The sequence below is a fragment of the Erinaceus europaeus genome, chromosome 2 (assembly GCF_950295315.1).
Source record: "Erinaceus europaeus chromosome 2, mEriEur2.1, whole genome shotgun sequence".
Taxonomy (NCBI): Eukaryota; Metazoa; Chordata; class Mammalia; order Eulipotyphla; family Erinaceidae; genus Erinaceus; species Erinaceus europaeus.
In genome coordinates, this window is record NC_080163.1 from 111,608,207 (window position 1) to 111,752,385 (window position 144,179).

At 45.1% G+C, this 144,179-nt stretch overlaps 2 protein-coding genes, 1 non-coding gene and 1 pseudogene across 4 annotated transcripts; 2 read left to right on the top strand and 2 right to left on the bottom strand.

The window, feature by feature from the left end:
- Positions 1–1,205: 1,205 nt before the first annotated feature.
- On the bottom strand, positions 1,206–27,650 carry FAM167A (family with sequence similarity 167 member A). 2 transcript variants are annotated; one of them, XM_060184931.1, is made up of 4 exons: positions 27,532–27,649; positions 21,540–21,638; positions 9,277–10,042; positions 1,206–4,782 (listed from the first exon to the last, which is right to left on the bottom strand). In XM_060184931.1, exons 3-4 carry the CDS (start codon positions 9,649–9,651, stop codon positions 4,519–4,521), a joined length of 639 nt encoding a protein of 212 aa, XP_060040914.1. In that variant the 5' UTR covers positions 9,652–10,042; positions 21,540–21,638; positions 27,532–27,649; the 3' UTR covers positions 1,206–4,518. The 2 variants fall into 2 exon arrangements, with proteins under 2 accessions (XP_060040914.1, XP_007517293.1); XM_007517231.3 differs by lacking the exon at positions 21,540–21,638 and having other exon boundaries at positions 27,532–27,650.
- An 11,051-nt stretch (positions 27,651–38,701) lies between these two features.
- BLK (BLK proto-oncogene, Src family tyrosine kinase) lies at positions 38,702–92,125 on the top strand. The gene is made up of 14 exons (XM_007517230.2): positions 38,702–38,978; positions 66,877–67,043; positions 74,111–74,219; positions 78,099–78,150; positions 78,302–78,395; positions 78,677–78,775; positions 79,839–79,942; positions 81,361–81,507; positions 81,950–82,102; positions 83,437–83,616; positions 84,918–84,994; positions 89,169–89,319; positions 90,330–90,461; positions 91,312–92,125. Exons 3-14 carry the CDS (start codon positions 74,112–74,114, stop codon positions 91,515–91,517), a joined length of 1,503 nt encoding a protein of 500 aa, XP_007517292.2. The 5' UTR covers positions 38,702–38,978; positions 66,877–67,043; position 74,111; the 3' UTR covers positions 91,518–92,125.
- LOC132537354 (small nucleolar RNA SNORA70) lies at positions 64,968–65,100 on the bottom strand. The gene has a single exon (XR_009548799.1). It is a non-coding gene; the product is annotated as a small nucleolar RNA SNORA70 (small nucleolar RNA).
- Positions 92,126–128,720: 36,595 nt separating the features above from the next.
- On the top strand, positions 128,721–128,951 carry LOC107522226 (small nuclear ribonucleoprotein G-like; annotated as a pseudogene).
- Positions 128,952–144,179: the final 15,228 nt, after the last annotated feature.

Consider the following 144,179-nt stretch of genomic DNA (forward strand, 5'->3'; position numbering starts at 1 on the left):
GGGGGCAGGAGATGATTGCTTTTTCCTAGCTTCCCCCTGGGTCTCTGAATGGCTGTCCTTGGTCCCTTGGTCTGCATGGAAAGGACTCTCTAGAAGTGCCATCTGGGCTGCCTGTCGGACAAAAAAGACTTCAGAACCTGCCAGACCTGCCAGGCCTGCTCCTTTCCCAGGGATTCCCCACTCACACCCTGGGCCCATCCCTGCTGGCTAGCTAGGAAGTATCCCCTGTGAACTCATCTCTAGTTCTGGGAGGTGGAGGGGGAACATTCTCTAGGCCCTAGAGGATGTTGGACGGGTTGAGGTTTCTCTTGCTGAATCAGTTCCCTCTGGAGACCGCCCGGCTGTCTCCAGGGTTGTTTCCGCTCGAGCCTGGGAACAGGGTATTTAAAAAGCCAGGCCTGACAGCCTGCCCAGAATCCCCATCACACGGGGACCATAGGGGGCTTGTTTGTGCTTACAGCCCCCCACCTACAGCTTCCCCCTGCCCCCATCCAACAACCATCAGACCACTGACTTGGGGCTTTTCCAGAGAGAACTGGGCAGGGAAGGCATCTGCTTTGAGGGAGAAGCCACAGGGAATGCTTTAGCAATATGAAGAATCCTTCTTAAGGAGATAGATAACATCCACTAGGTTCCAGTGATGTTGCCAACACAGAGGCATAATCAGCTGGGGCCCCGGGGGCACAGTGATCTCTATCTCTGCAGCTGCATCCTCTCTGGCATGTCCCTTTTACTCACAGCATCCTTCCACCACAGTTTTATGTTCACCAGCTCCCAGCGAGTGCTGACATCTCCACCCTCAGACCACCCACATCCCTGAATCCACAAGTCCCCCTGCCTTCCTTACTCAGTGTGGGGTTCTTGGTCTATGGCTGTGATTTCTACTCTTGCAAAAACAGTTTTACTCTTGCCTCCCATTGTCCCCACCTGCCTGCCACCTTCTTTCTCTGTTATTCATCTGGTCCTTGAGCTCTAGAACAGCTCAACTCAACAGGGGAAGTTCCAGGGTTAAGGATACTGCACATGTGTGAGTCACCATAGTGTTTTGAGGGGCACCCACCACCACCCAGGACCTGCTTTCCTATTCAGGTATTCATTCTGTACCTTTGCCACTCACACGAACCTTTCAGCTCCCAGTACAGAAGTCCGTTTGTACTCTTTTGTAGTCTGTAAGTATGTGATGTCTACAAAAAGCAGAGGGTATGCATGAATTAAAAACTGCTTTATTGAAAAATATGCCAAGCCATTACTGAGTATCCATATTATTGAGGGTGACTGGTTGTGTCTAGTAACTCACTTGGCTACCCTGGGGAGCCCCTGAAGGCTGCATCCACCAAGTAATGCTTCTAGGAGAGGTGCGGAGAAGGGAGAAGAGTGATCTGGGGGAATCTTAACCCTTTTCATACCTGCATTCCATGGCTCACTGTTCTAGTATTCCATTTTCTTTCTTTTTTTCCCCTTTCTCTTCCCCCTCATCTCTGTCCTTTTTCTTTTTTCTCCTTCCTTCTTGTTCATTTATTCTCTTTACCTACCTTTCTTTTCACCTACCCTCTCTCTCCTTTTCTTTCTTTTTCTCTCAATTAAGTGTTGCTATAACAGGAACAAGCTAAAAGGGAGAACATTTTTCTTCTCTCTAGTGACTTCTTTCAAAACAGTTTTTATTTTCCTTTTCCTCACAGCAGTATAGAAACAGATGATCATTAAAAAATGAAGATATTTGTTGTCTGTGGACTAGATAATGGCACTTGGTACTGGTGACAGGAGGCTATCTCTACCCCCATCAAGCTCTCCCAGACCCTGTGGTCATTGCTGGACTCAGGAAGGTCATGGTCCTTCCCACATAGTGTTAACAGAGACATGTGCTTCATGCTGGGTGGCCTATGTGCTGGATGGTGAGAGATAGGTTTGTGGATACATATGTGAGTCAGAGGCCACCCTGAGGAGCTAGCTGTCAATGGAGTTCTCCAAACTTACATATAGTGGTCTTAACAAAGCTGAACTGACTTGAATGCATTGTTGGGTTTGTCATGGAAAGAAGATTGCTCACAGACAGTGTACCATTCACATATCCCCTCCACTTCTCTGTGATCCTCTCCATGTTCTCCCCCTTCCTTGTCTCTCCAGATAACACTGTCTAGGGATGAGCTAAGCAAAACAAATGAGACATCAAATCTATTATATATAATGTTTTACCCAGAGAGAAAAGAGGAAGGGAGTATAAGGCTGAGTAGTTGAAATTTCCAGCTGACCCCAATCCAGTTGGGTTAATGAAATTCAAGGGAAATGACCAGCTTTCATAGAAGTCCATTTTTTAAGTGACCCTTCATGACTGATTTCTAAAAAGAAGAAAATTGCTAGGCACTTCCTTTCAGAATACAGAGGAGGCTTCCCCACATGGGGATATAAGTGTCTCTAGAGAGTGAGTAGCGGGTGTGTAGGCCAGGTTGTAACTCCACGACCTCACAGACCCTTCTGGAAGAAGGCTGGTCAGAGTGCCTGTATAGGATGTAGCTGTGTTTAGACCTAATCCTAGGTTTTGCCACCTCAGTCCTTTCCATTGATGAGTCCTCTGGGCCTCAGACATCCTTCAGTCATGCTCACTCATGCCAAGAACAAGTCTTAGCCACTGTTGTACCTTTTTGTAAAGAGACATAACACTCATGAATCTTTGAAGTTACAAAACAAAGACTGTGTTCTCTGTCTAATGAAGGATCATTCATTTGCATTGTCCTGCTCCCACCTCAGCAAAGAAAAGCAGTTTTTCCAGGGCCAAAGTAAAGCTCAGCAGATACAGTACATGCCTTCCATGTGTGCGGCCCTGGGTTCAATTCCTAGCATCATATGGGAGCGTCATGGACTGCATCACGGGAACTCCATGGCTGGTGTAGTGGTGTTGTATTGTCTCCTCTCTTTTTGTCTGTCTCCCCTCTCTCTCACTGTCTCAGGATGTTGAACAAAAAATTAGGCTGGGAAGGCTGCTCAGCAGGGTCAAAATGAACAGAGGCTCCCTCTGCTTACTTCCTAGTGTATCATTACAAAACAAAACAGGTTACACAGGAGGAGGATGCATCATGGAGCAGCAGCAGCAGCAGCAGCAGCAGCAGCAGCACACCTTACTTCAATATGGGATGGCAAGTGGTAACACATGGTTTATGGGTCCATAGTCAGGCACTGTTCTGAGTTGCAAAGTGGGAGACATTCTCTCCAGAGAACCTGTAGAGAAGGAATATTGACAGCTTGGCAAAACCTCAGGACCATCTTTGAGATTCAAGTTCCTTGATAATGTGATCTGTCTAGGCACGATGGATAAGGAATGAACACATCTACATTCTAAAGAGTTGTGAGCAAGGTCTTCCTCCTCCTCCCCTGGGATCTTTCCTTTCTTCTCTTTTCTCTCTCTCTCGTCTCTTGAAGAATATAAAAGTGATCTGGGGAGGTTACTCAGAAGTAACTCACAAGTGTGAATTCCTAGGTTCCCTCCCTGAAACTGTATAAAAATATGGTAAAACCAGATAAAATCCTGAACTTCCCTACTTGACCTACCCAACTAATTTTACCAGGTGGAAAAAAAAAAAAGAAAAATCAAACAATTATGGACAAGTTAGCAGTGGACTAGTAACAGTCTGATCCCATGAAAATTAGTCATTAAAAGTCAGGCACAGAATCTTAGGGGACTCAGGCAAGCTCCTGCACTCCCTAGATTTTTTTCTAGGGAAGGCAAAAGGATGATGCTCCCCAGGGATATTCAGTGATGGGAAACAGCCCTTCCTTGTGGGTCATCAGTGGTCTCGGCATTACCCAGGGACTATGGGGCAGTTGCAGAAGGGGTTCTTTAAGGTGGAAATTGATGTGTGTGGTGGGACAGGCAGTAGAGAGTAGAGGACATCTGTACTGTTCCCACCCAAGTGACAGTACTAGACAGGCTGAACAGTTTACCCAGCTCACAGCCACTTCCAGAGCTCACAAAGACAAAACTGGGAAGCCAGGGCATCAGGGCTTGCAACCCTAAGCTCTACTTCAACATTCCTCTCAATTTTCCATTCTTGGGATGGGGAGTGGGAGTGGGAGTGAGAGTGGGAGTGGGAGCTATCACAGTTGTCAGGTCCCACCTTTAGGGGTGCTGGCACTTAAGACTATAGCAACAAGGAGATGGGTACCTTCACCAAGTTGGGGAACTCGGTGCCCTTGGGAATACCTTCTGTAAGAAACTGGACTTTGGGGGGTGGTGCACTAACTGGGTTCCTAGCTCATAGCACCAGTGATTCCAGAAGAGAGGAATGTGCATCTCTGACACAGGGTGAGACTCATGGTGCCAGGAACCCAAGTTTCACGGAGTGGCTTGGAGTGGTCCTTCCATGGAACTTTCTGCAGTTAAATCAGACAGTGAGGATGCTGGGGACCTCCAGAGAACCTTTTTTCACCCATCTCATGGAAGGCCTTGCCCCCAGGGAGATGCAACTCCCTTCCTACTACCCCTACCCCACCCTGTCCTGGAGCCTCGAGCCCTAGGTGGGGGTCTCAGCAGAGGGAGAATCTCCGGGAGTTGATGTTCATCTTGGTGACCCCGATGAGCTTGAGAGGCGTGGAGAGGCTGAAGGAGGGGGCCAGCGGAGAGTCGCACAGCAAATCAGACAGCTCATCTCTCTCTTCCATCTCGAAGGTGGCGTCGTTGAGCATCCTCCGATGCAGGTCGCAGGTCTGCTCGATCTTCAGCTGGTGGATGTCACTGCGCAAGCGCATGAGCTGTCGAGCCAGCTGCTGGTCCTGCAGCCGCATCTCTGCCTGGAAGGGAGTGGGGTCAACAGTGAGCCAGGAGCAGGCTCCCAGCTGAGCACATGCCACTAATAGGGGACCTCATGAATGGCTTCTTCATCAATTACCTGCCTAGAGACAGAAGCAGGTTCCCAGCTCAGGGAGGTGAACAAACACAGCTAGTGGGTTGGCAGGTAGCTCACCTGGTAGAGCACATGCCTTGCTGCATGAGCAAGGAGGCCTGAAGTGAGCACCAAGAGAACTCCATGGATGGTGGAGTGGTGCTCTGGTCTTTACCCAACTCCTCATAAGAAATGAAGTTAAAAGTTGAGCCAGGGAGGTGACTCAGAGACATAGATAGCATCATGCCTCGAATGCCTGAGGCCCTGGGTTATCTACACCACTTAATAAATAAAGGGAGTGGTGGTGGTGGCACACCTGGTTGAGCACACATGTTATAATGTGCAAGGACCAGGGTTTGAGTCCCTAGTCCCCACCTGCAGGAGGAAAGCTTTGTGAGTGGGGAAACAGGGCTACTGGTGTCCTCTCTCTCTCTATCTCCTTCTGCCCTCTTGATTTCTGGTTGTCTCTCTCCACTAAATACAGATAAAAGAATAAAAAAAAAGAGGGGTCAGAAGATAGCTCAACTGATAGAGTACACACATTGCAAGCATGAGGCCCTGGGTTTAAGCCCCAGTACTACATGGAAGCTGTGTGAACAGCACCAAGGGAACTCCATAGATGGTGGAGCATGGCTTTGGTGACTCCTCTCTCTGCCCCCTCCTTTTTTTTTTTTCCCCCACCAGAGTTACTGCTGGGACTCTGTACCTCCACTACTCCCAGTGGAGTTCTTCTTCTTCTTTTTTTAGGATACAGGGTAAGAAACGGAGAGAGGGTGAGGGAGAAATAGAGAAATAGACACCACAGCATTTTCCCATGGCTTATGGAGCTTCTCTTGTGCAGGTGATCCCTTATGGTGTCCAGGGGTTTAAACCAGTCTTTGTGCATGGTAAAGTGTGTGCTCTACTAGGTGAGCTATCTTCCAGTACCTGATATCTCTCCTTCTCTCTCCTCTTTCTCTGCCCCCCCCAAAAAAACAAACAGAAGAAAGAAAACTGGCCCAGTGGAGGCCATTAAACAGTGGCATCATGCATACTTGAGGCTTCAGCACCTTATTTAAAAAATAATAAGAATGATCTTTTCTATCATTTGCCCCATGTGAAGACACAGAGAAGTGTACAGTCCAGAAGAGAGTTTCTTGTGACTCCTGCAGTCACCTGGCCTTATACCTGCAGCCTTCAGCTCTGAGACGGGCCCATCTGTTGCTGAAGCATCACCCATTCCCAACAACCCCAAGGCTGCTTTGTGTATGATTGCAGAAGCTCAAATGCCCTGAGACCTAGTTCCCTTGTGGAAAAGGGGCTACAGATACTCCCCTCACTTTTGGCAAGTGCACCCTGGCCTTGGTGGGAGGTGCTGGAAATGATGTACCTCAAAGAATTCTGTGCCCAAAACCCAAAGCAGGAGAGACATAGTAGTTGCTAGTAGGTGCTGCTACTAGGACAAGCAAGACTGGAGGGTCCCCTCTCCTCCCACTATCCAGACTCACTCTGGCCTGCTCCTCAGAGATGGCAGATCTCTCCTAGGGAGGAAGAACAGAGGGTACATCAATGATCCCTCTCATCCCTCATACTTGTGAAGCTTCCCCCTGTAGTGGGGGACTGGGGGTGGGGGGGGCTTGAATCTGGGTCCTTACACATTGTAACATGTGCTCTTAGGGGTGAGCCAATGCCTCCCTTCCTTCAGTCTCATGCTAGACCATGAGGTCGGGAAGGATCACTGCTCCCATTGTCAAGATGATCAGGAACTTGAACTTTGCTCTCTTCTATTTTTTATTTTTCTAATTTCCCCTCCCCAGTTGCATATAATCCTATTCTATAGGATTTACAGTTAAATAAATATAGATAAGGATTTATACTTATACCCTTCTCCTCTTCCAGCATCTTCCAAGGACTTAGCACATTATCCTGATCATGACCCAGCATAGCTGCCCCTTTGCTGAGAAGTTGTTAGGACATGTCTGTCACTTTCTCAGTCCTGGTATACTTGTTCTTCCTGGAACCCAGTAGAGTTTTAGCTCATATTTTTTGATAATTCCTAACTTGAACATTTCATACAGTGTCTCCATTTCATACAAAGGATAGAAGTCCAGATCCTTCATAGGCAAATCAGAGAACCATTCTAACCTTCAGACCCATCCTCTTTCCAAGCCTCATCTTTGCATCTGTGGAATGGGCCCAGCTGACACTTCTAGGCCTGCTCTCCAGAATCTGTGCATCAGAGCACTTCAGGGACCACAGAACACTCCCTGAATGGGAAGCAAGGCAGACCTCCTTGCCTGACCTCTACCCTCATCAGAAGATGCTGGGAGAATTTAAATAGTCCTTTGGCTGTGCCATTCTGCTGAAATGGATAAGACAAGGGCATGCTAGGATACACCAGTTGTACCCCTGTCTAGAAGGCAGCCCTGGGCCAGAAAGGGTTAATCAGAGAAACCTGAAAGCAAGTCACAGAGGGGCCAGCAGAGCCCAGGGGCTGCCCTCCTGCCTCAGCAGGTCTCCAGCTATTACAACCTGTCAGGTTTCCTTCCCTTTTCTAACAACTATAAACACCTTTTTTTTTTTTTTTGGTTTTGTTTCCCCCAAAGCTCTACAGGAATTAAACACCTGCATGAGACTGAAAGAAAAATAGCTGTCTTCACCCAGGGATTCTCACCACAAACACAGCTGAGATGTTTTTACTTTGTTTTCAGTTTGGGGTCCACTAAGGCAGAGTAGAATATGTCCCTCGGAGTAGAGTAGAAGTCATGAGTAGAAGGTGATAATGGGGCTGGGTCAAGGAGGAAGGCAAAGTCCAGAGGACACCCAGTGGTTCCACATGGAATTCCTCCTCCAGTCTCCTTCAGCACCAGGGGGAACCACTGGGAAGAGGAATTCACAAAGTCAGAGTCTACACTCCCTGAAGTAAAACCTCAGAGGGAATGAAGCCAACAGGCTTATCCTGGGTAAATGGGAATGTTTTTTGTTCCTCTTTTTGAAAACAAAGCAGCTCAGCCTTGGGAATTCAAAGGGCAGTATACAAGGTTTCTTCTGGGCCCCAAATGTGGTTTGTCCTCACACCCCTCTGGTCTACCTCCTGTGAGTTCGCAGGGGTGAAATAGCCACAGGTGCACTCCCTCTACAGCCCACCGCTGACAGAAGTTATCTCAATAACCAAGACTAAACCAAAAAGGATTTGTAATTAACTAAATGCCTGAGTCCATGAAGCCCCCACAGAGACTTTTAATTCAACTTAGACATTCTTACCACCCCTTAACGACTATTTGTTTTCAGAATTTGGCAGACCTGGTGGGACACCTAGTAGAGCACACATGTGTGAAGACCTGAGTTTAAGCCCCCAGTCCCCTCCTGCAAGGGGGAAGCTTCATGAGTGGTGGGACAGTATTGCAGGTGTCTCTCCCTGTCATCTCTTACTCTCTCTCTACCTCTCACCCTCTACCAAACAGAAAAAAGAAAAAAGGTATAATGGCCATCAGGAACAGTGGAATAGTGTAAGTTCTACATCCTAGCAATAACCCTGGTGGCAATAACAACAACAATAATAAAATAACAATAATAATATCTAAAAAAAGAGAATTTGACAACCAAGCAGGTGTCTACCTCTCCTGGGAACCCAGCTACTACTCTGAAAGGCTGATGGTGGCTGACCTATTGCCAGAGTGGGCTAATGGGATGGAAGTCCTGAGCTGAGAAGGGGGATTGTCATGGCAGATTCTGCAAAGAGGTCTTCACAAGGGATCAGCAATTTAATTATGTGAGTGTGGGGGAGGTGGCAGGGGGTGGTGAGCAGATAGGACATTGCATATCTCTGTGCACCCACTCAATTTTCCAGTGCTAACAGATAACACAGAAGGACACCTGCTTTGCCCAGGGGCAGAACACTGAGTCCCACGCTTGGTCCCGTAGTCCCACTCCTGGTTCCCCATCTGGTCCCCATGGTTTTGCCCACTGTCCCATAGGCCCCCTCCCTGCCACATGTAGAGAGTGGCCATTACACGGAGGGGCAACATGGACACACAGGAGGTTGAGAGGGCTTCAGGGAGAAGGGGGGTTTACATAGGGTGTCTATCCCCCCCCATCCAGGAATGAGTGAGATTCTGAGGTCTTGAGAGGTGTTGGGGACACATTCAGAACAGGGACTTGGTTCTCACTGGCAACACTGCACCCTAAGTGCCTGTGGTGGGGGCAGGTGGACACACAGAGCCAGAAGCAGGTAGCCACATGAGCTGAGGCGCTGGGACTTAGAAGATGGGAACAGTGCTCACTCTGCAGGGGGGCGTGGGGAGCCAGAGAGAGACTCAGATAATTGGAGACAGACAGAAGCAGTGAGATGGAGAGTCTACATCTCAGAGACACAGACACAGACAGAGTGGCTACTTCTTAGGGCCCCCTGGCATACACTTACCAGTTCCTTCCTGAGCCAGGCTAGGGCTTCGTCCATGTTCTCAAAGCCATGCAGCCTGTCCATCGTTTGGATTTCAGGGTGGTGGCCAGTACTCCCATTCAGCGGGGGACAGGGCCTGGCCTCTCTGGGAGGCAGTGGGAGGCCCCCCTCCTCATGCTCGCCCTGCAGAACTGGGGGCCTGGGGCCAGACCATGTCTGCTCCTCCAGTCTGGCCTGCCACTCCAGGTAGGAGGGCCGGCGGGTCTCCAACCTCAGTTTTTCTGTAAGGGCCTTCAGGCTTCGGAGGTGGTCGTCTGCAGGCTGGGCTGGGGCTGCTCCTGCTGCCCCCTCTTCTTTACTGGCCACCTCCTCCACTTGGATACAGGGTACAGACATTCTCAGACCTACAGGGCAGCTGAGCCTGGTGAGAGGGCTTGTTGGGTGGGTAGCAAAGCTGGTTTCTTCTGGAAAGGCCTCACCCAGCTGGGGCCCTGGTTCCCCAGGGCATGGTTGGGACTCCAGCTACTCTGGGAAGGATGTGGTTGAGCCTCTCTGCAATCACCCCTGGAAGCAGCTGTGGAGGTGCAGACTTCCAGATTCTTCTTACAGTTCTGTAGGTGCCACGCTTCAGCAAAGGCAGGATCAGACAAGCGCTGGCAGGGATCCTGGGGGGTGTGGGGCAGCGCTGCCAAGAAGATCTCGTTGTCTGTTTGGGAGGTGTGAGCAGTGCCAACACTGGAAGGAGGCAGGACTCAGAGCTGTGTCAGAGGCTGGGCTGCTGTGGCTCCTACAGGAAGGATGTAATGTTAGTGCCCAGTCCTTCCCCTCAAGTGAGGCTTGCTTTGCCTCTGAGTAACCCCCCCCCCCCCACCAGAGGGGAAATTGAGGCTTAGAGACAGGGCCACTATCTGCTGGCTCACAACAGACAATGAGGCCTTGCTGGAGGCTTAAGTGGATACAGGATCATGATGCACAGGTGTGTAGTATGGCATGTCACCATTGGGGACACGACCTCTGTGGTCTCACGTCGTCCTCACTATACATCTGCCATTCCTTAGCTTTATCCCCACTGCACACATGAAAAACTGAGTCTCTGAGGTTAGGTGACACTCAAGGCTCCCAGGACAAGGCTGGTTCTGAAGGCACAGGTTTGCCCTGTGAGGAAGGGAGACACAGCTGTTTGCATTCCCACAAACGCCCCCATGCCTCCCACCCCAGCCTCTGCCTCCAAGAACAACAGCTGAGCTCATCACTCTTGAGCAGGAAGCACCCCCACCTGTGGTGGCCAGGGGAAGAACTTACTGGGTGCAAGGTGGATGGTTTCACCCAGGGAGGCTGTGACTCACCCTTTAGGAAAGTTTTCACCTTTACCTAAAATGCTCACATAGAGGTGACTCCTGAGCTAGGTAGGGCTCAGGCTCCCTGCTCTGATTTGCCCTGCCTGCCTCTGGAGACGTGTGTACCTTGACTCAGGCCTCATGCAGTCAGGGTGCAGGTTGGAGAAGTAACTGAGTCAGAATCCCCCCACCTCCATCCCCATCCCAAGACCCAGGCAGAGAGTTGAGATATCATACCAGACACATCCGACCCTGCCCAGGAGATGAGCCCCTGTCTCCGCAGGTGAGTTTAGAAATTCTGTCTAGAAGGGCTGCTGATGTCACCAGTGTCTTAAGACTCAGATATCTAGGCCCCAATTTCTGAATCTCTCTGGACACAGAAAAAGGTATGGCTGCCATGTACACAGTCACCCTCATGTAGCAACTGGCATTACCTTACACTCTTGTTGGAAAAAACTGCATGTGTGTGATCTCCCTCTATTGTTTAATACTGGAATAAAGAAGTTTTTCCTTTGTTCTTTCCTTACCTCCTTCCTTTCATCCAGCCATCATTCCTTCCTTCTTTTCTCCCCTTTTCCTCTCTCTTTTTAAAAATTTTATTTATTGGGGGTCAGGCAGTAGTGCAGCAGGTTAAGCACACATAGCACAAAGCACAAGGACCAGCATAAGGATCCTGGTTCAAACCCCCGGCTCCCCACCTTCTGGGGAGGTCACTTCACAAGCGGTGAAGCAGGTCTTCAGGTGTCTTTCTATCCCCCTCTCTGTCTACCCCATCTCTCTCCATTTTTCTCTGTCCTATCCAACAACAACAACAACAATAACAATAACAATGATAAACAACAAGGGCAACAAAAGGGAAAAAATAGCCTTCAGGATTCGTAGTGTGGGCACTGAGCCTCAGCAATAACCCTGGAGGCAAAAAAAAAAACCACACACACACATAAAAATAAACCAACCAACCAAACAAACAACAACAACAAAAAAATGAATGGTTGGAAAGAGGACAGTGTCCAAGAGAAAGCTCACAAGAAAAAAACATGGACACTAGCACAGGGTGAAATAGGAAGAGGAGGGGGCCAGGTGGTGGCACATCTGGCTGAGCGTACATGCTGCAATGGTCAAGGACCCGGGTTCAAGCCCCTGGTCCCCACCTGTATGGGGAAAGCTTTGTGAGTGGTGAAGCAGTGTGGCAGGTATCTCTCTGTCTCTCTCCCTTCTCTATCACCCCCTTCCCTCTCAATTTCTGGCTGTCTCTATCCAATAAATAAATAAAGACAATAAAAACTTTAAAATTTTGAAAAAAAAAAAAAGGAAGATGAGGAAGAGAGTTGTATTGACTTGTTTCTGTCTCGGGAGAGCTCTGCAGAGAGGAAACTTGAGCCTGGAGTTGTTCCTGCTTGTCTAGGGATGGTGGAGATGCTGGGAGTGATTGTGGGCAATTAGAAGAGTGGGGAGAAATTGATTCGGAGGAGTAAGAGCAGAGGCTGGACTACCTGGAATACTGTGGGGATCCTGACCTGCATGTGGAGATGTTCAAGTAGAGTGAGCTTGCTATCTTCTGGAAGGTTCTATCAATAGAATCCTTACCCTTAATTGGTCTGCTCAGAGGGAGTCTTGTAGCTCCCTCCCCATGCTAAGGTCACATGTGTTTTAAGACCCAGATTTCTAGCCCCTAATTTCTGAGTCTTTCTGGAACCTTTAAAATACTTTCAGCACCCTGTTAGAGAAAAATAGAAACATTGACCTGCCAAAACCCATGTCCAGCGCAGAAGCAATTACAGAAGCCAGACCCTCCACCTTCTTTTTGCACCTCATAAAGAATTTTGACCCATATTCTCAGAGGGGCAAATATTAGGGGAAGATGGCTAGAGGGCTCTGAACTTCAGTTCTATCAGGACTCAGAGAGAGAGAAAAAAAAAAGGAATGACACTCAGAAGTAGTAGGTGTGACTTATGAAAGAAGAGAGGCAGGACTATAGAAAAAGAAGGGCAAATAGGGGCCAGGTGGTGGAACAACTAGTTGAGTGCACATGTTACAATGCACAAGGTCCCCTACTCCTGACCTATAGGAGGAAAGCTTCGTGAATGGTGAAGCAGTACTGCTGGTGTCTATCTCCCTCTCTATCTCCCCTTTCCCTCTTGATTTCTTTTTTTTTTATCCAATAAGTAAGCAAAGATAATAAAAGAAATTTTAAAAAGAGAAAAAATGGGCAAATATATAAAAATATAGATGGATAGTTATAAAAATAATAGTTAACCCATATCTGATCTTGGGAGAACGAATACAGTTTCCAATGGAGGGAATGTGGACACAAAACTCTGGTGGTGGGAAAGGTTAAGAGTTATACCCCTGTTATCTTATAATTTTGTAAATCAATATTAAATCACTAATAATAAAAAATTTAGGGGCCATTTTTTCCTCATACAAATTATGACCGTTGCTGAAGCAACTACCCTCACAATTAGGAGGAATGACCTTACCCCCACCTCCCCTTTTGTTGGAAAATCAGCTTGTACATTACCTCCCCTTATGTTTAATGTTGTTGGAAGAGAGAAGTTTCTAGCACTATAAATTCTGTTTCTTAGTTCAGAGTTTTTCAGAACACAAGCTTTCTTTCTCCTTAGCCAAAGAATAAAACTTTCCTTAAAAAAAAAAAAAATATATATATATATATTCTTCTTGTTTTGTGTTTTACTTAATGCCTCACTGTTATGATCAAACTACTGGTGACAATTTTGGCAACTACAAGTAACACCAGGAGTACCCTCCCCAACCCTGCCTGGCTCTCACCTCACTTTGGAGCATAACTAAGGAGCGGGAAAGAATATTCCTTTCCAGATGTGGGAGGTGGCTTAGCAGCTAGAATGCAGGACTTGCAAACCTGAAATCTCCAGCCTGATTCCCAGTACCACACATTCCAGGGTATTCTTTTTTTTTTTTTTCTCTAGTTAATAAATAAATTTGGGGGAAAAATCTATACCAGCTGCCACATAGAAATCTCATCTTTACCTCTAGCCTTGTAGATGAGAACTCCCAGACACTTTTGGCTACACCAAGTTCAAGGGCCCCTCTCCCAAAGATTTTGGTGCATTACTCTGGGGTGAGACTCAAGCATTTGTAAAGTTCCCCAAAAGACCCAAGTGAGCAGAGACACTGGACTCCTCCCCCCACCAGGCCAACCAAACCTTGGTTTCCTCTCCTGTAAGGAGAATGAAGTAGTATCACCCTCCTAGGCTGAGGGGTGTTCAGCAGGTTTAGCCTCTCCTGAATGGGGGGCATTCTCACGGGGCCTTTGGTGCAGTCCCTGGGCCACAGAGACTTTTGCAGTGCCTCCCCAAATATAAGCACCAAAGAGATGAGCAGAGTACCATCCTGAGCCCCTCCCAGACACCAGCTGCATTCACAGAGGTGCCAGAGTCCAGAACTGTGTGGAAAGAGCCACTGGGCAGCTTTACCTGTTGAAGTTCTTCCAAGGACCAGAAAGCTCAAATGAAAGAGGATTAGGATCAAATTGCAGACAAACCCTAGCAGCACCCTCCCTGAAGAGTTTGGGAGCTGAAGAGAGGTCAGGCTGTAGCCCCCCCAAGTTCCCTTCCAGGTCATACATTCTGCAGAGGGCAGGACGACCCTCTGTGACTGTAGGGAGGAACTATTAGGGAAAGGTCCCTTCTTTGGTGTGAGAAACAAATAACTAAAGGCCTTGCTTGGCTGCCTAGGAGATAGAAGTTAAGCTTCTAAGTCATTCAGAATGATTTGAAGGCAGTAATAAGTGCACTGAATGTGTGACCCGCTGGATCCCAAGTAGCAGGTGAGATCATCTTATTTCACAGATAAGAAAGTCAATGATGGAAGGGTACAGGGACTCATGCATGGCTGTGGGCCTGGGATCTAGTCTGCTTACGTGACTCAGCCTCTGCTCCTTGTTGGGGTTAGAGGCCAAAGGACACCCCCCCCCCAGTTCTGTGACTACTCTGTGCTCCTGAAACCTCCTCTGACTAGTACAAGATGGAAATGAGGCTCCTTCTGAGCATAGAACGAAGGCGTCCCAGAACTGACTACAGCCCTCTGGGTCTGTCTGGGGCTCAGGAAGCCCCTTAGGGTGAAAGGGGGGACTTCTGAGGTTATTGTAACTGTCACTGTTAGTAACACATGTACCCACAGCACTAGCTGGCTTACAGTAAGTCTTTGAGATGTACATTAAAAATAGAAGGGTAGGCTGATGGGTAGAGCACATGCCTCACCATATTTAAGGCTCTGGATTCAAGCATACATGGAAGGATCATGAACAATGCTGGATGGGAGCTCCATGAATGATAGAGTGATGGTGTGTTCTCTCTCTGTTTTTCCCTCACAAAAACTGGAAGAATAAAGGAGTGAGCTGGGGAGGCTGCTCACTGGTACTGCACATGGCTGAGGTCCTGGGATTGCCCCTGGTGCTGCATAGGAACAAAACAAGGGGCTGGAAGGTGGCTCACCTAGTAGGGCACACACTTTTCCATGTATGAAGACCCTGGCATCACATGGGAGTGCCGTGCATGCTTCCAGGAAAAGCCCCATGAACAATAGAGTAATGCTGTGGTATCTCACATTTCTTTCTCTCTCTCTTTCCATCTAAGATCTAAAAGAATAAAAACAGTCCTTTGGGAACAGTGTAATCACATAGGCTTGACTGAGCCCCTGATAGAGGAGAAGAGGGACAGAGTAAATAAAAACTATTCTTGGGGCTGGGAAGGTCACCCTGTAGCAGAGTCCATGCCTTGCATGCAGGAGACTCTGGGTTTATCCCCAGCACCACATAATACAAAGTGGTGCTCTGGTTTCTCCTGTTCCTTGATGATGCTCCCCCTCTCACTTCACAGAGTACTGGTCCTATTGACCTGTGATTTGCTGAGGGGAACTAGCCCATCTCTGCACCTTCCATCTTGCCCTAGAAGCCAGGCTTTCAGGTGTCTTTTGTTCAAATCCTGTGTGAGCTCTGGCAGAGGAGGGAGAGAAAAAAGTCCTGCTATTTAAAGCACCAGTCCCATTTCCTGTCTCCATCCTGGGCACCCAGGAGAAACAGGGTCAGACTGGACTCCCACTAGGTGCAGGCTTGCCAGGCCAAGCCGGTCTCCTGCTATAGGAGATCAAACATCCAATGATAGCACAGAGGACTTGCACACTCAAGGCACTTGTGGGGTACCCAGGAACTGCTGTTCTAACATGCTCTCTGGTTGGTGGCCCTAGGCCAGGGTGCCTGCCCAGAGGAGGCTGTGCCAGCCATGAGCTCATTGCTCCTGTTGCCTGAGGAACGGGCGGGGGTGCTCAGTCACGCTGCTGGCTCATCTTGACCTCACCCCACATCCGTGCTCTGGGATAGATTCCAAACCACTTCCTACATGGCTCCCAGGGTAGGACGGAGGGACATGGGGTCTGCTGGCCCAACCTCTCCCTCTCTCTCTCTCTCTCTCTCTCTCTCTCTCTCTCTCTCTCTCTCTCTCTCTCTCCCTCCCTCCCTTCTCCTAAATCAAAAGGTGAAGTTGTGGGTCACTTAAATTAAGGTCAGTCTGTCAGAAGTACAGGTGACAGCACAGGGACCTGCTATTGGTGGCTGCCATAGGGGCTGTCCTATAGAACAGAGCCCTGAACTGGTGAGATTGGATGCTAAGTTTAGGCAGAGCATGTCAGAATTGAGTCTAGGCATGGCTTTCAACCCCATCCCCACTCTCAAATGGCATCTGAAAAAGGCTGGAGAGAGTTGGTGTGGAAAACTCACATATGGGGTATCAGAAGTGTCCCAGGGTGACCTGTGAGTGAAGCTCTAGCCTCTATCCCTCACTGGGTTGGTGTCAGATCATCTTGATTGTGGGGTCTCTGAGCCCTGGAGCTGAGCCTGGACCTCCTTCCAATTTTGTGAGCAACTGACACCCATCAAATATCATTTTCTGTTTCTCACAACCAAGAGCCCTGGCATAAATGAAGAATCATACAAGTCCTTTGAGGAAGCAAAATGTGTAACCAAAGACTCCATGTATCATAAAATAGCATGAGAAAGGCTTCCCTATGTGCATTTCTTTATGTTTCTTACTGGGCAGGGACTGGTGTCACCCCCAACAGAGAACTACTGTCCACTCTAAGAAGCTGAGTCCAGGTTGGGGGCAGGGGATTCAGGTCCTGGGACATGATCGCAGAGGAGGACCTAGTGGGAGTTTTATTGTTATGTGGAAAACTGGGAAATGTTATGCATGTGCAAATATTATATTTTACTGTTGACTATAAACCATTAATCCCCAAATAAAGAAATTAAAAATAAATAACAATCGTCTGCAACAAGAACAAAAGAAGCTGAGTCCACCTGCATTCACTGTCATAGAGGATGTTTCCTAGTTTATATCAGAGCGCAGTCTTAAAGAGTGTATCATAACTATGGCCCATGGCTAAGCTTCTGAGGGCAGAGTGTCCCCTCTCCCTCCTGGGTCCTCACACAGAAATTGACATACTTGATGTGTGAGTTTCTTGACTTGGCTCCAGCTGAATACCCTGGAATGAGGGTAAACAACTATAGGACTGACTAACCTGGCCAGGTGTGCTCTTCTAGGGAGTAAGGCCACAGCTTACACCTGAATCTTTTTTTTAAATCTTTTAAAATATTTATTTATTCCCTTTTGTTGCCCTTGTTGTCTTATTGTTGTGGTTATTATTGTTGATGTCATTGTTGTTGGATAGGATAGAGAGAGAGAGGACGGGAAGACAGAGAGGGGGAGAGAAAGATAGACACCTGCAGACCTGCTTCACCGCCTGTGAAGCGACTCCCCTGCAGGTGGGGAGCTTCACTTCTGAAGTAGCTAACCCTTCTTTTCCAGTTGGGCAAGGGCTTGAGATCTGAGGTGTGGGCCCACAGGGTGAAGCCACGAGAGACAGGCTTTTCCTTCTGGGTTTAATTACAAATCCTGATACTCATCTTAAACAGAAAACCTGTTTTCTGGAGACTCTGGAGTGTGTGAGGGGGAGAATACCGGTCCAAGAAGGATGACAGAGGACCTAGTAGGGGTTGTATTGTTATATGTAAAACTGAGAAATGTTATGCATGTACAACCTATTGTATTTACTGTCAAACATAAAATATTAATTCCCCAATAAAGAAATTAAAAAAAAACAAAAAAAACAAAAAGCCCAAGATGGGCTCAAGGGTGGGCAACCATTAATGCTGGGGTATTTGTCTGTATTTACAGACCTTCGGTTGCTGGAGCATAGCGGACCATAGTCCTGCACCCCACAGAGCTGTCCATAGCAGCCAGGGAGCTGGAGGAGTGCGAAAAGGGTTTCCCTCCTTGTCAGACATTGCCATGGTGACTTGGAATAGGAGACAGATACTTCTGATCAGGCCTTTAGTCTTCAGCTTTATTCTCTGTCTTGTTGGAGTTGTGAGGGGGAGTGCCTGTGTGTGTGAAGCAGCAGTTGTGCTGGGACACTGTGTGATCTATGTGTGAGTGTGGTAGCAGTTGTACTGGGATGTGCATACATGCATGTTGTGTCTGCAGTGGGTGTGGAGAGCAAATGGTGAGGGCAGAGTCCAAGTGTGTGGGGTGTGTGAGTGGTGGGTGTGGCATATGTGTTTAAGTGTAGGGGGCAGTTACATCTTTGGATGGTGCTCTGAGTGTACAGAGGAGATGGTGGGAGGGGAAGTGGGGTGTGTCAGGGGTGCCTCTTTCAAACAGCCCAAGGGAGTGCTCACCCAGGAGAGCCCTCAGTCCCCACTTTCTGGAAGCCAGTCCTCCACTGCCAACCGTGAGCACCCCACCATTTCTTCTAACCCAGCAAGCTGGGTTCCCACTCAATCACTGGATTTTGCCCTTACACTTCTTACTCACACCACTGCCCATTCTGACCTTCCTGTCCAGCACCTGGTTTCCTTTCCCCTCAGAGGGTTTACTCCTCACTCTGCCATGGTCTACAATGATCTGCTTACTTGTTTGTTGTGTGTCCTGCCAATTAAAATGTCCTCTGCCGCACTTCTGCATAGGACAGTGCCTGGCACGCGTAGGTTCTCAATAAACATGTTGATTGTTCTCAGTAAACAATGAATGATTGGATGCATGGATGAATGAAGGACTTTCTGATGGTTTGTTTTATCCCTTTGTACTTCATTGGTCTGTCTGGGAACTTCCTGCTCCTCACAGAGTCCAAAGCTTTGTTGTTGTTGTTTAATTACACTTTTTTGCTACTGTGCCACCTCTTGGGTCATTTAACTACACTAATTAAAATTAAAGGTTTACTTGAAGAGAGAGAGAGATCAGGACATCTCTCTGGTCAAATATGGTATGGGGGAGGGGGAAGGGGATAAACTCAGGGCCTAAGGTTTGGAAAGCATGCATGCTCTTCACAGTACCATTTCCTCAGCTCCAAAGCTCTGCTTTTAAAAAAAATTATTATTGTTTTAATAACAGAGTGAGTGAGTGAGTGAGGGAGAGAGAGAGAGAGAGAGAGAGAGACCTGTAACACTGTTTCACTGCTTGTGATGTTTCCTCTCTGATGGTGGGATGGAGTTTGAACTTTAGTCTGTGCACGTGGTATCATGTGCACTCTATAAGGTGAGTCACCTGCTATCCCCCCAACACACAAATACACCAAATTCTGCTTTAAAGTATAGCCTAGACTCCCCTGCCTGCTTCTTGTAACTTCAAGAGTGCCCTCTCTAGATCTCTTAAAATTCTTCCCAAATTGTCTTTCTTTTTAAAAAATTTTTTAATATTTATTTATTTATTTATTTATTTATTTTCCCTTTTGTTGTCCTTGTTTTTTTATTGTTGTTGTAGTTATTATTGTTGTTGTTACTTATGTCATTGTTGTTAGATAGGACAGAGAGAAACAGAGAGAGGAGGGGAAGACAGAGGGGGAGAGAAAGACAGACACCTGCAGACCTGCTTCACCACCTGTGAAGCGACTCTACTGCAGGTGGGGAGCCGGGGGCTCAAACCGGGATCCTTACGCGAGTCCTTGTGCTTAGTGCCAAGTGTGCTTAACCTGCTATGCTACCACCTTACTCCCTCAAATTGGCTTTCTGCACAGTCATCTGTGTGACCTTCAACTATGGTTTGTTCTATCTTCCTGACAGGATGTTGCTTCAGCACAGATCCCTGCAGACAGCAGACATCCTGCACATGCCCAGGATGGCAGCGCTGGGAGCAGTGAGTCAATTCCAGCCAGAGCTCACACCTCCAGATGGTTGCCTGGCCATAGAAGACCTCCTGCAGGTTCATGCATGGGTCAGCCTATCAAGATCATACTGTTAAGTCCAGTGAGTCTGACCTGGGGGCTGAAAGGCTGAGAAGACTGGTTTCAACTCTATGTTGTATATTTCCTCTATAATCTCACACTTGACTGTGACTATCTTCAAGCCTGGTTCCAACAGCACCTCATTCTATAGTCTGCTTTCTTATGAATCGAATGGATCACTTCCTCAACAAATCCTTTGAGAGGACAGGCAAAAAAAGCCCATTGAATAGTGTATCTGCTTTGTCACATAAAGCCAATCTGAATAATTTCATGAGATGGAAGTACAGACACTCAAAAATAGTGTCTTTTCAACCTGGAAGTCTCAGCCTATAATTTCCAGGACACATGTTTCTCAGTCTAGTAAAGAGAGCATCTTTTCATAGCCTAGGATGGAGTCAGTGGGCAAAGTGTTGGTTTCTCAAGCATTAGGTCCTGAGTTCAAGCCCTGGCATCACATATTCCAGAGTGATACTTGATTTTCTCTCTATCACACATATATCTCTCCAATAAACAAATCTGAAAGAGAGAGAGAGAAAGAAGAGAGAGAGAGAGAGAGAGAGAGAGAGAGAGAGAGGGAGAGAACTCCTTCTTAGTAAGAAAGAAAAAGGAAGAAATAGGACCAGAGAGGGAGGAAGGGGGCAAGAAAGTACTGACAAGCCCTTTGGAGTCATCAGTCCCAGCAATGGCCAAAGACCTCAACTTCCCCATCCTCTGCACTAATCAATTTTCTCCTCTGCTTAAGCTAGTTGAAGCAGGGTGTCCATCTCAGGTCAGCAAAAGAAACTAAAGCATTCCTGCACCGGACTGTGAGGGCCTAAAGGCTGGGTCCAGCCCCACTTTTTCCTGCTCTGCTCAGCACTACTTGCTTGGCACAGTCAGACCAAGTTTCATGCATGTTCTCATCATAAATAAAATAAATGTATAAGTGAATAGAGAATATATATGTTATCTCTCTCTGAATACAGAGATAAAGAAAATTCATAGAAGGGAAAGGAAGAGTGATACTATGCCAGCCACTATGAAGACCATGAAGCCTAGGAAAAGACGGCTGGCTCTGACAGGTAGAGAGGAAGGATTCAAGAACTCAGAGCTGATGAGCGTTGACATGCCCTGAGGTGGGACTTGTGGCACCAGCTTTAGAGGTGAGATACAGAGTCATGAAGAAACTGCTAGACCCACCTAAGTTGTCTCTGTGACCCTATACCCAAATGGCTTCATGTCTACAAAGTGGGAACATACACTTTATAGTGCCTCAGGGTTCTTATGATGCCCTGGAGACAAATAAGGACATTTCAATATCCTTGTTGTGATGCTTTACTTTCCTTCAGTACCTGCTTGGGCAGGCAAGGTGTGTGAGACTCAGGCACCTATGTCAGGAGTTACCTCACTGCTAAGGCTGGTGAGAGAGGCTACCTGGCCTGAGGAAGCCTTGGCCACTCAGATTACAAGACCTTCCTGGGCAAGTCAAGTGACTGTCTGGGATTTGAATGAAGTGCCTGATGGGGGTTAAAATTCATTCTATTTGTCCAGTGTTTTTGATGTGGGCAGCTGATATACTTGGGCTGTCAGCAGAGGGTGTGCACACATGTGTACTATCTAGACCCCGATGTGCAATGTGTACTGTCTAGACTCCAGCAGTGGCTGGGGCTGTCACTGTGTTGCTGGGGACAGGGAGCAGAGAAACCCACTTACCCACATCCTCCCAGTGTGTCTCCCAGTGAAGACTGGTTTGCCTCATCCTGTGCTAAAGGCTGCACCCCAGCTTCTAAGTCAAAGCCTCTGTTTCCACACCTGCAATAGCAAGAATAACCTCAACCATTCTGAAATCACATTGCAGTTGATGAAACTCCTTTATACACTCTAGCCTTGGTAGGAAAGGCCTTCTGAGAGCCATCTATGCCCCAGAGAAATGCAGACCAGAAAAGTTGCACCACCTCCCCAGAGTCATACATCTCTAGCAGAGGGCCCACTAGGCTGCACCTTGTGACTTCCAGTTGAGCTGCTATTATCTATTCTAGACAATAGCCAGCCTAGCTTCATATCACAGGGATGGGTGAATCTAGGACCAATAAAAGATCTTGTTGAGACATTTTTATATTTCTGTCCTGGCTCCCTGCTGCCTATATGTAACATATTCCTGGGATGGGAACAGATACACAGGTTTCCTGCATGGGTTGGGAGCAGGGAGACTTTCCCACTGTTTTGCTTGGCTGATGTAAGTTACCCAAAAGGTCACTAAGAAAGAGCTGTGCTTTCCTGTTGGTGGGGGAGAGGCCCTGGCTCTAGGGAGGCAGGGATGTAATTTATGGTCTCAGTGAAAGGAAGAAAGGAAGCATGGGGCCCCTGTAGGGAAGGGCCTGCTGATTCTCTTCTAAGGCCATGGGACATATGAGAGGACCCTTCTCTGATAGGTAGGGAGGACTGGGCAGAGAACCTAGAGCCAGTGGGAATTGTTGAAAGTGAGTCATGGTGAAGGGGGTCTCCTTCATGCAAAGCCTGAAATGAAAGGGCCTGGAGCAGACTGTCACTGTCCCTGTCCCCTCCCCGCCCCATGTGACCACAGGACTTTTCTGGCCAAAGGTCACACAGCATTAGAGATTAGAAAGCAGAAATCTGACAGAGTGTCATACACAGTAATTTGCCGAGATCAAAGTCAGAGGAACAGGGTTGTTTCACAGCTGACTGAAAACTGGTACCATTCACACAGCTCAGGACACTGGGGATGAGGGTGGGGGTGGGGAGGTACACCTCCTAGCTCTACATTCAGAGGCAGGGTGCGGTTCTCCAAAGTGACTTCTAATTAGCAATTGTCTCAGCCCCTGGAGAAGGCAGATTTAGGACCAAGTAAAACCACAGAGAGAATGACCACAACTGCAAATCAGAAGAAGTAACAAGCCCTAGCTCTAGCAGGAGCAGGACACTTCTGGGAGCGGAGCCGAAAGCTACTTTCAAAAGGATTTCCTAGGAAACTTTCCCCATGTGTGTGTCTCCACACTTTCACTCTGCCCAGGCATGCTGGCTCTAGGATGGGGACTGGCTGAAGGGCCCTAGGAGCATAATGGGCTGGGCTAGGACCTGAGGATTCAGTGAGGTCCAGCATGACTTGGAACATAGAAACAGAAAGACAGAAGAGTAAAAAGGGGATCTGCCGCCTTATGTCACTGGGTTGCTGAGGAACCTGAGGTCACAACCCAGAGGGAGGACAGGAGAATGGCTGGGACAGGCTAGGGCTGAGTGTTAGTGTCTGTGGGTTGATAGCCCAGCCCAACACCTTTGAATTCCATGGCATTGGGCAATAGAATTAACCCTAGTGCCTCAGGCTTCTCGCCCATGAAACGGGCTCATGATGGAACCTGCCTCTCAGTACTAGAAGTGAGTGAAGTTTACTGTGGAGAAAGGTCAGTAAGTTGCACAAAACTGGGGTTTTCAAGAAGTTCCTTTTTTATATGCAGATGATTCTAAACTAAAAACAAAGATGCAAATCTGAAGCAGGCCTGAATTCTGTGGACTGAGCCATTATTGCCTCTTGTCAAAGCAAGCATCACTTTGACATGCTATGTGAAGGGACTAAGAACCCCTTTCCCTCTCTCTGTCACTCCCAGCTCCCTGCCCCTCTCTCCAGCTCCCTGAGGACAAGTGTTAAATATGAAACCCTCCATTTCCCAGTCATGTGGGACCTATTCTTCACTACAAATCCCCTCTGTGTACGTTATTGGTAATATGCTGGCTTCTAGTAATACTTGGATGATTCGCCCAGGGACTATGGGATTGTACCCCAGCACTTCAACAGAGGGTTATAATTAGTTGCCATTCTCTGTCCACAGTGATAATTGGCCAAGGAAAGGTGGAATGCTGCAGGACCCTTCAAGTTAGTTCATGTGTTCCAGAGTGTGAGACACCACTCTCCTGTTGGCCCAGTCTACTCAGTTGCACCATTCTCCTTTCTCATCTGCCACCCTAATCAGACTTCATGTCTCTTGAGGGGGCCTCTTCCCAGATCAGATGTCTGTCACCCATTTCCAGTCCTCTGTAGGCATAGGGAAATGCTTCTTGTGTTTTCATATCTCAAACTGCAACCAGAGAAGGTGCTTTCTAGTCAGAGACCCCCCTGATCCCCCCAACTCCAATTCCAACTCCAACTCCCAGCCAATAGCCAAAGATACAGAGTTACTATCCCAGAAAGACTGTGGCTGCCTTTCTTTCAGTTCATCTCTGGGCATTAAGTAATTTGCAAAGTAAACTTGCGAAGTGCATTCTCCTTGGTGAGAGCAGTGGTATTCCAACTATGTGATGGTAACCAAATGAACTGGAGGTGCTCTTAACTCCTGAAAGAACAGGGTGAAGGGCTCTATTACAGTTTCTGGGAGGTGTGACCCAGGCATCTGGATGGACAGGTGTCTGGTGTTTTCCCAGCACACTGAACAGGTTGCATGGGGACTTTGCAAATAAACAGTAGTTCAAAACATGTCCAAAAGTGTGGCACAATTGTTCTGCCTCAAAGTGAAATTTGCTTTCACCTTCTGCAAAGTTATCAGTGACTGAGAGCAAACACATCAACAAAACAACAGCATGACAAAAAACCCAGGTTACAACCAAGCAGGTGCAGGTCAGCTCCCAGAATGGGATTACTCTGTTCTCTGGGAAGTAGCACAAGGTGGAACAATGGTGTCACTCTGGACTCGGTGAGGGTGGGGCAGGGCCTTAAATGGATTTCCAACTCAGGATCCCAATCCAGAGCCTTCTAAGTCTTTACTCTCTGATAGTTCTTCCTTCTAGTTCTCATTCAGAACTAGGCTGCCTCTTGGAATGAGGAAACACCTCCAACGAAGCAAAACCATGGACGTGACTGAGGTCACTGCCTGCAAACCCAACCTCCACTTCTAGGTCCAAGGGGACAAGCCCCAAGAGGAAGTCCTTGGGGCAGTTCCCCCATTTAGATCAGGGAGGGGATTTCTGACTAGGCTGGAAGGATCACCTTGAAGAAATGGGGCCTCTGCACCTTGGGGAAGAAGCTGTGCCCTCACTCCTTCCTGACCTCTGTCGGGGCAGGGCCCTGACAGGGAAAGTTCCCTGATGTTTCAGAACTCCGATGCTTCTCTGCCAGTGGGATGAGGCCTTTCACTGTTTGGGTGGGTGGGTGGGGGGAGTGTGGGGAGATGGGAAGGGGGTCTGGTAGTATTCAAGAGCAACGGAAATAGGCATAAAGTTTCTAAAGTTTCCTTCTCTTCCTTTCCCTTTTCTCCTTTTCCCATATCTCTTCAGAAAGTACGGAGTATGGGACTTCTCAAGACCAGGGCAGCATCCTGACCATGGATGAGCTGAGATCTGTAGCTCTTCAAATTCCAGCAGCCCAGCCCCTTGCATTAGCTCAGACTCTACAGATTCATGGCAAAATACTCAAAGCATCCAGAGGGCCCATGGGGAAGAAAGCACCATTCCCACCCACATCCACACCCCCACACCCCCAGTGCCTCTAGCCTGCAAAGCAGAAAAAAAAAAACTGCCCAGATTCTCAGCTACCTTTGCAGGTCTCAGTATCTCAGTTCAGCCATGAGTCCTGACCCTGGAGTGATTGGCATCTAGAAGGTTCTGGAAATTCCAGAGGCTCTGGGGTTGAAGAGGTTCCCACTTGCAACATTTACCCATAGAAATCCAAGCAACCGGGAGTCAGGCAGTAGCGCAGCGGGTTAAGCGCAGGTGGCGCAAAGCGCAAGGAGCAGAGTAAGGATCTGGGTTCAAGCCCCCGGCTCCCCACCTGCAGGGGAGTTGCTTCACAAGCGGAGAAGCAGATCTGCAGGTGTCTTTCTCTCCCCCTCTCTGTCTTCCCCTCCTCTCCCCATTTCTCTCTGTCCTATCCAACAACAACAACATCAGTAACAACAACAATAACTATAACAACAATGAAAAACAACAATGGTAGCAAAAGGGAAAATAAATAAATATTTAAAAAAAAAAAAGAAAAAGAAATCCAAGCAACCAAGAGAGGGAGGGTGGCTACCAAGCAGTTTTTCCTCCTTTCTCATAGTCTCCTGGATCTGAGGGCTTGGTGGGCCTCTCTCAGCAGAGTAAGTCCCTGCTTTAATTTACTTCCTAGTGGAGTCCTCCTTGGAGGAAGGCCAAGGCTGTTATAAATGGGAGCTTGGCTGTTCACTTAGTGGAAAGCCATGCATGTAATTGGGAGGACAGGAAAGGCAGGAACAAGTGTATAAGAAACTGGGGGTCTTACTGGGCAAGGAGGGGAGGGATCAGTGACAAAGGATCCTGTTCTCTGTTACAGACCTTTGGGACTGGAGCAAGACAGCTTCCTGCTTCTCTCACTGGCTTTCTGGGCTCTGCAGAGGGCAAGCCTTCCTAAGTCACAGGACAACCCTTCCCCTCAGCTGTCAGTTATCTGGGGGATACTAGTTCCCCCCTTCCTGGGCCTCTCTCCTTTGGTCACTTAAAGCCTTCCTTTGCCTGCCCTGACATAGAGTCAGGCACTGACAGCTGAAACTCTCTGCTTTCTCACCAGCCAAGCCAGTTACAAAAGTTCCCTGAGTCTCCTGGGCAAAACAGGGCTGTGGTGTGCAGGGCACCCATGAGATCAGGTGACTAAAGGGGTGCAAAGGGCTCTCAGATAGTCTGATCAGTAAGTGCACTCAGGAAAAAAGAGCTGTCATCTTTATCTGATGAATACAGCCCTAGGCTGCTCTGCCAAGACCCTTAAAATCATGCTGGCAGAAGTGCCTGGCCTGCAGATGCAACGTGGTCAGCCTCTCCAGACTTGGCCAGCACCCTCCTTCCTCCATCCCACAGGGTGGGGGGAGGACTGTCTCTGAAGCATCAGAAGAAAGCAGCTTTCAGGCCATGTCTGCTTTGGCATGTTAGGAACTGCCCAGCCGAAATTCACTCCGCCTGGCTGAGAGTCCTGGAAATTTGATTCAGAAAACCTGCCTTTATGTTTGAGGGAGACATGGCCCTACCATCCAGGAGTCTTCCAGACCCACCCGGGGGAATCATACAGTAAGGTGGAGACTGGAAACTTGACTCCAGTAAGAAGATATATTTTTAAAGCACAACCAGGAAGCAAACTGATCAGATTCTCAGCCACTTTCCTGCTTGACTTGGTGAAAGGAGACCTGCCAGCTGCCAGCTTGCTGAGGACCATGCACCTTCCTGCCTTCTCCTAATGCCCTGGTGCCCAATCTGTGCTGGTCTGCTTTTCTGAGAGGATAAGAAGAGGGGTCTGTCCTGGTACCACACATGGCTCAGCCCCTCTGATCATTCTTGGGCCACATGCCTCATGCCACTTCTCCTGAGTTTGGGGTAGGAACTTCCATGTCATTCAACTCCAAGTTCACAGAGGTCTGGGAATAGACCTGGAGGGACTAAGTGAGGGTCTTCCCTCTAGACTGTGACCACAAGTCTTCACCCAGATGATTGCTCTGGAGTGGGGAAGCAGCAGGGTCATGGGAGGGGGACAGCCTGTACTGCCCACTCTCTGGGAGGGGAGTGAACTCATATGGAGCAGAGGGTAGTTCTGCCTCAGTGCACTTGGGGATGAGCACCCCAGGCTGGAAAGGGCTGCTTTCCACATCCCCTGCTTGCTCTGGGGCTATTAGTTGCCCTAGAGACCTGGGCACCAGAATCCCCCTGACTCCCAATCACTGAACAGAATAACCCTCCCCAACCACCATGAACCCACCTTCCTGAAGGCTCCTTGGAGTGTCCTGGAGATCCTGATGGTTCCCCAGTTTGCAGTGTCTAGCTTTGCCTGTGGCTGAATGATCTGCCGCCCTTTCTCCCAGCTCTGTGGATTCTCAGCACTATTCTTTTTTTTTTTTTTTTAAGGGACTTTTTTTTTTTTTGTCTTGCGTCAGGGTGGTTGCCTGGCAACTACACAGCTATTCCCCAGCCTGCCAGTCTCTCCAGCTCTGCATTCACTTGCCCTGACCTAGCTAGCCGGGTCCTAGAGCCCATCTGGTGTCATCTCCCTCCCCACCCCCATAGGACCACAGCTCCTTAACCACAGGTCCAAACAAACCACACATATTTGCCAAACTTTGCCAGACAAGCCCAAACCCAAAAATGCTTTTAAACATGTTAAACTAAACCTGAAAGTTTGTTGCACCAATGACCACATAGCTTTACCACTATGAGTGGTTTGCTCCCAAGAAGGACCTGAGTTCCCAGGACCAACTCAAGGAACACACACCCTGCAGTTCCTGCCACTTCCAGGGAAGAGGTGGCCACCCCCAGCTCATGGACCAGGAAACTGAGGCTCAGAAAAAACAGAAAACCAGAGGCAAAGTAGAAGCAGATGTCCTTCCAGCTCTAGTCCCAGATGGAGCTGGGAGTAGTGGGACATATGTTTATTTGTTTCCCAAATATCCATGGGTGCTGCGCTAGACACTAAGAAGTTCTAGCCCACAGTCCAATCCCAGCTGCACCAGAAGTGAGAGCTGGGAGACCTAGACAGAAATGGCAGCTGCCAGGGCTGCTCCAAACCCCTCCCCCAGTGTCCTTATCCGTAGGGCGGCTGCAGACAGAGCCAAGAAGCTTGGGTTTAGCATCCATATAGCAGCTCCAGGATTAAGGGCAGGTGTCACCATGTCTGGGGACAGATGTGTACATTGAAGGGCAGGGCTGTAAACTGATTTGCCTTGGGGTACTGGCTAAGTGGCCTTGTTTGCTGTGAGGTCTGTATCTATAGTGGCTTGAGATCGTAGTGCTACTCCGAAAGCCTATGTCTTGCCTACCAACTCCTATCTGGCCCCTGCCCCACTTCCTATCCCCTTCACTAGGACACTCACTAGGGTCTTTGCCTAAGGAGATGTCTGCTACATGGGGACTTCTTCATGCCAATGGATGATGCTTCAGAGCGGGTGTATTTGACCTGCGTTCTTTTGGAGAAGGATAGCACTGATGTGACCGATTGATTCTAATTGTGAAATATCCTGCAGTCTTCCCACTTTTTCCTATTCCCTCTGCTGTTTCTCTGGCCTGTCCCCATACCAGAGCCTCATTGGTAGCCCTGTACCCACTCTTACACCACACCCCTACCCCAAGTTATTTCCCTACTACTGAAACAAATTTCTCAAAGTTTTAAGCCCACCCAAACTCCTCCCCTAATAAAAGCCCTCAACAGCTCACCTTCCAAGATTAAAACTTGCATGGTTTGTGTCTGGCTCTGTCCACCTCTGGGCTGGGCTTCACCTTGCACAAATGCCCTGATTTTCTTTAAGAATTTATTTATTCGGGAGTCAGGTGGTAGCGCAGTGGGTTAAGCCCAGGTGGCACAAAGTGCAAGAATCGGTGTAAGGATCCTGGTTCAAGCCCCCAGCTCCCCACCTGCAGGGGAGTTGCTTCACAAGCGGTGAATCAGGTCTGCAGGTGTTTATCTTTCTCTCCCCCTCTCTGTCTTCCCCTCCTCTCTCCATTTCTCTCTGTCCTATCCAACACAATGACATCAATAACAACAATAATAATTACAACAATAAAACAAGGGAAACAAAAGGGAATAAATAAATATTTTAAAAAGGAATTTATTTATTCATCAATGAGGAGTGGGGAAGAAGAAAGAAAAGAAGGAAGAAAAGAAGTAAGAGAAGGAGGAGGGAACCAGAGCATCACTCTGGCACATTTGATGCCTGGGGTCAGAGCCTTCTATGCACCTGCTCTTTTCACACCAGACAGCCACACTTCTGCTGCCCCGTCTACCTTTTCTTCACAGCCCTTCATCATTGTATCTCTATTTCTACCTTTGTGTAGTCTCTGTCTCCCTTTGAGGCAGGAGGGCCAGGGAGGGTAGGGAATGTGTTTTCAGGTAAAAGACTTGGTCCAGGTTTGAGAACCTGATGTCTTCCTGAGCATTGGCTGTCCCTGGTCATGTGACCCTGGGAGGGATCTGAGTCTCTGACCTTCTTCTGGTCAGAGTGTTCCAGCCCTGGTACTTGGGAAAGTGCTCCAATGTGTTTGTGGTGGAGTCACCCGCCTAGGTCTGGAAATGCTCTCCCAGTCTCTCTGCTGGTTGGGGACCCCACATCTGCTTTCTTGGGGGTTCATGGCTCTCTGTCTTCACAGAAACCCATAGCCTATCCACGGCAGGAATGGAGTGTGACCCTGGTTCTTCTGTCTCTGGGACCAGGAAGGCCATGTGTGATGTGGTCAAGAGGACCAGTGGGGGAGTAGCAGAGAGGGAAGATCCTGGAACAGTTTCCACTCTGATGTCTAACCATGTGCAGTGGTCAGATGAGTCACAGTTAGCCAAGAGGAGTGTGTGGCCACACCAATAATATCCACAAAATTTTTGATGACACAGGAAAATGCTAAACGTTCTATGCTAAACAAATGAGACTGAAATACAACTGTCTCAGTGAAGTCACATAAGGAAACCCTTGATTCTAGTATGTAATTCTTATGAAAGTGTAGTAAAAGTGACTGGAGAGCACATGCAAGCATTGGCAGTGGTTATCTCTGTATGGCAGGATAGTGGAGGCTCTAGAATGCCTCATTTCTCTGTCATTTTAGAAATATTTATTTATTTAATGAGATGGCGACAGGCTAAGACCAGAGCACCTCTTGAGCATATGCGATGCCATGAATCAAACCTCAGGCAGGCAATACAAGTGCTGAGCCACCTCTCCAGCTGCAGACTTCCCTTTACTGCCTGCATTTTGAACAACTATTGCAATTAGGAAAGATGTGAAATACTACTGAGCAGAGAAAAGTTGGGCCTTGAGTGTGGGGTAGGTAGCCAGCATCTCTTGCTCTGTGTGGAGTGGCCCATTATGGGAGTGCTTGAAGTCCTCTCAGTCCTACCCTGTTGTGACACCAACAGGAGTTTGGGACTATTAGCATACGAATGACATCAAAGTGACAGAGATAAAAGGCACAGACTTGGGGCATGGACTTGGAGCTTCTTGGCTGCTGCTTCTTCTTCTGGTCAGAAGCATCTCAATGGAGGTGCTCCAGGTATCCGCCAGGGCTACTTCTCCTGGGAACTGAACACATGTGACTTTGCTAGCTGGTAAACTTTTAGACCCCTCTTCTCCCATGAGCAACTTTTACCAGAGCTGATAATTGTTTATCTTATGGGGCTAAACTTTTGATAACTATATTCAGACTTCATGGACCTAGCGTACTTTTAACCCTTGATAATTGCTTATTTTGCCTTTTACCTGTTTCACCCTAATAAACATTGTATTGTTTAAACCCATTCCCAGTTCCCTGCTGTGAATCCTTAAGCATCAAAGCCCTAACACCTTTTAAGTTAAGTTTCAACACCACTCCACACCCTTCATCCCTTCTGACCCTGAGGTCCAGTAAAAACTTGGACCTCTCAGTGCTGGGTCTAAAAGAAATAAGCTCAGAGAAGAAATCAAGTGAATGTTGAGTTTAAAATAAAATCCAAGCTCCTGGACATTGATCACCCTGTCAAATATGACTTACCATGTACTAGACTGTGGGTTCTTCTTCTTCTTCTTCTTTTTAAAATAAATTATTTATTTGATACAGAGAATTTGAGAGGGGAGAGAGATAGAAAGGGGGAGAGAGGGGGTCGGGCTGTAGCTCAGCGGGTTAAGCGCAGGTGGTGCAAAGCACAAGGACCGGCATAAGGATCCCGGTTCAAACCCCAGCTCCCCACCTGCAGGGGAGTCGCTTCACAGGCAGTGAAGCAGGTCTGCAGGTGTCTATCTTTCTCTCCTCCTCTCTGTCTTCCCCTCCTCTCTCCATTTCTCTCTGTCCTATCCAACAACGACAACAACAATAATAACTACAACAATAAAACAACAAGGGCAACAAAAGGGAATAAATAAATAAAATAAATATTAAAAAAATTTTAAAAAAAGAGAAAGGGGGAGAGACAGAGACACCCACACCCCTGCTTCACCACTCGTGAAGCTTTCCCTCTGCAGGTGGGGACCAGGGGCTTGAACCCGGTACCTTGCGCACTATAATGTGTGCACTTAACCAGGTGTGCCACCACCTGGCCCCTCTTCTTCTTTTTTATTAATCTTTAAAAAAAATTAGTGACTCATGAGACTACAAGTTAATAAGAGTGTACATCAACACTATTACCACCACCAAAGGACTGTGATTCAAACCCCGACACCACATTGGAGCACTAGAGGAACATCACGGATGTTGGGACTGAGCTGTGGTTCCTCTTCCTCTCTCTCTCTTTCCCCTTGCCCCATCCTCCCCCTCCTCTTTCTCTGTATCTAAAATAAAGAACAGGAAATTTGATCTCAAAGATGCCTCTCAGCGGTGGCATCTCATGTTTGAGGTGGCAGGTTCATTAATTTTTTTATTAATTATAATAATAATAAAGCACAATTAAAATACAAACAGTCCTAGGGACTGGGTGGTGGTATACCTGTTTGAGAGCACACTAGTTGCCATGTACAAAGACCCAGGTTCAAGCCCTCACCTGCAAAGGGGAAGTTTCACAAATTGGGAAGCAGTGCTGCAGGTATTTCTTTTCTCTCTTCCTCTCTATCTCCCCCTTTCCTTTCAATTTCTTTCTGTCTCTATCAAAAATAAAAGAATGAAAAAAAGAGATACAAACATTCCTTCTAATGTTCCTTTACAAGAAATGCTTTGCTGTCAAAAGAACCTTTCTTTAAAAAAAAAAAACCTACTGATAAATATGCCCACACAAATATATCCAACGCCTGCAAAAATATCAGCTCTGGGCTAGGTAATTCTACTTGTGTTAAGTGAATTGAGTTGGAAAGGGTAGAGAAGTGGTCACCTACTTTGGTCAACTATATCTATTTGTAGGTTGTGGAATCTATAGATTTTTCTTTCTTTTTTCTCCTCCCTTTTTGTTATAGATTTAATATTGATCCACAAAACTGTAAGGTAATAGGGGTGTAATTCCATACAGTTCCCACCACCAGAGTTTTGTGTCCCGTCCCCTCCACTGGAAACTACAGTCGTTCTCCCAAAGTTATCAATACAGGCTGACTGTACATATTTTCCCCTCATTTTTCTTTGTAAAATAAAAAATAGAAAATATAGACAAAACCATAGGATAAGAGAGGTAAAATTCCACACATTTCCTACCACCAGAGTTCCATATCCCATCCCTTCCATTGGAAGCTTTCCTATTCTTTATCCCTCTGGGAGTATGGACTCAGGATCATTATGGGGTGTAGAAGGTGGAAGGTCTGGCTTCTGTATTTGCTTCTTTGCTGAACATACCCCCCATTTTTATAATGGTCATCCCTTCACTTCACTTTCTAGTTCACCCATACACCTATTACTACTTGAAGGTGTCTTTACTTTTTTCCTCTTCTCTCTCAGATAAGCAAAACCATGCCTGACTTCCTCTGGTGTTTTCCAGATTCGCTTCTCTTTCATTGATGCTATAAAAAACAAGATTCCTAGCCCAAACAATACTCCCAACCCACTGGCATGTTAGATGTTGGGCTCATGCAAAAATTAGTAAAGTCATGGGCCCCTTGGAATACACCTAAAATAGACTTCGTAGTTCTTTCCAACATGAAGACCCCACATTTCATCTGCTATACTCTTACCTTTAGGTTCCTGATTATTATACAGTTTGTTCTGCTTTATATCTTAATGCTTTTCATCCACCAAGTTGCAGCTGTTACCATGACATCAATCTGACTTCCCTGGACAGATGACCTCACCAATGTGTCCTGGAACCCCACCTCCCCAGAATCCTGTCCCACTAGGGGAAGATAGAAACAGGCTAGGGGTATGGATCACCTGTCAATGCCCATGTCCAGCAGAGAAGCAATTATAGAAGCCAGACCTTCCACCTTCTGCACCCCATAAATATCTTTGGCCCATTATCCCAGAAGGATAGAGACTAGGGAAACTTCCAATAGAGGGGATGGGATGTGGAACTCTGGTAGTGGGAATTGTGCCCCTCTTATACCACAGTCTTGTCAATCATTATTAAATCACTAAAAAAAAAAAAAAAAAAGATTCCTGATGACAAAGGTTTCAGATCCTGGTGGAATGGTTGTACATAGGCCTCTGGTTTATCTTTCCTACCATTTACCCCACTGTGAGTATGGACCAAAATTATTTCTGGGGTGCAGAAGCTGGGAGTTCCAGTTTCTGTCATTGCTTTTCTGCTGGACATGGGTGTTGGCAGGTTGATCCACAGCCTCTTTCTGTCTTTCCCTAGTGGAGTAGGGCTCTGGGGAGGTAAGATTCTAGTATGTCATCTGCCTTGGAATCCATAGAGTTTCTAAATTTTCCCTTCATGTATTAATTTTACCTTGATTTTCCTCCCCTGATAGCATGTCCTCTAATTGAATGGGTGCTTTGTTTTACTTCCCTATTCTCCAGGGACAACTCCCAACTCTAAAACTTTCCACTAATGCCACTATTCCACTTCTTATAATAGATTCCAAGCCCTGAGAGGCCCCAGGTATGTTTCTAGTACCCAGTCTGGGATGGAACATGGCTAGGCCTGCTTAGTGGTTTTCATGAAAGGAGGGCAATGCATGAAGAATGGGTGAGCTTATAATTCTGAGTTTAGTGTGCCCTGCTAGAGAAGGAATGGTGAGGGGATGGGGTGGTGCACCTCTTTGAATGCATGTTACCATGCACAAAGACCTGGATTGAAGCCCATATTCTCCACTTGCTAAGAAGCTTCACAAGCAGTGAAGCAGTGCTGTAGGTGTCTCTCTTTCTCTTCTTTCCTTACTCCACTTCCCCTCTCAATTTCTCTCTGTTCTACCCAATAAAAAATAATGAATAAGTAATTTTTAAAGAGAGCAAAGGAATGGAGGAAATAGACTAGTCCTAAGATGGCAGGAATTTTGGATGGACAGCTGGTGGGGTGATGGAGTGACAGTTTAGGGGCTGACCCATGTGTCCTCTCCTATTCTGGGAAGGAGTGTACTAGGTTGGTCTCCCAACCGTCCCTACCCTCAACTCATTGAAAGGCAGCAGGTGGACCCCTCAATGGCATCAATGGGCCCTTTTTCATATATTAATTTTTTATAATAAATAAATTTATTATTATTTTTAGAATTGTTTCTTTTTATTTAATCACTGATTGAATAGAGACAGAGAAAAGCAGTGATGGAAGGGATAGAGAGGGAAAGAGAAAGACACTTGCAACACTACTTCACCATTTGTGAAGCTTCCCCCTGAATGTAGGGACTGAGGCCTTGAACCTGGGTCCTTGGCTATGGTAACATGTGCTCAACATAGTGTGCCACCACCCTGCCAGTAACTTTATTTCTTATTAAATTCATTGTCTAAAAATATGAGAATACAAGAAAAGGTGTTTGCAGTCAGGCATCTGGTGATCTGTAGTCAGTGCAAGTTATAAAGGAAAAAAAAAATCAAAGAGTCCAAGTTCATATAACATATTCTTCTGAACAGATGTTAAAGCTTTTATTCCAAAAAAGAGTTATGTGTTTCAAGTTCATTGCTGAAGATCAATAATTTGAAATTAGAGCTTTATAATCAATGCACAGATTTAATAATGCATAATATAATAGTATATATTTCAAATGCTAGTTGTTATACTAAGCTATGGTTATACATAGTATAATATTTTAGCTATAGATTATCATTACTTACAAGCTCTATTTATTCTGTGTTACAATAAACACTAACTCATCCTCATAAGCTCACCATTAAAGAACTAGCTAGCTAGCAAAACACAGTTCTTAAATACTTTCTTTTTTTCTTTTCTTTTGATATAGGGTGAAATAGAGAAAGAGGGAGAGAGAAGGAAAGATAACTGCAGCATTGTTCCAGCTCAAGAGATGTTCCCCCTGCAGGTAGAAACAGGGGCCTTGAATCCTGCTTCTCTCATATGGTGATGTATGTGCTCTGATGGGGCCCTTGAACTATTCCAGCTTCCTTTTCAGTAAACCGATAGAGGCAAACTTTTTACAGGTCCCTAAGGCTGAATAAAGTGCTTCCACAGCAAGCAGAGAGCCTGACAGAGAGCTGAACCAGCCACTCCCAGCTTTGAATGGGGGAGCAAACCTTGCTCAGTCTTTCTTTTTTTAAAGATTTTATTTATTTATTTATTTATTTATTTATTTATTTATTTATTTATTTATGAGAAAGATAGGAGAGAGAGAGAGAAAGAAAGAACAAGACATCACTCTGGTACATGTGCTGCCGGGGACTAAACTCAGGACCTCATGCTTGAGAGTCTAGTGCCTTAGCCACTGCGCCACCTCCTGGACCATGCTCAGTCTTTCTTATCTATCCTCCCACAGTCTCTTGGGCTCCAGAGTGAGACAGAAGTATGTTCCATTCAGTCACTTAAAAATAAGAACATTTCATCCTAGGCCATGGCCCAGGGCCCAGGGCCCAGGTGTTTGCACCTGGTCTGTCCTGTTCCTTCTAAACAGATCAGGGTCTCAAACCTGTTAAGTTGCTGTTTCTCACTTCCTGTCTAGAAAGGATGCTATAACCTTGAATCATAAAATGACATATTTTCCTTCCTCTGCCCCATGCCATGCCTGGCACTTAACATTTGGGGAGATTGCTGGTTTGTACCAACAGCCCTTTAAGCCAAGATGGTCCCTGATCCTTACCTGCAGGGGGAAAGCTTTGCAAGTAGTGAAGCAGTGTTGCAGGTGTTTCTCTGTCTCTTTCCCTATCACTTCTTTCCCTCTCGATTTCAATTGCCTCTATCAAATAAATAAAGATAATAATAATAACACAAAAGAGTAAAGCTGTGGGTCTCCTCATTCATCTAAGGAGACTGGTACTAGGGATGGGGCAGAACTTTCTAACTAGAAGTCCACAGACAACCATTGTTTTTTTTCCTATGGGGTCTCTCTCTCTCTTTGCCTCCAGGGTTATCACTGGGCTCATTGCCAGCACTACGATTCCACTGCTCCAGGAGGCCATTTCCCCATTTTTGTTGCCCTTGTTGTTGTGCTTGTTTTAGTTGTTATTGTTGGCATAGCTGTTGTTGTTGGATAGGACAGAGAGAGATGGAGAGAGGAGGGGAAGACAAAGAGGGGAAGAGAAAGATAGACACCTGCAGACCTGCTTCACTGCTTCCAAAGCAATCCCCTGCAGGTGGGGAGCTGGGGGCTCAAACTGGGATCCTTATGCTGGTCCTTGTGCTTTGCGCCATGTGCGCTTAACCCGCTGTGCTACTGCCCAACTCCCCCACAGTCAATTTTAAGCCTTTAAAAAATATATTTATTTATTTAATGAGAACTAGAGAGAGATGATCAGAGCTTCTGCTGTATTTGGCACCAGTGATCAAACTCCACACCTTATGGATACTAGTCCTGTATGCTACTGATAAACTGCCTCCCAGTCAGATAATCCCATAAAATCAAATGCTTCTCAGTTTCTTGGTGGGTGTTTTTTTTGGGTCACTTTCTAGTGTCCTGAAATTTAAAAAAAATATTGTCTAGTTATATTTGTTCTCCTTTAGGTGAGATTGCTCAATAGTAATCCCATCCTCGAATGTATCTTGGGCTGGATTATTTTACTCTTTCTTCCTCTCAGATATTCTGTTGATTATAGCTCTGGTTTGGGCTAGAAAATAGACTGATGCCAGAGGTTGCAGCAGACATGTGGAAGGAGAGATCAGGGTTTTGCATAACTCACCTCAAATGTGCAAAAATAAGTGGAGAGTTGGTGAGGCTGAACACAGAACTTGGGGGTTTCAGCAGTAGCGCGAGTTCCCCTCTGATATCCTCTTATGGAAGGACACCCTGCACCTCCCACCAGCTTGTCTGTAAGCTCCTTCTTCAGAGCCTTACCCTCCCCTGGCCCAACACTACTCCCTCCACCATTACCCCCAACCTTTCTCAACCCACAGAGTCTATGACTCTGTGGGTTGAGAAGGGCTGAAATGAACTTTCACTTCTGCTCAGACATCTGAAACCCAAGAGCACGGTCACTTCCTTTTTCTTTTCTGAGCAGCCACTGGAATCCACTTTTGACTTTCTTTTTTCCCACCTCTGTCTGCTGGGTGTGGATGGAAAGATGAAACTTCTTTTTCTGAGATGACACACAGTCCAGCTTACCTGAATCTGCTTTCAGAGATTGCCACCCCTTCCATTTCTTGGAGTCAGAGGAAAATGGATTTTTTCCTTCTCGAGTTATTTCCAGTTCCTTATTATGTTCTTTATAACTCCAAGTTTAATTTGATAAATATTGTCCAGAAGTCAAGTACTTCAGACCCAATGATTTTTATTATTTTGGGGCCATTTTTCATTTGTGATTAGTAGTGGATTACAAGATTGTAAGGAATTAACCCAATAGCTGCTTGTGGTATCCCCATGTGTTGTTGGTGCTCAAACCCAGGGCTTCATGCATGGTAAGGCATTCACTTTGCCAGCAGTCCTTTTCCCATCATCCCCATCCTCTGTGTCTCTGGGATTTCATGACTAAGTAAACTGGCCCAACTGAATTATTCTCGTGTGAGAATTAAGGAATGGCCAGAGTGTAACTAAACAGTGGGGGGTGGGGGGGGAGACAAGATTTTACTGAACGTGGATTCTGTACACACACACACACACACACACACACACACACACACACACACACACACACACACACACGCACATCAGTATTGAAAGGTTCTTCTGGGCTGAGTCCCATCAGCACCATGTAAAGTGAAACAGGGCTCCCAGCCTTGTGGCAGAGCCCAAGCCCGTTCTTATCTCACAGACAAATGCTGCGAAGCAGAAAGAAATACCCTTGAGAGGCAGTTGGTGTTTTACTAATGCTGCCAGGGGGCAAGAGGCAGAAAAAACACCACCCCTACAGTTAAACCAAAGCCCCATGAGAAAACTGGTGTGTGTGTATATGTGGGGGAACTTGGCTTCCAGAATGACCCAAACAGAAGAGGAGTTGCTGCCTGAAATCCTTGCATTTTCTCTGGAGCAGTGTGTCTACTGGACCCACTGAGTCCACAGAAGCTTTGAAAGGCTCAAACTGGAAGTCGGGGCTCCTGGGGTGGGGCACTGGCGAAGCTGCACCACAGAGGGGAGCCTGCCCCTCTGCTTCTCTTACGTTCGCTGGTAGCCAGGAGCCATAAGAATGAGCTGTTGACTGATACTTTGGGATGGGCTTTTTCTCTCACTGCATCAGGAGCCATGGATTATAGCTGGTAGGTCCCAGGATTTACAGAACTATGATGAGAAGCCACTGAGCCCTGTCAAGGTAAGGCAGAACCTTCATTCTGCGTTCTGGTCCTTCTTGCTTCGTTAAGTAATACAGACAAGGCCATGTGGGTTGGGTGAGGTCCTCAGGAGCATCGTGCAAACTCTCTTAGTCACAAAAAGAGGGAGAAGAAATTCGCTTACTTTGAGCCCTGGTGGCAAATTGATTGCTTGGTTGCTCTTCTCTTCTATTTCAGAGTTTTTAGATTTGTGAATGTTCATCCATTCAGGCCATATTATGCTTCTTGAACTGTCTCAGCTGCAAATGCAGTGAATGCATGAGGGAGGAAAGACAGGAGAGGGTGCTGGTGGAGCTGGTGGGCCTAACAGGGCCCTAAGCAGAGAGCTAAACAAGGCCACTAATGTTCATGGTATGGCAGAAGAGGAGAACAGTTATGTGTGGGTCGGGAGCTTTGGGCTCCAGATCTATGACTGGTTGTTTCTTTATTATATCTGTTTTTGAGTAAGGTTTTCTTTTTTTAATTTTTAAATTTATTTATATATTTTAAATAAGATTTTCTATTTCTCAGACATCTAGGGATGAAACAACAGAAGAGAATGAATGATGACCCTTTTGGTTAAAGGATTCATTTTTCAAGGAAAGGTCAAAAGCAAAAAAAAAAAAGGGGGTGAAGAGAGAGAGAGAAAGGAGAGAAAGCTCAGCTCAGTCATCTATATGGAAGGGTTTTCTAAATTCTGGGGTTTTGACCTTTCTTGGCTTTATCAAATTGGTCACTGCTTTTACCCTAGATCTACCCACATTCTCAAGGAACTTCCAGAGTTAGAGAAGAGCATCTTCACGACATGTACAGAGGCCACTCCTGCCAGGATAGGCACTTGGTTCCTTTCGTTTGGTGAGGCTCTGTCATGGAGAAGCCTGGCAGAGTCACCTTAATTGGTGACAAGTGAACATCTCCATGTCACAGTGTGTAACTCAGCTATGAGGCAAGGAGAACAGTCCATTACCTCCAGGTCACCCTTTCCCCAGCTGATAGCCCCAAATGAATCATGAGAAAAATCAGATAAACCCAAACCAAGGGATGTCATACAACATATTTGACCTTTAAAATTGTCAAAGAAAGACAGAGGAAACTGTTGCAAATCAGAGGAGCATAAGGAGACATGACAAGTAAACCTAAAATTCCCATCTTGGGTGGGGTGCTAGAATAAAATAAAATAGGTCATAGTGAAAACAAAATCAAGTCCAGGGTTTAGTTAATCTTGTTTTACCAATGTTAATTTCTTAGTTCTGACAAATGGAATTGCTTAGGTGAAATGTTACCATCATTGGAAACTAAGTGGCTAAATATATATGAAAAGTTTCCACATTATGCTTGTTTTTCCATAAACCTAGATTTATTTTGAAATAATAAAAATATATTTAAATTTCTCCTGACTTAGGCATCCATGGTCCAGAGATCCCCACTTCTTTTGGAAATATTCTGGAACTTAGCATGCATTGCACTTAAACAGAAAGATGTATTTATTTATTTTTGAGAGAGAGAGAGAGAGAGAGAGGAGAGAAACCAGGCCACCACCCATCTCCGGCATATGGTGGTGCCGAGGACTGTACCTCGAACCTTATGTATACCACTCCAATGCTCTAATGCACTCAACCTTCTCACTATCAGGCTTTGCATTTATTACCATTTCTTCTCCTGGCTCCCATCTCATTCCTGGGTAGCTCTATAGTTCCACCTTATTGTTTATTTTGTTGTTCAGGGGATTTACTTCTTTTACACACACACACACGCACACACACGCACACACACGCACACGCGCACACACACACGCACACACCAATGGATCTGAAGCCCTCCTCAGTAAGGAAGCAGCAGACTGAGAACAGCAGATGGGGGCCCCTACTCCACATGGATTACTCAAATGGACTCTGTCTCCTCTGAGCTCAACCACCTGCATAACTACAATTATTGTCCTGGCCTGTGAGACTCAGGTTTGTGGAGAGGAGACAAGGAATCAGAAGCTTGACATCACCATGGACCCACAGAACAGGTGTGCCCTTGTCAGTAGGTGGCATCTCAACCAGATTAAAGCAATACTTCAAAAGCAGACAAGAAGAGAAAGAACGATGAACTCAGAGGAAGGCAGTGCTTAGATGAAAATCACAAGAGAGATGATGATAATCACTGTGGAAAAATGGTGATTACAGTTGGGCCTGTGGTTCCTTTCCTGCCATTTCTCCTGCTTCCCCATTGCCCACAACGGACCTGGACAATGTCAGCATCCAGCTGCTGCTAGGCTGCACCCTACCTGGGACTCATGTGCCTCTCACTGCTGAAGCCTATTTCTACCTCCTTCTCTGTTCAGTTCCCACTGATTCTGATGTTCAGAGCCCTGAAGCATGGTTTTGTCACCTTCATGTTCCATCTAACATGTTCAGGTCTGCCACCTCTCTGATCATAAGCTTCTGAACTCTTTGGGACAGAGACCATGCCTCCCTCTTGTCCACTCTATGTCCCCATCCTAGCATGGCATCCACAATGGGTGTTCTGTGATAGTGTTCCTGTGTGAAAGACACAAAAGCAATTCATTGGATGCAAATGAAGATAAAGCCATGAGAAAGGAAGCATGAAGAGGAAATCATGGATATTTCATGAGCTCTTTGTGTCTTTAAAGAGGAAATATGAACCAGGATGTTTGGGGTGATTTGCCCTGGCGTAACTACCACATCTGAGAAGTGTGTGTGTCTCAATGTCTGGGGTCTGCAAGGACTCTTTTTCTGTCCCAGCTCAGCCACCACATTGTCTTAGGCTTGGGTGCTGCTGTAAAAAGTGGAGGTAGGGCCCTCACTGGGGTGTTTTTAATGTAAGGTCCTTGAAACAGTCCCTTGAAACCATTCCACCAGGACCCACCAAAGAGGAGCCAGGGGGCAATTACTCTCAGACTCCAAGTCTTGGAAGAGCATGCTTCTTGGGATTCATGGACATCTTCATACTGATACTTCCTGACTCTCTGCTTTAAACTTTGGGATAGTAGAGTCAACTTTACTCTTCACTATCAGTTGGGAATGGTGCAGTGCCTGCTGGTCTGGATTTCTGTGTATTCCTGTCTACCCTCAGACGAATTTTTCTGTCCTCACCTGCCCTTTGGTTTGATTTCTTTATCTATTTATCTCTCATATTACTTCATACTTATTGTTATAAGTGGTTCCAAATTTTGTAGGACACAGCAGGAAATGAATTAATAAACAACAGGACAGACCTTTTAATTTTTAAAAATTTTATTAGTGATTTAATAATGATTCACAAGATTGTGTTATAAGAGAGGTAAAATGCCATACAGTTCCCACTATCAGAGTTCCATATCCCATTCCCTCCATTGGAAGATTCCCTATTCTTTATTCTTCTTGGAGAATGGACCAAACATCTTTATGGGGTATAGAAGGTGGAAGGTCTGGCTTCTGTAATTGCTTCTCTAGTGCTCATGGGCATTGATAGGTCAATCCATACCACCAGCCTGTTTCTCTCTTTCCCTAGTGGGACAGGGCTCTGGGGAGGTGGGGTTTCAGGACACAGTGGTGAGGGAGGTTGTCTGGCCTGGGAAGTCAGGTTGGCATCATGGTAGCATCTGCAGCTTGGTGGTTGAAAAGCATTAAGATATAAAGAAGAACAAACTGTTTAATAATCAGGAACCTAAAGGTAAGAATATAACAGATGAGATTGGGGTCCTAGATGAGCTAGGAGGTCTATTTTAAGTATATTTCAAGGGGCCATGACTTTACTACTTTTTGCGTGAGCCTGACAGCTAACGTGCAGGTAGGCTAAAAGTATTGTCTGGGAAGATTCACAAAAAGGTTCAACCTCTAGTGGAGTGTTCAGCAGAAAGCTTATGATAGTTTTTTTTCTTTCTTGTTTTTAACATTTTATTTTATTTTAATGAGAAAGAAAGACACAGAGAGATAGACACATAGAGAAAGTGTTGGGGTCCTGATGAGGACCCTGCTTCTCAATCTGACCAAGCCGGCTGACCCACTCTGTTGTGCACCAGAGGAGGGGGCTGAAGAGGTCAAATCAAGGGCAGCAGAGGTGAGTACACGCTGGGGGTCTTTCCCTGTGGATCACCCCAGGACGCTATTTGCCTATGAATAGCGCATTGATTGTATGGTAAGCAAGGGTTTTTATAGTTTGGGGCAGGGGAAAAAACAGGGCAGCTATGGCCTAGCCTTATATGGCCGGGAATATTAAGGGAGGAGGGGGCCTCTGGGGGTCTTCAGAGACAGTTATTTGTTGACACCATATATGGTCAGGAGAGTGGGAAACAGGGAAATGGTGAGGGTCTTTCCAGTAACCATTTGAGTGAGTGGACCAACCGGTTTGAGAACAAGGAAGTAAACTGTGCGCTAACATAGTAAAGTTCTTGCATCTATAGTTAGCAAACTCACTACAATCAATGGACAAGTGCAGCCTTGACATAAATGCTCCTTAAGGGCCTTGATAGTGTCATACCCAGTAGAGAGCATGTTACCATGAACAAGGACCCAGTTCAAGTCTCTGGTCTTCTCTTGAAGAAAGGAAGCTTCGTAAGTAGTAGAGCAATGCTACAGGTATTCTCTTTTTTAGTCAGAGAAAGAAAGAAGGAAGGAAAAGAAAAGGAAAAAAATGAAGGAAGAAAGAAAATGAACACTTGAAGCAGAGTGTTGGATTCATAGTACAGGCACCAAGACCCAGCAATAATCCTTGTGGAGGTGGGGGAACCTATATTCACTGATACATTCTTTTTTGTCAAGATGACTAGAGTGACTCAACAGAGTGTCTCAACTGCTGTCATGAGTCCACACTGAATAGCCTTCATTGGATAAGAGACTCTATTTACTCTAATTACTCAAAACAATGCCCTCAGATGAGTATGTTATTCACAGTTACAAAGCAGCCTTTTGGCTTAACTTACATAATTAACGTTTTCTTCATGACTGTCTGAATTCTGGAGAATCATCAACACTTGGAGTATCTGCCTATTCCCATGGCATAAATGTTTCCATCATGGCCAATTTTAAGCTGCTGCCAATTTTTAGCTGGCTGAACACAGAGTTAGGCAGAAGTTCATTTGATACCACAATGTACAATTTCCGCTGCACAGACAGAATAGATGTAAAATGCCTCAAAAATTGAGCTAATAGTAAAACTATAGTAAAGTTATAAAGAAATTATGAGGTTTGAGTGTTAATTACCTTTGATTTAAGTATTAATTGAATTGTGCTTTATCTAATTTAATTAGATGTAATTTGAAACTTCTGTGGCTTAACTTTGAATAATAGTATGCAGAACAACCAACTTTCACAAAATTTCCTGAAATTAATCAGTGGCTTTTACGAACCAGTCGAACTGGCCCCTATCCTTTAGGCAAGAGCTAAATAGCAGACTCCTATGCTAGGTGCAACAACTTTGCTGAGCAAGGGTCAGTGAGAACAGCCTGAGTCCTGTGGCAACACAAGAGGCCCAGGTGCCTAGTCCTGGTGTGTGTGTTTGGTGGCAGGAAAAGCAGATGGATTTCTACTCCTGAATGGAGACTCTTCCTCATGGTTGAAGTTCCTTCCTATACCAACTCCTGCCCCGCCCTCAGAGACCTTGAACTCCTGTGAATTTTGTGGAGCTTGTGAGTTCTCTGAATTTGCAAGCAAACATTTGTGGACAGGGGCAACCTCTGCAAAGAGCACTTCAGGCTTTCTCCAGATAAAAGGAGAGAGGATGGGCTGCAGGTAATAGGAGGATCATTTCCATCTTACTCCTGAAATCTCTTCCTGAAGACCCTGGAGCTCAAGAGCCACTCTTAAGTCACCTTCCCCAGAGACCTGTGTCTGTTTTGTCCCTAGAGGCACCAAGTGAAGTTATCCTTGAACAGGCCAGCTCAGTGAAGGACAAAAGGATCTGAGTGTTGGCAGCTGTCAGAGAGCTGTGCTGCCAGGAGACACCTGCACAAGTTTTTCTGACAGGCAGGTCAGGTGACCTTTGTCACAAGTGTGGGGGAAGGGAGAGATCCCTGAACCCGTTTCTGCCAGGCTTTTAACATGGATCCACCAGGCATGAGCGTGCAGAGAACATTAGCTAGGCAGAACAATGACCTCAGGCTAGGTCTGGAGAAGGGTGAGAAACCAGTATTTCTGGGGAGATAGGGCTGAAAAGTGCCTGCCAATACCAACTGAACCTCTGGTGGTCTTGGCTGGGGGACAGGAGACTTACCCTCTCTAGGCTCCAAGTTCCCACTCACCCAATACATGCTGGCTGGTCAGGGTGACTAGATAGCCTCGCTATTGGATCAAATCCCCCCTAAAGTCCTTGGACATCACAGGGAGCCCACCAAGACCCCCAAGGTACTGGGACTAAGTCCATATGCAGACTCAAGTCTGAGTGACTCTGAAATAAGAGCTCTCCTTTCTTTGAAGGTTGACCTGTGTCCTCTGCTGGACAGGGCATTGCCCAAGAGGACATCAGGCAGGAAAGACTTGCCACTCAGGTCATGGAGGTGCCAACATATGGTCACTGAGTGGAAATGGGAAGGTAGGCCCCATGGTTGGGGCATTCCTCACTGTTTATGGGGTGACAGAAAGCCATGGAGGGGGGTTTGAGTCCTCTGTTAGAGGAAGCTTTTAAAAAATATTTGTTTATTTATTTATTTTCCCTTTTGTTGCCTTTGTTTTTTGTTGTTATTGTAGTTATTATTGTTGTTATTGGTGTGATTGTTGTTGGTTAGGACAGAGAGAAATGGAGAGAGGAGGGGAAGACAGAGGGGGAGAGAAAGACAGACACCTGCATTCCTGCTTTACCACCTGTGAAGCAACTTCCCTGCAGGTGGGGAGCTGGGTGCTCAAACTGGGATCCTTGTGCCAGTCCTTGTGCTTTGCGCCAGGTGCACTTAACACCCGCTGTGCTACTGCCCGACTGCCCTAGAGGAAGCTTTCATTTTGTATCTATCACAGGCTTGCCTAAAGCAATGGCCCTGTAGAGAATGTCTTTCAGTCCTGTGCTGGATCAAAACACCATCCTGTGTTGGGATATCACTCCTACCCACATTTTCATTTCTTACCCAGATCCTTTAGGGTCAATCCTCTCCCATTTCCCCTGTCTCTGGAATCATCCACTGTCACTCGCTATGTACTATGTGACATGCATTAACAAAGATGCATGCTAAGCCCTGAGGGTGGCTGGGTATCAGTCCTGCACACTTGTTCTTCCTCCAGCAATCCAGCTGTCATAGATCTATCACTGAGGCCTTGCTGCCTTATTCAGACCTGGGAGCCACTTTTTTTTTTTGGAAGCCATATTTTTTCATTTTATTGGATAAGACAGAGAGAAATTGAGAGGGAGAGGGAAAGATAGAGAGGGAGAGAGAAAGATAGACACCAGAAGACCAGCTTCACCACTTGTGAAGGGACCTCCCTACCAGTGGAGAGTTGGGAGCTTGAACCAGGATCCCTGCACAGGTCCTTGTGCTTGGTACTATGTGCACCACCATCTGACCCCCTGGGATTTAGATGAAGACTAAAACTTGGGTATCCACATAGACAGAATTTCTACTGATTAGGTTTAACTCCTATCAACTTCTGTTGGTAATGGGAGCTAGGAATCATTCCATGGCACCTACTTCAGTGGCAAACATGTAGAAATAATATCAGGGTGCCAGTGGACATTACACAAAACTTTGTGCTATAGAAAAACAAGTGTTATCTGCCAGGGTTCAATGGGAAACCCAAATTCCCAAGCCAATCTCAAGGGCTGTGAAAAAGTGGCACAGAATTGAAAAACTTTATATTCACTACACCACTTTATGCATTACAGGGAGCCACTTCTTGCTGGTGATGTTGTAGGAGGAAGAGTTTTCTGGGGCCCAAGGGGTCCTGCCCAGTTCTCTGGGGAGAAGAAGCACATGCAGAATACCCACATGTCCATTGCTGCTGTTCTTCTCAGACAACCTGTTACAGAGTGGTGAGGGGCAGTGAGAGGCTCAACAAGAATGATGGAGGTGGGGGTGGGTCTGGTCACGAGGTCAGGGTTAATAGTAAGTGCTACTGTCACTCAGCAGGCTCTGTATGGATGACAGTGTATTGACTGTGACCTTTCAGAATGTCAAATGGCCTATTGATTGACAAGATTCTACCTTCTGGCAGACTGCACTGAAGGATGCTTTTGGATAATTTTCTCTTGGTGGTGATTGTGAGAGTAGCTAACCTCTCAGTACTCAAGAAGATGGGGGGTGAGGAGGTGGCAAGTCAACTTGCATCATCAGCGAATGGGGACTGGAAGCTTGCTGGGTCCCAGATTTAGAAGGTGTGTGAGGACATTGTCCCTCTGGAAGGGTCTCTGTGGCCCTGGATGAATCATTTCCTTCTGACTCTGTGTCTGCCTGTATGAATCTCCTCATCAGCGACTTCCATAGATTTGGACCTACAATTTCCCATCAACCCAGACTCGTATACTGAGGACCAGAGTCCAGAGAGCAAATCAGTCTGGGCAGAATCACTGGAGTCAGGATGGGGACTGGATATGAGACCTGGGTTCCTCTTCCTGTGTATCTGTCATACAGGGTCAGGCTGGGGGGTTTTCTGGGTTTGGGCAACTCTGCCAGGCCTGATCATCAGGGATGCTGCAGAAAGTCAGAAAGAAAAGAAGAAAAAGAAGAAAGAGAAATGACAATAACAACAGAGGGCAGTCTGATTTTATATCAATCAATATTTACTTCCTTGTTTAAATTTTTTTCTTTATTTTGTTTGTTTATTGAGACAGAGACAACCAGAGCTTCACTTTGGCTTATGAGGTGCCAGGGATCAAACTCGGTACTTCATGTGAGTCCTGTTCTCTACCATTCAAAGATTTCCCTGCCCTCTATATCTCCTTACCTTAAAACTGAAAGAGCAACAACAACAACAAAAATTTCAAGACCAAAAAATAAAATTAAAGGCAGATACAAAGCCTGATAATCCGCTATTTTTTTATCCAACTGACAACTTGCCTTGGTTGTTAAGATACAGTTTTTCATCAAGTAATTAAAAAGGTTGTAACATTTTGGGTTTTTTTTTCTTTCTTTCTCTCTTTCTCTTTTTTCTCTCCATCAAGACATAGCATCTCTCTTGGGGCTTTTATAGTGATCATTTCTGAAGCTATATACCATTTTACAGTGTTGACTTTAAAAGAGGTACATATTTATTTACTTTTTATAAAAAAGAGAGAAACTGGAGCACCACTCAGTTCCCCCTTATGGTGGTGCCCAGGATTGAACCTGTATTTCCTAGGGCCCCAAGCATGCAAGTCTATGCTATAACACTGAGTGGTGTCCTTGGCCCTTGTGGTGTTAACTTTATTTTGCCGTTTAAAAGGACATTTAGTTTGCTTTAATCTTTTCACTACTATAGAAGGCTATGATTAAAAACACACCAATCCAGAGCTTGCAAAACCATTCTGAACTCTTACCAGGCAACTGGGGGCCTGTGTTTTTGACTCTTGATTGACCCGTGATTCTAGAAGGAGACAATTGCTCCCTTGTGTATTGAGTAGGGTGGACTCGACTGCATCTCAGGTCATAGAAAGCACCCCAAGTTTCTCGCCTATTCTATCTAGCTCCTCTGTTGTCAGAAACTGAATTCTCTGGCAGAGTCACTAATATGGACTTTGGCCAGAAAACATACTTTCTTGCAGTGAAATTAAATGTCTCAGAAGGAAACAAAAGCCAAGGTTTTGGCCACATGTGTCCCATCATCTAAACCAGAATTCTTAGTCAGGAGTCCACAAATCCTTATAGGGACTAGGGGGCAAGGTCCTGAAATAGAAGTCAAGATGTGCCATGAATGTGTGTCTGTGTATTTTCTGGGAATGTGCCTGTAGTTTCATATGACTATCAAAGGAGGCTAAATTTCCCCCCATTTTTTTAAAAAACAACTTTATTTTTATTTTTTTCCCTTTTTGTTGCCCTTGTTGTTTATCATCGTTGTTGTTATTATTGCGGTCATTGTTGTTGCATAGGACAGAGAGAAATGGAGAGAGGAGGGGAAGACAGAGAGGGGGAGAGAAAGACAGACACCTGCAGACCTGCTTCACCGCCTGTGAAGGGAACCTTCTGCAGGTGTGGAGCTGGGGGCTCGAACCAGGACCCTGATAATGATCCATGCGTTTTCCATCATGTGCACTTAACCCGCTGTGCCACCACCGGCTCCCCCATTTTTTTTTAAACAACTTCTCTTTTTCCTTCCATCCTCCTCCTTTGGGAAGTCTGGAGTTGAAATTAAAGATTCCTAAAGAGCTGTCTCCAATCTAATGATCTGTATTTTACAAAAGAAAAAAAAACAAATCTTAGAAACACTTCTCAGGGCACAAGTTAGCTTGTGGGAAGTCTCAGACATCAGCCCAAGTCTATTTTTCATGGCCAAATCTATATGCCCAGACCAGCAAGGTAAAGTACCTTATGAGAAAAGCCTTTCTTTAATTAATTATCTAATTAATCAATTAATTAAATGGAAGTATTGACAAGACCATAGGATAAGAGGGGTATAATTCCATATAATTCCCACCACCAGAACTCTGTATTCAATCCCCTCCCTTGAAAGCTTTCCTATTCTTTGTCCCTCTGGGAGTATGGACCCAGGATCATTATGGGGTGCAGAAGGTAGAAGGTTTGGTTTCTATAATTGCTTCCCTGCTGAACATGGGCATTGACAGGTTGATCCATACTCCCAGCCTCTCTCTCTCTTTCCCTAGTGGGGTAAGGATCTGGGGAGGTGGGGCTCCAGGACACCTTGGTGTGGTTGTCTGCCCAGCGATGTCAGGTTGGCATCATGATAGTGTCTGGAACCTGGTGGCTGAAAAAGAGTTAAGATATAAGGTGGAACAAATTATTCACTAATCATGGACCTAAAGACAAGAATATTGCAGATGAAGATTTGTGGTCTCCATTTTGGAAAAAGCTAGTAGGTCTATTTTAGGTATATTCCAAGAGGCCCATGACCTTACTAGTTTTTGCCTAAGCTTACATCTAACATGCAGGTGACCTAAGCTATTGTCTGGGACGATGATGTCATAGTTGGAAAAAGGACTAGAAAGCTGGATCAGGGGAGAGAGCAATTCCCAAATATGGGAAAAGTATATAAATACTGTAAACTGTAAACCTCATAGATTTGATCTGAGGCCCATAGTCAGCACAGGAGCCTATGTAACCTCTGCATCCCTGTAGGTCTGATCTGGCATTCTGTGGTCATGGTTAGGAACATTCCAGGCCGCACTAATTTCAGGACCCATCATCCACCTATCCGTGATAGGTGGAGTATGTTATCCAACCTCCCTTCAAAGAATGGAACATTCCCTACCCTTGTTTATCCACATTGAGAGCAGGGCCTTATAGGGGCCCACACAGGGGTCCATTGTGTTGTTCCCAATGGAGATGACCAGTGACAGTGGAGAAAGGGATCTGTCAGAGGTCTAGGCCCATCATGTCTGTGTGGAAACACCAGGGCTCCCTGACCAGGGCCCCAGGTGATTGGATGGCCTGATGGTGACTAAAGAGTCACCATTAAAGCATGCCAGTCTCTTGCCCTTATTCAGCTTTTGCAGTCCTTATTTGGTATGACAGGTTAGCTTTGGAGTGATTGAGGGATGTGGAATAGGAGGTAGGTGAGGAGGGTATCTAGGTCTAAGTAGGAACTATTTCATTAGGTACTCTATGATGTCGTTTTAGATCTTTCTGTTTGCTTGCTATATTTATTGACTCACTCTTGCTTATATTTTTAACAAAGCTCACTGTTAATGTGTAAAAGTGAAAGGTTCGTTTGGCCATGGTTATTGTATCCCCAGCTGTTCAGTTGCTTTTATTTTTTTATTTATTTATATATATATTTAAGCCCTGCTTTTCTCTACAGGGAGCCAGCCTGGTAGAAATATTTGTGGTCAGTTCTTTCCTTTTACAAGCACAAACCATAGGTGGTGGTGGTGGGGGAGGGGGTGTTTATCAAACTGAAATGTTATCACTGGAGGCTTGAGGAGGCAGAAAAACTTTGAAATTCAAGAGAGCAAACCCAATAGTTCAACCCAGCAGGGGAGACTTCAGGCATTGGTTTCCTGAAAGAGGTTGAGTCTTTTTTCTTTTCAAACAGATGTTCTTATTAGCAGCAAACTAGTGAGTGGCTTTGACTGCATAAGTGTATTCCATTTCTTTTCTTTTTTATCAATCCTGCCTCCAATCTCCTTGAACTCAACAGTGCAGCCCTGCAGGCATGGAAGATGGGACATAATTCCATTTTACTTCTTATTTCCTCTGGAATCTCTGCTAGGTTAGCCACTTTTTATTACTGATAATTGGCTGCCCTCACCAGGGAAGAATCACCTTACATAGAAGTTATCAAACAAGAAAGGGAGCACATTTTTTTTTTTCCACCTTGGGCATCTCAGAGATAGTCTAACAATTACATTAGATCAGTCTGCTTTGTTGGGCCCAAACTTACTGTTAATGAACAATAGCCAGTATTTACAATAACACCGACTTTTGGTATAAAGGACAGTGTTGAGGGAAAATTCAGGACACAGGGGGTCCTGGGGAGTACACTCTGTTCTTTGCTAGGTTTGCACACGTGGAATTGGGATGCATGCTCGCACATCCCTAGCGTGTAGTTTGTTCTCACTGAATTTGCACATGTGGAGCGGAGATATACTTGGTGAAGGGTTCCCCTTACTCCTTTTTGCATTATATGAAGGGGGACGGCTTACTCGTTGGGCCAACAATGAGTGAGCTCTGCTGTGATGTAAGAGGTGCTATAATAGAGTGGATCTTGAACAAGGAGGGGTCTTGGGCCTTGGCCTTTGACCTTGTGTTTTACCCTGGGTTTTTGGGTAATCTATTGCCTAAGCCTTTCCTCTTAGCCTTAATTTGCATGGCTAATAAAAGAATTTAGAAATCATACACCTGAAAGCGTGTTTCTGGAAATTCTTTCTCATCGGAACTGGGACAAAGCCAAGGGGACCCTGCTCAGCCATGTGTGACCATGTGTATCTCCTCCTCAACAACAGGAACACCATAATCATGGCTGAATGAATCTCTTGCTTCCACACATTAGCAATGACCTTTGGTTAAAGCAGTAAAAATAGAAACAAGGTTTTTATTTTTTGCCTTAGACAACACAGACCTAGATATGAAAGAGACCTGGCTTCAAGTCAAAGGCTTCCCAAACAAGCTAGCCTTGTGCCCTAAGAACTGCTTTCTGAGCCCCAGTTTTCTTTACAAGGAAACTGGACTGGATGAAGCATCGTGGTAAATTAAGTTGTTTCTTCTTAGTGGCTGTCGGAAGTTGGAGGAGGCATTTATTTATGTTTGGGCTTTCCCCTTTCTGATGGAGTCACCCATTTATTCAAAAGAAGAGGAAGAGTGACTATATGTCTAATGTGTTACAAGTGCTCAGATGGGTGCTGAAAACAGAAAGATGAAATGCAAAATAACCTCTTCCTTTGAAGTTCTTGCAAGGAGCCACATTCAGAAGGCAGATACTAAAGCTTCCTGATGCACTGCTTGGCTCATCAGAAGTGCTCAGGATATAGAGGAGGTGTGGTTAGGGGTCCAGGGTGCTGGAAAGCACCCCATGTTCACAGGTGAAGATGATTAGTTTATCAGGCAGACCCAGGATGGGTACCTAGGACAGTCATACTAGAAATTTCTTTACTTATTCCTCCTAGGAATCAACATCTATCTATCTATCTATCTATCTATCTATCTATCTATCTATCTATCTATCATCATCATCATCATCATCTATTATTTATTTGGGAGGGAGAGAGAGAGAGAGAGAGAGAGAGAGAGAGGGAGAGATCCCGAGCATTATTCAGCTCTGATATGTAGTGATGCCAGAGACGGAACCCAAGGGCCACAAGCATGCGAGTTCTGTGCTCCAATGCACTGAACTGTCTCCCTGGCCCTGGGAGTTTCTTGAGCTCTGCTCCAAAGCTTGTTATCAAGGTCAAACCCATATCATCGTTAGCATGTAAAGCTCTTGGTTCTGGACACAGCCGAAATCCAGCTGACCTGTTGACTGTCCGACAGCAATGTTGAGGCTCTAGAAGACATAGGATTCCATACTTCCAAATATTGTAATATTGGTCTCAGTAGAGATTTATATAACTTCTTATAGTTACTTGAACTACTTAATTGTTAAGTGATACAGTTACTTAACTACTTAAGTTCTAAGAACTACTTAAGTTCTTTAATTCATAACTAGTAACCTACCTACTCACAAAATATTTATTTTATTTAAGTCCTTTAAAGCAACATATCTTAGCCCCAATTTATAGATAAAACTACTGATACTAAGAGACATCTACCATTCTGCCTCAAATCTCTGTCTCTGTCTCTCTCTCTCACACATACACACACACACTCACACACACACACACACACACACACACACACACACACACACACACACACACTTTTTTTTTTTTTTGATAGGACAGAGAGAAATTGAGAGGGGAGGGGCAAGTAGGGAAGGAGAGGGAGAAATACCTGAAACTCTGTTCACCACTCCTAAATCTTCCCTCCTAGAGTGGGAAGTGGAGGCTTGCACATGGAAATGTATATAGTCAACTGGGTATACCACCTCCCAGCCCCACACACTTCTAAATAGATAAATGCAGTGCTTTCTCTATGGTGTGGGGTTAATTCTATAATATGTTGTTTTGCTTTTGTTGACTGATTCCTATGTGTTAAGGTTCTCTTCTATTTATTTTATCTATTTATTCTTCTTTAACAGAAAATTCTCCAGAGCTTGTTTTTATAAAAACATTTTTGGCTTTTTCTGCATCATTGTATAGATAAATTCAGATTAAAATTCACTTTCTTTTTAAAAATTTCTTTATTCGTGGATTAATATTTTACAGTCAACAGTAAACACAATAGTTTGTACATTTTCCACATAACAATACAACCCCCAGTAGGTCCTCTGTCATCTTTTTCTAGGACCTATATTCTTCCCCTCCCGCCCACCCCCAACCACCCTAGAGTCTTTTACTTTGGTGCAATACACCAATTCCAGTACAGGTCCTACTTGTGTTTTCTCTTCTGATCTTGTTTTTCAGCTTTTGCCTGTGAGTGAGATCATCCCATATTTATCCTTCTGTTTCTGACTTGTTTCACTTCTGGGAAACAAAACATGATTGCTTTTCTGAAACAATTTAATTATTTATTCCAGAAAGGTTGAAGCAAGGTTCTCTTCAAAAGTTTTTCCCCCCCTCTTGATGGAACATGTATGTTCATTGTTTTATCACAACTTGTCTGATCTTTCACTTCCAGATCAGCCTCTGGTCAGCCCCAGTAGAGTATTTCTTTAATCTGTTAGAGGGGTAGTTGAGAATGACTGGAGCTAATGATATACAATTCCATAGGTATTTTTCCCCCTCTACATCGGCCAGTTTCATTAATTGAAAGGCTTGCCATTTCTCTAGTGATTTTTAGGATCTCTTCTGGGATATACCATTTCCTGTGTGTGTCCTCTGTTGTGTTCCCCTCTTCTGTGTATTTCATTCATTCATTCTTTATTTATTGGATAAAGACAGCCAGAAATCAAGAGGTAAGGGGGATATAGAGAAGGAAAGATACAGAGAGACACCTGCAGCGCTTCTTCACTGCTCATGAAGCTTCTCCCCCTCCACCCTTGGAGGAGGGGACTGGGGGCATGACCCTTGGTTCTTGCATATTATAACATGTGCACTCAACCAGGTGCACCACCACCAGGCCACTTCACTTTCTTTTCTTAATAAATAGTTTTGAATACTCATTCAAAAATACTTTCTAATCATTATTCATGTATATCTTTTCCTTGTTTGACATTGCTCTCTAATGTCTTTCAGTAGAATTCATTTCTTCATACAAATATGCACATTTTTCTACATCTGTCTCTAGGTAGTTGTATTTTTAGTTGGCCCTAGTAATTAGTTCTTAAAAACATTTTTTCTTTCTTTTATTATTATTATTATTATTTTTACAAGAGCATTGCTCAGCTCTGGTTTATGGTGAGGCAGGGGACTGAATCTGGGACTTCAAAGCCTCAGGTAGAGAGTCTCTCTGCATAACTATTATGCTACCTCCCCTGCACCCCAAAATAAACATTATTCTAAGTGGTCCAATTATACAAACAGTCCACACATAGAACGGAAAAATCCATATAAGCAAGGAGCCTTTCAAAAACAATCAAGGAGGTGGCATGGGAGGTGGTATAGTAGTATAACTCTTAATTCAAAGGCTTGGAGTCCTGAGTTCAATCCCAGGTATCACATATGCCTAAGTGATAATTTGTTTCTGTTTTTTTTTTCTTTCTTGTGCATTCTCTGCCTCCCTCACCCTTTTCCTCATTTGTGAAATAAATAAAGTAAAAATAAAACAATCAAGAAGAAACAAATGGAAAGATAAAAGTCTCATTTATCATCCATCCTATTGGTAAAAAGCAAGGTGTAATACATCAAATTATGTGACATTACAGGGGAAATGAGAACTCTTAGGTATTGCTGGCGGAAGTGTAAATTGGCACTTTGGGAATTATTCTGAGTTAAAGGTGCTCATCTTTCTTGTAGGACCACACAGAAAACTGAAGCTACTTGTCTGATGCAAAGGGAACAAAGAAGCTTATCACAGTGTGGGTGGAAAAGATAGAGATAACTTAGTGTTCTTTAGTTAAAAGAAATAAGTGAATAAACTAAGTGACTTTTATGTTCTTTAAGATAAGATGAGTTAAAAAAGAATCAGGAAAATATGTATAAAAATAAACAAATCTCAAAAACACATTTTTGGGTTAAATTCAAGTTGCAAAAAGATAACAGACATCATGCAAACACTTTCATACCTACACCTACACCTATAGTATCCAAAACTAGAGTGTATAGTGCTTATGGTTGCTAATACATAAACACATAAATTCAAACTCACACCTGGCAATACCACCCACTAACTTCAAGATTAAAACTTCAGGATAATGATTACTTTAGGCGACAAAGAGAAGAAGAAATGATTATCAGACATTAGTTATATTTGTGATTGAAAAGAATTGTGAGGGTGAAGAGAAGCAACTGAAATGTGATAAAATAATAATACCTGCTAGGTATTAGATATTAGTTTTTGTGCTTTTTCTTTTCTTTTTCTTTCTTTTTTGCCTCCAAGGTTATCGCAAAGGCTTGGTGCTAGCACTATGAAGCCACCACTCCTGGTGGCCTTTTGTCTCACCTCCTCCCCATTTTATTCGAGAGGACAGAGAGAGGTTGAGAGAGGAGGGGGAGACAGAGTGAGAGAAAGACACTTGCAGACTTGCTTCACTGCTTGAAGCATCCCCGCTGCAGGTGGGGAGCTGTAACGTGAGCTTAACCGGGTGCACCACCACCAGGCCCCAATTTTTGTGCTGTTTATGCCCTTAAAATAGTTACAGCTAATAATAAAAAATGTATTTTATGTTTCTATAATCTTAGGGCAGGAAAGATATTTGCCGGTGTGAATACATTAAGTAGCGCTAAGGGACAAGGATTACCTGGAGGGTACAGTAGTACCGCCCAGAAAATAGGAGTGGATACAGCTGTGGCTTGGAAAGGTGGAGGCGGGGCTTGGGTTTTAAAACCAAGACCCAGGAGCGGGGCGGTGGCGCAGCAGGTTAAGCGCACATTGGCGGAAAGCACACCCACAGGCATCAGGATCCTGGTTTGAGCTCCTGGCTCCCCACCGGCAGGAGGTTTGCTTCACAGGCGGTGAAGCAGGTCTGCAGGTGTCTTTCTCCCCTTCCTCCTATCTTCCCCTCTTCTCTCGATTTCTCTCTGTCCTCTCCAACAAAAACAATAACAACGATAAGCAAGGACAACAAAAGGGAAAAAATTGAAAAAAAAAAAAAAAAAAAGCAAGACCCCTGGTTATGTCTGCTCTTTCTCTCTGCCCAGAACATGTAAATGGAAACTTGGTCTCCTCTCCATGTCTCTCTCTCTCTCTCTCTCTCTCTCTCTCTCTCTCTCTCTTTCCCTCTCTACCTCTCTACCTCTCTCTCTCTGTTCTAACATGTGAATGTTCTCAGTTCTCCTGAATAAAGTTTAAGGTATATGAAAATCATGCTCTCTTCTCAATTCTTTGTTGAGATAATGCCTGACAAACTTTTAGAATGGGAGGAATCAAGCGTTGGCCTTTTCCTGCCTCCCCTTTCCCCATAACAGAAATAGCTTTTCTCCATCACTGTGAGATTTAAATGGGTGTTATTTCTGCAGAAATCCATCACTGATCAAAAATCCCAAACTATGGGGGATTTGGGTGATGGCGTACCAGCTCTGCTTCCCACCTGCAGGGGAATGCTTCACAATTGGTGAAGCAGATCTGCAGATGTCTATCTTACTCTCTCCCTCTCTTTCTCCTCTACCTCTCTCAATCTTTCTCTGTCCTATCCAGTAAAAAAAAGGGGGGGGGGACTAAAAATGGCTGCCAGACATATGCCCCAAGATAAACATGGAAAAAAATAACTCCCAGAAATTTATACAAAAAAGCTAATTCCCCCCCCTCTTTTATTGAGGGGGTTAATGCTTTACAGTGTAGTTATTGTCACATAATATTTCACTATGCACCTGGCCCCCACAGTTCTCTTCCACTCCTCCCTTCACCACCTTTTCCCCAGAGTTCCTTGCTTTGATGCAATATACCATGCCATTCACGTTTGACTTTGTTTTCTCCTTCCCTATCCTTAATTATTAGATTCTCATTTATAAGTGAGATCATTCAGTATTTGTCTTTGGCTTATCTCACTTAATAAGATGTCTTCCAGTTCCATCCAAGATGACACAAAGGAGATGAGTTTATTGTTTTTAACAGCTGAATAGTATTCCATCATGTATATATACCTCAGGTTTTTTAGCCACTCATCTGTCGTTGGGCATCTGGATTGTTTCCAAGTTTTGGTGATTACAAACTGTGCTGCTATGAACAAAGGTATACACAGATCTCTTCTGATAGGTGCTTTGTTTTCTTTGGATAGACCCCCAGGAAAGAAATTGTTGGGTCACAATTTAGAACAGTTCTCAGCAAGAGTGACTCTGCAACATGCTGCCACACTGTGATGCTGCCTCAAGACATTACACACATTTTGGTATCTCAGGAATCTAGGTTCCTCCTCCTCCTCCCTCCTCCTCCTCCTCCTCTTCCTCCTCCTCCTCCTCCTCCTCCTTTTTAACATTTGTTCACATTAATGTGCTTGGCAATCACACAGAAGGGCTTTTAAATCTAATGGCTGAGACAAAAACAAAGCAGAATTGCATGAGCATTTTCAAAATGATGGGGCTGTGACGGTTTCTGCAAAGCACATGTAAGACAGTACTACCTGTGTACATGCCTGAACCTGTGTGTGTGTGTGTACAATTATGTGTGGAGGGTGGAGGGTATAGATATCTCTGGTTAAATTGGGATGAGGCAGACCACCTGAAAGACAAATTATTCAGGGTAGCAGGATTATCTTTCAGGCTGTGAGTCATCCTAGAGGGAATTGTTTTAAAAAGTTTCTCTGCTTTGTTTTTTGACTTTGTAATTTGTGGAGCCAGGGATTCACATGTGCACATTTTTACCATTTTGCACACAGAGGCAGAGAAAGAGACAGAGGGAGGGAGAGAAACCATTCATAGCACATCTTCCATGTGCTATAGCAGCTTGAACTTGGGCCACGGTGTATGACAGGACACCTGCCCTTCCCTACTCAGTGAGCTGCCTCTCCAGCCTTGTATGGTGTCTTCTTGAAGGTTCTAAAATAACTCGCCTACTCCATGGGGAACCATCAGAAATTTCTTTCTCATACTAAATATGTATTTGGATTTCAGGCAATGTAGTTTACAAAGTAAATAAAGCAAGTTCTTTCAAAAAAAAAAGAAAGAAAGAGAAGAAATTGTTGGGTCATATAGCAGGTCTATTTCTAGTGTTCTGAGAAATATCCAAACTGTCTTCCACAAAGGTTGGACCTGTTCACACCACCACCAGCAGTGTAGGAGTGTCCTTTTTTCTCCACACCTTCTCCAACATATGTTGTTACTACTTTTTTCTGGTACATGACATTCTCACAGGTGTAAAGTGGTACCTTATTGTTGTCTTTATTTGCATTTATCTGATAATCAAAGACTTTGAGCACTTTTTCACATGTCTGTTGACCCTTTGGATCTCTTCTTCTGTAAGGTTTTATGTCCTCACTCCATTTCCTTATGGGGTTGTTAGTTTTTTTGGAGTTAAGTTTACTGAACTCTGTATAAATTTTGGTTATCAGTCCCTTATCTGAAGTATATTGTATAAAAATCTTCTACATTGGAGGGCGAGGCAGTGGCACATCAGGTTAAGCACACATAGTGTGCAAGGAAGTACAAGGACCCACACTCAAGACCCCGGCTCCCCACCTGCAGGGGCGTCACTTCACAAGCAGTAAAGCAGGTCTGCAGGTGTCTGTCTCTCTCCCTCTCTATCTCCCCTTGCCCTCTCAATTTCTCTCTGTCCTATCCAATAAAATGAAAAGGGAGGGGGGCACCAGGAGCAGTGGATTCATAGTTTAGGCACCAAGCCCCAGTGATAACTGTGAAGGCAAACAAGCTAACAAACAAACAAAAAACTTCTCCCACACTGTAGGATGTGGTTTATTAGTTATTTATTAGTTTATTAGTTATTAGTTTGGTGATGCCCTTTGTTGTGCAGAAGCTTTTCAGTTTGATGTAGTCCTATTGACTTATTTTTGCTTTTGTTTTCTTTGCTGTTGGATTTGAATCTCTGAAGACTTTTCAGAAGCATAGGCCATGAAGTGTTCTGCCAATGTTTTCGTCTTAAGTATTTGATAGCTTCTGGTCTAATATCCATATCTTTGGTTCACGTGGAGTTGACTTTTGTGTATGATGATATGTGGTGGTCCAATCTCATTCATTTGCATGTTTTAATCCAGTTTTCTCAGCACCACTTGTTGAAGAAGCTCTCCTTCCTCCATTTAATGTTCTGTGCCCCTTTGTGAAAAATGTGTTGCCTGTAGATGTGGGGACTCGCTTCTTGACTTTCAATTCTGTTCCACTGATCTGTATGTCTGTTTTGGTTCCAGTAACAATCAGTTTTGATTAAGGTAGTTCTTTTTTTTTAAGAAGTTTTTTTTATATTTATTTATTCCCTTTTGTGACTCTTGTTGTTTTATTACTGTAGTTATGATTGATGTTGTTGTTGTTGGATAGGACAGAGAGAAATGGAGAGAGGAGGGGAAGACAGAGAGGGAGAGAGAAAGATGGACACCTGCAGACCTGCTTCACTGCTTGTGAATCAACTCCCCTGCAGATGGGGAGCCGGAGGCTCGAACCGGGATCCTTAGGCTGGTCCTTGTGCTTTGCGCCACCTGCACTTAACCCACTGAGCTACCACCGCTCGACTCCATAGTAGTTCTTTAGTATAGTTTGATGCCTCTGGTCTTGTTCTTTTTTTCTCAAGATTGATTTTTGGCAATCCTAGGAATTTTTTTGGTTTCAGATAAAGCTTCATAGCTTTTGTTTGATCTCTTTGGAGAAATTTGGTAATATCTTGATGGGGATGGCATTGAATCTGTACAGGGCTCTGGGTAGAATAGTCATTTTCATAATGTTAATTATTCCTACCCACAAACATAGAATATCTTTCAATTACTTTGTATCTATTTCTATTTACTTGAAGAATGACTCATAGTTTTCAACCTACAAGTCCTTCACATTATTTGTTAACATTTTTCCCAAATATAGTAAAGGAGGTTGATTTCTGGATTTCTTTTTCTAATTTAGTGTTCGTATAGAGGAACACTACTGATTTATATGTACTGATTTTGCAGCCTGCCACTTCACTGTATTGTTCAGTAATTTCCAGGAGTTTTTTCTTAACAAGTAAACAAAGAAACAAACAAAAACTTAACCTCAGCAAATGCTTCAGTTTGGTAGTTCCACTTACAAAAATAAAGCTTAAAGATAGTGGTCCAACAAGTATGTATGTACATGTTTTACAAGGCTTATATCACAGTCTGTTTGTAATAGTGAGTGAATGAAATCATTCCCTTGACCAATAGTGATTAAGTGAATTAAGTTCAGTCAGAATACTGGCATGCTGTTATATTGGCAAAACAACAGCTTAACCTTACTTTCTGTTGGCATAATAGTATTTGTTCCAAAATTATATTTATACTGTACTGCTTACTAAAAGTCATATTATAGCTGTATAAACAATTTAGTTTCATTTTTTAAAACACACACATACATGTACATACACACATACATATATATATATATATATATATATATATATATTGAAAATTCATCACTAAAATGATTATATAGTACTTTTCTGTAGGTTGTGGGACTACGAGAAATGATCTGCTTTTCATATTTTTGAAATGTATATATTCCTTGCCTAACAAAACAAAAACGAGGTTAAAGAGGGAACAATGATGTTAGGATAGATTTATTAACTTAGTAAGTATAGAAACAATCACCTTCATTAGAGAAAGTGCAGGGAAACATTGGATGCTGTGTTAAAGGCAAAGCACAATTTGGTACAATATGTCAAAGTACATGTTATGGTACCAAGAAATTTCATTTCTAGTATATTTTCATTAAAAAAAACATTCCTGGGAGTCGGGCGGTGGCGCAAAGCGCAGGGGGCGTAAGGATCCCGGTTCGAGCCCCCGGCTCCCCACCTGCAGGGGAGTCGCTTCACGGGAGGTGAAGCAGGTCTGCAGGTGTCTATCTTTCTCTCCCCCTCTCTCTCTGTCTTCCCCTCCTCTCTCCATTTCTCTCTGTCCTTTCCAACAACAAAGCAACGTCAATAATGGCAATAATAACCACAACGAGGCTGCAACAACTAGGGCAACAAAAAGGGGGAAAAATGGCCTCCAGGAGCGGTGGATTCATGGTGCAGGCACCGAGCCCAGCAATAACCCTGGAGGAAAAAAAAATATTCCTTTACTTATTTTGATATGACAGAGAGAAATTGAGAGGGAGTGGGAGATAGAGAGGGAAAAAGAGAGACATCTGCAGACCTGCTTCAACACTTGTGAAGATTCCCGTCTGCAGGTGGGGAACGGGCTTGGATCTGGGTCCTTGAGCATGGTAATGCATGTGCTCAACTGGGTGAGCCATCACCCTACCCCTTCATTTGTTTTTATAAAGATTTATTTATTTGAGTTGGAGAATCAACCCTCCAGCCTGCTGTTTTTTTTTTTTTATTATTCAAATGAAGAAACAGAGAGGAGAGGCAGTACAGCAGCAAGCTTCCTCTGGTACCATAATCTCTCTCTCTCTCTCTCTCTCTCAATATTTATTTATTCAATGAATAGAGATAGCCAGAAATCAAGAGGAATGGGGGTGATAGAGGGAGAGAGACATAGAGACACTTGCAAAACTGCTTCACCACTCATAAAGCTTTCCCTCTACAGGGGCTCGAACCTGGATCCTTGCACATTATAACATATGTGCTCAGCCAGGTGCATCACCACCCTACCCTCTGGTGCCATAATATCTCCCATGTGGTGCTAGTGCTTGAATCTGGGCTTTATATGTGACAAATGAGGCACCCTACTTGGTGAGTTATCTTTCCAGTTCAAGTTTTTTTTTTTTTTTTTTAAATTTCTGGGGAGGGAGAGACCAGCTTACCACACATGTTATATGCTGTGTCAAGACTAGATCCCTGGACCTCATACACACAAAGTATGCACTCTTCCAGCTGAGTCCCATACTTGGCTAGCTATTTCTAGAACTTTAAAAAATATATATATTTATTTATTTATTCCCTTTTGCTGCCCTTGTTGTTTTACTGTTGTAGTTATTATTGTTGTTGTTATTGATGTCGTTGTTGTTGGATAGGACAGAAAGAAATGGAGAGAGGAAGGGAAGACAGAGAGGGGGAGAAAAAGACAAACACCTGCAGATCTGCTTCACCACCTGTGAAGTGACTCCCCTGCAGGTGGGGAGCCAGGGACTCGAACCAGGATTCTTTACACAGGTCCTTGCGCTTTGCACCACATGTGCTTAACCTGCTGTGCTACCACCCAACTCTCTATTTCTAGAACTTTTGCCTTAAGAAGATTAATAGTGACCTGAGGAAATGGTAGTGAAAAATTGCTCCATCCCCAGTAGCCTACCTGCCAGGGTGCCAGCCTCTCCCAGATGGTCTCAGTCAGCACTTCTCTTAGCGTCCTGACTCACCCATCAGGTTGCAGATGTTACTATGATTCCATCTTGACTTCCCTGGTAGACAACCTTACCAGTGTGTCCTGAAGGTCTACGTCTCCAGAACCCTACCCCACTAAGGAAAGATAGAAGCAGGCTGGGGTACAGGTCCATCTGCCAATGCCCATGCCCAGCAAAGAAGCCATTACAGAAGCCAGACCTTCCATCTTCTGCACTCCATAAAGAATTTTGTTCCATTCTTTCAGAGGGTTAAAGAATAGGAAGTTTCCAATGGAGGGGATGGGGAACAGAACTATGGTGGTGGGAACTATAAGGGATTATACCCCTGTTAATTTACAATCTTGTTAATCATCATTAAATCACTAATAAAAATTTAAAAAATAATAGTGGAATGCAGACAAGTCTGTATAAAGTGCACAAACAAAGGACATTTTTGCAACATTATTTATGTACTCAAGATAAAAAAAGACCTTGGGAGTAAGTATGTGCGCTTGTAGCCTTGTATTCAATGCTACAGAAAAAACAAGCAGCAATAGCGTTAAGATGGCAGTGATATTCTCTTAAGCGCAGGTCATAAGAGCACCACCCTAGTTCTGCTTTAAAAAAAAAATGGCAGTGGAAAATTACATACCAGATTGTCACTGTGGTTATCTCAAGATGTTGGCTGTGTATGTACTTTTTATTTTCTCTTTGCTTTCTGAATTTCCTGTACTAAAAGCCAATGAGTTTGAATTGTTTATAGTGGGAAGTAAATTGCATGTGTTTTATAGAGGAGGCCAGTCCTGCAGCAGGGGCAGAACACGTATTTCCCACAGCTAAGTAACACCATTGGGTCCCCCAAAGCTCATACTTGAGAATTGCACTCCAGCTATGTTTCCTATCATTCTCTTTGTTCTGAATCTCTCCTTTAATATTCTTCATTTTCTTCTAATTCTTCCGATACTCTGTTGATTGTTTATATCTCTCGATAAAGGGCCATATCCTTTTGTGTTGGTGGTTCCATACAACTGCAGGATCACTGACCTCAACCATCAACACAGCATATAAAGCATTAAAAGTGCCCCGGCAGGGCTCGGGGTGGGGTGGATAACATAATGGTTAGGCAAAGAGACTCTCATGTCTGAGGCTCCAAAGTCTCAGGTTCAGTCTCCTAAACCACTGTGTGCCATAGCTGAGCAGTGCTCTGGCAAAAATGATGATGATGCAAAAGGTGAACACATTATTTCCACTACACAATGAGGTGGGAGTGAATAATCATGCCATCTTTATCAGACAGTTATGAAACAGTAAAGCCAAGACTGGACACATCAGGTTCCTAAATGTGAGAGCTCTCTCCAGGCACCCCAGTCACATCCCAATACAACTGGGCAAAATGGAAAGGTTTTCTATGCTAATTGATCTTTTAAATTAAGTTTTTCTTATGCTAATTCAACCTGTTAGTTTCAGGCCCTTATTCCTGAGGGATCTTTTGTTTAGGAAGAGGGGTTTTGGACAGTGAGGAGGGGCAGCTCTGAGACTCTCTGGAGGGCAGATCCCTTTATCCAGGGAGTCAGGATCAGGGATGTATGTGAGCCCACAGCTATTTGAAATTAGGGGCTGTTCAGTTACCCTGTCTTCCAGTTCACTCACACAAAACCTGGTGAAGCCATACTTCTTGCAGATGTGCACCTTCTTGTAGCCAGTGAACTTGAATTTGGCCTTGTGTAGGGCCTCCACTGGATGCTCTTTGCTCTGTATCTTGGTGGACATGATGATTGCCCAGTGTGAACCTTCCTGTATACCTGTCTGGAGCCCATAATTGGGGTCAGAAAGAGGTTAGATTTGAAGGCCCACCATCCTCTATGAATTGCTATCTTCAGGAGTCCCTTAGGGTTACTCCTATGAACTATGTCTTGCAGACACTATAGAGGAAGCTGCTGTTTGCAGCTGTAGCACACAATGCCTCATGAGGAGAGATCACGGGAGCTTATCTGGCTGCAGAGCTGAGGAATCTTCTTTGCAATTCTGACTGTTCATTTTCTGTTTCTTTTTTCTTAATGTCTTTTAAAAAATCTTTTTATTTACTGATTATTGGATAGAGACAGAGAAATTGAGGGGTGGGGGGTAGAGATAGGGGGAACAAATAGAGAAATACCTGTAGCCCTGCTTCAACACTTATGAAGTTTTCCCCTGCAGGTGTGGACCAGGGTCTTGAACCCAGGTCCTTGCACATGGTAATGTGTGTGCTTAGCCAGGTGTGCCACTGGCTGGCCCCCATTTTCTGAGTTTCTAACAAGCACGATATTTTACTTCTGCATACGAATAGGTGATAAAATATTGAAGGTGAAAGACTAAAGAGAGAACTTAAGAGCCAGTCCTCACAAAGATCCCTCCTGTGAGGGTCATGTATTATTCAGAGAGGTGGCTTACTCAGGCAAGGTCACTTGAGGCTGGGATGACCAAACTGGTGCAGAATATGAATTCTGATATCAATAAAGAAATAACTGAAAAGTCTCCAAGACTTCAGCTCAGGAAGTATTGGCACAGTGGACAGGGAGTCAGACTTAACAAGCATGAGGTCCAAAGTTCCATCCCCAGCACTGCATACATGCTCTGGTTCTGGTCGCTCCCACCTCTCATTAATACATACGTAAGTATTTTAAAAAATATCTCCCAGATTCTCATCCTGTTCTCAAGTCATGCTAAAATCCACATTTACTTATTTATTGCTTAAACCTAATTTTAAAATCAACTTCTTGCTCTTCACAGATGGCATTATTTCCTTGAGTCCCCAGCCCTCATCTCCCTGTTCCTTTGGGGAGGGCTACAAAGCCTACCCCCTCCCCACACCACACCCATGCCCTCTCCCCTACTGCACTGGACAGGGCAAAGATGGGGTGGGTGGTGATGTCTAAACCTGAACTGTGAACCAAGAAAATGGAGCCCCAGAAAAAGCCCTCAAGAAACTGGCTTTGAGTTGGGCCACCCTAAGACAAGAGAGTACCCTCCAGTTCCTGGCTCTGTCATCTCCAGGGTCACATTAGCAAGAAGTCAACCAGTTGCTCTAACTTGGTGGTCAGATGAAGATAATTATGCCTCACCTTTCATAGCAAGTGTGAATATCAGATTAAACTACACAATGAGTGCTTCTCAGCCTGTCCCATGCTAGCAACTGTATATTAAGGTTTCTAAGTGTCTGTTCTTGGTTGCTGTCTCACCCCAGCTCCTATTAGTCTAGTCTGTATGCTTCAGATTTAGAACTCCTCCCCCCATTGAAGGGAGGTCCTGGGGGCGGAGAGGGAGGGAGAGGGGAGAGCTGACCTGTTGGCTCTGCTCAGATCTGCATAGGGTCTTTCCACGCCTAACGTAGGAGTCTCCTCTCTTCCTCCTCTGTGAACTTCTTCCCCAGGTGTATACACACACACACACACACACACACACACACACACACACACACACAGCACATGCTTATTCTCTCCTACACACATACAAAAGCACAATACTCAGCTCATATATATATATATATATATATATATATATATATATATATATATATATATGCGCACACATGCAAGTGTGTATTTACACACATATACAAGTGGACATGGAGGCATGCAATGTTTCCTCGGTCATTCACACACTTGTGCGCCCTCTCCTTGCACAGACACACTCACGCTCTTCTAGAACCATCCATCCTACACCACAGGGAAAGTGTCCAGCATCATCATGAAGCAAAATCCCTGGGAGTCTGGTGCCCACACATGTTTTCTCTCATAGCTGTCTGCTCTTCCGGGTCTCACTCGCCTGAAGCTGCTGAATTCTCACTAGGAGGGCCGCCCCAGCATGACATACTCTGTACTTGAGTCACTCATCTACAGCTGTGCAGAACTCCTTGGATAACCATCTTTGGACACACAACTAAGGAGTCTGAAAGGCAGAGACGTGTAAGTAGTGTGTGACTTCATTTTAGGGATTTTCTTTTTTTTTTTTCTCCAGTTATTCAGATGTTCAACTAAGTTGTTAACGGGGATATGAAATTTTGCCCAGGAAGCTTGAAAGTAGTAGCAATGTAACTGACTGAGTAGAGCTGGCCCTTTAGGCTGGGGCAGAAACAGCAGTCCAGCTAGGGAATATTCTAGAAGTTTCTGCCTGCTGATGCTTTTTTGAGGCTGGGAAAATTCAGGAAAATCATCAGACTCAGGTTGTCCTATCTGCACACTAAATGGCCTTTTTTTTTTTTCCTAAGAATTGGGGCATTCCTGGCTCTCTTAACAACCCAATGTCCACCCTCCCACATCTCTCCACAGGACATAAAAACACAGGGCTGGGGGTGGGTGGGTGCCAGGCAGTGGCACGCCAGGTTAAAGTGCCAGGTTAAATTAAACATACATATCACCATGCACAAGGATCTGGGTTGAGCTCCTTCTCCTCACTTTCAGGGGACACACTTCTTGAGCAGTGAAGCATATCTGTAGGTGCCTATTACCCTCTCTCCCTCTCTATTCTCCCTTTCCTCTCAATTTCTGTCTGTCTTATCAAATAAAATTGAAAAAAAATAAAAAGACTGCCAGGAGTGGTGGATTCGTAGAACCAAGCCCCAGCGATAACCCTGGTAGCAATAAAAATCAAAGCAAACAAACAAAAACACATGACCACACTTGACAGGGGTCTCTATTGTCATTATCCCTCGTTCTCAAAATTTGGATAGCATCATGACTATTTCTTCTTGGTTTTCTCACCCAATGGCCTGTTTTAGAAATTCCTTTTATCCTCTGCAGTAAAGATTCACACATTTGTTTAAATTGTTGCACAGTATTTTAAAGCTCTTGAGAATGACACAGAGTTTAAAATTTTTATTGACTTTTCTATTGAGTAGATAGTATGCTAGGCACATAGTTCTTGTCAATCTTCATAATTTTTATATATACTATAGGTGCTTTATCTGCTGCTTACCTATTGATATCATAATTATTTCTTTTTATTTTATTGAAATAACAAGTGTTTACACTATTAAATAGGTTTTAAGTCCATACCATTACAGTTAGATATCTGAAAGGACTACCTTACATTCCCCACCAAAACTGTAGCTTTTGCCTTCTACCTGCAGTTGACCCCTTTCATCCCACTTACTCACCCTCCTTCACCCTTCTCTTCTGGTGACCACCATTTTGTTTTTATAGTCTTAGAATCTGTGTCTGTTTCACTTTCTCACTAGTTTTGTTTATCTTCCATACATCATATGTGGTTTCTTTTTTTTTTCTTTCTCCATCAGTTTTGTTTCATTTAACTTAAAATCTCAAGAACCGTCCATGTCACAAATAATAGGAATTCATCTTTTTATAAAGTTGAGTAGTTTTACACCATGCATATTTGTGCCACACATTCATTGTTCTCTCTTTAAAAAAATATTTTATAGGAGGCCAGGTGGTGGTACGTGTGGTTGAGCACACACACTACAGTGTGCAAGGACCCAGGCTCAAGCCCCTGGTCCCCACCTGCAGGGGGAAAGCTTTACGAGTGGTGACACGGTGCTGCAGGTATCTCTCTCCTTCTCTATCACCCCCTTCCCTCTCGATTTCTGGTTGTCTCTATCCAATAAATAAATAAAGATAATAAATTTTAAAAAATTTATTGATTTATTTTTTTAATAAGAGAAAGACACACAGAGGGAAAGTAAAGAGCGCTGATCAGCTCTGGCTTATACTGGTACTGGGGATTAAACCTGAGACCTTTGGTGCCTCAGATATGAAGTATTATTTTGCATAACCATTATTCTATACTCCCAGCCACACTCATACTTCAATCATTAATCTGTCGATGGGTACTAAAGCTGTTCCAGACCTTGGCTATTGAAAATAATTTTGCAATAAATATAGGGATGCAGGTAGCTTCTCAAGTTAGTGTTTTGCATTTTTAAGAGGTGAGGAATTATATTTCTAAAGCATTTATACTCTTCTAAACCCAAGTTAGTTAAAATCAATAGAAACTATAATCATAATTTTAAAATAACCAAGTATTTGTATTTGAATCAATACCCAGAAGTAGAATATGGTATTTCTATTCCTATTTTTGAGAAATATTCATACTGCTCTTATTGACTGCACCAGCTGACATCCCCCCAAAAGCTTATAAGAGCTCCCTTTTCTCTACATTCTTAACAATACTTCTTGTCTGTTTTTAGTATTTATTTATTTATTTATTGCCTGTTTGTTTTATTTTGTCACTGCTTATCCTCTGGGGTGATTTTTTTCTTTTCTTTCTTTTTCTTTCTTTCTTTTTTTTTTTTCCCCCTTGACAGAGGGAAAGATACTATTGAAACTTTCTTTTTTTCTTTTTTTACTTTATTTTTTTTTTGCCTCCAAGGTTATCACCAGGGCTCCGTGCCTGCACTACGAATCCACTGTTCCTGGAAGTCATTTTTCTCATTTTGTTGCCCTTGTTGTTATTTTTATTGTTGCCACTGCCGTTGCTGTTGCTGTTGCTGTTACTGGGTAGGATAGAGAGAAATGGAGGGAGGGGAAGACAGAGAGAGGGGAGAGAAAGACAGACACCTGCAGACCTGCTTCACCACCCGTGGAGTGACACACCTGCAGGTTGGGAGCCGGGGGACCTTGCCCAGGTTATTGAGCTTCGTTTCATGTGCGCTTAACCTGCTGCACTACCGACGCCCCCCTGAAACTTTCTCGCATGCTATTTTACTGGTTCAGTTATTGTCTTTTTTACTATAGCCATTCTCACAGATATGAGGCGGTACTGCACTATAGTTTTGATTTGCATTTTCGTAATAATAAGTGATGATGAATATCATTTCATATGTCTGTTGGCCATCGATGTATCTTCTTTGGAAAAGTGTCTGTTTAGATTTTTCAACTCACCCTTTGAATTTTCGTTGTTGTTGAGTTGTGTGAGTTCTTATTTATTTATTTAATCCTTCACTGGTTATATGATTCTCAGATCTCTCATTTGGTAGGCTGCCATTTTGTTTCAGTGATGGCTTCTTTTTCTGTGTAGAAGCTTTTAAGTTTGATGTTGTCCCCTTTGCTTATTTTCGCGTCCCCCCACCCTTTGCTATTGGAGTTGAGTCCTCAGCTTAAGTTGTATATCATTAATGTTTTTTAAATATATTTAGTGGTTTCAGGTTTCACATTCAAGTCTTTAATGAATTTTGAATTAATTTTGGAGATGCTCTAAGATAGTGGTGCCTGCACAACAAATCCACTGCTCCCAGCAACCACCCCCCTTTTTTTCCCTTTCTTTTTTATTTGATAGGACAGAGAGAAATTGAAAAGGAGGCAGGAAAGATAGAGAGTGGGAAAAAAAAGATAAACATTTGTAGACCTGCTTATCCACTTATGAAGCATTACCTCTGGAGGGTGGTGAGTGGAGGCTCTAACCCAGGTCCCTGTGCATGGTAATATGTGCACTAAACTGGGAGTGCCCCCTCCCCAACCTACTATTTATCTATAAGGACCTCAGGACCAACAGATCAATGCTGAGTTCTGGCTAGCCTTAGAGAACAAATAGTCCCATTGTTATTCAATTATTCAGACTGTAGGAAAAAAAGAGCCCTCAATATATGTTATGAAGTCAGCATTGAATCCTCCTAGACAAGTCCTACTTGGGAGTATAGACTGTTTCTCTAAATAAGCTATAGAAATGTATCATACATCCTGTGTCAAAAAAAAAAAAGACATTCATTATAACCAAGTAGTCTTTATCTCGAAAATGTAAGGATGTTACGTCAGTATTAGAATTATCAACATAATTCATGACCACTGACAAATCGAAAGACAGAAAAAATTATATTAATACATACTGAATAGGCACCTGATTAAATTCACTAGTTATTTCTAATACAAACCCATAAATCGTCAAAAATTTTGAAACCAAAACTCCCTAAAAACTGAAATATTGCCTGTTAATTTGGCGCTATATTTCATTTGATATTTAGACTTGATCTTAACTGACAGAAAAAGAACCAAATATAAAAGATATTATTCTTTTTTAGTTTCTTTCTTTCTTTATAAATATTTATTTATTTATTCCCTTTTGTTGCCCTTGTTGTTTTTATTGTTGTAGTTATTATTGTTGTTGTTATTGATGTCGTCGTTGTTGGAAAGGACAGAGAGAAATGGACAGAGAAGGGGAAGACAGAGAGAGGGAGAGAAAGATAGACACCTGCAAACCTGCTTCATGGCCTGTGAAGTGACTCTCCTGCAGGTGGGGAGCCGGAGGCTCGAACCAGGATCCTTATGTCGGTCCTTGTGCTTTGCACCATGTGCGCTTAACCCTGCTACACTACTGCCTGACTCCCCTTATTTCTTTATTTATTATTGGATAGACACAGAGAGAGAAATTGAGAGGGGTGGAAGAGATAGAGAGGGGAGAAAGACAGATACCTGCAACCATGCTTTACCACTTGCAAAGCTTTCCCCCTGCAGGTGGGGACCAGGAGCTTGGACCTGGGTCCTTGCACACTATAGTGTGTGCACTCAACCAGGTGTGCCACTGCCTGCCCCCAAAGGCATTATTCTTTACAGGTGTAAAGTATGTGTGTTCTGTATGTAGGGCATCCTTAAAAAAAGTATTTGTAGATGAGTTGTGGCTGTGACTCTCTGTTATATCTTCAGAAATTAACTAGAGGGGTTAAGTGGTGGTGCACCAAGTTAAATAAACACCATATGCAAAGATCCAGGTTCAGCACTCCGGTCACCACCTTCAGGGGGAATAGTGAAGGGGGCTGCAGGTGTCTCTCTTTCTCACTCCCTATCTCCCTATCCCCACTCAATTTCTCTGTTATATCAAATAAAAGGAAGGAGGAAAGTGGCTACTGGGAGAGGTAGAATTTGTCTTGCAAACAAGGAGCCCTCAGTAATTACCCTGGTGGGAAAGAAGGAAAGAAAGGAGAAAAGAAGGAAGGAAGGAAGGAACTAGAGTCTTATTTTTTATTTTATTTTTTAATTTTTTAAAAAATATTTATTTTATTTTATTTATTCCCTTTTGTTGCCCTTGTTGTTTTATTGTTGTAGTTATTATTGTTGTTGTCGTTGTTGGATGGGACAGAGAGAAATGGAGAGAGGAGGGGAAGACAGAGAGGAGGAGAGAAAGATAGACACCTGCAGACCTGCTTCACCGCCTGTGAAGCGACTCCCCTGCAGGTGGGGAGCCGGGGTTCGAACCGGGATCCTTATGCCAGTCCTTGTGCTTTGCGCCACCTGCACTTAACCCGCTGCGCTACAGCCCGACTCCCTAGAGTCTTATTTTTTAAGGTGAGTTTGGGTTGGGGATAATAGGTTTTATGTGTCCAATTCTCTGGTAGAAAATCCCATGGTCCTTTTTAAAGTTCCATTTTAGAAATTCAATGAATATTCTGTTAAGTTGCTTAATTTTTTGCTCATTCTAAACTGAAGAAATATGTGTAAGATCTCAATAATATCTGAAACTTAATAATAATTGTTTTAGTGTCCAGCATATGGTCTATTTATTAATATTTGATTGAATAGATTCTATATACAATTAAAAATATCATGTATTCTGAAATAGTGAGTGTAGTGTTCTCTATATGCTATTTAATTATATAGTTGTTTGTATTTCTGTATATAAGACTGAGTTAACATAAGCAACTATGATATTTGCCTTTTTTTTTCCCTTGACCTCACTTATTTTGCTTTATTTACTTTAAAACTTTGGCATAGTGGTCTGGGAGATGGCACAGTTGATAAAGCACTGGACTCTCAAGCATGAGGTCCTGAGTTCAGTCCCCAACAGCACATGTACCAGAGTGATATCTGATTCTTTCTATCTCTCCTCCTATCTTTCTCATTAATAAATAAATAAAATCTTTTTAAAAACTTTAGGTGTAAAATAATAATACTTGTGTTATATATCTTCCTCTTAAATAAAAAAGGAAAGTATTACAGTATTTCTTTAAACTGAAAGAGCACTCGTTTGAAGGCTAGAATTTATTTCTATTGCACTTCACTAACAGGAGAAAAAGAGATACTGCTAATTACTCTGTGAATCATTATCAATTGTAAGACTCATTGGTCTTAGGGATGTTGAAATGTGCACAAAATGTGGTGCATACAGAGGCAGGCAGGACTCAGCACCGAACACATGGCTCTGAGATAGAGTGTGATGCAGACTTGCCCTCTGTTTGTGAGAGAAGGGTACAGGTACTGAGCTCTGTTGCTTTGCGCATCTTGGGGATGGACCATGCTCACGCAAGAGTCTGCCTTGGTTGATGGCTTGGCTGCTAACCAGCGGTTGGACACCTCCACCCTCAGTTCTGGGACAGTACTTACCCACTTCTTTTTGAGAATGAAAGGTTGATTGATCTGAGATAGGGTCTCACTCAGCTTCTCCACAGTGGTCATGAGCAAACTTCATTTTGATTAGTCCCTCTTTCATGCTCTAAAAGAAGCAGAAGTGGGCAAAGTACTGTCCAGAAATAAGGGTGCTGGTCATGGCGTAGCTTACTTTCTGGTCTCTTTCTCATATTTGTCCTCCAAAGACTCCACCATAAAACCAGCTTGCCTATACTCCTCTCATCTCTAAAAACTCTTACTAGTAGAATGAGAAGCCTTAGACATTTGTACTTTCAGTGTTCCCTAAATGTAGAGTATCTCCCCTGGAAAAATTGAGCTGGGGTAGAGCTGAGGGTTATAGCATGTACAAGAGAGGAAATGTGATAGCTCTGAGTGACAAGATGAAAACTAAAACCAGACCACTGTCCTTGCTGGCTGGGCTGGAGCAAATGGCCTGAACTCTCCCTTCCCTTTCCCCACTATCTGTGGCACCTTTTCGGAACCGGAGTGTGTTTGTATCTCAATTCATTTGCTGCTATGAGAGAGAGGTTATACAAACATAGCCACCATCCCACACTCCTCAGATCCCATGTTCTGTCTCAGTATCCACCCTCCTCATCTACCTCCTACCTTTCCAATTGGTCTAGAGCTCTGTTCTTGGCACAGAGGATCACTAAATACATCTGCAATCTCCTCCCTCATAGCATGGGTGTGGTGAGCAGCAAGAAGATGGCCAAGGGGAAGGGGAAGGACCAATGGAGCCCCGTGAAACTCTGCACACAGAGCAAAGAGCCCCCACCACTACCACCGCTGGTGAGTTACTCCCATTTGTCACTGGAGGTGGCAAGGGTAGGGAGAGCTCAAAGCTAGGTTAATACTGTGCTTCTGGCTGCCCCAGTGTTATCTATAGAAATATAAGAGCTCCAACAAATAGATGCCCTCCCAAAAGCTACCCCGACATACATGGTCAGCTTGATTTTGTGGTCAAATATGTAAAAGCGATATTGTAAGAGTTTAACCTTATTAGTTGTGTAGTGGCTTCACTCCCTGGTGCCTCTACTTGTATATCTGTGAAATGGGTAAGAGTTTAAGTCAGTGTTGATGGGCAAGGGACTACCTGCACCGTATGTACATGGGTGCAACACTGAAATATCCAAGGCCAGCCATGGCCTATATATAGTTAAAATCAACAGAATGGGGTCTGTGCACACTTAAAAAATTGAAACTGGGAGTTGGGCAGTAGTGCAGCGGGTTAAGTGCAGGTGGCACAAAGCTCAAGGACTCGAGTAAGGATCCCGACTCGAGCTCCTGGCTCCTTACCTGCAGGGGAGTCACTTCACAAGTGGTAAAGCAGGTCTGCAGGTGTCTGTCTTTCTCTCCCCCCTCTGTCTTCCTCTCCATTCTCCATTTCTCTCTGTCCTATCCAACAATGACAACAATAACAATAATAATAACTACAACAATAAAATAAAGAGGGCAACAAAAGGGAATAAATAAATATTTTTTAAAAAAATTGAAATTGTCTGATGCAATGTTGTATGTGTGTGTGCATGCTAGCCAGTTATTTAGCTATGTTTCTAATACAAAACTGAGTTGAAATGGACAATTAAGATGTGTTCTTGATTTTTTTCCCTCCAACTTATACTTTTTGCATTATTATTATTTTGAATTTTCATTATTCTGGGCACACAAAAGAAAAAAAGAGGGGGGCCAGGCAGTTGTGCAGCGGGTGAAGCGCACATGGCGCAAAGGGCAAGGACCGGTGTAAAGATCCTGGTTCGAGCCCCAGTGATAAACAACAAGTGCCACAAAAGGGAAAAAATAGCCTTTAGGAGCAGTGGGTTCATAGTGCAGGCACGGAGCCCGAACAATAACCCTGGAGGGAAAAAAAGAAGAGGAAAGGAAAGGAAAGAAAACAAAAGCAAAGAAAAGAAGGAAAGAAAGAAAGAAAGAAAGATTACCATATCTTTTGTTCTAAAAAGAAAAGCAGGCTGAGGGAATAGCACACTGTGTGGGGTCTAGTCAGTCCCAGCACCATATGGGGAGCGCCATGGAACTAGAAGTAGCTGTGGTGCTTTGTGGTCTCTCCCTTTCTCTCTGTCTATCTGAATGAAAGTGCTCAGGCCAAGACAATAGCACAGTGACTTACGCAACAGATTTTTGAGCCTGGGGAGCCAGGCAAGGAGATAGACTAATGATTATGCCAGACTTTTAGGGGCTGAGTAGTGGTGCACCCAGTTGAGCGTACATGTTATAATGTACAAGGGCCTGGGTTCAAGCCCCCAGTCTCCATCTGCAGAGGGGAAGCTTCCTGAGCAGTGAAGCAGTGCTGCAGGTGTCTCTATGTCTCTCTCCCTCTGTCTCTCCCTTCCTTCTTGATTTCTCACTATTCTTCTTCTTCTAGCGTTTGCCCTTCTTCTGTAGCCAGTCAACAGCGTCAGGTTGAGCCTGATGTAAAGTTTCGAGACCTCCTTTGGATCTGGAGAGGTGGCAGTCGTTGACTATGTGGGTCATAGTCTGTCTGTAGCCGCAGGGGCAGTTCGGGTCGTCTCTGGCTCCCCAGCGATGGAACATAGCGGCACACCGGCCATGGCCTGTTCGATAGCGATCGAGGAGGGCCCAATCATAACGTGCTAGGTCAAAGCCGGGTTGACGCTCGCAGGGGTCTGTGATGAGGTGTTTGTTCTTTGCCTCAGCTGACTGCCAACTCTGTTTCCAAGAGTCTGCAGCAGAGAAGTTCAGTGTAGGCATAGGGGACCAGATTGGGTGACGAGACGTCAAGCGTTTCTCACTATATCAAATATGTACAAAAATAGTTTTATAAAGAGACTTTCAGGCCTGATACCCCAAAACCCCAGGTTCAAGCTTCAAAACCACCATAAGCCAGAGATGAACAGTGCTCTAGGAACTATCTCATCAGGAAAATGCACTTGTGGTTTTTTTTTCTTTCTTTCTTTCTTTTCATTTCTTTTTAAAATTAAATTAAATTAAATTTTTAAAATTAAATTAATTTTTTTAGAAATCCACTGCTCCTGGAGGCCATTTTTCCCCCATTTTTGTTGCCCTTGTTGTTGTTGGATAGGACAGAGAGAAATCAAGAGAAGAAGGGAAGACAGAGTTGGAGAGAGAAAGACACCTGCAGACCTGCTTCACCACTTGTGAAGTGATCCTCCTGCAGGTGGGGAACCAGGGGCTGGAAACCGGATCCTTACGCGGGTCCTGCGCTTTGGGCCATGTGAGCTTAACCCCATTATTCCCGGCTCCCTCTTTTCATTGTTTAATTTGTGATGAACAGTGGGTTACAAAATTGTAAGGTTACAGGTTATAATTCCACACCACACCCACCACCAAAGTTCTGTGCTCCTACCCTCCCACCACCCAAAGATAACCACCATAGTTCTGATGGTCTTAGAAACAATTTTTTGCTCAAGTCCAGTGGAGAAGCAATTACAGAAAACAGAACTCCTACCTTCTGCACCTCAAAAACAACTCTGATCTATACTCCCAGTTGGGGAGAAGTGATAGGAGGAAGGTGGTAAGAGGGTTCTGAACTCAAACTCTATCATGTCCCAGAGAGAGAGGACAAAAAAGGGAAAGATATTTGAATGTAGTAATATGTTATGTGTGGCTTGGAGGGGGAAGAGAGGACTTGGCTTGGAAGAAAAAGGGGGGAATTATGTACAAATGCAGACAGATAGCTGTAGAGATGATGGTTAACTCATGTCTGCAACCTTGGGAGAACCATGGTGGACTGCAGTGGAGGGATTAGATTCAGAATTCTGGTGGTGGTAACGGTGTGGAATTGTACCCCTGTTGATATGTACTTTTGTAAATTAATATTGAATCACTAATTAAAAAAAAAGAAATAGTTTGTTAAAGTCCATTTGTTTGTCATGAATTCGGTCTGGGTTTGAACCAGGCCTCTACTGTAATGGAGAAAGCTCAGTGCTGTGTTGCCTTTCCCCCCACCTCTCTCTTATCTGAAAAGGCTGACTTAGAGTGGTGACTCCTTGCTATGGCAGCAAAAGAAAGAAAGAGAAAGCAGCCTGGGAGTATTAAAATCATGCACGTGCAAGGCCTCGACTCAGCTAAACAGATGATAGTGATGTGTTTATAGCTTTGGACTTGAAAGCATGAAGTCCTGAGTTCAATCCCTAGTATCAGCTATGCCTGAGAAATGCTCTGGTGTTCTCTCTCTCTCTCATATAAATAAATAAATAAATAAATAAATAAATAAATAAATAAACCTAGTGTCTTAAAAAAAAAAAAGAGGGGCCTGGTGGTGGTGCTCAAGTCACTACCTGCAGGGGAAAAACTTTTCAAGTGGTGAAGCAGTGCTGCAGGTCTCTCTCTCTCTCTCTCTCTCTCTCTCTCTCTCCCTCTCTCTGACTTTCTCCCTCTCTATTTCTTCCTACTCTCTCAATTTCTGGCTTTTTCTATCCAATAAATAAAAATAATAAAAATTAAAATAATTGATGTTTCACTGAATCTAAGACATCATTGCTTAGCAGGCCAGTACCTTTACATCATCAATTGTAAAAACACCCCAGTTCTAGGGGCAGTGAAGTGTACACAAGGTGTAGTACATGCAAAGGTAGGCAGGGCTCTGAGACTGCACACCACTAAGGCCCTGCCCTCTGTGGATGCTGCCGGCTCTTGGGACCTGAAACTAACACATGTGCTTTTACCCAGGTCCTGTTTAACCATCTGACTCCTGCACCTCCAGACCCACAGCTGGACCAGGGTAATAAGGGGCAGCTCAGGAAGCTGAATCTTGTGGGCCCTTGCCTGCAGATCCCCTCCTACAGTCTGGGCAGGGCCTGGGGGAGTGGGAAAGCAGACTGGGGGGAGACTGCTCTAGCATGAGCAGTGGCATCTCTTGCTGTCCTCTCCAGAGGAGCACTTCGCGGTGGCCCTATATGACTACATGGCCAGGAATAATCGAGACCTGCAGATGCTTAAGGGCGAGAAGCTGCAGATCCTGACCCAGTAAGTGTCTGCGGTGTGATTCAGGTCTGAGGGCTGTAGGGCTCCCTGTCACCACAAGAGGCCCTTACAACCCCCAGCCCAACCCCTATTTCCCCAAACTTCCTTCCCAGCATTTTTCTGATGAGATGATGCCACCCATTACCTCCTGTCCCACTTGGGCCACTGCCACCAGATAACATGTACCCCCAGCTCCTCGGGACCCCAGACTGTCCTCTTCTGTGTACATCTGCCTCCCAGGGACCATATATGGCCTTCAGTTTTGTTCTTTATTCTCCCCTTAGAACTGGGGACTGGTGGCTGGCCAGATCTCTGATCACAGGCAGAGAAGGCATCATTCCCAGCAGCTTTGTGACCCGAGTTGAGCCCCTGGAAGTGGAAAAGTAAGTGGACAGATGGAAGCCCCTGGAAGCAGGAAGGTGTTCTGTGGAGCAAAGCCAGAGAGAGGAGACAACCTGAGCTGCCAGCCCAGCAGAGAGGCACACGGCTGGGGCTGGGGACAGATAGACCTACCTCCCTGACCACATTCACAGAGCAGCTGTTTCCCACATTTTCCCACTTATATAGGGAGATATGACTCTGGGTTCACTGGGCATATGGACCAGAGGGTCCTGTCCACAGATGGAAGCAGAAGGAATAAGCCAGGACTCTTGCCTCTGAAAAAAAACAAAAACAAAACCTTGAAATCCCTCAAATTCATGAGCAGGCACTGACCACCTTCACCCCCATGTCCCTTATTCAGAGATAGTGGTTCATTACAGGGGTCCTTATCCAGCACTCCTGGACCCATGCTTTTCCAGAACTTTCCTTACTGATGAGTCCTGCTCAGGTGACATGGTAGGACCTCTTGGGTTCCAGAATCCATGAAAGTTGTCCAGTTCAGACCACTCAGAGAGGTGACTTTAAGGGAGAGGCAGTCCAGTGTATTTTTTGAAAAACAAGATCAGAAAAGAAAACAGAAGTAGAACCTGAAATGGAATTGGTGTATCGCACCAAAGTAAAAGACTCTGGGGTGGGTGGGTGGAGAGAATACAGGTCCAAGAAGGATTCAGAGGACCTAGTGGGGGTTGTATTGTTATATGGGAATTTGGGGAATGTTATGCATGTACAAACTATTGTACTTACTGTTGAATGTAAAACATTAATTTCCCAACAAAAAAAAATAGTACTAAAAAAAAAAAGAAACAATTATAGTTTCAAGCTATTAAAAAAAAGTCACTCCAATAATGGTCTGGTTTCCTTTTCAGGAAAACAGTGAGTCCACCTGCTGGTAGGAAATGGGAGGGAATGGGTGCAGAGAAATGAACGTTCATGAGTCTGATGAAGCAGACTTGGGAACAGATCGTTTATTTCTGGGTAAAGAACCCAGCTGAGGAGCAGATTTTGGGTGAGAACATTCTAGAATCATGACCTCTTTCTAAGAATGTGCACTTTCACCTTTTCTAGATGGTTCTTTCGATCCATTAGCCGCAGAGAGACTGAGAGGCAGTTACTGGCTCCAATTAACAAGGCTGGCTCCTTCCTCATCAGAGAGAGTGAAACCACAAAAGGTAAGCAGTGTGAATGCTTCTCCAAGCAGACTCAAACCTCTGCACCCCAGATTCTCATGGGAGGCATCCAGGAGGGAGAACTGGGCCTGTCAAGAATTGGTTTGAGAGTGCACACATGTGATTTCTCCATGGACAGACTGGAAATGAGCCCAGGTGTGGTGAACTGGGGTGCCGTTCCCTCTAGAGAAGCACAGCCTCCAGGGTCAGGGGGCCTCTGGGCTTGGCAGGGTGTGACTCAGAGATGCAGTTTGAAATCAAAGGATGTGACAGATGAAAGAATCCTCAGGGATGATACTATCCACAATAGTGTGGGGTCAAATGAAGAAATGTGGGTCAAGCTCCAGTTGCACAGCAGTGGGGGTTGGGGTGCAGACATTCTGATGCAGGTGCCAGATGGGATCAAAGTGGCAGGGGACAATGCCTCTTGATGTTCCTTTGCAGGTGGGTCATGAACAAGGGTCAGTGGCTAAGGGACTTGGATGGAGCATAGGGGTTTGAGTTGGAGTGACAGTTCTGTCTCTTAAACATGCCTCAAGACAAACAGGACCCCTGAAAGTCTAGCATACACAGAGCCATCCAAGCCTGCCCTCTGGTGGATGAAGTTGGGACTGCATGTTGTAAACACTGACTGAGACACACACATATCCCCTCGCCTCCCACCCCCCCACCCCCGCCTCCAGCCAAGCGCCATACCCTTCTTCTGAGCCTTAATTTCTTCATCTTCTCCCAAAGGAGGCATCTCAAGGACCAGTCTAGGCACAGAAAGCTAGATCTAGGCATTTTATAAAAACATCAAGCTTATGGAAAGAAGCTTCTCAATTAGAAACTCTTGCCCCTTGATTTGCTCTTAATCCTAGTCATATGCTATTTTGTCTACAGACTTTTGCAGAGATGGTAAGATACACAGGTGTGAGGGAGTCGGGCAGTAGTGTAGCAGGGTAATAGCACGTGGCGCGAAGCGAAAGGACCAGCGTAAGGATCCTGGTTCGAGCCCTGTCCCCCCACCTGCAGGGGAGTCGCTTCACAGGCAGTGAAGCAGGTCTGCAGGTGTCTCTCTTTCTCTCCCCCTCTCTGTCTTCCCCTCCTCTCTCCATTTCTCTCTGTCTTATCCAACAATGACAACATCATCAACAACAACAATAACTACAACAATGAAACAAGGGCAACAGAAAGGGAAAATAATAATGCTTTACTTTTTCATAATTTTTATTTGTTATTAATAGCTTATTACGTGATTGTAATATTACAATGTATAGTTCTACACCATATCCACCATCACACTTTTGTATCCCTACCTTCCAACTTTCCAAAGATGATCACTATAGTTCTCATAAGTCTTACAGTTTGCTTGCTCCTGTTTTGTTTGGATATTTTTTAATGCCTTACTTATTATGCATTTGTTTTTATTAATCCTGTAGGTTCCTTTTCTCTGTCTGTGAAGGATGTTACTACCCAGGGGGAAGTGATCAAACACTATAAGATCCGCTCATTGGATAAAGGAGGCTATTACATCTCCCCCCGGATCTCCTTCCCCACTCTCCAGGCTTTGGTGCAACACTATTCTAGTAAGTGGGGTGCTTAATTTGGGTGGGGGATGTTACTTTCCATTGCTAAGATCTTATTACAATAATCATGAGTGCCACCTTGGGGGGAGATCTTGAGAGCATTGTGTGGGGGGGGTAATATTCCAAGACTGGACCTAAGGGGTTGACTATTCTCAACATAAAGATTCAAAGTCAGTGGCCCTGATCATCTCTATTGACTCAACACACAAGTGCTTAGAGAGAACAAGTAGTTTCAGGTTTAGAGCAGGCTAATTATAGCATCCAGTGCTTTGTATAAAATGAATGTGAAGAACTGAGTGGTGTAGTATGATGTGTTTGTGTGTGTGTGTGTGTGTGTGTGTGTGTGTGTGGTGTGCTGGGAGTGCAGGATATGGCTGGCAAGGGGTTTAGGGGACACAGTTGGGCATCTGTCCCTATTCCTTCTCTTTTTTCCTGAATGCAGATAAAGGGGATGGTTTGTGCCAGAGGCTGACCCAGCCTTGCATGCGCCCAGCTGTGCAGAACTCCTGGGCCCAGGATGAGTGGGAAATTCCCCGGCAGTCTCTCAGACTGGTCAGAAAACTTGGGTCTGGGCAGTTTGGTGAAGTCTGGATGGGTAAGTAGATGATGATGCATTCCCCCAGTCCAAAAGCTGGAGGACTTTCAAGGACCATCAAGCTTCCCAAGAGGCTGTGACACCCACTTCACAAGGAAGGGAAACAGGGGAGCTGTGATAATGGTTATGCAAAAGACTTTCTTTTTAATTTTATATTACTTATTTTTTAATTCATTTTTATTTGATAGGACAGGGAGGAATTGAAAAAGAGAGAAAGGTAGAGAGGGAGACAGACAGAGAGATACCTGCATTATAGCTTCACCACTTGTAAAGCTTTCCCCCTGCAGGTGAGAACCAGGAGCTTGAACCCAGGTGCTTAAACTTGGTAATATGTGTTCTCTACTGAGTGTTAGGCTACTTTATTTTATTTTGTTATAGAAGTGCACTTTTCAGTCTAGCTTACAGTAATTCTGGGGTATTGGAGCCTCAGGTACTAATGTCTTTTTGCATAACTATGCTATCTCCTCAGATACATATATATATATATATATATATATATATATATATATATATATATACACACACACACATACACACACACACACACACACACACATATATATATAGAGAGAGAGAGAGAGAAAGAGAGAGAGACCAGAACATCACTCAGCTCTAGTTCATGGTTCAGGGAATTGAACTCTGGGATATTCATGCCTGAGGCTCTGTGGTCCCAGGTTCAATTCCCCACCTCACCATAAGCCAGAACTTATCAATGCTCTGGTGGGAAAGAGAAAAAAAAAAGTACTACACAAGGAAGGGAAGGGAAGAGAGGCACAAACACTGAAGGGGTTTTCCCTCTGGTTACCACATCATGGGGCCGAGTGGAAATAGAACCCAGCTCTTCACACCCCTTCTAGGCACTGCCCCCAGGTGACTTTGCCCTTGACAGTGATCTTAAACATCTTGCTAATGTCTTGTAGCTCTAACTTAGTAGAATAAAAATAACCTCAGTACTTATTTATGACTAAGTCTGCTATATGGGAGAGGAGATAGTTGAAGGGACAGGAAGAAGGTATGCAAAAGAGGGGAAAAAATCGAGCAGGAGATAGTTCAGTGGGTACTGCACATGCCTTTCTATGCATTAGGCCTTGGATTTGACTCCCTGCACCACATGGGATGCACTGAGCCTGTCTGGAAATCCTCCATCTCAGCCTACTTATTCAGTGTGTGTGTGTGTGTGTGTGTGTGTGTGTGTGTGTGTGTGTTGGGGCGCAGTTTCAGCCTCATCCCACCTCTGTAATAGGGAAGGCTCTTGGAAACAAGACTTGCTTCCTGGTGCCACCCCTGGGCCTTCGGTAGGGTTTCCTCACCCTCTGTCACCTCTGTTCCTGTAGGATACTACAACAACCAGCTGAAGGTGGCTGTCAAGACCTTGAAGGAAGGAACCATGTCCCCAGAGGCCTTCCTGGCAGAAGCCAACCTAATGAAAACACTCCAGCATGAAAGGCTGGTTCGCCTCTGTGCTGTGGTCACCAAGGAGCCCATCTACATAGTCACCGAGTACATGGCCAGAGGTGGTAGTCCTCTTAGGAAACAGGGGTGGGGGGGGAGGGCAGGGGCTCGAGTTTTAAGAGAGTGGGAGTAACAGAGAATCGCAAAATTGATAGGGCAGTGGGCTGGCTGTCAGGGACAAGTTATGGCCCCATCTCTGCCACTGAGCAGCCAGGTCACTTCTTATAACTGAGAGGACATTTTATAGCACAGACAGTGACTTCTGAGTTCGTGCTATAGCCTCTCCTCCCAGGACATCAGGTTAGCATAGGCTTTGCCTTTTTGTACCTTCCCAGCCCTCCCGTGACCCTGGCTGACACTGCCACCTCGAGGACACTCCATTAAGTGTTACCATAAAAGGTGCCGGGCAGTGGTCCACTTGATTGGGCACACATGTTACCATGCACAAGGGTTCAAGCCTCTGGTCCTCACCTGCAAGGGGAAGCTTCAAGAGTAATGAAGCAGTGCTGTAGGTATCTCTCTTTCTCTTTCCCTCTGTCTCCTCATCACTCCATAATTTCTCTTTGCCTTTTCAAATAAAAATAAAAGGGGGGAAAATGATTGGCTGCTGGGAGTGGTGGTATTCTGTGTAGATATTGAGTCTCAGTAATAACCCTGAGGGCAAAAAAATCTCCTGAAGGCAGCCCAGGAGGTGGTGCACTGGTTAAAGCATTAGACTCTCAAGCTTAGGGTCCTGAGTTTAACCCCTAGCACAACATGTGCCAGAGTGATGTTCTGGTTCTGTCTCCTCTTCCTCTTCCTCCTCCTCCTCCTCATATCAATATATTTTTAAAGTTGCCATAAACTTGTGGCAGTCAGAGAAGGGCTGGGAACCCATTGTCTTCTTTCTGCCTCTGGTCAGACAGTGGGGAAGCATCTCCTCCCAACAATGAGATTCTTTGTTCTTTACCCCCAAACCTAGAAGACAGGCTCTCTCCAGTCTGGAAATTTCTTGTTAGACTCTGCTGCTCAGAGGTAGACTTTCTGCTTAGAAAGGGTGAAGGCAGCAAGAAGACACATTGGAAAGTTGTACTGGGAGAGAACACACAGTTTAGAAGTAAGAATAGGTTCTGCTTGAGGGTCCAAGTGGTGTGACCTTAGAGTTGGCTGTGCTAAGGGGAAACATCTTAATGCCTCTGTTGCACTGTGAGTGTCAAAATGACATCTGATGAAGTAGAATTCACTGTGTGTGTGTGGGGGGGCATCATTCTCCCTGTGCTAGGCGCTTTGGCAGTGACCCCATCCTGCCCCAGCCAGGTGAGACTGGCACTGCTAGAGTGGGCTTACCATATAGAAAAGCAATTGCAACTTCTCCCCACCTTAGGATGCCTGCTGGATTTTCTGAAGACAGACGAAGGAAGCAGGTTGTCCCTCTCAAGACTGATCGACATGTCAGCCCAGGTTTGCAAGTCACTAAGTGTAGTGAGACTCAGGTTCCTGGGGCCCCTCCTACTGCCATGCCTGGTATTTAACAAAATCAACTGTTGCCTCTGCTATATTTTAGTTGAGCTAGGATGATACACAGACAGTAGAGCACAGGACTTGCAAGCATGAGGTCCCAAGTTCAATCCCCAGTGCCACATATGCCAGATCTGAGTGGTGCTCTGGTCTCTATTTCTTTCATAAAAATAGAAGATATAGAGTGTCAGGCGGTAGTGCAGTGGGTTAAGTGCACCTGGTGCCAAGTGCAAGGACTGGCGTAAGGATCCTGGTTTGAGCCCCCGGCTCCCTACCTGCAGGGGAGTCGCTTCACAGGAGGTAAAGCAGGTCTGCAGGTGTCTATCTTTCTCTCCCCCTCTCTGACTTCCCCTCCTCTCTCCATTTCTCTCTGTCCTAACAATCATGACATCAATAACAATAACAATAATAACCATAACAATAATAAACAACAAGGGCAACAAAAAGGAAAATAAATAAATAAATAAATATTAAAAATAGAACATATAAATAGATTCAGGTTGGACTGTAAAGGACATAAAGTTAGAGGTAATGAGTTTGTAGTGTAGCTGTCCAGGCTGGCCAGTCTGGGAAGGTTCAGGGGAACCCAAGCTTCCAGGTCTCTTCTGCCTGCAGGCATCTCAGGTTGTAAACTTATGCTCCAGAAGATTCTCTCGTGATACCTTCTGGTCCTGTGTCTTTTTCTTTTTTTTTAATTTCTTTATTGGGGAATTAATGTTTTACGGTCAACAGTAAACACGATAGTTTGTACATGCATAACATTTCCCAGTTTTCCATATAACAATGCAAACCCCCACTAGGTCCTCTGTCATCCTTTTTGGCTGGCCCTGTGTCTTTGTTTAAGAAGTGTATATGTGTTGGGTGTGTGTCTGGTGGTATATTTAAAGCCCACTGTCCTCCCTTTAGAGACCTATTCCTGAGTTACCCAGACACTATTAGCATTTACATATTCAAAAATGACCATAGTTAGCTGTAAGGAGCCTGGAAAATGTAGTCTGTTCTGGGAGCCATGGTGGAATGAGTGGTTCTATTATTAAGCGAGGGAGGGTGTGGAAACCTCAAGAATCCCACAAATACCAGCTAACATGGCAGCAAGTGCATTTTGCTCTCAACCCATTTCTTCCTTACATGGTGCCCACACATGTCTTCCACAGCAGGCGATTCTGAAAACATTGGTTCCCATTCCAGGAGCCCCAAGTCTCTGAACAGCCTGAGTCTGTTCCTGGCTGGTGGGCAGGCAGGACCTGCACTGCACACAGTGGTGGTGGTGGAGGGGGGCATTTCCCTTCTGCTCTTCAGAGGAGCCTCCTCATTCTCATCATCTGAGAACAGCAACTACAGGACCTCAGTTGTTCATTGCCCCACACCTGCCCCCCAGGTTCCCTGCAGAGCCCTTCAGACTTTGTGAAGAGCAAACAGGAGAATAGGGGCCTTTTCTGCATGGGGTTTTAGTGGAGGTTACTAACTGGGGCAAACATATCTTGTAACTCTCAGTGTGAGCATCTGTTAAAACTGAGATTCCCATCAGAAAAATCTCTGGTCTGTGGTGAGCCCAGAGACTCACAAACACACACACACATCCGCCTGCAGAGAGGAAATTCCCCCCCCCTCCCCACCTCATCTGCCATTATCTGCTCGTAGAATCAGACAGGAACCAGTATCCCCACATCTTTTTTTCCACTGAGGTGAGCACAACTGAGTCTCAGAAAATCCTCGCTATTGACCTAGTAGGAAGCTGGTTTTCTAGTCCCTACCTCAGTTTCCTTGTGTTCTGCCATGTGTTTCACTGAGCATGAATGCCCTGTACATTCCTTCTTCCCCTCTTTCTTCTCCTTCTCTCACTGGCTCCTATCTTTTTTATAAAAAAAATATTTCTTTATTGGGGGATTCATGTTTTTTTAATTTTTTAAAATTCTTTTATTTATTTTTTTATTAGTTTACTATTGGATAGAGACAGAGATGTTGAGAGAGGGGGAGAGAGACTCATGAAGCACTCCCCCTATAGGTGGGGACCAGGGACTTGAACCTGGGTCCTTGTGCACTGTAATGTGTGCACTTAATCAAGTGTGTCACCACTTGATCCCTAGGATTAAAGTTTTATAGTCAACAGTAAATACAATAGTTTATACATGCATAACATTTCACAGTTTTCCACATAAGAATACAACCCCCACTAGGTCCTCTGACATCATGTTCTAGGACTTGAGCTTGCCCTTATCTCTTATACAATCTCCACAATGACTCCTAGGGATATCATGAATCACCCCAGAGGCAAAGAATGTGAAAGCCATCTGAGTCTATGTCCAGGTGAGGCCAAGATTTGATGGCCAGGGAATAGAAATCAGAATCTTCTCCATGAATGACTTCTAGACCACACTCTGATCACCCTAACATCCTATCATGTATTCAGGTGCACACAAACATGTACACATGTACTAACCCTCCACACAACACATGTGTATACACACATGGACACATGAGGACACACACACACACATGTAAATGTGTCCACACACATCTGTACATACACCCACACTTGGCCATACACATGTACATGCAGACAAACATGCACCCTCTGTCTCATTCTCTGGATGAAAAGCAAATCTCCCCTCCAACTCACCCCGCCTGCCACCCCATGAGCCCCACTTTGCAGCCACAGGACAGCTCCAAATGTCACAATTCTGAGTCTAGGCCAGGGATATCCCTCTGCCCACAATACTCTGACACTGTCCTCACCTGACCAAATCCTTATCTACTACTTCCATGTCCCCAGTCAGGTGGTCTTTCTGTCAGTTTCTCCTGGACAAGAAGTTTTGGGTACCTGAGTTTCTCTGAACATGCACATGGTGGACTCACACAAGGAGAAGTCCTTGCAAACACATATGGGGCCAACTCACCCTTTCTTCAGCATGGCTTCACTCGTGTTCTGGGATAAGCACTGCTACCTGCTGCCTGCTACCTGGGCTGCTACTTGATGGTAAAGAATGCAGGCTGGTAGGATGAATTAGTGAAGGGATGAATAGATGTGAGAGGGAGGGAAGGGATGAGTGAGTCAGGGGACTCATGAATAAGCCAGTGCAAGTGGAAATGTCAGGACAGTGAAGGTCAGCCCCATCAAGCAGGTTTGAGAGGCAGAACTGGCTTGCCAATCTCTGCCTCAGTTTCTCTTCCAGTCACTGGGACCGGCAGTAACTGAAGTCCAGGATGGATTCCTGGGCTAAAAAGCCACATAGTGACTCTTTTTTTTTTTAAATAGTTATTTATTTTCCCTTTTGTTGCCTTTTGTTTTTCATTGTTGTTGTGGTTATTACTGTTGTTTTTATTGATGTCATTGTTGTTGGATAGGAAAGAGAGAAATGGGGAGAAGAGGGGGAGACAGAGAGGGGGAGAAAAAGACAGACACCTACACACCTGCTTCACTGCCTGTGAAGTGACTCCCCTGCAGGTGGGGAGCCCGAGGCTCAAACTGGGATCCTTAGCCGGTCCTTGTGCTTTGCACCACATATGCTTAACTGGCTGCGCTACTGCCCGACTCCATATATAGTGACTCTTATCAGAGCTGGTGCCTGGGGACCTGAACAAAGTACTTCTCTCAGCTCTTTGGTGCCACCTGACAACAGGCTGGTGTCACCTCCTCTAATGCTCATCTGAAGCCCCCAGGCCAGGCCAGTGACTGTTCAGGGAGGTTAATCCAGTGCTGCAGGACAGCTTCCAGACTCAGAAACAGACTTCCAAGCTTCTCCTTCCCCTCTTGCACTCTTTTTCCTCATCCCCTCTCCTTTCTCCCCAAGAAGGAGCAGAGAGGTACAAGAGGTACAGGTAGACCACTGGCTCAGGATTCAGAATCCACATTTCTTAGAACTTCTAAGAGGCTGAGGGGACAGTTGATTCAATCCAGAAGCAGTGGAAGCCCTCTTCCTCCTCACCCAACCCCACTGGCAACCTCCTCCCACCCCCAAGGACCCAAACAAAAGCAAACACACAAGCATCCTTCCCTCTGCCAGGTTGTCTGGGAGTGAAGTCTGGTGACCCAGGGAACAGTGTCATTCCTCTTCACCCTCTGGAGATTCTGGGTGGGCTCTGTCCCCATGGCCTTCATTCTAACATCTGTCTCCAGATTGCTGAAGGCATGGCATACATTGAACGGATGAATTCCATCCACCGCGACCTGCGGGCAGCCAACATCCTGGTGTCAGAGGCCCTGTGCTGCAAGGTGGCTGACTTCGGCTTGGCCCGGATCATTGACAGCGAGTACACGGCCCAGGAAGGTGAGGGGATACAGGAAGCATGCCGATGGCTTTTTGGAAACTGACAACCTTTCAAGCTCCAATGAGATAAAGTATATCAGGTTGTCTGGTAACATCATTTCATGACCCTTGGACTGGAATGAGGACAAAAATAGGATCTGAGTGCTCTCCACCCCAGATTCCTGATGCATTAAAGGCACTGGCACAGCAAAGCACCCCAGGTCTCCCAAACCCATCTGAACCCTGAAACACTTTGTCCACATAGCTCCTGTCAACTTCCCACTGGATGAGGGTTTTGAGGCTGGGCAGTGGTGCATCTGGTAGAGCACACCTGCTACCATGCACAAGGACCCAGGTTCAAGCCCCTGATCCACACTTGCAAGGGGGAAAATTTCATGTGTAGTGAAGCAGGTTTGAAGCTGTCTTTCTGTCTCTCTCCCTTTCCATCTCCCACTCCCCTCTCAACCTTTTCTCTGTCCTATCAAATTAAAGCAAGGGAAAGCAATGCTCTGGGCTGAATGTTAGCTAGACAGGGCACTGGGAGGTGAGAGGAGGCTGAGGGGAGTAGGCATGCAGGGACTTAAGGAAGGCAATGACATGCTGAGTTGGGGACCCCCCTTCAAATATGGGCTGCATAGATTCCAGTCTCTTCACCACCATTGTGAGTGTCCAAACTCATGTCCCTATTTCTACCTCACAAGAAAGGATTAAATGAGACACACATACACGAAGTGACTTGTCCTGAGCATGGGCTTCTGTTATTAAAAAAGACCAGGGAGGTGGAAAGGGACAGTTGGCTCTATGAGATCCACCAAAGACCCAGAGAAGTTTTTTTTCCTGTTCTTTTACTGCAGGCTCCCGGAATCTGCACATGTGAGTCATGTGTCCATGGGGGTCTTTGTGATCTGGAGGTCTCTGTTGTACACAGCAGCCCAGCCTGAGATGAGGCAGTGGGGCTGGGAGGAAAGAAGGGGTGTGTGTGGTCAGTCAGTCCCAGCCTCGCCAAGATGACTCTGGCCCTCTTCCCATAGGAGCCAAGTTCCCCATCAAGTGGACTGCCCCAGAGGCCATCCACTTTGGGGTGTTCACCATCAAAGCAGATGTGTGGTCCTTTGGTGTCCTTCTGATGGAAATCATTACTTATGGCCGGGTCCCCTACCCAGGTAAGTGGCTTTACCTGTAGCATTTCCCTGGTTCCCTGGCTGGGAAACTGTGCCAACAGAGAGCCCAGGCTGCATGCACACTTGTTAGAATGGGGTACCCATGCCAGCCACTGAGATCAGGTAGTTTTATGAGATGGAGACTTTGTCCCCTTCCTCAACAATGCCCTGAGTGGCAGAGCTCTATCTCCATCCTTCAGAGAGGTCACTGGGCCCCCACACTTGCAATCAATGTCAAAGTCTCAAGTTTACTCCCAGTTAGAGGCTGAGAGAAAAGCTTAGTCGGTAGAGCATACATTTTCCATGCATGGGGCCTTGAGCTCAAGTCTTGGTACCACATGGGAGAACTATGGACAGCACCAGGGGAGCTCTATGGACGGTGAAGAGGTACTGTGGTGTATCTGCCCCCGCCATCTCGCTCCCCCCAACTCGCTATCCTCCTTCCTCTCCTTCTCCTCCTCCTCCTCTTCTTTCTTCTTCCTCTTTCTCTCTCTGAAATAGAGAATGAAAATATCGGACTAGGGGGCTACTCAGTGATGGTGGTGGCACTAGGTTTATTCCTTATTGTCACATTTAAAAATGTTTATTCTGGGGGCTGGGTGGTAGCACTCCTGGTTAAGCACATCCATCACCACACCCTAGGACCCAGGTTTGAACCTCTGCTCCCCATCTTTCCCATGAATTCTGGGTATGGTCATGATATCACAAAAATCACAGATAGTTGGAGAAGTCCCAAGTGATAGTGTGAAAGGGCTGATAAGCAGGTCCCCACTTGCTAGCCTACTGACCTGCTTGGGAGGAGTTGGAGAAGCCCAGCTGCCCCTCAGTCACACTCTGCCCTCTTGGTCTTCAGGAATGAGCAACCCTGAAGTCATCCGCAACCTGGAACGCGGCTACCGCATGCCGAGGCCAGACACCTGCCCCCCGGAGCTCTACCGGGGGGTCATCATGCAATGTTGGCACAGCCAGCCTGAGGATCGACCCACCTTCGAGTACCTACAATCAGTGCTGGAGGACTTCTATATAGCCACTGAGCAGCAATATGAGCTTCAGCCATAGAGGCCCAGGCCCCCGCCTACTACACCATCCCTGGGACTGGCAAAGCCTCGTCAGGCCAGGTCAATGATGGGCATGTCTGGCTCCCAGATGGGGAGGCTAAAAGCCCAAGGGGATTCTGGTGCTTTTGTTGGCTTGTGTGTCCTGGGAAAGGCTATTTACCCTCTCTGTTCTCCACCTCCTCATTTACAAATGGGAAAAACAGTGTCTACTTCATAAATGGACATGAGGGTGACACTGGTTAAGATGCTCAGTTCAGTGTTTGACACATGCCTTCACCATTCTTGAGGGGTTGTCATTGTAGTGGGATCCCCAGTGCAGGCACAAGTGACCTTCGTGATAGCCATTCCCACCTGTGTGGACCATGCCTGTGCTCCTCTTTCTGCCACCCCAGCAGCAGCCCAAGGTCCCCATGATGACCACCTGCTCATCTGCATCCACTTCCAGTGGGTGACCCTGACCTCACAGCTCTCGAACACTTTGGAACTTTTCCATAATAAAGCCACATATTCTGATCTCTTCCACATCCTTACTAGTGAAGAGACCTGATGTTGCATCCTATGTGGTGGCATGACTCCCTCCAGTTGGTCCTTGAGGTGATACTATCTTCCCCTCACTCCACTTCTGCCCCCTCACAGAAGCCATGGAGCCCAAACCTTGTGCTTGAACAGTGCACTGACCCAGCTGTTCCAGCCTGGTGGTATGCCAGAGATGGCCGGCAGGTGGTGATCTTGCTTCAGAAAACCTTGTTCTTTGACCTGAGGCAAGCTCCTTTGCTCTGAGAAGCCAGAGGCTCTCTATTTATCCTGTTTAATCAGTTATTGTTTTGAGATTCACAGAAAAATAAGTGTAAGGTTCAGAAAATGCTCATCTATCCCACCACAAACACAACTTCATGTTATAAACATCTGGCCCTTGGGAAAAAAGTTTTTCTTAATTGCTGAGCTGATACTGACATATCACTATTTTTTTATTAATGATTTAATAGTGATTCACAAGCTTATAAGATTACAGGGTATACTCCTGCAATTCACCCACCACCAAAGTTCTGTGGCCTTCCCCCAATATTAATTAAACCCACAGTGAACAGGAAGTTAACTCAGTCTTGCCAGGTCTCTGTTTAGATAGATGAACAAAGGACATGCGCCCACCAATGCAGCATCACACAGAGAAGTCTCACTGCCTTCAACATGCCTGAGCTCCTCTTATTCATTCTCCATCCTCTCAACTCTGGTCACCAACTAGTCATGTGGGAACTCCTTGGATCTTGGGGCAACTGAAGGAAGGAAGAGTATTCAACATCCTCCCTCCCCAAGGACAGGGAGATAAACTGAGGCATAGAGGGTACAGAGGTAGAGCAAAGCTTCAGGTTGGTGGCAGTAGAGCTGGGGAGCCAGGAGAGCTATGAGGGACTGCCTGAAGGAGTTTGGAGGTGACTGGGCAAAGGGCATACATCTAGTGAGTGTTTGTATTTCCAGAACTTTTTGTGTAGCCTGAAGATGCTCAAAAGGGGTAATGAGGGAGTCACCATTGTTCCTGGTAAGCCTGGACTCTACATACAAGGACTCCATAAGTTCTCAGACAATGCTGGACTCTGGAGCTTAAACCCCTTCTATGCCCCTATCTCTTGCTGTATTGGGGAGTCCAACACCTAAGAATTAGGGATGTCAGCAAAAGTGTGTCATTGAGGAGTTCCTAGGGGAAGCCTGGCTGGTGTCCATGTGGTCAGAATGGGGATTGTGGGTGAGTAGCTCTCCCCTGAGCCATCTGGGACACAGGATGCTGAGGTTCCAGGCAGATGATTTTGTTTTGTACAGGAGGGAGGACAGGACATGCAGACACACACACACACACACACACACACACACACTTTCCCCCTTTTCTAAACTTAGAGCTCACTTGTACCACCCACACCCCCAACACCTTGAAATTTTCAGCTCAGATAGTCTAAAGAAGGAAATGATGAAAATGGGGAGTGCCTGGTTTAGAACTGGGGTGAGGGTATAGCTCATGGACTGCCCCTGCCAGTGGGGGGATGATGGCAGCAGTACCCTCCTCCGTTGACCTAAGGTGTTTTAGGAGGTGAGATTGAGCCTGCTCCTTAGTGGCCTGGGACTGAGTGCCAGCTGCCCACTCCAACACCCTCCTGAAGTGGATCCCCACCTATGAAGCCCACTGTATACAAGCTTCAAGGCACGGAGGAGGGCTCATCACCTGAGCCTCACCATCTCACCAAAGACAACGAAGATCACCAGAATCCTTATTTTAAAATAAGGTTCCAGTCCCCACCTCTGGCTAGATTCTGATCAGCAGATGTGAGAGAGTATCCAGAAACTTCTTCCCTTGCACAAAAAGTGATTCCCGCTGAGTCTAGCTCTACTCTACCCTGCAACACCTCCAAACATGGGGTGGAAATGGACTCTTATATCGCCAAGACCAGAACCCCAGGGAAATAGTCTGGTGTGTCTGTCCCCTCTGGGATTCATGCTGGTCCAGAGTGGAACAAGTCATGCCCGTGGGAGGTGGTGGGGTATCAGCATTCCCCCCCAAAGGGCTATCATAGCTCAAGGGGGTTAGTCGGAAGTTGTGTCTGGGGTTTGAAGGACATTCAGTTCTGGGGTTTTCCCCAGTTTGATATACAAGTGACCAGTCACAGGAAATAGGAAAGAAACCTTGAAACCAGCACATTTCAGAATAGGGGTCAGGTAAGGTGGTACATGCCTCCCTTGCCTCCTGTTCCTCAAGTTTTACTGGAAATATGTACCAAGGGCAAGGACTCAGTCCACTAGGGGGTGTACTTGCCTCCTCTGGGCCAAAGCTGAGGCTGTCCTGGGGGTCTGAGTCAGCTGGTTATGTCGGTGTCTAAAAGACAGGAAGTTTCCAGTTCCCAGCCAGGGTGTGATATGGTTTGTGTGTGTGTGTGTGTGTGTGTGTGTGTGTGTGTGTGTTGGGGCTGGGGGGTGGGCAATTGGACTGAGACATAGGCTGAGAGACAAAAATCATACAGAATAAGGCAAAGAGAGAAAGAGATAGGAAGAGAGAGGGTTAGAGAAACAGGGAAGCTGAGGGTGGGGACATATGGCATAATGGTTATGCAATGATACTGTCATGTCTTAGGCTCCAAAGTCCCTAGTTCAGTCCCCTACACCAGCATAAGTCAGAACTGAGCAGTGCTCTGGAACATAAAAGAAGAGGATGGGGGGCGGGGTAGAGAAAGAACAATAATGTAGAAAGAATAAAAAAGGCACAGAGAGAAATAAAGACAGAATTAGAAATAGGGAAAGACAGGGAGACAATCTGGGAAAGAGACTGAGATAAAAATGAGAAGCAACAAGAGCTAGAAAGAAAGAACAAACAAGGACATCAATTCCTGATTAGCTAGAAACTATTTCTTCCAAGTCCAAGAAGCAGTATTGTCTCCCCACCAAGAGAAATTTCTATGAGAGACCTGGAGTGTGAGCTTGTTATCCCCCCGCAGGCATCTGGTAGGGAGCAGGCTCCTAGAACTCTGCTCATGGCCCAGGGGCAGAACTCACTTCAGTTGTGAAGTGAGTAGGAGGTTGACTAGCCTGGATTCAAGCTTTTCCTCCTCTAGGAGGATGCCCAGGGATGCTTCTCTCTTTTATTAAAAAAATTTTATTTTACTTGTTTATTGTATAGAGACAGCCAGAAATCTAGAGAGAAGGGGAGGTAGAGAGAGGGGGGAGAGAGGGGGAGGTAGAGAGAGGGGGGAGAGAAAGAGAGAGAGAGAGGAGAGAGAGAGAGAGAAAGAAAGAGACATCTGCGGCAGTGCTTCACTACTTACAAAGCTTTCCCTCTACACTTGGGGACCAGGGGCTTGAATTCAGGTTCTTGCACATTATAACATGTGGGCTCAACCAGGTGCGCCACCACCCGGCCCCTGGGATGCTTCTCTGGTGGACTCTGTGCCTCAGTTTTCCTGTCTGTAAAACAGGCATGGTTGGTAATGTCACCTCTGTGAAAAGCTAGCATTGCGTTTCAGATTAAATCATGACAGGAGGGAAGCATTTTTCATATGCCTAGAAAACAGGACTCCTTAGACCCCATTGCATCCCCTCCACCCTCATTGAGCTCTCAGGCCCTCAGGTTCATACCTCGTGGCCAGGCTTCTAGCTGCCCCTCAAGCATCACAGAGTCCAGGATCAGGGTTTGCCAGCACTTCTGTCTCAGCGATCATGTCCCCTACCCCCTCCCTCAACAGCAACTGGGTTTGTGGGCCCTGGAGTCTGACAGGGCTGATGGGAGCCAGTCCTGGGGGTCTGAAGGCAGATTACTCAGGACTGATGAGGTGCTGAACCTCACCCGCCTGTAGACTGACAGCACTGACCTGAGGGAGGCAGGAGTGGGGGGGGGGTCCCTAATCTCAGCCTGGAAGCCTCTCCTTCTGTGCCTAGGTCACTGGGGGATTCTGGATCAAATTAGCTTCCTGCCCCAAGCTTGATGCCCAGTGTTTTTTCCCATGAAGCCCCACACCAGTCTTAAGGGGGGTGGGCTGTGTGAATAGACAGTTAATAAAGTAATTTTCATCTTTCCTGCCCAGTTGCTGGAGGCCTGAGAACACACATTCATGCAGGATAGGCCTGCACAGGTGCAGGAACCCCACTCAGTCACTGAAGTGTGTAGCAGCCTTCCCTGGTGGAGCTGCCTCTCACCTCCCAGGTGACATTAGGCACTCATCTCTACACCGGGGGACCCTGGTGTCATCCCTTATGTGTCAATCAGTGAGCTTGTGAAGCATGGTTTCAGGCTGTCCCCTCCTTGGACTGTGGTGGAGTTTTCTTTTTTGTTAGGTCAGAGACAAATTAAGAGAGAAGGGGACAAGGGACTGGGTGACGGCACATGTGGTTGAGCGCACACATTGTAGTGAGCAAGGATCCAAGTTCAAGTCCCTGGTCCCCACCTGCAGGGAGAAAGCTTCATAAGTGATGAAACAGGGTTGCAGGTGTCTCTCTATCTTTCTCCCTCTCTATCTCCCCATTTCCTCTCAAGTTCTCTCTCTATCCAAAATAAATATAATAAAAAATAAAATCTTTAGGGTGCTGGGTGGTGGTGTACCTGGTTGAGCACACATTACAGTGCGCAAGGACCCGGGTTTGAGCCCCTGGTCCCCACCTGCAAGGGGAAAACTTTGTGAGTGGTGAAGCAGTGTATCTGGGGTCTCTCTCTCTCTCTCTCACCTCCAGATTTATCACTTGGGCTTGGTGCCGGCACTATAAATCCACTGTTCCTAGAGGACTTTTCTTCTATCTTATTTGATAAGACAGAGAGAAATTGAGAGTGGAGGGAAGATAGATAGGTAGAGAGAAAGATAGACATCTGCAGACTTGATTCACCACTTGGGAAGCTTCTCACCTTCAGGTGGTCTCTCTCCTTATCACTCATTCCCTCCTGATTTCTGGCTCTTTCTATCTAAATAATTAAAAATAATTTTAAAATATTTTAAACAGCCCAAAAAAACTAGTTTTTAAAAAGTTAAAAGAAAATAAAATTTTAAAATAATTTTTACAAAAGAGAAAGGGGGAGACAAGGAGAGAGAAAAAAGAGACACCTGCAGCACTGCTTCATCACTTGTGAAGCTCCTCTCCACAGGTGGTGACTAGGAGCAAAAAAACTGGGGTCCTTGGACATGGTAACATGTGTCCTCAACCAGGTGCTCCACCACCCAGCCCCTGGTTGTGGGGTCTTTTCCCAGCATGTCTTGGAATCTCCCAGTCCCTGGCATGGGGCCTGGATCATGGCAAGGGCCTGGTGAGTGTTTGTCAAATCTGTGAGTGACAGGAACAAGCTGCTATGTGGCTCCATGCCTACCTCCCATGGAGAGTGACACTGAGAAAAAAAAAAAAAGAGATTAATAAATAAAAGAAAAAAGAGAGTGACACTGGAATCCAGAGATGGCTCCAGCAGTGCAGGAGCTGGGACACAGGTGACCTCTTCCAGTCAGCCAGCCAGCAGCCAAACCCAGCAGCTATGGTCAAATGTGCAGCAAACCCAAGTGACATGTAGGTCAGTGCCATCCTGGTCCTTTGGACTCAGCAAAGGGGAATTGTGTATGTTTTTGTCCATTGTTGTGGGAAAGACATGATTAAATACACAGATTCATAGGGTAGGAGGACCTCTAACTCTGCAGAGATCCTTGTGAAGGACATACGAGTGAGATGTAGGGCCCAGATGATATACTGTGCAAGGACGCAGGTTCAAGCTCCTGGTACCCACCTGCATGGGCTTCATGAGTGCTGAAGCAGTGCTGCAGATACCTCTCTTTCTCTCACCTGGTCTCTAACTCTTCCTTCCCTCCCAATGTTTCTCTATCTCTATCTGAAATGAATACATTGAAATAAAAAAATTTTTTTTTCCTCCAGGGTTATTGCTGGGCTCGGTGCCTGCACCATGAATCCACCACTCCTGGAGGCCATTCTTCCCTCTTTTGTTGCCCTTGTTGTTGTAGCCTCGTTGTGGTTATTATTATTACCATTGTTGATATTGTTCGTTGTTGGATAGGACAGAGAGAAATGGAGAGAGGAGGGGAAGACAGAGAGCGGGAGAGAAAGATAGACACCTGCAGACCTGCTTCACTGCCTGTGAAGCGACTCCCCTGCAGGTGGGGATCCGGGGGCTCAAACCGGGATCCTTACACCGGTCCTTGAGCTTTGCGCCACGTGCGCTTAACCCACTGCGCCACCACCCGACCCCCGAAATAAAAAATATTTTTAAAAAGCATCAGATATCACAAAATAGCTTACCTAGATAGTGTTCCTGCTTTGTTATGGGTGCAATTCAGGTTCAAATCTAATCCTCTCCACACTGGAGGAAATTTTGGTCCTGTGGTGCTTCTCTCTTTGTGTCTCTCTCTCTTTGTGTCTCTGAAAAAGTCAGAGTGGTGAAGTACAAGAGATGGTAGCATAAAAAATGTGTGAGGGGGAAGTAGAAGATGACTCAGCAGGTAAGGTACAATGAATTTTTGGTTTCAGACCCCATACCACATGGAATCACCATGGATAGAACCGGGTAGACTGACTTTATGGGTGGTGAAACAGTGCTGTGGCATCTTTTCTCTCTTTCCAAAATATATATATATATAGACAATAAAATAAATTGAACCTGGGAAGTGGCTCAGCAGTATCACGCATGTACAAAGCCCCAGGTTCATTCCTGGCACCCCATTTTTATTGTCAGTGGGGTTGGGTGTGTTGCATCTGGATGACTGCACATGTTACCTGTGCAAGGACCCCGGTTTGAACCCCCACTCCCTTCCTATGGAGGGGGCATGAGCAGTGAAGCAGTTCTGCAGGTGTTCATCATCCTCTCTCCCTCTTTATGTTTCACTCCCCTCTCAATTGCTCTCTGTTATATCCAGTAATATATAATATGGAAGAAAGAAAAAGAAAAATGGCCACTGGGAGTGGTGGATTTGGAGTGCTGGCACCAAGCCCCAGTAATAACTCTGGTGGCTATAAAAAATAATAATAACAAAGAAAAGAAAAGAAGAGAAAAGAAAAAAAAAGTATCTCACTTGAATAGTGTGCTGCTTTTCCATGTGCACAGCCCAGGTTTCCACCTGACCCCCAGAACATTTACAGAAGTTTAGGTGCTGTGATCTCTTTCACTCTCTTTCTGATTCTTTACCATTCTGTCTCTATTAAAAAAAAAAAAAGCAAACAAAAAACCAAATAACAAAACTGTTGACCAGAAAAAGATATTTGTGGTACCTTTATTAGAAGGATTACAGCCAAGAAAGCGTAAGAAGTTGGGAGCTGGACGGTGGCACAGAGGGTTAAGCGCACATGGTGAAAAGCGCAGGGACTGGCATAAGAATCCCAGTTCGAGTCCCCGGCTCCCCACCTTCAGGGGAGTCGCTTCTCAGGCAGTGAAACAGGTCTGCAAATGTCTGTCTCTCCCCTTCTCTGTCTTCCCCTCCTCTCTTCATTTCTCTCTGTCCTATCCAACAATAATGACAGCAATAACAACAATAATATCAACAACAATCATAAAACAACAAGAGCAATAAAAGGAAAAAAATAAATTTTAAAAATGTCTAAAAAAAAAAAAAAAGAAAATGTGAGGAGTCTAGGGTTTTTTTTTTCCAGAAATTCCAGATGAAGAACAAATGAGCAGTTGTAGGTGCTGCCCCAGAGAAGTGTCATCCACAGTGATGAGCACGGGAAGTGGCACCAAGCCCAAGGCTGTGGAAAACATAAACCACCACGTTTCGGCAATCACGATGACGTGAAGGTGATGCTGCTGGGAATTCAACCCTGTGTGACATTTTCATGGAGTGATGATGGGACTGTCACTGGGTGCCCTGTAGGGGAGTGTTTTGAGCAAGACTATAGCTAGGTAAAGAATGGCACATTTATGCTTTTTTTCTTTTATTTTTTTAATGCCGCACCAAGGAATGAATTAAGGACCTCACACATGAGTGATATATCTAAGCTGCCTCCATCACTTGATTTTATAGTCTTTTATTTCATTTTACTTTAAATTAATTTGTTTTTGTAAGACAGAAATTAAGAGAGGGACATAGGGAGGTGGAGAGGAAGATAGATACACCTGTAGCACCATTTTCACTACTTGTTCAACTCCCCCCTGAAGCCACCTTCAGGGTCCTTGGGCTTGAAGCTGGGTCCTTATGCATGGTAACATGTGTGCTCTACCAGGTGTACCACCACCTGACCTGTACTTTAAATGTTTGAAAGGAGAGGTGGGGGAGAGAGAGAGAGAGAGAGAGAGAGAGAGAGAAGAGAAGAGAAGAGAAGAGAAGAGAAGAGAAGAGAAGGGAAGAGAAGAGAAGAGAAGAGAGAGAGAGCTATCTTTCAGACACCACAGCACTTCTTCACCATCCATGGAGCTTCCTCAGTGCCATCCATGAGGCTCCCATGTAGCATCGGGGTTCAAACCCAGTGCCTCAGGCATGGAAAGAGCCTTCTCCACCAAGTGAGCTATTTCCCCAGTCTGGAACATTTATTCCATGGACACTTTTCTGTCACTGAAATGATTGGAGCACTCCTATGGGCTCTGAGATGGAGATAATGTGGAAAAAGCATAAGGCCTGCTAATTACACGTGAGCCTAATTTTACATTTATCATACATACTTTTTCTGTGTGTGTGTGCATGAAAAAAGGAACAAGAGTGGTACTCAGCAAAAGAGCCTTGTGTGACCTCTGGGCAAGAAAGGGAGGACTAATTGGACAGAGGGGAGAAGGAAGGAGCCTTCCCTTTTAACTTGTCCCACATTGGCAAGTCTTTCAGAAGAGGATGCATTAACACGACAGCCAGGCATGGCCCCCACCCTGGTCAGTAATGGATGGCCTGGCGCAATTGTACTTGGTGGCAAAGAATGGATGACGTGACCCTGAGGCTGGGTCCTGCCCTGGGGCCCTAAGTTGTCTCCCTATTCCAACCCATTTCCTCTCCTGATAGCACCCCTCCCCAGGTTATCAGTGGTCTCTGTCTTTAATGTGCCGCCACCCACTTATCATCACAGCCTGAGGGAGGTGGGAGGTCCAGGATGTGCACTGCCAGTGTGGGGGCCAGCTTTCTACAGTGGGGGAGGAGCTCCCCCAGCTCTAAGACATCAGTGTGACATGCATCAGACATTCCTCTTCCTATACTGGCAGCAACAGCACCGCTGGCCACTGTGCTAGGCTCAAGTGAGCATGATTTATAAATGTTTAATCTTTGCACCATCTTAACATTGGGAAGAGCCAGGACTTCATCCAACATGGGTCACCCTTTCATGGCAGGGTATGACACATACCTACACTCACTCTGAAACATCATAGCCGTCACGTTGAATTTTTGAGACCTGGGAGGGAATCCGAGTCCCAAGGACGTGGAAAAGAAGTGCCAGCTCCATAGCCAGTGGCCCTACTGGGAACTGATTGCCCCCCCCCATCATCAGTAGCATAACTAAATGATGCTGGATCAAACTATGTTATTTGAGGACTTGCTGTGCCCCCAAGTAAGGGAGAGGCAATTTGCAAAGATTCCTAAGAGTCTCTGGAAGCCTACAGAACATGTTTCCCCTAAACCTGCTCTTCTTTGAAAGCAACTGTCCAAGACCTCAGCATCCCAGCAGAACTGGCACAGGTGCAGCCAGATTCAAGGGACAAATCACAGAGCCCTTGAGCTGTACAGATGTCACTTTGTGCAGCCTGCTGTCTCCATTCTTAAACCTGGCCTCTCCAAGGACACTCCTGGAGTGGTAGCTTCCTGGTTGGAGAACAACACTGGATAAGATAGGCAACCTCTCCACAAAACCTGCCTCAGTTTCCTCAGTCTCAGCTTTAGAATCTGGATCATCCTGGCACCTGCCTCTGGGACTGCTGTGAGGATGAGAACCAGCATTTGGGTGATTGCCTACTTGAGTGGCAAATTCTCAGAAGCCCCCATGCAGCTGGGGCTGGTGCAGGGGCTCTTCCCTGGTTCCCTTGTGCTCCACTCCTGCCCTGCCTCTCAACTGCATTGTTGGTGGTCCAGGGCCCACCACAGGCCTGCCTCCCAGTGATAGCTTGGGGTCAAAGGGTCAGCCTGGGGCCAGCAGCTGCTCAGACACATGGGCTCTGGGGCCCCCTGCTGATGGGAGAGGCATGCTGGAAGCTGAGTACTCTCAGCTCACAGACAGGGCAGAAACACTGAGGATGCCACAGCATCAGCAGCAAGTCTAGATGAGTCAGGAAGCAGCTTTCCTTCTGCCGGCAGCCACGGCACCTGTGGGATGCTCCTGGTTAGAAAAAGCAGCATCCTGGTGTCAGGGCATCTGGTCCAAGGAGCTGACACTTCACAAGTGTGTTGCCCACAGTGTATGCAGATGGTGGGAGAGGATATGTTGTTTGAAGTCTACTTTCCCTTAATACTGTCCCTCCAGTCTACTTTCTCCTGGTATCCCCCTAGCTGTTTATTTGGATACAATGAGGCCACTAGGAACCTCAGTCTCTTCCTCTACACATGGAGGATAATGCCTTCAGCCTACTTAGCCTGGGACAGATGCAAGTAGTGGGTAATCCATACACAGGGCAGCTCTCCCAGCCAGTACCTCTTCACTCCAAGTTCTGGAATTTTCTAGAAAGTATTACTTTCTAAAGAAATACTGCAAGTATTTCTCAGAGAGACTGCAAGTTTGGATCTAGACCACCATAATAAAATGACTATCACCATAAAGAAGTTGCACGAACTTTTTGGTTTCCCAGCGCACATAGAAGTCTCATTTATACAATGCTGTAGCCTATTAAGCATGCAGTAGTACTATGTTTTTCAAAGAATCTTCAGACTAATACATGTGATGAAGAGAAACACAGTGAGTCCACTATTGGGAAACTGGGTCCAATGTACTTTTCTAAAGTAAGTTTTTAAAAAAAATTTATTTATTTATTTTCCCTTTTCTTGCCCTTGTTGTTGTTTTTATTGTTGTAGGTATTGTTGTTGTTGTTGATGATGTCGTCGTTATTGGATAGGACAGAGAGAAATGGAGAGAGATGGGGAAGACAGAGAGAGGAGGGGGAGAGAAAGATAGACACCCGCAGACCTGCTTCACTACCTGTGAAGCAACCCCCCTGCAGGTGGGGAGCTGGGGGCTAGAACCGGGATCCTTACCCAGTCCACATGTGCTTAACCCACTGCACTACCACCCAACTCCCTTACAGTTAGTTTTAACCTGTGAAACATGCAAGATTTTTGAAGCACAAAAAAGTGAAGTAAAGTCTGACATCTTCCTGGAGTAAACAGAGGTCTTAGGTTACTTAAGACGGTGGTCCTAATCTCTACTGGTACTGATCTCTTGGTCAGGACAGTGACTATACAAATCCCTGTGGAAAGATCTGCTCTCCTCTTTTCTTTCCCTCTGCACATCAGAGTGAGAGGTAAAGGAAAGCCTGCACTAGAGAAAGGGGTGAGGGTCTAGGAAATGCCCTGCACTATGAGACTCACACCCCCTGATCTAGTGCAGACAGATTCTGGTGCTGGGGAGACCCCCTGAACTTTCTCATCAGTCAAACAGCACATCCTTCAAGTACCCTCTGCAGGAGTCCACCCCTACAATGAAGGTACCTTATTCAGCCTCACTCACCTTGAGGGAAGTGAAAGCTTCTAGGTCATGTTTACTTTCTTCATTTGAACCCTAAAATCCACTTTAGACAAGTTTAGGATCTGCTTGGAATCTCTCACCTTTTTCCTGCTTCTCAGACTTGCCAAGATAAGGCTGCAGCCTCCCCCACGCCACCCCATCCCCGCCACCCCCATACACACACACACACACACACACACACACACACACACACACACACACATCCACTGTGGGTCTCCTGTAATGCCTTGCCCTGCCTGGTACACTCCAGAGTGACTCCTTCTGGAAGCACGCCGTCTGCATACCTTACTCATGACAGTTGCTCACAAGAACCAAATGGCCGATGCAGCCCAAGTGTCTGCGGACAAATAAATGAATGAACTGAAAGAAAAGGGAAGTTGGCATCTAATTCTTGACCCTAAGTCACTAGTCAAATAGTTTATCTCTGTTTCAGAATTTGGGAGCCCACAGATTTCTGGAGAAAGCAGCCATGTGGCCTCTGGTTGTGTCTCCTGGCATTAAGCTGGGTCCGGCAGGAGCCAGCAGAAACTCAAGATTGGGTGACTCGGGAAGGAAGGTCTGAGTGGAGACCTGTCCTTTGCATACTTCCTTCCAATGCTCCATGTGGAAGGGACCTGAGGATCCTGTCTTCACAGCCCCCCCGCCCCCAGGAATAAACACACAAGGCATCAATATATGCATTCTCAGAGCCAATCAAACATGGGGTCTCTTTTGTACCTGGGAAAGTGATCAGATGTCCTTCACAGATTTTCTGATTTAAGTTAAGCCTCTTGTATCTACCCAATTCTTTTCCCTGAGAGGGTTGGGGGGGTCTCTAGAAGATGGGTAGGGGTGCATGCAAGGGAGGGAGTAGGTAAGAATGAGATGTGCCAGCTCCAGACACCACTAGTCCAAAATGTTATGAAGATTCCCAAGGTTTCTCCTGGGCTTCGAATAGAGGCCAGGACCTCAGGAAATCTGTGCATCTAGTTTTGGAATTCTTCATGTCTATGAGGCCGTGTGAAGTGAGCCACCTCCTCACCCACGTTTTGTTTGCTTGCTTGCTTGTTTTGTTTTGCTTTTGTGGGAGAGAGAGAGAGAGAGAGAGAGAGAAGGAAGAGACACCAAAGCACTGTTCCACCATCCATGGAGCTCCTCTACTACTGTCCTTGGTGCTCCTATATTGTGCTGGGGCTCAAACCCAAGGCCTCATATGCCACAGAATGTGTGCTGTACTGAGTGAGCCATCTGGAGGTCCACTTTTTTCCTTCTGGATCTTTTCTTCTACCTTCCTGTTTCTCAGGAGCTCCCATGACCACCTCATACCCAGGAACTCCAGAATATCATATGGAAGGTCTATAGTCTCCTCAGAATACCTTTTATAAGATGTGGAAAAAAACACCAATTTCCCATTTTAAAGATACAGGGTGCTGGCAAAAGTTGGGGGATCAACTTATCCCTGGCTCCAGTTTTCCTCTCAGCTCCAGCCCCTCTCCTCTCCCTTCCAGCCCTGCCTGTCCCCTGAGAGTGCTATCTGGGGGCTGTCAGATGGACAGAGCATTTGTCAGCTCTAATGGATGGACGCATGCAGGCCTGACATGTTTTATGCATCTCTCAGGGGCTTTGATCTCCTTGTCTGCATACATAAATGAGAGGATTACTGAGCCATCCAGAACAGGGCACCAAGACCGTCTTTTGGGGGCATGCTTTTGCCTTCAGCAGATAAGACTAAGAAGCTGCCATTAGGCCCGTAGCTGGAGGCAGCCTTCCCTTGGGTGGGAACATCCTAGGGAGGCTGGCTCTGAAGGGTCTCCTTGTTATGATCCGTTATTGTTTATATTTGGTTGGTGTGGGGAAAGACACCGGTCATTTCTGGCCCTGCTGGACTGCCCAGGAGATTACAAGCAACTGTGGCTGACATTCACCAAGGTCATTCTGAACTCCTCCTTGGTGACATATGGTTACTGTCAGAGAGCTCTGGGCATGGGGGCTGGGGCATGACATGGGATGGGGACTGGTATTTTTAGGACACTTGGCATCTGTTCCCTCACCCCTTCACACCCAGATACCGGCAACTCTCCAGACTGTTGGGTAGCTCAGTGTCTCTCTGTCTGTGTCCTGGGAAAGAGCCAGAAAACTTGCAAACTGCTGCCTTGACTACCTTACAGCCACAGGGGGAGGGGTGATGACTGGATGCACATTCAGAGGATGAAAATGGCAGCAAGTGACTACAGGGAAAATCAGAGGAGACAGAAAGGGTATGCCTTACCCTTGACCAGAGGAGTCTCTGTATGTTGCTCAGCTGAGCCATAATGACTGTGACCTTGGATTCTCTGAGCCCTGTCTATTGAATAAGGCCATTAGACCTACCCACAAATTGCTCATATGCACTCATGTGTCTAGGGAAGAGTAAATCACTGACAAGAGTTAAAGTCTTTCCTCTCTGAGCTCAAGAGCAGGCCATCCGTTTGACTAGATTAAAAGGTTGGGAGATAGATATGGTAAGATAACCATATGCAGGGTTACCATATCATAAATGGCATTGGGAGGAGCTCCATGGATGGTGGAGTGGTGTTATGGTGTCACTCTGATAAAAGATGAAATAGGGGGTCAGGCAGTAGCACACTGTGTTGAGTACATGTTATCATGCCCAAGGATCCAGGCTCAAGTCCCTGTTCCCCACTTCCAGGGGAAAAAGCTTTGTGAGCAGTGAGTCAGGCTGTAGGTGTCACTCTCTCTTTCTCCCTCTCTATCTCCTCTTTCCTTCTCAATTTCTCTCAGTCTCTACCAAATAAATAAATGGAATAGGAGATAGAAAGTGTCAGAGTAAAACAACGAGGGCAACAAAAGGGAATAAATAAATAAAATAAATATTAAAAAAAAAGAAAGTGTCAGAGTACAGGAATTACATACCTGCTATTCCAGAGGACTGGGTACCCCATCATCTAGGGGGCCCTAGTCAGGGAATCCTTGGATTTCCACATAGATAATATGGGCCCAGACCTCTAACAGATCCCTCTCTCCACTATCACGGGTCATTTCTACCAGGTATGTCATCATTAACTCTCTTGTGGGCCACTCCAAGACCTTGCCGTCACCATAAAACAGCAATGGTAGGAACTGCCCACTCTTCAAAGGGAGAGTGGGTTATCCTACCTTGCCACTCAAGGAACACTGGTTCTGAAGTGAGTGCAGCCTAGAATGTACCCTGTAGCTGTGACCCTGAACTGCAATTTCAGACCTACAGGGACTTGGAGGTTGCACAGGCTTCTGTGCTAAATAAGAATATATATGGGCCCTGAATCAAATTGATGGGGCTAAACAGTTAATTGTATTTATATTTTTTCTTCAAGTTTGGGCTTCTCTCTGTCCTAATCCAGGTTTCTTGTCCTATTTTCACTCTGACACCGTCTCCCCAGAAAATATTTTTAGGTCACCAGCATGTTAGCTATCAAGCACAGGCAAAAATTACTAAAGTCATGGGCTTCTAGGAAGATACATAAAATAGACATTCTAACTTCTTTCTACTCTAAGATCTCTATTCTCATCTGCTCTATTCCTACTTTTTGGTTCCTGTATATTAAACATTTTGTCCTGCTTTATCTCATACCTGTTTCAGCCACCAAGTTGCAGGTGCTACTAAGATTCCATATTGACCTCCCTGGCCAGAAGACCTTACCAATGTGCTCTGGGACCTCACTTCTCCAGAGCTCTACACCACTAAGAAAAGATAGAAATGGGCTGGTCGTATGGATCAACCTGCTAACACCCATTTCCAGCATAGAAGCAGTTATAGAAGCCAGAACTCCCACCTTCTGCTCCCCATAAAGAATTTTGGTCCATACCCCCAGAGGGGTAGAAATCCAATTTCATCAGGACCTGGAGAGAGAAGAGGAAAAGGAAAAATATTTGGAAGTAGCAACAAGTATAGGTGTGACTTAGACAGGAAAAGAGGGTGGCTGGACAGTAGAGCAGCGGGTTAAGCAAATGTGGTGGCATAAGGATCCCAGTTCAAGCCCCTGGCTCCCCACCTGCAGGGGAGTCACTTCACAGGCGGTGAAGCAGGTTTGCGGGTGTCTATCTTTCTCTCCCCCTCTCTGTCTCCCCTCCTCTCTCCATTTCTCTCTGTCCTATCCAACAATGATGACAGCAATAACAACATAATAATAACAACAACAATAAACAACAAGGGCAACAAAAGGGGAAAAATAGCCTCCAGGAGCAGTGGATTCATAGTGCAGGTACAGAGCTCCAGCGATAACCCTGGAGGCAATAAATAAATAAATAAATAAATAATAAAAATGAAATAAGTAAATATTCAGAAAAGAAAAGAGAAGGCAAGGCTATAGAAAAAAATGAGCAGGGAGTCGGGCTGTAGCGCAGCGGGTTAAGCACAGGTGGCACAAAGCACAAGGACCGGCATAAGGATCCCGGTTCGAACCCCGGCTCCCCACCTGCAGGGGAGTCGCTTCACAGGCGGTGAAGCAGGTCTGCAGGTGTCTATCTTTCTCTCCTCCTCTCTGTCTTCCCCTCCTCTCTCCATTTCTCTCTGTCCTATCCAACAATGACAACAACAATAATAACTACAACAATAAAAAAACAACAAGGGCAACAAAAGGGAATAAATAAATAAATAAATAAATAAATAATATTTTTTAAAAAGAAGAAAAAATGAGCAAGTATATAAAAATATGGATAGTTATAGAAATAATAGTCAACCCAGGGAGTCAGGCAGTAGCGCAGCTGGTTAAGCGCAAGTGGCGCAAAGTGCAAGGACTGGTGTAAGGATCCCAGTTCGAGCCCCTGGCTCCCCACCTGCAGGGGAGTCACTTCACAAGCAGTGAAGCAGGTCGGCATGTGTCTATCTTTCTCTTCCCCTCTCTTTATGTCTTCTCTCCATTTCTCTCTGTCCTATTCAACAACATCAATAACAACAACAATAACTACAACAATAAAAAAACAAGGATAACAAAAGGGAATAAATAAATATTTTAAAAAATTTAAAAAATAGTCAACTCATATCTGTGACCTTGAAGAATCACTGCAGTTTCCAATGAAGGGAATGGGCACACAGAACTCTGGTGGTGGAAATGGTACAGAATTATACTCCTGTTATTTCCTAATTTTGTAAATCAATATTAAATCACTAATTAAAAAAAAGGCTGTGGAAGTGGCTCAGTGATAAAAACAAATATTGCACATGTATGACACACTTGAGTTTGCACAGTATGGTCATTCAGTCGTCAAAGGTTAAATGCTGTATGATCCCACTTCCATAAGGACCCTAGAATTGTCAGACAAGAAGTAGAAAAGAGTAAAGACTAGGGATGGGGTGGGAGGATGGGTAAAAGTGAGTGTTTTAAAGGGATAGAGTTTCTGTGTGGAACCATAAGGAAGTCCTGGAGAGGCATGATGGGGTGTGGTGTCACAAAATCATAAATGCTGCTGTTATACACTGTGAGTCAAAATGATCAGTTTTATATTACATAAAGCTTATCACAACTTGTTTTTATTTTTTAAAGATTTATTTATTCAGGGCAGGGGATCATAATGGTTATGCAAAAAGGCTCCAAATCCCAGGTTCAATCCCTAGCACCACCATAAACCAGAGCTGAGCAGTGCTCTGGTAAAAAAAAATAAATAAAGGGCATATATACTAAGAGAGAGAGAGAGATAAAAAATAGAGTACAACTCATGGTCTATGAAGATGCTGGAGATTGAACCTGGGACCTCTGGGTATGAAAATCTTGGTATAGGGAGTCGGGCAGTAGCACAGCAGGTTAACAGCACGTGGTGCAAAGCATGAGTACTGGCATAAGGATCCCTGTTCGAGGCCCCGGCTCCCCATCTGCAGGGGAGTCACTTCACAGGTGGTTAAGCAGGTCTCCAGGTGTCTGTCTTTCTCATCCCCTCTCTGTCTTCCCCTCCTCTCTCCATTTCTCTCTGTCCTATCCAACAACAACTACAACAATAATAACTACAACAATAAAACAACAAAGGCAACAAAAGGGAATAAATAAATAAATTTAAAAAATGGTGATCTCACCTTTTTTAAAAAAAAAAAAAAGAAAGGAAGAAAATCTTGGTATAGACTGATGCAATATCTCCCTTGAATAATGTGATATTTTGTCATGTGCACAACCCCGGCTTGAGTCTAGCCTCATTGCATTAAAGGAAGCTGCAGTGCTATGGTCTCTTTATCTCTATCTAAAAGAGAGGGAGGTAGGGAGGAAATCTTGGCATAATATCACTATAAAAGTCATGCACATTAGGAGGTTGCCCACCAGTGAGGAGAACACTCTGAGCCCCATAGCAAAAGCACAAGGTAGCTCCATCAGAACTAGAACTAGCACTTAGATTCCTTCCTAGAGACCACTACCTAAGGAAAGTCACTTCATGTCTTTCTTGAGGGCAACCCAGGAAAGGTGTACCTAGCTAGCCTTTTCACAGAGCTGTCTCAGAGACACCCATTTGAACAGAAAGCATTGCCGGACTCTGTTGATTTTGGATTACTGGTAACTCTGAGCTCACTGTTCTTTTTTTTTTCCCCTTTTGTTGCCCTTGTTTTTTATTGTTGTTGTAGTTATTATTATTGTTGTTATCAATGTCGTTATTAGGACAAGAGAAATGGAGAGAGGAGGGGAAGACAGAGGGGGGAGAGGAAGATGGACACCTGCAGACCTGCTTCACCTCCTGTGAAGCGACACCCCTGCAGGTGGGGAGCTGAGGGCTCGAACCAGAATCCTTACGCGCTTTGTGCCACATGTGCTTAACCTGCTGCACTACAGCCTGACTCCCTGAGATTACTATTCTTATCCTGAGTACTTGTAGTATGAAGTTCCAGAGCATCAAGTACAGAACTGACAACTCCAGGCCTGGCAAGCTGACTGACCCCATCCACTGCTAAAGGAATAGGCAAAGAGAGGCCTCTAGATGCTGTGGATTCTTCAAAATCAGTCTATTTCTGTCACTGAATTGCTGTCTTACATTTCTGGAATGCCAGAGGAGGAGAAAAGTGGCCTCTGATCATATGTAGCTTCTCCCAGCCTGTCTCCAGCCACTCTTCTGAAGGGGTTTTCCTGGGTAAAGAAGGGTTTTGGGGGGCCCTGGGCATCCCCACACTGCTGGCAGACTGACCTGAACTTGGCTCTGCTCCAGCCCCAGAGCCAGGATAACGAAGCTGCTCCTTTGAGCATTTGAGCCAATTAAAAAGACAAATGACTGAAATCTTATCTTTCTCCTCCCCTGTCCCACTCTCCCTTCCACCCCCACACGTGGGGCCCTCCCTTCCAGGGGAGTGGGACTGGAGATGTCCTTCTGGAAAATTCAGACTCACCCCACTGTCTCCCATCTTAACCCTTAACCCTTTCTTGGGGCCCTTCAAGGTTTTGGATGGAATGTCTTGAGGGGAGGAGGAAGTTCCTGAATGTTTCTGAGCCCTGGGACTAGAGAAGAGGCTGGGGAAGCAAAGCAGAAAAGCCACAGGATAAAAAAAATTTTTTTTTTAATGAATAAATGTCTTGGACCTTATTTTTGAGTTCTGGCCTTGGGACTGACTACTTCATCAGAAGGTTCTATTTCTGGAGAAGTACTTAATTCTTATAGTCTATTGTTACACTGACCAGGTTCCATGAAGAAGGGCCAGTTTTCCCCAGAGAGAATAGGAGCCCCAAGTCAAATCCAGTCTCAGACCCAGGAGATCTGAGACCAGAACAAGGTCTTCAAGCTCTCTGAGCCTGCACTCACAGGAGGGGAGAAGGGAGATATAAAACTTCTTGCTCTAAGCACCTAGCACAGCCCTGAGAATACATGAGACAGCTTATTTCTGTCTATTCATTCCCTTCTTTCTGTGACTACCTAGACATATTGGCTCTAATTTCTGTATGGATCATGTTTTGAACCCCTATGATAGCTTATCTGAACATCTATCTCATAAGTATCATCAAAAGAAATTCTATCCTGAAATTTAACTGAGAGAAAGAGGAAAAAGAAGAAAGAACAGGAGGAAGAGGTGGAAGAGGAGAAGAAGGAGAAGGAGAGGGAGGAGAAGGAAAAGAATAGGAGAAACTTTGTTACCTAGGCTCTTTGACAAACTCCTATTCATCCTTTAAAACTCCATCTAGTTATTAATCTCTGGCTTCTACATTCTCTCAGCACTTTCATTCTGATTTGACAATCTTGAATTTGCCCCTATTAAAGTGAATGGATATTTACTGACTGTCTGCTGTGTGCCAGGCATACTGCCAGCTCCAGGGAGTACCTAGATGAACAGAAAGGAGAAAATGCTGCTCAATATTCAGGTTAGAGCACACTGACATTTTTGAAAATCCTAAAAAATAAGCAACATGTCTGTCTCCCAGACAGCAGGCTCCTGCCTTCTTCCTCTTGAGATTCTGAGAAATTGTCCCGTGCCGACAGAGTGGAGGCTCAGCAGATGTTCATTCTCCTCCAGACTATGTCTCATTTTCATTTTCCCTGTCCTCTGGGAAGACGACTAAGGGCTGTTCACAGGCCCTCTTGGCAGTCAAGGTCTGCAGCTTCTCCTAGCTCCTCCAAGCATCTCTGAGCTCCTTGTATGGTGGATACCCCAGTAGACTCCCCAGGCACTCTGATCCTTGCAGTTTACACAGGCTTGTTGTTTCTGAGAGGAAGCCCAGTAGAGGAGCCTGGCACCATTTCAGTCCATGCTGGGCATCTGGGCACAGCTCCAGGGCTGTGTGTGCAGGTTGAAAGGGAACCCCTCTAACCATCACGAACCCCCTGTGGAATTGGGGGGACTCCTGAAGGATTCCTGGGCCAAGAGCCAAGCAGGAGTGATTTCCTTCCTGTCCCTGGCTGGATCCAGCTTTCTGAGAGGAGCATGTTGTAATAATTACTCTGGCAGGGCCCAGGCTCATCAAGGCCTTGGAGTGAGGGGGTCATAAAAGTATTTGGATGAACTAGGAGATATCTCAGCAAATAGGGCACATGACTGGGTCTGAGCCCTAGCACAACATGCAGGCACCATGGATGGCGTACAGAAAGTTCTTTGGTTAGTGGAACAGTACTGAAAAACCCTCTCTCTCTCTCTCTCTCTCTCTCTCTCTCTCCTCTAAACATAATAATGTGAAAACTAAGGGCCATGTAGTGGCACATCTGCTGAGCACACATCACAGTGTGCAAGGACTCAGGTTCAATCCCTTGGTCCCCACCTGCAAGAGAGGAAGCTTCACAAACAGTGAAGCAATCCTACAGGGCTCTCTCTCTCTCTCCCTCTCTTTTCTCTCTTCTCTCTCTCTTCATTTCTATCTCCCCCTCCCCTGTTAATTTCTTTGTGTGATTATCCAAAAAAAAAATTTTTTTTTCCTCCAGGGTTATCGCTGGGGCTTGGTGCCTACACAAAGAATTCACTGCTTCTGGAGGCCATTTTTCTCCTTTCTGTTGCCCTTGTTGTCATTATTGTTATTGTTGTTGGATAGGACAGAGAGAAATCGAGGAGGGAAGACGGGGGGGGGGGGAGAAAGATAGATACCTGCAGAGCTGCCTCATCACTTGTGAAGCGACTCCCCTGTAGGTGGGGGAGTCGGGGGCTCAAACTGAGATCCTTACACGGGTCCTTGTGTTTTGTGCCATGTGCGCTTAACCTGCTGCACTACCACTCAGTCCCCAAATTTTTTAAAATAAAGAAATTGTCAGAGGAACTGCTCTGTGGTTGTATTGGTCTTACACAAAGCCCTAGTACTCATTACCCAGTACTGCATCAAAACAAAAACAAACAAACAAAAAAAACATTCATACTAGGGAAAGATAGAAACAGACTGGGAGAATGGATCTATCTGCCAATGCCCATATCCAATGGAGAAGCAATTATAGAAGCCAGACATTCCACCTTTTGCACCCCATAATGATCCTGGATCCATGCTCCCAGAGGGATAAAGAATAGGAAAGATTCCAACAGAGGGGATGGGATACAGAACTCTGGTGGGGGGAATTGTACCCCTCTTATCCTATGGTCTTGCTGATCATTATTAAAAAGGTGGGGGGGCAGTTAAGTGAGTTCAACTCCTCCATCAGAAGACAACTGAGACCTGAAGTGTTGGACTGACGGGATCTTACAGACCACCCATGTCCTTCTCGTAAAGGAAACCTCTGGGATTTATATTTCTAATTCACTTCCAGCCAGCCTCTGATCAGTTATGGGAAAATGTCTCCCTGAGGAACCCAGACAAGGCCCCCCAGTTGTCTCAACAAGGATCCACAGATACATGATTTTAGCATCTACCCTTGAGATAATGATGATCATTGCAATGATAATCACCATGGCTTATATGTAGTCATGTATCATTTAGCAATGGGGGCACATTTTGAGAAATGTGTCTTTAGGCAATCCCATGGCTATGTGAGTGACATGAACACAAATCTAGGTAGTCCAGCCCAGACATACCCAGGTCTTAAGTAAGATCAACAGGGACCTCCCTCACCACCACCTCCAGTCCATTCCTCCACCTGTACTGTGGAATCTATAGTCGATCACTGTCTGAGATGATTACTATGTGTCTGCAAGTGTACTGGGAGCTTTTCTGAGCTAGTCTTTACATGTGTGGCCTCATTTGATGCTCACAACACTTCTATGAAAGTATTTTGATTATCCCCACCTTGGTAGTTAGAAAGGAAACAGAGTAGAAGAAACTTGCCCAAGACTCCACAACCAGGGCTCTTAACACTTGCACGCCCTTTGACCCCCAGTTGCAGAAAACAGGAGTGCAGGAAGACACTTTCCACTTGGGCACCACTTCTGAGTTATAGGCATAAACATGTTTTCTTGGAACTCCACTTGGGCACTAAATCCTAGTGTGCGAATCATCATGATATTAACTGCTACCAACAGTATTGGATAGTAATGTTAGCTGGCACTGATCTACTGGAATAATAAGTATTTACTATGCTTCAGGCACAGTGCAGGGTAGCTGACACAACTTATCTTGCTTTATCCACCAAAGTAGTGCTATAAAATAGATATTGCTTTCATGTGATAAGTAGAGAACCTCAGAGAAAGTAACCAGCCCACACAAGGCAGTTCAGAGGCTTCAGGGAAGTATTTGAACTTGATTCTGCCTGACTCCCAAGTAGTGTTCTTTCTTTCTTTCTTGACTGATCCCCTCCAGCAGAAGGCGTTGGTGAGCCCAGTCACAAGGACACTGGGGGGACAGGTGGTGCTTTCAAGTCAGGTACATCCCCCTACTCACACTCCCAGCTGTCCAGCTGTCATTCCTCCACTCAAGCAACCAGATTACAAGCACTTGGAGGGTAGGACTCAATGTAAACTCACTGGGTCCTACCTGTCCCAAGGATGGCAGGTGGTGAAGGAAAAATGCCCAAGACCTAATGGAAGTCAACTCCACCATCACCCAGGAGGCAGGATCTTGGGTGGTCACCCATGCTGGAGCACCAGGTCCACCTGAGATGGGAAAAACACCAGACTTCTTGTCTCAGGGCCTTCCAGGGGACTAGGTGAGGTTGTGTAGGCACTGAGCAATCTTGAAATCAAAGGGCTTCCTCCTAGATGCGAATGTCACCATCCCACTAGTTGTTTGTTCTTACTTCCCTGTTCACCTGCCTTGGCCTCAGTTTCTCCTATGAAAGAGGAAGGTATAGACCACCAGTTTTCTCTCAGCATTCACCGTGTCAGTGGAATGGATAGAGAAGTGCCAGTTAGATGACATTTGGCCACTTGTTGAAGAAATAGCTCCTGACAAAACAAACTCTCCTTTCTAAAATATCAATGCAGGTGGCACAAATTAGTGGTGACTCTAGGCTGCTGGCTGCTTCTGGTCCTGCAAATGTCAGTATGCCTTATCAGGACCCAGGACCATTGTACCTTAGGGGCCTAGATGTGCAGACTCCTCTTCAGAAGGGAGCTGTTTCTCAGGAATATCCTCTTGGTGCAAACAGCCCCCCCCCCCCGGAACTTTCTTATTCTCCCTGGACAGCTGTAGTTACTGCCCGAGACATCTCCCTGCCCTTGAGAAAGGAGCTCACCAGTGCTAGTTTAGTCTGAAATTCCACTGTGGGGCCTCCCCCAGCCCCAGAGCCAAAGACCTTGAACATGTTGCTTGCTGTGTGGGCTGGGCCAGGAGAAAGTAACAGTTCTGGAGAAAGAGGAGTAAGAGGGGAGAGTTTGAGAACGGCTGCAGCTGGAGTCAAGGCCAGCCAGCAGGCAGAATCTGAGGCTTTCAGGACCCCTCTTGGCTTGAAGCAATTGTTAGTGGTGTTAATTAAAAGGCAGCCTCTTCTGGGCTCCTTCATCCTGGGATTGCAGATTATTTTCTGAATATATATGCCTCTGGCATTCTTTATTCTAGAGAAGCTGTCATACTCTGGAGTGTCCAGTCTAGGGACTCTTAGGCCTCTGTCTATATTTAAGCTTCACCTCTTAATAAGGGGCCCTGAGAGTCAATCCCCAGCACCCTCCAGCCTCACAGCTGGCCCTGACTTTGTTATGAGCTACATTGTGTCCTCCTCTGAATCCTTCCCTACATGGAGGAAGGGCTGGGAAGACAGTTTGCCCAGCAGAGCACATGGTTCTCTGGGATGAGCTACATCACTTGATGTGACCACTTCCCTTCTCACTGTATGGTCACTTCCAGAGACACAACTGTTGTGTCATTGAGAAAAGTGCAACTGCTATTTAGGGTGCAGACTGACCTGGAGATGGTCACAAAGATTACAGAGAGATTGCATGGATGGCTCAAGTCTGTCTTAACAAATGATCACAAAGCCAGAGGCTTAAAATAACTAAGATACACTCTCCTACTGTTCTGGAGGCCAGAAGTCTAATGTTACTATGCCAGCTCACCCCCAAAGATTTTCAGGGAGAATCCTTCTGGGCCTTTTCCAACTCCTGGTGGCTCCATGTGTGTTTGACTTGTGATGACATCATGGCAACCTCCACCCCCATTTTCAATCTCTCTCTGTGTTCATGTTTCCTCTTTTTAAAGTTTAGTTTTTATTTTATTTGTTTGTTTATTCGATACAGAAATTGAGAGGGAAAGGGGATATGGGAGAGGGGTAAAGAGAGAAAGAGAGAGAGAGAGAGGCAGAGGGGGAGGGAGAAGGGGAGAGAGAAAGAAAGAGAGAACTGCAGTATTGTTTCACTGCTCTTGAAGCCTTCCCCCTGCAGGTGGAGGCTGGGGGTAAAATCTGGGTCCTTGCACACTGCAATGTGTGCAATTTACTAAGTGTACCACTGCCTGGCTCCATATCTCTCCTCCTGTGGAGACACTTGTCATTAGATTTAGGACCCATCCAAGAAATTCAGGGTGACCTCACCAAGATCCTTAATACATCTGCAAAGACCCATTTACCAAAAAAGGTGCTAATCACATCTTCTTAGTAACTGGGATATGAGCCTGTCTTGTGGGGCACCACAATTAAGCCCCCATCAGGGACCATTATTTCAGTCTCTCCTTTCAATAAGAATATCCCAGGCGGAGGGTAGATAGCATAATAATTATGCAAATAGACTCTCATGCCTAAGGCTCCAAAGTCCCAGGTTCAATCCCTGCACCACCATAAGCCAGAACTGAACAGTGCTCTGGTTAAAAAAATTAAAGAAAAGAATATCCCTTCTTATTGAGGAGCTGGTATGTAATATGGGGAAAAATAAGGCAGAAAGAGCAACCAAAAGGCCAGGGGTGGGCACCTATATAAAACAAAGTGGTCAAGTATGACCCTCTCTGATGACAAAATATTGCTCAATCAACACAGTCATTAAGATGTGGGTTGTGTGTTTTGGGGGGAAGCCTTCCCAGTAGGAGGAACAGCAAGTTCTGTTCTGGGTGTTCTGGCCCATGTCCCCTTGGCCCTTGATTCCTGCTGTTGAAATACATTCCTTTTGTTTTCATCACACATTTAATAGTCTCCAGGATCATATTGTGTCTATCTCCTTGTAATAACCCCCCATGGGCAAGGAAACTAAAAGAAGAATGAACAAATGAGACTATAGGAAGTTAACCCCCACACCTATGGACATCTAATCTTTGATAAGGGGGCCCAAAGTATTAAGTGGAAGGAGACTCTCTTCAATAAATGGTGCTGGGGAAACTGAGCTGTAATATGCAGAAGAATGAAATGGAATCACCTTATCTCCCCAGAAACAAAAATCAACTCCAAATGGATCAAGGACCTGGATGTCAGACCGGAAACTATCAAATGCTTAGAGGAGAACATTGGTGGAACACTTTCCCACCTAAACCTCAGGGGCATCTTTGATGAAACAAACCCAATTGCAAGGAAGACTAAAGCAGAAACAAACCAATGGGACCACCTCAAATTGAAAAGCTTCTGCACAGCTAAAGAAACTTTCACACAAACAAAGAAACTCCTCACAGAATGGGAGAAGATCTTCACATGCCATACATCAGACAAGAGACCAATCACCAAAATATACAAAGAGCTCAGCAAACGTAGCACCAAAAAAGCAAATGACCCTATCCAAAAATGGGCAGAGGATATGAACAAGACATTCACTTCAAAGGAGATCTAAAAGGCTAACAAACATATGAAAAACTGCTCTAGGTCACTGATTGTCAGAGAAATGCAAATAAAGACAACATTGAGATACCACCTCACTCAGGAAAAATATATACCTGAAAGCAGAAGTACACAAGAGTCTGCAGTGAGTACCCCCCAACACTTCCATGTTTGGTCAACAATTTGTTTGGCTTTGTATGTTAATTCTCTTTTCAGCCACCAGGTTCCAAATGCCAGCATGATGCCGACCAGACTTCCCTGGACTGATGACCCCACCAATGTGTCCTGGAGCCCCCCCTGCTTCCCCAGAGCCCCACCCTACTAGGGAAAGAGAGAGGCAGACTGGGAGTATGGATCAACCAGTCAACGCCCATATTCAGCGAGGAAGCAATTACAGAAGCCAGACCTTATACCTTCTGCAACCCACAATGACCCTGGGTTCATACTCCCAGAAGGATAGAGAATGGGAAGGCTATCAGGGGAGGGGCAGGATATGGAGATCGGGTAGTGGGAATTGTGTGGAGTTGTACCCCTCCTATCCTACGGTTTTGTTAATGTCTCCTTTCTTAAATAAAAAAAAAGAAAAAAGGAAACCCAGCAAATGGGAAAAGTATTTGCATACCACACTTTAGATAATCTCAGTTAATATCAAACATCAATAAAGAACTGATACAGCTCAACAAAAAGAGAAAGAGCAGACCAATAAAAAGGTGAGCAGAAGATATGAATAGACAATTTTCTAAGGAAGAGATAGGCTTGACCCACAGGCAAATGTGGAAATGTTCCAATTCACTCATCACCAGAGAAATACAAATTAAAACCACATTGAGATTATACCCCACACCTGTGAGAATGAACTCCATCAATAAAACAATAGAAGATAAGTGTTGAAGAGGTTGTGGAGAGAAAGGAATTCTACTACACTTCTGGTGGAAGTGCAAATGGGTGCAGCCATTATGGAGAACAGTATGGAGAATCCTTAAATAAATACAAATGGAAATACTTTATGACCCAGCAACTCCACTCCTAGGCATTTACCCAAAATATATAACACTGATTCAAAAAGATATCCGCACCCCCATGTGTATAACAGCTTTGTATACAATAGCAAGAACTTGGAAACAACTAAAATACCCTTTGACAGATGACTTAATAAAAAGTTATGGGATATATACTCAATATAGTATTACTAAGCAATAAAAAAAAGATGGCATTGTGTCCTATGGGACAAAGTGGATGAATGTGGAGAAGATTGTGCTTATTGAAACAATGCACATAAGCAGAATATAGAGAATTGAACTTATATGCAGAATATAGAGAATTGAACATACAAACGCAGAAAAAAATGTCAACCTATATCCAAGACTATGGGAGAACTATGGTGGTTATTTATGGGAGTGGGAATGGGGATACAGAACTTTGGTGATGAGACTAGTGAGGGGAAAAAAAGACTATAACTGTAAACCATTAACTCCTCAATAATTTTTTAATTATGATAAATATTTTTATTTATTATTTATTCCCTTTTGTTGCCCTTGTTATTTTACTGTTGCAGTTATTATTTGCTGTTGTCATTGTTGGATAGGACAGAAAGAAATGGAGAGAGGAGGGGAAGACAAAGAGGGGGAGAGAAAGACACCTGCAGACCTGCTTCACCGCTTGTGAAGTGACTCCTCTGCAGGTGGGGAGCCTGGGGCTCAAACTGGGGTCCTTACACTGGTCCTTGTGCTTCATGCCATGTGCACTTAACCCGCTGCACTACCACCCAACTCCCCTCAATAAATTTTTTTTTAATTCCTGATATTTGATTCAACAAGGGGACCAATGGAAGTTCACTATCCAATGCTTGCTTGCTGTATTATTCCACAGATGAGGAAATAACAACCCTGTGAGCTCAAATGTTCTGCCTAAAGTTTCAGTGAGTAAAGAACAGAGACAGACTTTGAACCTCAATCTGATTTGGTCACCCTAGCTTCTCCTTCAATGTTCCTCCTGGCAAATTCACACTATGGACAAGCCAGCCTGGTAGCTACTGTCCGAGATGTTTTATGAGTGGTGAAGCAGGTGTCTCTCTCCTTCCCTAGCCACCCTCCCTTCTTAATTTCTGTCTCTATCCAGTAATAAGTAAATAAATAATTTTAAAAATCAATAGTCATTGTTCTAGGAGGGAGGATCTTTGTCATCCACTGTTGGTTCATAGCCACACCTCCTGGAAGTTGAATATCAGGAGAAAGAAGTCTTGTTTTTAGGTTTTGTTGCATGCTTGGTTGTTTTTGTTTTTTACCATCATCATCATTATTTTTGCTGCTTAAGTGAATTGGACTGTGTGTTCTCACGTCTTATAAGAAAAAGCAGACTCAGGACTCGGAAAGCTTCAGCAGTCATCTATTTTGACATTCTTATTTCATCTTTAAAAATATTTATTTATATTATGAGAGGGAGAGAGAGAGCACCATTCAACTCTGCCATATGCAGTGCCAGGGATTAAACCCTCACACACACAACTCCAGCTCTCAATCCACTTAAATAAACCACCCACAGCCCCGCTACTCAATATATTTATTTTAATGACTAGGATGAGTCAGAGTGGCTCTCAATGTGAAGTGGCCTTCTGTATAATAAAACTGTTAGTTTCAAAGGATAAAAAATCCTACTCAGAATGTCATACATCAGAAAAGGTAACAGCAGCAAATGCTGGAGAGGGTGTGGGGTCAAAGGAACCCTCCTGCATTGCTGGTGGGAATGTCAATTGGTCCAGCCTCTGTGGAGAACAGTCTGGAGAACTCTCAGAAGGCTAAAAATGGACCAACCTTATGATCCTGCAATTCCTCTCCTGGGGATATATCCTAAGGAGCTCAACACATCCATCCAAAAAGATCTGTGTACACATATGTTCTTGGCAGCACAATTTGTAATAGCCAAAACCTGGAAGCAACCCAGGTGTCCAACAACAGATGAATGGCTGAGCAAGTTGTGGTCTATATACACAATGGAATACTACTCAGCTGTAAAAAAAAAAAAAGGTGACTTCACTGTTTTCAGCCGATCTTGGATGGACCTTGAGAAAAAATCATGTTGAGTGAAATAAGTCAGAAACAGAAGGATGAATACGGGATGATCTCACTCTCAGGCCGAAGTTGAAAAACAAGATTAGAAAAGAAAACACAAGTCGAACCTGAAATGGAATTGGAATATTACACCAAAGTAAAAGACTCTGGGGTGGGTGGGTGGGTGGGGAGAATACAGGTCCATGAAAAATGATGAATAAAATAGTGGGGGTTGTATTGTCAAATGGGAATCTGGGGAATGTTATGCATGTAAAAAAAAAAAGAAGTAGAAACGCAAAGCAGAAATTGACTGAGTTTGGACTATGGCACCAAAGTAAGAAAGCAGAAGTACACTAGAGTTTGCAGTGAGTACCTCCCTAATACTTCTTCTCCACTTTTCCAAGCTTTGGGTCCATGATTGCTCAACAATTTGTTTGGCTTTGTATGTTAACTCTCTTTTCAGTCACCAGGTTCCAGGTGTCATCAGGATGCCGGCCAGACTTCCCTGGATTGAAGACCCCACCAATATGTCCTGGAGCTCAGCTTCCCCAGAGACCCACCTTACTAGGGAAAGAGAGAGGCAGACTGGGAGTATGGACCGACCAGTCAACGCCCATGTTCAGCGGGGAAGCAATTACAGAAGCCAGACCTTCTACCTTCTGCAACCCACAATGACCCTGGGTCCATGCTCCCAGAGGGATAGAGAATGGGAAAGCTATCGGGGGAGGGGGTGGGATATAGAGATTGGGCGGTAGGAATTGTGTGGAGTTGTACCCCTCCTACCCTATGGTTTTGTTAATTAATCCTTTCTTAAATAAAAAATAAAAAAAAATTAATGCCGCCTCCAATAAAGGGGAGAAAGTAAGAAAAAGAGAAATAACAGCAATATTAAAACTAAAATGAAGAAAAAAAAAAAAAGAAATAGAACCTGAAATGGAATTGGTGTATCACACCAAAATAAAAGACTCTGGGGTGGGTGAGTGGGGAGAATACAGGTCCAAGAAGGATTCAGAGGACCTAGTGGGGGTTGTATTGTTATATGGGAAACTGGGGAATGTCATGCATGTACAAACTATTGTACTTACTGTTGAATGTAAAACATTAATTCCCCAATAAAAAAAGAAAAAAGAAAAAAAATCCTACTCAGTCCAGGTTATGTAAAGGGGAAATGTTTGGGACCTCAGACACTGGTCCCAAGACTCAAAGAAAACTTGTTCTCTCTCACTCACTCTTGCTTTCTTTCAACCTCTCTCTGCTTTCCTTTGTTTGGTGTGGCAATTGACTCCTACAGCAGAAAAACACTCTCTGTACTGATGACAGCTTTAGACTTCATTAGTTTTGCAGTTCCACTGAGGATGCTGCCCTAACCTATGGTCCCCATACCCACCAAGGAAGGACACTCACATCCCTGTCTTCATCCTCTTCTCATCACAGTGTTTGGGGTAGAGTTCAATGACTGACTGACTATGTGTGACATGGGACTTCATGATGAGAATGCGGGGATAACACCAACTCTGTCCACCTTGCTGGCCAAGTCACCAGTTAGAGGCCTAACCAGGCAAGTGCCCAATGTCCTGGCCCCTGATCGACCAGCTTCCATTTTAAACCTATTAGTATACCTCACATACTCAGTAGTGGGGATAGATTTGTGCTACTTTTTTTTCTTGATAATTACTTGATTTTTAGAAGAAAATTATATGACTCTCTACACACGCAGCAATATTATTATGTAATGATGTATTTTGAAAGGATTATATAATCCTATTCTCAACATTATTCTCAATCTTTGTGCTACTTCAATCCATTAGAAAATTAAGACCTGATTAGTCAACAACTTGTTTGGCTTTATATGTTAACTCTCTTTTCAGCCACCAGGTTCCAGATGCTAGCATGATGCTGACCAGACTTCCCTGGACAGACAACCCCATCAAGGTGTCCTGGAGCTCCGCTTCCCCAGAACCCCACCCCACTAGGGAAAGAGAGAGGCAGACTGGGAGTATGATGGACCTGTCAATGCCCATGTTCAGCGGGGAAGCAATTTCAGAAGCCAGACCTTCCACCTTCTGCATCCCACAATGACCTTGGGTCCATACTCCCATAGGGTTAAAGAATAGGAAAGCTGTCAAGGGAGGGGAGGGGATACGGAGTTCTGGTGGTGGGAATTGTGTGGGGTTGTACCCCTCTTATCCTATGGTTTTGTCAATATTTCCTTTTTATAAATAAAATAAAAATAAGAAAAAAAGAAAGAAACTTAGGACCTTAGAGTTCACATTTGGAAACCAGCCATCCAGAATTTGTAGTGAGGTCAGCAGCTTATAGTCATAGTCAAAGCTATCCTCTGGGGTTCCCCAACCACCCAGCCAACTTGCCACATGTGTTCATGAGATGTGCTAAAGGGTGTCACTGGTTTTATGGTGTTGACATAATCAAATCTGCACCTGCCAGCAGGAACCCAGGAACCTCTACACAGGTGCAACCCACATTCACACCATCCAGCTTTGTGAAAACAGCACCTAGGTATGTTTGTTCACAGGAAAGTTCCTGCCTCTCTTCACAGTATGCAAACATTCCACAGGGCAGATCACAGCCATGCAGACCTCAGCACCAGCTGATTTCCATGTGTGTCCAGTTTTCATTGCACTCTCTAAGATGCTGTTACTCAACATCTCAGCAGGAAGAAGCTAGGGAAGCTGTCCTATCAAATTCTTCCATTCTACAGACAAGGAAATTGAGACATAGAGAATCAAGGCAGAGGTTTGTAGCACTTGTGCAAGAAATAGGGAGTCTGAGAATGCTCAGGTGCTGGCCTCGGGTGGCGCAGCTACAGCCAGGAGGAGGTGGTGGCATATGTCACACATGGCATCTTGCTGTTCCCTACACTACCACTGAAGCCCCGGGGGACACTGGACTTGGGTCCTTCTGTCTCACAGGGTCCATCAAGAGAAGAACTGAATGACTTGCAGGGAAGTCCCAGCAGAGTCCCAGTATCTGAGGTTAAGGGACCAGGTCCCTCGATCCTCTGCGGTTCCCCTTACACCTCCAGAAAAAACCATGGGCATGCTCAGGAGATCAGACATGGCCAGCTGGCCCATGTCTATCTGGAGAGCTGAAATTCTAATAGGGATGATGAATGAGTTACTGAGCGAGGGTATAGGAGCTCACTTCCCCCTGACACAGAGCCTGGTCCCGCGGGTGCCGGTATGAGTAATGCTCCCCCAGGGGGCAAAGGGCTCCTGGCTGAACCCAGGGATGATTTACCTCCTCTGCAAGCTAGCCTGGCCTCCAATAACTCACCATCCTAGAGAAAGGGAGCAGTCTACCCCTGTCCAGCTGGCGTCAGTGCCCACTTCACAGAAGATACCTCCCCACTGTTAGCTAGGAACTGCAAGTCCCTGGGGTGGGTGCCCTGTAGGGTTGTGTTGGACAGGGCTAGCAGACATGAACAGGGCAAGGATCACTCAGAGATGTTGAAGGGACACCCAGCAAGGGAGATGGTAGACTTAAGCTGGGTGATTCCCAGGCCTGGAGAGTCCTAAGGACACAAGAGTATTTGCACTCAAGAAAGATATTGTACCAAAGTAAAAGACTCTGGGGTGGGGGGGTCAGGGATGGGGGGTGGGCAGGTTCAGATCCTGGAACACGATGGCAGAGGAGGACCTAGTGGGGTTTGTATTGTTATATGGAAATGCTATGCATGTATAAACTATTGTATTTAACTGTCGACTGTAAACCATTAATCCCCCCAATAAAGAAATTAAAAAAAAAAAGAAAGAAAAAGAAGAAAGAAGAAAGAACTTCTCACCATGAGGCTGATATGTGCCTGCAACTATGGTCAAGGATGTAGAGAAGTTAGAACCTATGCAGTGCTACTGGGCATGCCAAAAGAAGTAGAAAACAGAGTGGAGAATGCATTCCCTGCCAAAATTAAATACAAAATGACCATTTGATCCAAATCCTACCTCTGGATGTATGCACAAAAGAATTGGAAAGAGAGACCAAATTAGATATTTGCACACTTGTGCTCTCTCATAGAAGCATCACAACTATAGCTAAAAGTGGTGAATGGAAGGGGAAAAATGAGATCCTTTCTTTCAAGAGAATATTATTTGACTTTTTTTTTTTTTTTTAAAAAAGGAGGTTCTGACACCTGCTTCAAGCTGGATGACCCTTGAGGACATTCTTCTGTGTGTAGCAAGGCAATACCCAAATAACAAATGCTTCATCATTACACCTACACGGAACACACAGCTACTGGATTCCTAAGAGTTAGAGAATAGAAAGGGTGCCAAAGGCCGGGGTGGCAGTTGGGGGAGTGCGGGGTGTGGGGTGAGTGGGCAGTGGGGGTTAGGGATGGAAATTTGTATTTGATATATTCACACTTTCAGTTTGAGAAAATGAGAATGTTCTGGAGATGGATGGTTAGTGGTGATGGTAGCATAAGAATGGAAATGTAGGGCTTCAGGCGGTGGCGCAGCGGGTTAAGCACACATGGTGCAAAGAGAAAGGACCAGCATAAGGATCCCAGTTTGAGCCCTGGGCTCCCCACCTGCAGGGGAGTCACTTCACAGGTGGTGAAGCAGGTCTGCAGGTGTCTGTCTTTCTCTCCACCTCTCTGTCTTCCCCTCCTCTCTTTATTTCTCTGTGTCCTATCCAACAACAATGACATCAATAACCACAACAGTGTTAAACAACAAGGGCAACAAAAGGGAAAATAAATAAATATTTTAAAAAATCTAAAAAAGAATGGAAATGTAGGGGAGTCAGGCAGTAGTGCAGTGGGTTAAGCACATGCATGTGGCGCAAAGTGCAATGATCGGCCTAAGGATCCCAGTTCGAAGGAAGGAAGGAAGGAAGGGTGGAAAGACAGAAGGAAGGAAGGGAGGAAAGAAGGAAAGAAAGAAAAAGAGGAAGGAAGACACTACAAGTCACTTCCTAAACCACTCTTCTCTGGTGTCTTCTTGGACAACCTTCTTGCAGTAGCAATAATAATTACAAAAAGATGCATGACTGATATCATCACTAGTGTGTTAATCACTAGTGCTTTAAAGCTGTTGAATGAGAAACCCACTTCTGAATTGAAGCATCAGTGTGGAAGCCTGAACTTTGCAACTTCAGCAGTCCAGCTCTATGTGCTTTTTGTTTGGTTTGTTTCCCTTTTTGTTTTGTGTCAGGGTTTCATCTGTGCAAATCCACTGCTCCCAACAGACTTTTTTTTTCCTCCTTTTAATTTCAGAAAGAGGGAAGGAGAGACACCACAGCTCTGTTCGACCATTTATGAAAATTTCTCTGGCATACTACAGGATGTTCCTATGTGGAGCCTGGGGCTGGAAACTGGGCCCTCACACATGGTAAATTGTGCACTCCATCTGGTGGGTTCATTCAGGGGCTTCAGAACCACATTTCAAGGAGCACAGACTCTGGACTACAATGGAGCTTCCCTCCTGTGCATTCAACTGAGCACTCTAACTCAGTCCAGACCCAGCTCCCCATACCCCCATACACAAACCATATCACTGGAGGGCTGAGGTGTCATTGAGCTCATCCCAGGGGCTCCAGTGCAGAGAAGGAAGTGCACTGCACATGACAGAATGGATGGCGACATAATAAATGTGAGCACGATGCTCTCTGACCAAAAAGAAAACACCCTCCCATTATATTATCAGAGTCCCAGGCATCCGAGAATGAGGAAGGCCAGAGAGCTGTCCTGCCCAGCCCCGCAGACAGCCAGACTGCCGGCCATCCAGGCCCAGCTGATCTCAGGAAGGATAAGAGAAACTTCAGGGGACAGCCATGGTCCTGAGGACAGGCCGCCTAGGGTGGAAATGGAGCCTGTGAGCTAATGAGAGTGGGAAATGGAAGTCAAGGAGCCAAGGCAACTGGCAGATCTGTTAACAGGCTGTTTTTGCTTTTGTCTCTATAGAAGGAAGAGGATGGAGAGGAGAGAGGAGAGTCCCAGGCCAGTTTCCTGCCTAGCCCAGCCTGGCGGGTTGCACTAGATAGTGGCTGGCTGATAGCAGTGGAAACAGGGAGACAAGATAAAGGGGTAGGAGGCTGTCGCCCAGACCTGTGGAGCCAGGGAGGAGAAGCCAGGAGATGAGGAAAATGGCAAGGAAGTTCAGAGGAAGTGCTATGGGAGCTAGAGAAAGGCCTCACTGAACAGAAGCTGCCAGTACTAGACCTTTGGGGAGCAGGCATTCCCTCAGGCCTGGATTAAATCCCACTTTCTCCACCAAGTTTCTAGCCACCCCTCCCCTTCCTCCAGTCATGAAATGAACTTATGTGTATGTGGAGTGTGTGTAAGGGATGTGCTAGAGATCCAGCTTCCTCCTGGATGTGGAGAGAATGGAGATGCTGCTGTCTGAGTGGTTGGTACAAATTGGTGCCCAGAGACAGCTACTTTCTTTTTTTTTTTTTTTATTTATTTTCCCTTTTGTTGCCCTTGTTTTTTTTTTTTATTGTTGTTGCAGTTATTATTGTTGTTGTTATTGATGTTGTCATTGTTGGGCAGAACAGAGAGAAATGGGGAGAGGAGGGGAAGACAGAGGGGGGAGAGAAAGACAGACATCTGCAGACCTGCTTTACAGCCTGTGAAGCGACTACCCTGCAGGTGGGGAGCCAGGGGCTTGAACCAGGATCCTTATGTCAGTCCTTACACTTTGTGCCACGTGCACTTAACCTGCTGCGCTACCACCCAACTCCAGGGACAGCTACTTTCTTTACTTCCCAGAAATGAGCTACAGGCATGACCCACTTCCCCCACCTCTGCAGTGGATATAGAGAAGGGGTGTCTCTGCTCCATCCTCCTGACTACAGAAGTAGCCCTCCCCTGGAATGAGGGGGGTCTCCTCCAGCTTTGGGCTCAGAGGCTAATGGTTTTTGGTGTGAGTAGTGCCTTTTCATGAGACCCCTCCTGAGAAGCATCTGGGTGTATCTCCCTGCTGTGGCCCAGACACTGTAGGGCCATCTGGGTCTCCAGACCTGCTCCCTTGAAGAGTAATGCTCTTGGGGGGAAAAAAAAAAAGACTCTTTCTAGGCCCAGGTTGAGTCAGGCCTGGGTCACACTGACTTTAGTCAGGAGAGCCCCTTGGGCTACGGCCAGGGGACCCATGTCTCTTTAGACCTTTAGTCTGACCTGGTCTTCTCAAACTTCTCTTCTGGCTCCTGAAGGCAGCTGCATTGTCATCACACACCCACATAATCCTAGAAGCCAGGGAAATAGCATAGCAGTTATGCAAAAGACTCATTCCTGAGGCTCTGAGCTCCCAGATTCAATCCCCAGTACCACCATAAGCCAGAGTTGATCAGTGCTTTGGTCAATCTACATATCTATCAATCTCTTTATTTTATTATAATAAAGTACACAGTAGTCTGGGAGGTGGCACAGTGGATTAACGGTTGAACTCTCAAGCATGAGGTCCCAAGTTCAGTTCCTGGTAGTGCATGTACAAGAGTGATATCTGATACTCTCTCTCTCTCTCTCTCTCTCTCCTTCATGAATAAACAAATAAAATCTTTAAAAAATAATATATAGGTCTGGAAAGTGTTTTTGAACTCTCAGAGTAGACACCATGAGCAAGGTTCATCCTCCTGAATTGAAAAAAAATTATGGACAAGAAGTTGTCGTTGAAATTAAATGGAGGTAGACTTGCCCAAGGAATATTGCGAATATTGACCTGTTAATGAATCTTGTGATAGATGAATGTATGGAGATGGCAACTAGTGGGCAACAGAACAATACTGGAATGGTGGTAATACGTAGAAATAGTATCATCAAGTTAGAAGCCTTGGAACGAGTATGAACACAATGACTGTTCAACAAGAAGACTATTCAACATGCCCCCCCACTGCATCTTTTCACTTTAATATAAAAATTAGGTTATGTACATTTTCTTGCTGAGTTTTGTTAAACTTTTGTGATAGTCAAAAAATACTGATAATATATACATATATGTATATATATTAATCCACATATCCTCAGTACTCAATCCTCAGTATTCCTCTGCTGGAACTCAAACCCTCCTTCTCCTCTTCTGTGAAGCTGCCTTAGATCTTGGGAGGACCCCTTTCCCAAAGATCCTGGGTTATTCTTAGCTCATTCATTCATTCATTTGATCTCCACTACTGAACACCTTCTGTATGCTGAGTCCTGGGCACATGGTGGGTAGAAAGCCCCCCTCCCTGGTGCCAAGGGGACTGACTCTAATGATGGAGAGCAGAGGAGGACAGAAGAGAACTACACAGAAGAGTGAAGGTTCCAGGGCTAATTGAAAGAGGTGGAATATATAACATGGCTAGTCTGTTATTTTATGTGCAATTTTGCAGTCACAAAGGAGAAAGGGCAGAAAGGTAGCAGGTGAAGGACCTAAAGAGAGGAAGGGGAGAGGGGACAAGTTTAGAGAGATGAGTTATCTTTTAGAGAGATTATGCTCAGTGAAGCAAGTAAGGAGGTGAAGGATAACTACAGAATGGTTTCACTCGTACACAGACTATAGACAGTTGAATATACAAATGTGGAGAAAACAAGATGTCAACCTATTTTCAAGACTGTGGGAGATCTATAGTGGTTATCTATGGGGGTGGGCATGGGGACACAGACCTTTGGTGGCAGGAGTGATGGGAAAAAATAAATAATAAAATAAATAAGTAAAAAAGAGAGAGAGACAGAGAGAAGAGCTGCTCACTATTTGCTAAGGTATTATTTGGAAAGCCAGGACTCTCATAACTGCCTCAACTCAATTATTTATCTGTACAGGGAGGAGGATGTCTCTGTAAGTAAATATTTTCTTTTTTAAATGATTTTAATTTTTTAATATTTATTTATTTATTCCCTTTTGTTGCCCTTGTTTTATTGTTGTAGTTATTACTGTCATTGTTGTTGGATAAGACAGAGATAAATGAAAAGAGGAGGGGAGGATAGAGAGGAGGAGAGAAAGATAGACACCTGCAGACCTGCTTCACTGCTTGTGAAGCGACTCCCCTGCAGGTGGGGAGCCAGGGCTCGAACAGGGAGCCGGAGGCTTGAACTGGGATCTTTATGCTGGTCCTAGTGCTTTGTGCCACCTGTGCTTAACCTGCTGCACTACTGCTGGACTCCCATATCAGTACTTTCTAAGAAGCCCAACTTAACCTTCTAATTTGCTGAAATTCACTTACCAAGAACATGTGAGCTCAAGGAGCTCAGGGACACTCTGGACATGCCACTTTTAGCCAAAGAGACCTACAGCTCATTTGAAAGGGCAGGAATACCCACAACCTCAACAAAGAACAGAAACTCAGTGAATGGTTAGGAAAAACTGTCAATTAGGTTTTTTTTGTTTGTTTGTTTGGTTGGGTTTTTTGTTCCTTTTTTGTGCTTTCTTCCCCTCAAGGACTTAAACAGTCCCTAGGTTTCTTAGCAGAGCATGAGGAGGCATTCTTACCAGAATGTACATTACTTTCTATTTGGACTTACCTGAAACATTTGCTTTCTTTTTATTATTTTATTATTTATTTATTTATTTATTACCTCCAGAGTTACTGCTGTGGTTCAGTGCCGACACTACAAATCCACTGCTCTTGAAGGCCATTTTTTCCCCTCTTTATTGAATAGGACAAAGAGAAATTGAGGGGGATGGGGGAGACAGAGGGAAAGAGAAAGTAGATACCTGCAAACCTGCTTCATCTCTTGCAAAGCTTCCCCCCACTTCAAGTGGGGAGCAGGGGCTCAAACCCAGATCCTTGTGTGGGTCCTTGCACTTCATACAATGTACCTCACCTCCCAGCCCCCTCCCCTAAAATATTTGCACCTTAAGTGGTAATAGATGGGAGACTCACTGGTGGGAGCAATGTTATCTACTCATGGAGGTGATTTTTTTTTTAAGAATTTATTTATTCATGAGAAAGATAGGAGGAGAGAAAGGACCAGGCATCACTCTGGTACATGTGCTGCCAGGGATCAAACTCAGAACCTCATGGTTGAGAATCTAATGTTTTATCCACTGCGCCATCTCCCGGACCATGGAGGTGATTTTTGAAGCTACCAGAGCCCTTCAGATCTCAGGGGGAAAGAATTCTGTGCTCAAAACAGCCTGTGAAACTACCATCTCCACAGGGCGCATTATTTCTGCCTTTCTCTTATTCTCCATTTTCAACCTCTGAAACTTTTGCAAAAAAGTCCTGTCTGGAAGGAAAAGGTATATCTCACATAGTCTGGCATGGGGATCTGAAAGGTAGTACACCCCCATTCTGAACTTCTGGGGCCCCAGGTCCTGGTGATCTGGCCCAGGTTCTCAAAGATGAAGAGCAGCAGATGGTGGAGGGTCACACAGTAGACATGAGAACAAGGCAGAAAGGCCCAGCCCCTGTTCTCTAAGCCTCTTGGAGTCCCAGGAATGTGTGTTGGGGAGACAAAGCCAAGTGCTTTATCTGCTGTCACTTGATGTCATGGAAAAAGGCCTGAATATGGCCTCAGAAGGCCCAGGTCTGACCTCTGCTCTCTGTACGTGGCTAGAGAGGTTTCTCCCTGTGCACTCACAATGGAGTTCATTGCGAACCCAAGGGGCTGGGTATCCCTACAAACCTGTGACCTTTAGTGGAGTTGGGGAGGGGTGGGGATGATTTTAACAGCTGTGTTAAGCAGCTTTCTGTGAGCAGGTTCTATTGATAGGTGTCATTAGGCAAGTCTTGAATCCTGCATACTCTCCAAGGGAGCAGGAGGGGGTGGGGGTAGTGCTACTTTGCAGGTAAAACTACCTTCCTCTGGAGCTAGGCAACCATATTCCAAATTACACTGCCTCGTGATCCTTCAAAACACATCTGTTATATGCACATAGAGATCAGAGGAGATCTCAGAAGGAAAGATGAAGCTAGTGCAGCAGTTTACAAAACAGACTTTCATGCCTGAGGCTCAGAGGTCCCAGGTTCAAACACCAGCATCATGATAATCCAGAGATGAGCAGTGACTTAGTAATAAATAAATAAATAAATAAAAGCAAAGAGAACAAAAGTCTCCAAATGCATTTCATTTTTTAAATATTTAATAATTTATTTATTATGAAAGAGTGCACAAGAGAGACATGTGAGAGCATTGCTTAGCTCTGGCTTGTGGTGGTGTCTGGGATTGAACCTGGGGTCTTTGCCACTTCTGGAATGCAAATACTATTTTCAAACACATAAAACTACCTCTCTTGCCCTATTTTCTTTTTTCTATTTTTCCTTCAGTGGGGTGTGAAAGGAGAGGGGAAAGTCTTCTCTAGGGCTGACTTTTTCAGGTAGAGACTACTACACCAAATATGATGCAGACCTGAGTCAAGCTCAAACCTGAATCATGCATATGGCAAACCAATACACTATCCATGTAAGCTACTCTACCAGCCTCCAATGTTCTTTTTTGAAGTCTGAAGTTTAAAGGCAAGAGCATGTGGCCTCCAGACTCCATTTCCCTCGAAGCTGGCCTAATCCTGGAGGACCATCTCCTCTGCTCAGTTCCCCATGGAGGGGCTAAAAATGACCTGAGCCCCTCTCAGATTTCTCTCATACTCCCTAGTTCTCCAAACCAGGCTTTGTGCCAAACCCACAAATAGCTTACCAGCAACTGTCCAACTATCTAAGAGCATGTTGTTTGTGCCAGCACCCAGTGAGGCACCAGAATTATTTACCTTTTGAGGAGTTGCCTGGTTATACATGTATAAAGGACCAGAGGCTGAGTCTTAAGAAGGTAAAGTGATTGACACTGAAAGTGATGCTTTGGCTAGAGCACTGGATTTCAAAGCATAAGATCCCTCTCTCCACTGTCACTGGTCATCTCCATCAGGAACAACATAATGGACATCTCTGTGGGCCCCTATAGGATGTTGCCCTCTATGTGGATCAACAATGGTAGGGAATGTTCTATACTCCAAGGGAGTTTGGACAACATACTCTACCTACTATTTGAGGAAGATGGGTCCTGAAATTAGTGCAGCCTGGAATGTTCCTAGCCACAGAATGTGAGCTCAGACCTACAGGGATGCCAAGGTTACACAGGCTCCTGTGCTGAATATGGGCCCCAGATCAAATCTGTGGGGTTTACAGTTAACAATATTTATATACTTTCCCCATATTTGGGAGCTACTCTCTTCCCTGATCCAGTTTTCTAGTCCTTTATCCAACTGTGACACCCAGTCTCCCCAGCCCCCTGCCTCACTAGGGAAAGAGAGAGGCAGGCTGGGAGTATGGATCAACCTGCCAATGTCCATGTTCAGTGGGGAAGCAATTACAGAAGACAGACCTTCCACTTTCTGCACCCCATAATGACCCTGGGTCCATAATCCCAGAGGGATAAAGAATAGGAAAGCTATCAATGGAGGGGATGGGATATGGAGTTCTGGTGGTGGGAACTGTGTGGAGTTGTACCCCTCTTATCCTATGGTTTTGTCATGGTTTCCTTTTTATAAATAAATTTTTTTAAAAAAAATCTGTAGTTCAATTCCCAGGATGGCATGCACCAGAGTGATGCTTTGGCACACTCATGTGCTCTCACTCCTTCTCCTCTCTCTCTCTCTCTCTCTCTCTCTCTCATGCTAATAAAATATATATGTATTTGAAAAATAAAGTAAGAAAAAAAGAAAGGAAGGAAGGTGAAGTGATTTGCCCAAACTGCATGCAGTAGGGCCAACCCCCAATCACTTCCTCTCTCCACCACTTTCTCTGGGGGCTTTCCAACAACCACCCCCAACACACACATACACACACACACACACACACACACACACACACACGAGTGTATACACACAGGCACACTGAGGCATGTGTGTACATATATGCATACATCATATGTAGGAACACACATACTTGCAAATGAGCATTCATGGACACACACTATCTCTTGTGCTCACACCTACACTGTGAACCAACTGGATCCAAGAACTGGGCTTCAGGGCAGAAAAGCACAGACCAGACTGAAGACTATTCTTAGGAGTGGACATTGTAGCATGAGGGGTAGCCATTGTTGGAGGAACTCTTGCTCTTAAGTTCTCTCTGCTCTCAGCTGGCAACCTTTTAGTAGTTCAATAGGACACACACTGATGGACACCAACCAACAGACTTAGAGGACTATAGGGGCTCCTGGCACTGAGGGACGGGCCTGGAAGCCACCATCTCAATTCTGAGGCCCCAAACAGAAGGGACAAAGCAGCTGCCCCATGCCTCATCTCCTTCCCCAGCCTCTCAGCTCCGGTGGGGGTGGGGAGGGAGAAGCAAGAGAGCAGAAACCAGGGACGCGCAGAACAAGGCCTGGAATTGTGGAATTGTGACTAGAAAGGCACCCCGCTTTGTGGAAGACGGGAGCCCTCCTTGGTCCCCTAGGAAGAAGGAAAGGAGTGAAATTCTCGTGAGAATTCTGATAAACGGGGCTCTCCGCCCCTCCCCCTCCCCCAATTAAAGCGGTGCTTCCAGATGCAGAAAGCACTTCCAAGCCAGGCATGACATCAACATTTCAGCGATAAGCCCTGGACAATGGGGTGTTAGACTAATAGAAAAACACCGCTGGATAAGGCCGGCTCCTGATACCCTGGCTGATGGGAAATACCATTGTCTGTCTGTTGTCAGCTGAGGTCCGCACTGGGGAGTCCAGACTGCGGGGGAGGGGCGGCCTGAGGGTCTGGGAGGGGAGTGGTGAGGGAAGGCAGGGTGCTGGGGGAGCCTAAGGATGGGGGGCAAATTGGGTGCAAGGGCAGGGGAGAGGGAGCAGATGGGTGCAAAAGCGAGAAGGCCGAGGGGAGGGTAATAGGACAGGATGCAGGGGGAGGAGGAGATACAGGGAAGTAGAGAGTGAGAGTACCCCAAATGTAGGCGCTAGGTCATGGTCACCCAAAGTGCACTTTGTCTGCCTCTGGCTAGTGTTTCCTAGCCCAACCTTAGGCTCCTGGAAGCCTGCTTCACCCAAGTGGGAACTATCAGCTCTTACCTTGGGTCACAGCCAATAGCAGAAAAGCCTAAGGGCAGGCAGAGAGGAAGGACCCCAATTCTCTCTCCTATGGCCATGTCATGGGACAGAGTTGACTTAATGGTGCTAGTAGCCCCCCCTGCAGACTGCCTTCATTGGGTCTCATCAAATTCTTTTATTCCTGAAATGTGGTGTTGGTCTTGGAGTGTTTGGGTTTTGTTTTGTTTTTTCACTTTTTATTAGTGATTTAATATTGACTTACAAAATTATGAGATAACAGGGGCACAATTCTACATGGTTCCAACCACTAGAGTTCTCTGTCTCCTTTCCCTGCACTGGAAACTGCAGTAGTTTTCCCAAGGTTACCAATATGGTTACCATATTATTTCTATACATTTGCCCATTTTTTCCCCCTGTATTCCTTCCTGCCTTTTCTTCCTTTCTAAGTCACACCTATAGCTATTACTACTTCCAAGTGTCCTTCCTTTCTTCTCTCTTTGAATGCAACCATCAGCAAAGAATGCTGAACAACCCTTGAGCCTTAGCTCAGCAAATGTGAGGTCCTGACTTGCAAATGTGAGGTCCTGACTTCAAGCCCCAGCACTGCATATGACAGTGATGCTCTGATTCACTTTCTCTCATTAAACAAACAAACAAATCCTTTTCTAAAAGTTACCATGGAAATGAGCTCAGCTCACACTCAGTTTACATTCCCGCAGTTCCAGGTACAATCCCAAGCACCACATATATCAAAGTAGTGCTCGGGTTTTTCTATCTCTCTTTTTCTGTCTGTCATGGGATACTCTTTCTCATATGTAATGAATAAAAACTAAAATAAAATAAGGAACAACCATGGTGCCCCACCACAACCCTCTCCCCAGTTCTGTTCCAGACATAGCCAAGTTTCTGACATGTGCTCATTTCTGAGTAGCATGTTCATCCTGCTCTGTTTTTACTTACCATTTTCCACCATTGTCTAAAGATTTCTTCATGTAGCAAACTGATAAATGAGAATTCAACAACTTTATACAATACCCTTTTTTAATACTTATTTATTTCCTTTTGTTGCCCTTTTATTTTATTGTTATAGTTATTGTTGTTGTTACTGAATATCATTGTTGTTGGATAGGACAGGGAGAAATTGAGAGAGGAGAGGAGAGAGAGAGGGGAACAGAAAGACAGACACCTGCAGACCTGTTTCACCACCTGTGAAGCAACTCCCCTGCAGGTGGGGAGCCAGGGGCTTGAACTGGGATCCTTGCGCCAATCCTGCACTTTGTGCCACCTGCACTTAACCTGCTGCGCTACCACCTAACTCCCTATCTAGTAGCCTTTAGCATCTCTGTCATCCTCCCAATGTAATCATAACATTCAAATAAAATAATAATCAGTGATAATTTCAACAATAAAAATGGTGCTGTAACCCTCTTCCCTGAATCTTATATCCTCTGCTTTCCTGATTTGCTTCTGTACCTCTCCCTAAGAATGAGTACATTTTTTATTTGGTAAGGTATTGCATTATAAGTTGGAATTTTTATTTTCATTTTATTTTTATTGCCACCAGGATTATCAGTGGGGTCCAGTGCCAGTACTGTGAATTCACCACTCCCAGTGGCATTTTTCTTTTTAATTTTTTCTCTTTCTTTCTATTTTATTTTATAGAACAGAGAGAAATTGAGCAGGGAGGGGACACAAGGAGAGAAAGAGAGACACTTGTAGACCTGCTTCACTCCCACCCTTTGCAGGTGGGGAGCAGGGCCTCAAAACTGGGTCCATATACATGGTAATGTTTGTGCTCAACCTAGCCCCATAAGATGAAATATATTTTAATGCAGGACTTTGTATATATGCAATACCACTGCTGAGTGACCTTCAGTAAAGTTTTTTCCTATTTTATTTTATTTTTATTTATAAAATGGAAACATGAACAAGACTATAGGATAAGAGGGGTACAACTCCACACAATTCCCACCACCAGAATTCCATATCCCATCCCCTCCCTTTATAGCTTTCCTATTCTTTAATCACGAGGGAGTATGGACCCAGGTGCAGAAGGTGGGAGGTCTGGTTTCTGTAACTGCTTCCCTGCTGAACATGGGCTTTGACAGGTCGATCCACACTCCCAGCCTGTCTCTCTCTTTCCCTAGTGGGGCAGATATCTAGAGAAGCGGGGCTCCAGGACACATTGGTGGGGTCGTCTGCCCTGGGAAGTCCGGTTGGCATCATGTTAGCATCTGGAACCTGGTGGCTGAAAAAGAATTAAGATATAAAGCAGTAAAAAATGTTGACTAATCATAAACCTAAAGGCTGGAATTTTGCTGTTGAAGATTTAGGGTCTCCGCTTTGGAAAAAGGTAGTAAGTCTATTTTAGGTATATACCAAGGGGCCCATGACCCTACTAGTTTTTGCCTGCACCTGACATCTAATATGCAGGTGACCTAAGTTATTGTCTGGGGAGATGATGTCATGGCTGGAAAAAGAACTAGAAAGTTGGATCAGGGAAGAGAGTAGCTCCCAAATATGGGGAAAGTATGTAAATATTGTTGACTGTATACCTCATGGATTTGATCTTGGGCCCATAGTCAGCACAAGAACCTTGTAACCTCTGCATCCCTGTAGATCTGAGCTCACATTCTGTGGTCACGGCTAGGAACATTCCAGGCTGCACTAATTTCAGGACCCATCATCCTTGGGTGATAGGTAGAGTATGCTCTCCAACCTCCCTTCCGAGAATGGAACACTCCCCACCCTTGTTAATCCACATTGAGAGCCAGGTACTACAGGGGCCCACAGAGGGGTTCATTATGTTGTTCCTGATGGAGATAACCAGTGACAGTAGTGAGAAGAATCTGTTAGAGGTCTGGGCCCATCATGTCTTTGTGGGAATCCCAGCACTCCCTGACTAGGGCCTTTTTTTTTTTTATTCTTATTCTTTTTTTAAATTTTTATTCATAAAAAGGAAACCATGACAAAACCATAGGATAAGAGGGGTATAACTCCACACAGTTCCCACCACCAGAACTCCATATCCCATCCCCTCCCCTGATAGCTTTCCTATTCTTTATCCCTCTGGTAGTATGGACCCAGGGTCATCATGGGATGCAGAAGATGGAAGGTCTGTCTTCTGTAATTGCTTCCCCACTGAACATGGGCTTTGGCAGGTTGATCCATACTCCCAGCCTGCCTCTCTCTTTCCCTAGTGGGGCAGGGCTCTGGGGAGGCAGGGCTCCGGGACACATTGGTGGGGTCGTCTGCCCAGGGTAGTCTGGCTGGCTTCATGGTAGCATTTGGAAACTGGTGGCCTCTCCGAGAATCCCAGGTTGAAGCAGTTGCCTTGTGGAGCTCACACCAGGTATTGTCTCCAAGTTGCCATCTTGGTTCCGCCCCTCCATTTTTTATTTTAGATTGAGATGGAGATGGTGAGACAGAAGAAAGACATCAAAGTACCTCTCCATCATCCACAGAATACTCTTCTTGGTGCTGGTCATCATGATTCTACTTGGTACTAGTGCTCAAACCCTGGGCCTAGGCATGGTCAAGCATGCAGTTTACTGTGTGAGCTCTCTCCCAGTCCCCAAAGTTTGAATTCTCTGTGCAAAAGGCAGAGCGAGTGGAGTTGGTTGCAAAGCTCCAGTGCACTTGAAGGTAGGGACACATCTGGTTGGAAGGAAAAATTCCCGCCAACTTGAGTGACTGGTCTCCTGGGTTCAATCAGTTCATAATTTCCATTCATTTGGTGTTTGTGTTTCACAACTTCACTTGCTACAGAAAATACACGTGGGGTTTTTCCACACTGCCTGGAATGTGAGCACTTGTCAGTCAATCGTTATGTGTACACAGTTGGCTAAATATTTCCCATTTTTAATGAGCCTCTGAGTGAATGAATTCTTTTTTTTCCAATTAGATTGAAATTCAAATGACATTAAAAAATAACCATTTCAAGGTGTTTATTCAGTGACACAATGTTGTGCAACCACAACTATCACCACTTTCTAATGCCAACGCATTATCACCACCCTGGAAGAAAACCTTATACTGATTTTGCACTCACCCTCTACACTCCCTTGCCTTAGCCCCTGGCAGGCACCAACTTCCTCTTCTACCTCTTCTGGGTATTTTCCAAATGGAGTTAGGGAATATATGACTTTTTCTGTTTGACTTGTCTCATCTGCCATCATGTTTCCAAGGTCTATCCACATTGTAGCATGGGTCAGTATTCCATCGCTTTCTACCACTGAATAATATTCAGCTGTGTGTATGTATAGCCAAATTTTGTTTACCTATCCATCCATGAATGGATATTAGGGTTGTTCCTGCCTTTAGGCACAACTGTGCTATTGTGAACATTCACATAAAAGTGTTTGTTTGCACACCTGTCTCTAACTATTTGGAGCCTATACTAATTTGCCTCGTGGTGCTGGCCCAGGTGTGCAGTGTGGGGGTGTTCAGGAGAAGATCTCAGCTATCATTTAAGGCAAACTATGTCCACGGGGTCTTGGAGGCATCCCAGTGACATTTATAAGGAGGCAGAAGGCACACAAAGAAGAGGTCAGAGCTGGAGATAGATGGCTGATGGTGGAAATGGTGGGTCTGAATGTGATCCAGAGGGAGAGCATGTGAGGTGGGAAGAGGACCACTGCCTGAGCCTGGAGATGTACCAACATGTGTATATATGTCTCTCTGTGTGTTTTCAACTTTTTATATTTTACTTTTAGTAGCAAACTAATATTCTTTCACAAAATTATAGGATTTCATGAATATATATATATAGTTTTTGTATCTTCAAGAGTATATTTTTATACTTGCACTTGGTGCATGTACATTACAGAACCCCCACCAAAGTCTTCTGCACTGGCCTCTTCCCCCACCACTACCATTGTTCTCACAAGGTCTGAGTGATACTTTGGTTCCATTTTTAAATCAAGTTCATTTGTTTTATTCATCTATATCCCACATGAGTGAAAGCATTCAGTAGCTGTCCTGTGCCTCTTTGCTTATCTCACTTAGCATAATCACATCTAGTTCTATCCATTTTGGTAATATGTGCACTTAACCAGGTACACCACTGCCTGGTCCCCTGGCTCCATCCATTTTGTTCTAAACAACACAGTCTCATCTTTTCAGTTGCAGAGTAGTGTTCCACTGAATATATATCCTCTAACTTTTTTATCCAGTCATCTGTTGTTGGGCATTTAGGTTGCTTCTATGTCTTGGTTATTGCAAAAAGTGTAACTATGAACATATTGTTGTATATATCCTTTTGAACTAGGAGCACCAACTTTATAAGTGCTGTTGGGACAAGATTTCCTGCCACAATGATGAAGAAGTGATCAAAGTCACCAAGGAAACCAAGGAGGCCTTGAAAACAGAGTCAGGGAAGAGAATTTGGAGGAGGAAAAGGAGAAAGCCAAACATTTCCTTGAGAAGCTGAGAAGCTGTGTTCCAGGTATAGTCTGGTCCATCTTCACTAGCCATGTAATGTGTAACTAACTAGATGTGTAATCTGAGGTTAAGTCTCTTCTCCTCAAGCGTGTTCAGTGATTCATCAAGGAAATCCAGAGGAGGGGAAATATTGAGTTTCTATGCACATTCATGAGCTTCTGAAAATCAAAAGCCATTTCTCTAGACTGCTCCCCCTTAATTTTCTCTGATTTAGAAAGCACAGAGCCCTTCGGAGAATGAAAGGCACTCAACTACCTCCAAGATCAAGCAGGGAGTAAATCGCCATAGGGAAGTGGGGGAGGGGCAAGGTCCAGAGGGACAGAGACAGAATCATCAGAGGTAGCCCTAAAAGAGGCCAGCTGGTCTTCCCAGTTTATTTTTTTCATGAGACTTCGGTGGAGAAGACTGGAAGAACCTGCACCCAGTGAAGGTCTGAGGGGAGGGGGAGGGGAAGGAGAGAGAGCTGGCAGCTGGGCCCCAAGTTCAGGGAGTGACTTCTGGGACCCCAAGGAAGAAAAGAGGGCTTCTTTAATGGTCACAGGTGTTGAAGTAGAAAATTTTCCATGAAAAGGGGGATGTTCCACCTGGTTTAAATCACCAGCTCTCTTGGCAAACTCAGACCTTGTTTTCTCACACTTCTCAGTGTGTCCATCAGCTCCATCAGAGACTGCTCAGAGGACAGACCAGCCAAAGAAATGCCTTTCTTTTCACAGGCACTAACTAATAAGGAAAGAATGGGAGAAGATAATGACCCCCATTGTCCCCCAGGGCAGGCTAGGGTGGGCAAAGGGTAGGGTATTAAGTTTTTGCTGAAGCCTGAGAAAGGTATAGAAGCACTAGCAGCTTCCAGAACTGTGATCCAATTGTCTTGGAAAGGAGTTGACCAGCCAACTAGGAATGAGGAATGATAGAGGCTAAGGCCATTGTGTTTTTTCTGAGGTGCTGAGAGCACACCACCACCACTGCTACCACCCCGCCCCTCCCCATAGGGAATAGTCAGGGTCTGGAGCAGTCTGGCTGGGAGTATGTGGAATGTCACTTCTTGTGGTCTAAGGGCTTTGCTTTATTTCTCCTCCATCAGTGGGATTGCTTGAGAGTGGAGGCAATCATTATGTGGAAACTGTGGACCCTGCTAGTGATGTGGCCTCTTAGGCCTCACTCAATCTGCATCTCCAGGGTTCTCCATCCTCCTCATCCCCAGTCCTCATTCCATTTGGGTTTTGTTTCTTTAGTCCTAATCTAGGACTAGGTATTGCTTCCACTCTCTTTACCACATGAACTTAGTTCCTAGGAGACAATGCAAGGGGGAAAACTTTTTGCTGTTGCTATTGTGACACTGCCGCTTTTTGTTTGTCTTATGCTGCTTGGGGAAATTAAACCAGGGCTTCATATGATACTACTCCTCAGAAGCACCCCTGGGCCAATTTTTCATTATTTTAGAGACAGAAGAAAAAGAGAAAGGAGACACAAAGAAAGCACTATTCATTCTACCTTCTTTGAAGCTCCCCCTAGTACTGTTCATAGTTCCCCTATGTGGGCATGTATACTAAGGCAAACACTTTACCCAGTGAATTCTCTCTTCCCCATATTTCTACATTACTTCGTACAAAGTGTGTTCTGTCTCGTATGCATGCCCCCTCACTGTTTCAAATCAATGCTGCTTACCTCCTCCTACATTCTCCCAAGGTCCCCCAGTCACTCTTCAGGGGTTTCATTGTGGTGATCTTGATCCTGGAAGCATTCCTGGACCATCTGAGATCTCTAAGACCCTCTCTTCTGAAAACACTCTGCAGACAGCTGTTTTCAGGGTGCCCTCTGAAGAACAGCTCTAGCAGACTCCACTAGAGGTTTAGAAATGGTATTACTAGGAGTCAGGCGGTAGCACAGTGGATTAAGTGCATGTAGCGCAAAGCACAAGGACCAGCATAAGGATCCCGGTTCGAGCCCCCAGCTCCCCAACTGTAGGGGAGTTGCTTCACAAGCAGTGAAGCAGGTCTACAGGTGTCTATCTTTCTCTCCCCCTCTGTCTTCCTTTCTTCTCTCCATTTCTCTCTGTCCTATCCAACAATAACAACATCAATAATAACTACAACAATAAAAAAAACATCAAGGGCAACAAAAAGGGGATAAATAAATAAATATTAAAAAATAAAACATGAAAATACAAAAAAAGAAAGAAATGGGATTACTTAGTCCCTCTCTCTTCCAAATTAGAATCCCTGGGATGAGGCCTGGGAAGCTGCATTTATAATGATCCCTATAGAAAATTCTCAAGAGACACATTCAGTTTGACACTTAATCATCTACTTTTCCTCATTGCCTGTACCAAATTGGTAAGACTGGAGCTCATGGCATTAGCTGTCACAGAACAAAAGGCCCAATCAACTGGTTGTATGAAAGAGGAATGAGAGAAAGAAAGAAAGAAAGAAAGAAAGAAAGAAAGAGAGAAAGAAAGAAAGAAAGATACATAGGGGGATAAACAGACTGGTGGAAGGAAAGAAGAATGAACAGAAGGGAAGAAAGGAAAATAATGGATAGCTAACTTGCTAACTAGCTAGATATAAATAGGGGGGAAATCCTGTTACAGTATTGGTCCTAATTCTGGTAGGTAGTAAGAGGGTTACTCTTGGACTGGGGCACCAGGCAGCACAGGGTTCAAATCTGACCTTGGCTGTTTGTCTGGGGAAGTCACTGAATCTCTCCAGGTCTACTTCTCCCATTGGTGAAGGAGGTTAATATAAGCCCTTCCTTTGGTTGTGCAGTGGGCCTTGGCTTGACAAGAACAGCACCCATGAGCCATACTCGAAGTTTCCTTCCTTCCCCTGTCAGATGGCTGGCTGCCTTCTCAGTGCACCAGAGACCACATTTGGATGCTTCACTCTCAGCCTCCAACTCATGTCTCCACAGAAGAAAACGTAAAGGTCCTACAGGCTCAACCCAATCCTAATGCTCTCTGATGGGGGATGAAAGAACCAGTTGTGCAAGTGGGGAGCCCCATGGCTTCAGCCACACCAGGAAGAAAAACCCTTCTCAGAGAGAAGGAGGAGGTAGGAACCTGCTGGGGCAATACATCTAGATATCGACAGTGACTCCACAGAAATAAACATCCCCAGCCCTCACCCCCATACCACTGTGTTCCATCACAGAGCTACCCTCCTCCATTCTTGCTCAGACTCAAACTTCATCTCTACCCCATACATCATCTATTACTAAAAACCTTTCCTCCCTGCTGCCAAGACACCGGGGGTGCAGAGGAAGAACCCCACTGCAAACCCCACCCTCAGGGAGCATACAGTCTAGGCTTTGATGTCTAGTCAATCCAGGCAACTGAAGGAGTATCTGGTCATGAGCCAGGACCCATGACTCCAAGGACACCAGGTACTCAGAGTGGGAAGAGATGTCTATGGATTTCCGTGATCAAGGAAAGCTTCCTGGAGGACTCAGGGCAGTCTCTGGCAGCTGGTGGGGGCAGGGAAGAACATTGTGGACTGGGTAGGTACTGGAGGAATGGAGAAAGCGCTACTGATAAGCCCCAGGTAAGAATGGGTGCAGGGGGGGGTAGCAAGAGGAAGATGGGGGAGACAGCCAGTTCCACAGGTGCAGTGATTACAGAGTCGCTGGCCTCAGTGGCCAGGCCCCATGCACTAGGTCACAGGAAGAAGGTTCTGTGAGTGGGCTGCAT

Coding starts and splice junctions, on each gene's coding strand:
- FAM167A (XM_007517231.3), bottom strand. CDS start 9,651: ATGTCTGTACCCTGTATCCAAGTGGAGGAGGTGGCCAGTAAAGAAGAG. Junction 4,783..9,276: donor CCTGGCTCAGGAAGGAACTG/GTAAGTGTATGC, acceptor ACTCCCTTCCAG/GCAGAGATGCGGCTGCAGGA.
- BLK (XM_007517230.2), top strand. CDS start 74,112: ATGGGTGTGGTGAGCAGCAAGAAGATGGCCAAGGGGAAGGGGAAGGAC. Junction 83,617..84,917: donor CACCGAGTACATGGCCAGAG/GTGGTAGTCCTC, acceptor TCCCCACCTTAG/GATGCCTGCTGGATTTTCTG. Junction 89,320..90,329: donor CGAGTACACGGCCCAGGAAG/GTGAGGGGATAC, acceptor CTCTTCCCATAG/GAGCCAAGTTCCCCATCAAG.